Genomic DNA, 144,179 nt, shown 5'->3' with positions numbered 1-144,179 from the left:
TTTCTTAATCCAATCTGTCCCTGATGGACATTTGGGTTGATTCCAAGTCTTTGCTATTGTGAATAGTGCCGCAATAAACATACATGTGCATGTGTCTTTAAACTAGTTTACAATTCCACCAGCAGTGTAAAAGTGTTCCTATTTCTCCACATCCTCTCCAGCACCTGTTGTTTCCTGACTTTTGAATGACTGCCATTCTAACTGGTGTGAGATGGTATCTCATTGTGGTTTTGATTTGCATTTCTCTGATGGCCAGTGATGATGAGAATTTTTTCATGTTGACTGTATGCATGTCTCCTTTTGAGAAATGTCTGTTCATATACTTTGCCCACTTTTTGATGGGTTGTTTGTTTTTTTCTTGTAAATTTGTTTGAGTTCTTTGTACGTTCTGGATATTAGCCCTTTGTCAGACGAGTAGATTGCAAAAATGTTCTCCCATTCCGTAGGTTGCCTGTTCACTCTGATGGTAGTTTCTTTTGCTGTGCAGAAGCTCTTTAGTTTAATTAGATCCCATTTGTCAATTTTGGCTTTTGCTGCCATTGCTTTTGGTGTTTTAGACATGAAGTCCTTGCCCATGCCTATGTCCTGAATGGTATTACCTAGGTTTTCTTCTAGGGTTTTTATCGTATTAGGTCTAACATTTAAGTCTCTAATCCATCTGGAATTAATTTTCATATAAGGAGTAAGGAAAGGATCCAGTTTCAGCTTTCTATTTATGGCTAGCCAATTTTCCCAGCACCATTTATTAAATAGGGAATCCTTTCCCCATTTCTTGTTTTTCTCAGGTTTGTCAAAGATCAGATGGCTGTAGATGTGTGGTATTATTTCTGAGGGCTCCATTCTGTTCCATTGGTCTATATCTCTGTTTTGGTACCAGTGCCATGCTGTTTTGGTTACTGTAGCCTTGTAGTATAGTTTGAAGTCAGGTACTGTGATGCCTCCAGCTTTGTTCTTTTGACTTAGGATTGTCTTGGCAATGTGGGCTCTTTTTTGGTTCCATATGAACTTTAAAGCAGTTTTTTCCAATTCTGTGAAGCAACTCATTGGTAGCTTGATGGGATGGCATTGAATCTATAAATAACCTTGGGCAGTATGGCCATTTTCACGATATTGAGTCTTCCTATCCATGAGCATGGTATGTTCTTCCATTTGTTTGTGTCCTCTTTGATTTCACTGAGCAGTGGTTTGTAGTTCTCCTTGAAGAGGTCCTTTACATCCCTTGTAAGTTGGATTCCTAGGTATTTTATTCTCTTTGAAGCAATTGTGAATAGAAGTTCATTCATGATTTGGCTCTCTATCTGTTACTGGTATATAAGAATGCTTGTGATTTTTGCACATTAATTTTTATCCTGAGACTTTGCTGAAGTTGCTTATCAGCTTAAGGAGATTTTGGGCTGAGAAGGATGGGGTTTTCTAAATATACAATCATGTCATCTGCAAGCAGGGACAATTTGACTTCTTCTTTTCCTAACTGAATACCCTTGATTTCTTTCTCTTGCCTGATTGCCCTGGCCAGAGTGTCCTACAATATGTTGAATAAGAGTGGTGAGAGAGGGCAGCCCTGTCTTGTGCCAGTTTTCAAATGGAATGGTTCCAGTTTTTGCCCATTCAATATGATATTGGCTGTGTGTTTGTCATAAATAGCTCTTATTATTTTGAGATACATTCCATCAATATTGAATGTATTGAGAGTTTTTAGTATGAAGAGCTGTTGAATTTTGTCAAAGGCCTTTTCAGCATCTATTGAGATAATCATGTGGTTTTTGTCTTTGGTTCTGTTTATATGCTGGATTACATTTGTTGTTTTGTGTATGTTGAACCAGCCTTGCATCCCAGGGATGAAGCCCACTTGGTCATGGTGGATAAGCTTTTTGATGTGCTGCTGAATCCAGTTTGCCAGTATTTTATTGAGGATTTTTGCATCGATGTTCATCAGGGATATTGGTCTAAAATTCTCTTTTTTTGTTGTGTCTCTGCCAGGCTTTGGTATCAGGATGATGTTGGCCTCATAAAATGAGTTAGGGAGGATTCCTTCTTTTTCTATTGATTGGAAAAGTTTCATAAGGAATGGTACTAGCTCCTTCTTGTACCTCTGGTAGAATTCAGCTGTGAATCCATCTGGTCCTGGACTTTTTGTGGTTGGTAGGCTATTAATTATTGCCTCAATTTCAGAGCCTGCTATTGGTCTATTCAGGGATTTGACTTCTTCCTGGTTTAGTCTTGGGAGAGTGTAAGTGTTCAGAAAATTATCTATTTCTTCTAGATTCTCTAGTTTATTTTTGTAGAGGTGTTTATAGTAATTTCTGATGGTAGTTTGTATTTCTGTGGGGTCGGTTCTGATATCCCCTTTATCATTTTTTATTGCATCTATTTGATTCCTCTCTCTTTTCTTCTTTATTAGTCTTGCTGGTAGTCTATCAATTTTGTTGATCTTTTCAAAAAACCAGCTCCTGGATTCATGGATTTTTTTGGAGGGTTTTAGTGTCTTTATCTCCTTCAGTTCTGCTCTGATCTTAGTTATTTCTTGCCTTCTGCTAGCTTTTGAATGTGTTTGCTCTTGCCTCTCTAGTTCTTTTAATTGTGATTTTACAGTGTCAATTTTAGATCTTTCCTGCTTTCTCTTGTGGGCATTTAGTGCTATAAATTTCCCTCTATACACTGCTTTAAATGTGTCCCAGAGATTCTGGTATGTTGTATCTTTGTTCTCATTGGTTTCAAAGAACATCTTTATTTCTGCCTTGATTTCGTTATGCACCCAGTAGTCATTCAGCAGCAGGTTGTTCAGTTTCCATGTAGTTGAGCGATTTTGATTGAGTTTCTTAGTCTTGAGTTCTAGTTTGATTGCACTATGGTCTGAGAGACAGTTTGTTACAATTTCTGTTCTTGTACATTTGCTGAGGAGTGCTTTACTTCCAATTATGTGGTCAATTTTGAAATAAGTGTGATATGGTGCTGAGAAGAATGTACATTCTGTTGATTTGGGGTGGACAGTTCTGTAGATGTCTATTAGGTCTGCCTGGTGCAGAGTTAAGTTCAATTCCTGGATATCCTTGTTAACTTTCTGTCTCGTTGATCTGTCTAATGTTGACAGTGGGGTGTGGAAGTCTCCCATTATTATTGTATAGGAGTCTAAGTCTCTTTGTAAGTCTCTAAGGACTTGCTTTATGAATCTGGGTACTCCTGTATTGGGTGCATATATATTTAGGATAGTTAGCTCATCCTGTTGAATTGATCCCTTTACCATTATGTAATGGCCTTCTTTGTCTCTTTTGATCTTTGATGGTTTAAAGTCTGTTTTGTCAGAGACGAGGATTGCAACCTCTGCTTTTTTTTTGTTCTCCATTTGCTTGGTAGATCTTCCTCCATCCCTTTATTTTGAGCCTATGTGTGTCTCTGCAGGTGAGATTGGTCTCCTGAATACAGCAAACTGATGGGTCTTGACTCTTTATCCAATTTGCCAGTCTGTGTCTTTCAATTGGACCATTTAATCCATTTACATTTAAGGTTAATATTGTTATGTGTGAACTTGGTCCTGTCATTGTGATATTAGCTGGCTATTTTGCTCGTTAGTTGATGCAGTTTCTTCCTAGCATCGATGGTCTTTACATTTTGCCATTTTTTTGCAATGGCCTGTACCGGTTGTTCCTTTTCATGTTTAGTGCTTCCTTCAGGGTCTCCTGTAGGGCAGGCCTGGTGGTGACAAAATCTCTAAGCATTTGCTTGTCTGTAAAGGATTTTATTTCTCCTTTACTTATGAATCTTAGTTTGGCTGGATATGAAATTCTGGGTTGAAAATTATTTTCTTTAAGAATGTTGAATATTGGCCCCCACTCTCTTCTGGCTTGCAGAGTTTCTGCTGAGAGGTCTGCTGTCTGTCTGATGGGCTTCCCTTTGTGGGTAACCTGACTTTTCTCTCTGGCTGTGCTTAACATTTTTTCCTTGATTTCAACTTTAGTGAATCTGACAATTATATGTCTTGGAGTTGATCTTCTCAAGGAGTATCTTTGTGGCGTTCTCTCTATTTCCTGAATTTGAATTTTGGCCTGCCCTACTAGGTTGGGGAAGTTCTCCTGGATGATATCCTGAAGAGTGTTTTCCAACTTGGTTCCATTTCCCCCCTCACTTTCAGGCACCCCAATCAGATGTAGATTTGGTCTTTTCACATAATCCCATACTTCTTGAAGGCTTTGTTCATTTCTTTTTCTTCTTTTTTCTTTAGACTTCTCTCTCACTTCATTTCATTCATTTCATCCTCAATCGCTGATATACTTTCTTCCAGTTGATCGAGCTGTTTACTGAAGTTTGTGCATTTGTCACGTATTTCTCATGTCACGGTTTTTATCTCTGTCAGTTCATTTATGGCCTTCTCTGCATTGATTATTCTAGTTATCCATTCTTTCATTCTTTTTTCAAGATTTTAATTTCTTTGCACTGGGTACGTAATTCCTCTTTTCGCTCTGAGAAGTTTGATGGACTGAAGCCTTCTTCTCTCAACTCGTCAAAGTCATTCTCCATCCAGCTTTGATCTATTGCTGGCGATGAGCTGCATTCCTCTTGAGGGGGAGATGCACTCTTATTTTTTGAATTTCCAGCTTTTCTGCTCTGCTTTTTCCCCATCTTTGTGGTTTTATCTGCCTCTGGTCTTTGATGATGGTGACATACTGATGGGGTTTTGGTGTGGGTGTCCTTCCTGTTTGATAGTTTTCCTTCTAACATTCAGGACCCTCAGCTGTAGGTCTGTTGGAGATTGCTTGAGGTCCACTCCGGACCCCGTTTGCCTGGGTATCAGATAGAATATTGGTGAACAGCAAATGTTCCTGTCTGTTTCTTGTCTGGAAACTTCGTCTGAGGGGTGTACCCTGCCATGTGAGGTGTGTGGTGTTGGTCTGCCCCTAGTGGGGGATGTCTCCCAGTTAGGCTACTCAGGGGTCAGGGACTCACTTGAGCAGGGTGTCTGTCCATTCTCAGATCTCAACCTCCGTGTTTGGAGATTCACTGCTCTCTTCAAAGCTGTCAGGGTCATTTGCATATGCAAAGGTTTCTGCTGCTTTTTGTTTAGCTGTGCTGTTGTCCCCAGAGGTGGAGTCTACAGAGACAGGCAGGCCTCCTTGAGCTGCTGTGGGCTCCACCCAGTTCGAGCTTCTCGTGGCTTTGTTTACTTACTTAAGCCTCAGCAATGGTGAGCACCCCTCCCCCTGCCTCACTGCTGCCTTGCAGTTAGATCGCAGACTGCTGTGCTAGCAATGAGGGAGGCTCCATTGGTGTGAGACCTTCCCAGCCAGGTGTGGGATATAATCTCCTGGTGTGCCATTTGCTAAGACCCTTGGTAAAGCGCAGTATTAGGGTGGGAGTTACCCGATTTTCTAGGTGTTGTGTTTCTCTCTTCCCCTGGCTAGGAAAAGGGATTCCCTTCCCCCTTGCACTTCCCAGGTGAGGTGATGCCTCGCCCTGCTTCAGCTCTTGCTGGTCAGGCTGCAGCAGCTGACCAGCACCGATTGTCTGGCACTCCCCAGTGAGATGAACCCGGTACCTCAGTTGAAAATGCTGAAATCACCCTTCTTTTGTGTCGCTCGCCCTGGGAGCTGGAGACTGGAGCTGTTCCTATTCGACTATCTTGCTCGGGGTCCTATATCACATTTCTTTATGCATTCATCTGTTGATAGCACTTAGGTTGCTTCCAAACCTTAGCTGTGTTGTAAACAGTGCTGCAACAAATATAGGAGTGCAGATATCTCTTTAATATACTTATTTCCTTTCTTTTAGGCATATACCTACAATGGGATTGGGGGGTCACATAGTAGTTATATTTGTAGTTTGTTGAGGAACCTCCAAACTGTTCTCCAAAGTGATTGTATCAAATTGCATTCCCCTCAACAGTGTACAAGATTTCTCTTTTCTGCACATCCTTGCCGGAATTTGTTATTGCATGTCTTTAGGATATAAGCCATTTTAACTGGGGTGAGATTATATCTCATTGTAGTTTTGTTTTTCATTTCCCTGATAATCAATGATGTTGAGCACTTTCATATGCCTCTTTGCCACTTGTATGTCTTCTTTTGAGAAGTGTCTATACAAATCTTTTGCCCGTTTTTGATTAGATTGTTAGGATTTTTCCTGTAGGGTTGTTTGAGCTCCTTATACAATTTTGTTATTAATCTCTTGTCAGACAGCCAGTTTGTAAATGTTTTCTCCTATTCTTTGGGCTGTCTCTTCTTTTTGTTGATGGTATCCTTTGCTGTTCAGAAGCTTTTTAAGTCGATGTGATCCCATTTTTCCACATTTGCTTCAGTTGTCTGTGCTTGTAGGGTATTGCTCAAAAAGTCTTTCTAAAGACTGGTCCTGGGAATTTTTCTTAATATTTTCTTGTGGGAGTTTCATAGTTTGAGGTTTTATATGTAATTCTTTAATTCCTTTTGATTTTATTTTTGTATATGGTAAGAGATAGGGGTCTAGTTTCTTTTGCATGTGGATATCCTGTTTTCCCAGCACCATTTATTGAAGACACTACCTTTTCTCCAATGTATGCTCTTGGCACCTTTGTCAAAAATGAGTTCAGTATAGGTGTGTAGATTTGTTTCTGGGTTCATTATTCTATTCCATTGGTCTATGTGCCTGTCTTTATGGCAGTACCTTGCTATTTTGATTATTATAGCTTTTTAATATAATTGGAAGTCAGGTAATGTGATTCTTCCACTTTTGTTCTTTTTGCTTAGCATAGCTTTGGCTATTCTCGATCTTCTGTGGTTGTATATAAGTTTTAGCATTTTTTTTTTTTTTTCTGTTTCTGTGAAGAGTGTTACTGGTATTCTTTTAGGTATTGCATGGAATCTATAGATTGCTTCAAGTTGTATGAACAATTTAAAAATATTGATTCTTTCAATCCATGAACATGGAATATTTTTCCATTTCTTGGTGTTCTCTTCAATTTTCTTCATCAGAGTTTTATAGTTTTCATTATGGAAGTCTTACTTCTTTGGTTAATGCCTGGGTGTTTAACTTTATTTGTGGCTATTGTAAATGAGATTATTAACTTTTTCACATTGTTCACTGTTGGTATATACTGATACTGATATATGCTACTGATTTTGCATGTGTATTTTGCATTCTGAAACATTATTGAATTTGTTTATCAGTTTTAATAGTTTTCTTGTGAAGTCTTTAGGGTTTTCCAAATATAAGATTGTATAATCAGCAAACAAGGATAATTTGACTTCTTGCTGTTCAATTTGGATGCTCTTTATTTCTGTGTCTTACCTGATTGCTCTAGCTAGGTCTTTCAATATCATATTATATAATAGTGGTGACAGTGGGCATCCTTCTTGTATTTCAGATATTAAAGGGAATGTTTATGTTTTTCCCCATTCAGTATGAAACTAGCTGTGGGTTTGTCATATATTGGCTTGTATTATGTTGAGGTATATTGTTTCTATTCCCAGTTTTTTGAGGGTTTTGATCATGAACAGATGTTTATTTTATGAAATATTTATTTTCAGCATAAATTGAAATAATCATATAGTTTTTATCCTTCATTCTGTCAATATGATATACCACCTTAATTAATTTGTGTATGTTGAACCAAGGTTGATTCAACATACACAAATCCCACTTGGGCATAATAAGTGATCTTTCTAATGTATTGTTGAATTTGGTTGGCTAGTGTTTTTTTCAAGATTTTTGCATCAATATCAGAGATATTGGCCTACAATTTCCTTTTTGTGTGTGACTTTATCTTTTCTTGGTATCCCAGAAATATTGGTCTTGTAGAATGAGTTTGGAAGTACCCCCTTCTCCTCTATTTTTCACAATAGTTTGAGTAGCAATGCTATTAGTACTTTTTTAAATGTGTGGTAAAATTCAGAAGAGAAGCCATTGGGTCCTGAGCTTTTTATTTATGTTATTTATTTTTTTTAATGAGAGACTTTTTATTATTATTTTGGTCTTGTTATGTGTTACTGACCTGTTCAGGTTTTGGATTTCTTCCTGATTCAATCTTGGTAGGTTGTATGGCTCTACGCATGTTTCTATTTCTTCTAGATTTTCCAATTTATTGGTATTTATTTACTCACAGTAGCCACTAATAATCCTTTCAATTCCTACAGTATCAGTTATAATGTCTCTTTCTCATTTCTGATTTTATTTGGGTTTTCTCTTTTTTTCTTGGTCTGGATAAGGGTTTGTCAATTTTGTTTAAGTTTTCAGAAAAACAACTTTCGTTTCATTGGTCTCATTGTTTGCTTGTTTTTTCATTTCAATTTCATTTATTTTTACCCTGATTATTATTTTTTGTTCTACTGATCTTGAGTTTGATTTGCTCTTGCTTTTATAGTTCTTCAAGATGCATGGTTAGAGTTTTTATTTGATTTTTTTTCTCTTTTTGGATATAGGTACTTGTAAACTTCCTTCTGAGTAATTTTTTGCAGTATCCTATAGGTTTTAATATGTTGTGCTTCCATTACCATTTGTCTCGATAAAATTTTCAAATTTCTTTTTAATCTTTTTACTGCCCTACTTGTCATTCAGGATTATATTGTGCACTTTCCTTGTATTTGAGTTACTTCCAAAATGTAGCCGTTATTAATTTCTAGTTTTATTTCATTGTGGTCAGAGAAGACACCTGATATTATTTCAGTGTTTCTGAATATTTTAAGACTTGTTTTGTGACCTAATGTATGCTCTATTGTTGAGAATATTCTATGTGCTGAGGACAAGAATGTGCATCTGGCAGCCTTTGGATAAATTCTTTTGTAAATATTTATTAGATCCGTTTGGTGCAGATTGAGTCTGATGTTTTTTCATTTTCTGTCTAGACGATCTGTCCGATGCTGAAAGTGGGATGTTGAAGTTTCTAGCTATTACTACACTGAAGTGTATCTCTCTCTTTAGTTTGGATAATATTTCCTTTATATATCTGGGTGCTCCAGTGTTGAGTGCATATATATTTAAAATTTTTATGTCCTCTTGATGAACTGACCACTTCATCATTATATAGTGATCTTCTTTGTGTCTTCTTATAATTTTTGTCTTGAAATAAATATTGTCTGATATATGTACAGCCACTTCTGCTTTTCTTACATTGGTATGAAATATCTCTTGCCATCCCTTTATTTTTCGTCTATGTGTGTCTTTATAGGTGAAGTATGTTTCTTATAGGCAACAGATTGATGGATTTTTTTTTTTTTTTTTAATCCATTCAGCCACTCTAGGTCTTTTGACTGGAGACTTTAGTTCATTTATATTCAATGTTGTTATTGTTAAGTAAGGACTTACTCCTCTCATTTTGTTATTTGTTTTCTAGTAGTTTTGTAGTCTTCTCTTTCTTTTTTCTTTCCTTCCTGTCTTTTCTTAGTGAAGATGATTTTCTCTAAAAATATGACTTAGTTTCTTGCTTCATATGTTTTGTGTATCCATTGCATGTGTTTCAGTTTGAAGTTACCATGAGGTTTGCAAATACTATCTTATAACCCATTATTTTAATCTGATAACCAGAACACCATTTGCATAAACAAACAAGCAAAAAGAAAACTAATTAAAACTACATACCTTAACTTCATCTCCCTTTACTTTTTAACTTTTGGTTGTTTCTAGTTAATCTCATTGTACTTACTGTGTCTTGAAAAGTTGTTATTTTTTATCGGTTAATCATTTAGTCTTTCTACTTAGGATAAGAGTAGTTTATACACCACAGTTACTGTCATAATACTCTGTTTTCTTGTGTACTTACTGTTACTAGTGAGTGTTGTACCTCTAGGTGATCATTTATTGCTCAATACCGTTCTTTTTTTCTGACTGAAGTATTTTCCATAGCATTTCTTGTTGGACAACTCTGATATTAATAAATTCTTCAATTTTTATTTGTTTTCTTTATGTTTACATATTTTAGCAGGATATACTATTCTAGGGTAAAAGTTTTTTCTTTTTCTTTTTTCCCTTCACTACTTTAAATATGTCATGCCAGTCTCTGTTGGCTTGTAAGGTTTCCAGTAAAAAGTCTGCTGTCAGATGTATTGAAGTTCCATTGTATGTTATTTGTTCCTTTTCACTTGCTGATTTTAGAATCCTTTCCTTATCTCTGACTTTTGAGAGTTTGATTATTAAATGCCTTGATATTGTTTTCTCTGGGTTAAATCTGATTAGTGTTCTATAACCTTCTTGTATTTGGATATTGATATCTTTCTCTAGGTTTGGAAAGTTCTTTTATTTTCACTTTGAAAAAAACCCCTATCTCTTTCTGTACCTCCTCCTTAAGCCCTATAACACTTAGATTTGCCAATTTGAGGCTATTTTCTAGCTCCCGTAGGCATGCTTTATTGTTTTTATTATTTTTCTGTTGTCTTTTCTGACCTTGTGTTTTTAATTAGCCTGTTGTGAAGCTCACTAATGGTTTCTTCTGCTTTATCAATTCTGCTATTAAAAGACTCTGATGCATTATTCAATATGCCAATTGCATTTTTCAGCTCCAGAATTTTTGCTTAATTATTTTTATTTATTTTAAACTCCTTGTTAAATTCTCTTTCTGTTAGAATTCTGAATTCCTTTTCTGTGTTATCTTGAACTTTCTTTCTTCCTTCCTCCTCCTTTCCTTTCCTTTCCTTTCCTTTTTCCTTTCCTTTTTCCTTTCTTTCTTTCACAGTTTTGCTCTTGTTGTCCAGGCTGGAGTGTAATGACATGATATCAGCTCACTGCAACCTCCACCTCCCAGGTTCAAATGATTCTCCTGCCTCAGCCTCCTGAGTAGCTGGGATTACAGGCACCTGCTACCATGCTCAGCAAATTTTCTGTATTTTTAGTACAGACGGGGTTTCACCATGTTGGCCAGGCTGGTCTTGAACTCCTGACCTCAGGTGATCTGCCTGCCTCTGTCTCCCAAAGTGCTGGGAATACAGGTGTGAACTACTGCACCCAGCTCCTTGAATTTCTTTGAGTTTCCTTAATACAGCTATTTTGAATTCTCTGAAAGGTCACGTATCTCTGTGTTTCTAGGATTGGCTCCTGGTGCCTTATTTAATTCATTTTGTGAGGACATGTTTTTCTGGATGTTGTTAATGCTAATAGATGTTCAGTGTCTAGTCACTGATGTTCAGTGTCTAGTCACTGAATACTGGTTATGTATTTGTAGTATTCATTGTCTGGGCTTATTTGTAGCCATTTTTGAAGGGATGGCTATTCCATTATTTGAAAGGATTTGGGTGTTGTGATCTAAGCTGTATCTAAGCTGTTCATAGTTGAACAATGAACATTAAAAAAATCTTATTTTTTTATGTAACTTCAGATTAAGATGTTCTTTTTTTTTTTTTTTTTTTTTTTTGGGAGACGGAGTCTTGCTCTGTCGCCCAGGCTAGAGTGCAGTGACGCGATCTCCGCTCACTGCAAGCTCCGCTGCCTCCCAGGTTAATGCCATTCTCCTGCCTCAGTCTCCCTAGAAGCTGGGACTACAGGCACCCGCCACCACACCCGGCTAATTTTTTTGTATTTTCAGTGGAGAAGGAGTTTCCCCGTGTTCGCCAGGATGGTCTTGATCTCCTGACCTCATGATCTGCCCTCCTTGGCCTCCCAAAGTGCTGGGATTACAGGCGTGAGCCACCACTCCAGCCAGATGCTCCTGTTTTTTAGGGCAAGTAGAAAAGAGACAAAGAGTGAGAAATGTAACATAGATAGACTGGGAGGGAATATTCTATTATTTGTAGTTCTGATTTACCTTGTGAGTAGCTGACAGCTAAACATTTATGCTTTCTTTTACATCCTTGGGTGTTTTGTATTTTGTGCCAACTTTCTAAGATATATTTATATCACACTGTGTCTTTTTAACACTCTTACAGAAAGATTTAGGTGCTGGAGATACAAAAAGAAATGCTTCTGTTACATCTCATAATGTGGTCATTTGTAGAAGCTTCAGAGTTTATCTGTGCAGTGCAAAGTTAGAAAACTTAGGAGTTCTATTACTATCAAGCCATTTAGCTGTGCCCTGCTCTACAGTTATAATTTGTGTTTCTGAGTTTTATCTACTGTGTGTTAAGCATATGCTTTTAGCCTCAAGAGGGACTCTGGATTATTAGAGAAAAAATAACCCAAATAGAAAATAAATCCTGTAATATTAACTCTGATGGTGCCCTATTGTTCTGAGAAAAAGGGTCATATTATCTCAAAGTTCACTGTTTATTGTAAGCCTTTCTGTGATGTAAGCCTCAGTGATGACTGAGACACTGAGATAAATAACTTGCCCAAGAGTTTGCTAATTATTTTCCTCACTACTTTATTTCAACTGGGTTTAAACATTTTTTCCTTAGAAGTTATGTTTTCTTATTATTAATAGTCATGATTAAGCAATTTCAAATTCATCACAGTACTATAAATAAGTGTAGATAATATATTTATCAGCCAATTTACAAAGGTATAATATCAAAGCATTTTGATAACACTTTTACCCTCCACCCTTCATCACAATTTTAAACTGATTTTATTGACTAAAATCTTAAGAAACATCTGGGCTTTAAGCCAAAATGTGATGCTATTTGAAATGTGATAAAATGTCAACATTATATTTCGATGAAATATTAATTACTTTATCTGCTAGCACAGTCAGTATTGCTGACTAAATTTATTTAGCAACAGAGAAAAAATAGTCTAAAAATCCCCGGACTTATCCTCTCTCACTTAACTTCAAAATTCATATTTAATATAGAAAATCATAGTTAATATTTTTAGATGTCAGCTTTTTCCATTTAGTCAAAGTATTTGAAAAATTATTAGTTTAAGAATGTATTTGCTTTTTAAAATCACAATTTTAAGAGTATACATTATTGTATACTCTATGTATTAATTTTATAGTCCACTAAGGATCTTGAAAGAGAATTGTATGAAATATTTAAAAATGTAATATCTGAGAATGCTCAATTGCTGCAAATGTCTGCCTGAGTTTTGTAATCCTAAACATCACTAAAGATTATAATATTCAGTAAAAAGCTTCAGAGCAAGTACAGATGGAATGTGTTTTTATTCTATTTGTGTTGCAGACACAGTGTACTGACTAGCCTGTAGCTATCTACACCTCTGCTTCCACCCCACATCTTCTTTCTTACAAGTATATCCCAACTCTGTTTAGGTCAACAACTTACCCAAATCCCAAAAATAACCATTATCAGTTAAAGCCAGTCATGTTAATTGTATTCCCTTTTACCAGATATGTCTTTGACCAGCCTTTGTAAAGTAGAGGCTGCCATGTTACTCAAACCTAGTGAAACCAATCTATGTGTACATCCATGGTTGATTGAATACAGAAAATGTGGTATTTATACACAATGGAATATTATACAACCATAAAAAAGATGAAATCAAGTCTTTACAGCAACATGGATGGAGCTGGAGTCCAGTTTCCTAAATGAACTAACTCAGAAAAAGAAAATCAAATACTGTAGGTTCTTACTTTTATAAATGGGAGCGAACGGCCGGGCGCGGTGGCTCAAGCCTGTAATCCCAGCACTTTGGGAGACCGAGACGGGCAGATCACGAGGTCAGGAGATCGAGATTATCCTGGCTAACATGGTGAAACCCCGTCTCTACTAAAAAAAATACAAAAAACTAGCCGGGCGAGGTGGCGGGCGCCTGTAATCCCAGCTACTCCTGAGGCTGAGGCAGGAGAATGGCGTGAACCTGGGAGGCGGAGCTTGCAATGAGCTGAGATCCGGCCACTGCACTCCAGCCCGGGTGACAGAGTGAGACTCCGTCTCAAAATAAATAAATAAATAAATAAATAAATAAATAAATAAATAAATAAATAAATAAGTAAGTAAATAAATGGGAGCGAACTAATGGGTACACATGGGTACAAAGATAGAAGTAATTGACAATGCTGACTCCAAAAGGAGGAGTGAGAGGAGTGGGGAGGATTGAACCATTATTTTTGGGGTACAATGTTCAATATTAGTGTGCTGAATTCCCTAGAAGTCCAATCCCCACCATTACCCAATATAGCCATGTAACAAAGATGTACTTGTACCCTAGAATCTAAAATTTAATAAATAAACAAATAAATAAAATAAAACATAAAAAGAAATAAAATCATGCTGAAAAAATTCTGGGAGAGTTTCATTATTTAAAAAATACAGAAACAGTACAACAACCACAACAATAGAAAGATTGTCCCCTGCTTCTTTATGTTTAGGATGCTAATGATAATAGATTATATCTTGAGCTGCGGTAGCCATTTGCAACTGGTATAAAGACTAAAGGCAACACACTGAGATGACAAGAGCAGAAAGTTGAAAACAGCTGGAGTCCCTGATGACATATTTGAGCTGTTTTATAGTTCTGAATTGCATGTCTCTCTACCTCTTAAATAAACAATAAGTGCTGTCATATTTTATGACAGAATTTGCAATGTTTCTATTGCAGCTATAAACACATGTAACATTAAATTACTTTCCAATTAATTCATATCATACTGGAGAAAGAAACCTCATTTTTTAAATGCCTTCAGTCAAACTGTTCCATAGTTGTAAGAAATGAGAGTTTAACTTTTGTAGAATAAATAGATGCATGCCAGTTTACTTTATAAGGATGATATCAATAAGTTTCAAAACCAAAGTTTTTGCTAAGGAAATGTTAAATTATTTTTTATGCTACATATCAAACAGTTCAACAAACTCTAGTGTAGTTACCTATGAAGGCTAACATTTAAACATTTGGAGAACTAACTCTTCAGAGTGAAAATAATTAAGTTAAAATAATGCCTTTTGAGGGCTTTCACAGTGATGTTGAAAGTTCTATTATAACTTAGGCCTTCACGTATTCCAAAATGAAGCAAACAAACAAAAGAACAAGAATAAGATGAAAATGTTACAAAAGTTACAATACAATAGTACCTGGGAATTATTAAAGGCACAGATGAATATGATTACTCTTTGAAATTATTAGTTATTAGTTCTGGATGACAGAAAGAAAAAATATACCACATATTAATTTTATTAAAATGAGACTCCATGGAATTCCTCATGCATTGTCTTATTTGTATGATTTCAACACTAATACATTAAATTTACTACAGAATTATTAGACATTGCTTACTCTAAGGGCCTATAAACTATTTTTTTTTTTTTTGAGAAGGGCCAGATAATAACTACAGGCATACCTCAGAGATTTTGCAGGTTCAGTTCTAGACCAAGACAATAAAGGGAAGATCACAATAAAGCTAATCACACAATTGTTTTTGGTTTCACAGTATATACAAAATGATGTTTAAATTATATTGTAGCTTATAAAATGTGAAATAGCATCATTTCTAAAAAATAACATACAAAGCTCAATTAAAAATACTTTGTTGCTTAAATAAATGCTAGCAATTTTTAGAGGTTTCAATGAGTTGTAATCTTTTACCTGGTAGAGAGTATGGTGTTCATGTTGATGGCTGCTGATTGATCAGGATGGTGGTTGCTGAGGGTTAGGGTGGCTGTGGCAATTTCTCAAAATGAGACAACAATGAAATTTTCTGCATCAATTGACTCTTTTTCACTGAAGATTTATTTAACCACAAAATGCTGTTTTATAGCATTTTTCTATAGCAGAAGTTCTTCCAAAATTGGAGTCAATTCTTTCAAATCCTGCCACTGCAGGTTTACAGTATTATGTAATACTGTAACATTTTTGACATTTCAACCATGTTAACAGCATTTTCACTAGGAGTAAATTCCATCTCAAAAAAAAAAAAAAAAACAAAAAACCTTTTTTTGCTTATCCTTAAGAACCAACTCCTCATCCATTAAAACTATATCATGAGATTGAAGCAATTCAGTCACATCTTCTGGCCCCACTTCTAATTCTAATTATCTATCTGTTTTTATCACATCTTATTTACATTCTCCACTGAAGTCTTGAGCACCTCAAAGTTATCCAGGAGGGTTGGAATCAAGTTTTGTTTTTTTTTTTTAATATTGTTAATGTCAATATTTTGACCTCCCAGGAATCACATTTTCTTTTTTTTTCTCTCTCTTTTTTTTTCTTTTTTTTAACAGGGTTTCATGGCTCACTGCAACCTCAATCTCCTGGGCTCAAAAAATCCTCCTGCCTCAGCCTCCAAAGTTGCTGTGACTACAGGCACACAATATTATGCCAAGTTAATGTTTTAATTTTTTATGCAAATGGGGTCTCACTATGTTGTCCAGGCTGGTCTTGAACCCTTGGTCTCAAGCAATCTTTCTATCACAACCTCCCAAACTATTTTGATTATAGGTGTGAGCCACTGCACCCAGGCCATGAATGTTTTTCTGTGGCATCTAAAACAGCGACTCTTTTCCAAAGCTTTTCAATTTATTTTCCCCAGATCCATCAGAATAATTACTATCTATGGTACCCATAGTCATAAAATGTAGTTTTTACATAGTAAGGCTTGAAAATGGAAATTACTCCTTGATCCATGGGCTGTAGAACGGATGTTTGGTTAATAGGCATGAAAACAACCTTAATCTCCTGGTTCATCTCCATTAGAACTCTTAGGTGAAAAAGATGTATTATCAATGAGCCATAATATTTTGAAAATATTTTTCTTTTTTCTGAGCACTGGGTCTCAACAGTGAGCTTAAAATACTCAGTAACACATGCTATAAACAGATACACTAACATCCAGGCTTTGTCCATTCATTTATAGAACACAGGCAGAGTAGATTTAGCCTAACTCTTAAGGGCCCTGTGATTTTTGGAAATGCAAATGAACATTGGTTTCAACTTCAAGTCACCAGCTGCATTAGCCCCTAATAAGATAGTCAATCTGCTCTTTGAATTATTGAATCCAGGCATTGACTTCTCTTCTCTAGCTTTGAAAGTCCTAGATGGCATTTTCTTCCAACAGAAGGCTGATTCATGTACATGGAATATCTGTCAATTAGTTTAGCCACCATTAACAATGATCTTAGCTAGATCTTCTGGATAACTTGTTGCAGCTTCTACATCAGTACCTGATGCTTAACCTTGCACTTTTATGTTATAGAGACAACCTCCTTACTTAAAGGTCATAACCTCTGCTAGCTTCAGACTTTTCTTCTGCAGCTTCCTCAACTCTCTCAGCTGTTGTAAAATTGAAGAGACTAATGGTTTTAATCCGGATTAGTCTTTGACTTAAGGGAATGTTGTGACTCGTGTGATTTTCTATCCAGACTACTAAAACTGTCTATGTATCAGCAGTAAAGCAGTTTCAGTTTCTTATCATTTGTGTGTTCACTGGAGTAGCACTTTTAATTTCCCTCAAGAACTTTCTCTTTACATTCCTAACTTGGCTAAGTATTTGGCCTAAGAAGCCTACTTTCTAACCTATCTCAACTTTCTAGATGGCTTTCTCTTTAGACAAAATCACTTCTAGCTTTTGATTTAATGTGAGAGGTATGCACCTCTTCATTTTACTTAGAGGCCATTGCAGGGTTTTTAATGGGCTCAATTACAGTATTATTGTATCCCAAAAATAAGGGGGGAAAGCTGGTTGGTAGGGGAGTCAGAAAACACACCCTTATTAAGTTCACTGTTTCTATGGGCATGTTTGTGACACCACAAAACAATTGCAATAGTAACATCAAAGATCACCAATCGTAGATCACTATAGCAGATATGATTTTAAAAAGTTTGAAATATTGTGAGAATGATCAAATTTGACACAGAGAAGTGAAGTGAGTAATGCTATTGGAAAAAATGGTACCCAAAGGTTGATTTTAATTCAGGGTTCCCACAAACATTGAATTTGTGGTTCAGGGTTCCCACAAACATTGAATTTGTGAAGAAATACAGTATCTGCAAAGTACAATAAACCAAAAGTAATAAAATGACGTATGCCTGCACTTAGACTCTGTAGGTCATTAAAGTGTCTGTCCCATTTACTCACTTCCTTTGTCATACAGTTAAAATAGCCATATATAAGACCAAAGTGAATGGGTATGTTATTATGCAATAAATGTTATTTACAAAAACTGGCAGCAGTCTAGATTTGGCTCCAAAGCTGTAGATATGACCCCTCCTCAGATTGAATTTTCTTGAAAGTTGACACAATTCAGAGTGACAATTTTTTTTATAGAAGAGCTCTGAAACTTGACATTGTAGTAGTAAAATTTAGCAAATGACCTGGTTTCAAAAACCTGCCACCAAAGGTTTATGGAGTTTACAAATTAAGCTTTTTAAGTAGTGTTTCTATAGGAAAAGAAAATATCCTGGCGGTTGCTCACGCCTGTAATCCCAGAACTTCAGGAAGACAAGGCCGGTGGATCACAAGATCAAGAGATCAAGACCATCCTGGCCAAAATGGTGAAACCCAATCTCTACTAAAAATACAAAACTTAGCTGGGCGTGGTGGCAGGTGCCTGTAGTCCCAGCTACTCAGGAAGCTGAGGCGGAGGATTGTTTGAACCCAGGAAGTGGAGGTTGCAGTGAGCCGAGATCACACTCCACCCTGGGCAACAGAGCAAGACTGTCTCAAAAAAAAAAAAAAAAAAAAAAAAAACACTTAAAATAGAAATCTGCATAATGAATTCATGGTTTCGTCTTCAATGTATTTATTCCTCCTATTTTAGAATTGATCAGAAAACTCAGTTGTTGTTATTTAAATGCAAAATGGAAAACACAAAGCCCAGTTCTACTAGTTGCTCTATAAAAACAATGATCTCAATCCACAACCTTTTGTTTTCTCATGTAATCCAAGGGTCCAGAATCAGGAAGCAGCTTAGGTGGTGGTTCTGGATTAGGCAGCATAGATTTATTTACTAATATGCAGTGGGTTTAGGGATCACAATAACACTTTTAAGACACATAAAATGTTTTAATTTCTCTTAAAATCAAAAGAACAAATATTTAGGTCAAAAAATGTGTTTAAATATAGTATCAATATAATCATTTTATAACAATGCAATAATTATGTATAGCTAAAATGTTATTTTTACCAATTATGTAGGTTGATATAGTAAGTGTAAGACATACTTTTGTGGAAGGATCTCTCATTCTTTCACTTGTTCCTTCTCTGCCCCATTCAGATATGTGATACATGTACACATATACACATATACATACACATACATATACACACACATATACATACAATCTGTTCTTTGATATACATACATACATATATATGTATATATGTGTATGTGTGATAGAGAAAGAAAGAGAGAAAGGGCCCACAAAAACCAAATTAAAAGAAATAGATGTCCCTAGGGCCTCAGAAAATTATAATGCACCTCTATCATGTGGCTCTTGATTCAGGGTCTGTCATGAAGTTGGTTAAGACAAGCTGCCGGGAAGAGCTGCAGTTTCTGAAGACTTGTCTGAGGCTCGGGCTCCACTTCCAAGTTTATTCACATGACTGTCAGCTGGAGGTTTCAATTCCTCTCCATAGGGGTTGCTGCTCATATTTGGTTTTCCCCAGAGTGAGTGGTTTCAAAGAAAATAAGCATGAGTGAGCAAGAAGATATACTGTTTATTATAACTTAATCTTGAAACTGGAATGCCATCATTTTTGTTGTATTCTACTGGTCACAATCCAATCCTAGTGATTTTGAAGGTACTTCATAAGGGTGTGAATAGTAAGAAGCAGGATTTACTGGGTGTCATCTTGGCAGCTAGCTACCATTCCAGGGCAGTCAGAACAGCCATGGTGCAAGATTACCTTATGTAGGATGGAAGTAATAAGAATGCACCTCAGACAGAATTGTACTCACTGAATACAAAACTTCAAGCCTAAATTTTATTTTAAAATTGACTTTAAAATAAAATAATCATAATTTTGCATATTTTATAATACATTGCTAAATTTAAGAAAAATGTTATACAGTAAATAACAATTATTACTGCTTACTGAACATACCTCCACTGATAAAGTTTTCATAAAATCTTATCTACTGGGAATAACTGTGCCACATATTTTATAAGCCAACCATTCTAATTAGAAGACTAACATGTATCAGTGTTTGTATCTTTTATTTGTTTTTGTGTATCACTGCTTCAAATATTCTGTAGAAAATAAAGCACAGATGAGAGCAAAAATTAAAGAAGATAAAATATAATTCTGTCATAAGTTTCTCTTTATAAAATCAATTCTGTGAAATTAAAATGTGGTCCAACATAAACAACTAGTCAATACTTAGGTCTTCAACACAATTCTTATGATTCCAATTTCTCCCACTGACTTTCTCATTGGTTTGTTGTATCTACCAGACTTACATTTCTCCCTCCAGAGACTGCATATAGAGATTGTACTTCATCTGTCTCTTTTCATGAAAAAAGGAACATGCTTCTAAGAGAAACTGGGGCAAGCTTTTTTTTTTTTCTTCCTTTTTGTTTTTGCTGTAATTGCAGACTTCTTTGTTGCTGAGCTCAGATACTAAGAAATCCATTACTCCTTTTCAGCTAATGTGAAGTGTATGTATCTCTTGACTGTCCCAAGGAGAGAAGAAAAACACAGACAGGAGAAAAAATATATATATCAGTCAGAACTGGAAGATGCTGACTCAGGTTTGCACCCGCAGTACAATAGCTACTCTTTCTTGAAATGCAGTTGTTAATAGACATGAGAATTAATGATTTCCAGCATGGACTTTCAGAAACAGTGTAAACTGTTGACAATGAACGTAGTGCATGTATTTTTTCACCTCATTTTACATAAAATAAATGATATATAAGTGTAACTACTTAACATGTTAAAGTGATTTACACGGGAAAAACTATGCCTCAAAGTTATCTGAAATCTTTGTTACTTGCTTTTGTATTATCATTTTCTTTATCACTTAAGTAACACTTAAAGTGACATCAAATTTAATAGTTATCTTTCTTTAAAATACTTTTATACCATTTCTCATTTTACAGCTCTTACAGTTCTGTGCTTCATAAGTTTATTGATAAATTCATGCACTCATTCAACAATTCAACATTCATTAAATGTATACAAAGTGTTAATGAAGACTAGAACATACAGGTAGAAATAAAAACTGTTGATAAACTGTTCTGGAGCTCATACTACTTAGCTAAAGGATGCTATATAGCTGAATAAGGTCATCAGAGATCACCTGGCCAAAACATTATTGTAAACAATTATGTTTGTTGATAAGAATAATTATAACACAAACTTCTGTGCAAAGATCACTCATTCATTCCTCTTCTGCCCCAGCCATAGCATCCATATGTGCTTTGAAATTACTAAAATAATTATGAATACCCTACCTGTGCATAAAATATAATAGAATAGGGATAAGTACATTGCACAGACCAGAAAATGTTTTTGTTGTTTTTCTAATTAAATACAGAGGGGCTACACTGACTGGATGCAATACATTCAGCACACAATTCCACTTACTGAGAAAACAGCAGAGGAAGTCAGGCACTGGCAGCAGCTAACTAACACTGCCTAATTGGAGGAGCAAGAGCAAGCCATGGGACAGATGGAGAACAAGCCACTTGGATCAATTTTTATACTACAAATCAAAAGCTTTGAGAAGCAGTTATGTTGAGAACCCCAAGGTTTTTTCAATGCTTAAACCAAGTCAAAGCTGGTACTTCAGTTGTTCCTCCCTCATGGAGCACCAAAGAGTTCTGGGAAGATCAAGGAGAGCCACACCTTATGCAAATTATAGGGACAGAACAACAAAAATTGAATGTATTGAAATTGGAGCCTTGGCAATGGCTTCTACTCATCATGATGCCAAGTAGAGGAAAGTGTCTGATTTGGAATTGGCAGCTGTCTCACTGTACACCTCAGGGCTGCTGGATCCCTGAACTCAAAATGTCTGTACTAATCAACCAGCCCTTCAGTGTGACATCTCTGTTGTACAATACATTTCAGGTTAGTTTGAGGATTTTATATTTCACCTATTTTCTTTCTTCCTTTTCCATCGTTGTATTTAATTAAATTAAGCATTTTAAAGTGTAGGCATTTTCATACATGTTGTGAAAAAGGAGGGAGTGGCGTCAAAGGCCATAGATCATAATATCCCTAATACTGGCTCAGGAAAAGTTACCATCACTGGCCCAGGTGATCTCTACCCTAACTTGATATAATTTATGTCTCATGCAGTGTCAATCACCCTTGAACTGCTGGGCTTCTCATTTTCTTGTCTGCATGACACAAGAGGATTGAAATGAAGTGCCCTGATTTATTTTTCCAACAAAGATGAATGAAATGGCAAGAGCAGCAAGAAGAAATTTTAAATACTGTCAAATTTGTGTCCTGCAACATTTGGTGTTTTTTTTTTTTTTAACTTTAACATCTTTAGGTAACAGATTATTATATTATAACAGATTTAACTATTTGTGTGTAAACTTTAGTTTTTTAAAGTTAGTCTTAGATATAACATCAACTATATATATATATATATAGTATATTAAATATGGCTTGGAACCTATATGCTGATGTGTCCGGAATTGGTTCCTTCCAGTGGATTCTTGAAGTCATTCTCATGACTTCAAGAATGAAGCCGTGGACCCTCACGCTGAGTGTTACAGTTCTTAAAGATGGTGTGTCCCGAGTTTTTTCCTTCAGATGTTTAGATGTCTCCGGAGTTTCTTCCTTCTGGTGGGTTTGTGGTCTTCCTGACTTCAGGAGTGAAGCCCCAGACCTTCTCAGTGAGTGTTACAGTTGTTAAAAGTGGCACGTCCAGAGTTGTTCGTTCCTCCTGCTGGGTTTTTGGTCTCGCTGACTTCAGGAGTGAAGCTACAGACCTTACGGGTGAGTGTTACAGCTCATAAAGGTAGTACAGACCCAAAGAGTGAACAGCAGCAAGATTTACTGCTAAGACCAAAAGAACAAAATTTCCACTGCCTGGAAGGTAACCAGAGTGGGTTGCCAGGGTGGGCTCCCATGGCCAGCTTTTAGTCCGTTATTTGGCCCCACCCACATCCTGCTGATTAGTCCATTTTACAGAGTGTGGACTGGTCCATTTTACAGAGTGCTGATTGGTCCGGGTTTACAGAGTGCTGATTGGTGTGTTTACAAAGCTTTAGCTAGACACAGTGCTGATTGGTGCATTTACAATCCTTTAGTTAGAAACGTTCTCCAGATCCCCACCTGATTAGCTAGACACTGAGCATTGATTGGTGCATTTTTACAGAATGCTGATTGGTGTGTTTACAAACCTTTAGGTAGACACAGAGCACTGTTTGCTGCATCTACAATCCTTTATCTAGACAGAAAAGTTCTCCAAGTCCCTACCCCATCCAGAAGCCCAGTGGCTTCACCTCTCACTGATACCATGTTAAGACTATTGATTTCTGTCACTACTGAGGTTCTTTCACCCTCCAATGATTGGACAAGAATCAAGGACTCTTAAGCAACGCTAAGAAACAGCAGAAAGTACCTTCATTCTTCAGCTCATCATAGTTGTCTATATTCTAATTGTCCCAGATTATAAGGACTCTTGACGTTTTTGATTTTACAGCTTATGAACCAAACTGGGGCCTGGAAATTTTTATTGATAGTAGTAGTCACGTAACTCAAGTTCCTGTTGCCTAAGGGGAACATTCAGGTATTGCCTTGTTTATTCACTCCCTTCCTGCTGTGTCTCAAGGGTGTACTTTTTGCATTGCCACCTATTTGGATTCTTAAGGAGTCTCTTCACCCTATTTTTCAAACTTAAAGTCATTTACCTATTTACCTTCTATATTACCTAAATAACTACAGAAACATAAATGTTTAGAAATCAGAAACTAGAAACATAGGTGTACACATGCTACAAGTATTTAGCCTAACAACAACAATCTCTCCTGGGGCAAGGAAACCAACATTTTTTATTACCTATTTGAAAGGAGGAAAGTGAGTAAACGGGGAGCAAAACACAAATTAATATTTCAGAACATTATTCTGCCCTACTTACACCTTTAAAATTAAAAAAGAATACCATTGTCATACATTTTAATTTTAGCTAGATATTAGACTTGATTTATTAGTATTTTATTTCCACAATAAAGGAGAAATTAATTGTTTATGGCAGTGATATATATGTTCCTTGAAAAATTATCACAGCTCACCTACTGAATGTTGAGTCTCATACTCTTATTACAAGTGATTCATTGGCATATTATGATAATAATAATGACCTTAATAAGATCTGTCATAAAATAGATGTCTGTTATGTGCCAAATATACCAAGATACTTTCACACATTATCTCATCAACTCTCAACAATGCTGAAGCAGACATTATTATAACGATATTTCTTATTAAACTTAATTAAATTAAATTCACATAAATAGTAAATAGAGGTTCCTTGATTCAATCTCATGTCTATATATACACTACATGCTATCATTTTCTAGTACCTCATCATGGTGATTTTTCCATAGTTATTTTTTAATCAAACAAAGAATTCTTGTAACAATTTTGAGACAACATAATTTTCCTGGAAAACATGATTTTATTGTTAATTTCAAAGATTAGCATAAAGTTATGCATATTTAATTTTTTTCTGTTTTTTTTAACTGTCCTCAGTACTTATGATATTATAGCCATCTCTATTTAAAAAAAAATTTTTGATTAAAATAGTGGGGTTGTTTATGAATGTTTTATTAAAATAGTACTTGTTGATATATTACTTATTTTTCTCATTAACTGACCAATTTTTGCCTTACATGTATTGGTGGATTTTCTCCAATTTTTCTGTTTTGATATTGACAATGAAAAACTTATTTACTTATTTTCATTGTTATTTATCAGTTAAAGTGGTGAAAGGAATTGATCTTTCTTGAGAGATTTTTTAAAAATGTATTCAATATATTTCGAAATGTCTTAATATTGCTATTATTAAGTCATATAAGACTTGATTCCCTCTGTGGGCATTTATTAATTCACTATTTGTTGAGGGTTTTAATAATCCAGAGACTGTTTTCTGTGTGGTGAATACTGTGAAATATATGGCAGAAAATATTCTTTGGTCATAGATCAAAGAGCTAAGTGGGGCGGATGGCAAGAGTCAAAAATAGGCAAATTCTTTGTCGTACTCTACATTGTCCCCAAACTGAGTAGCTGCTCTTAAGATTTGAGTAAACCTCGCATTCTATCACCTTTCTTTATTTTGGAGTTGAAGAGTCCTCAAAAGAGCAGCCACAGAGGACACACTAAGATTTGAGTGATTTAGGTCTGTCCCAGGGTACAGGTCGAATTTTGAGAAAGCCTCAATAAAGTGCAAATGGAAATCAGTGGAGGACTCACCTGTATTCTGAGTACTATAGGACAGTAACTCATCTCAGATCACTTTAGATGAAAGACTTCAAGTACTTCCATTAGCAACCAAGATCTGTGGGTTTCTAAAGCCCTCAGATCTTCCTTAGTGTTTAGGGAGGGGACATAAACTAGTTGCCTTGCCTTAGCCACCTTATCTTTTGATGGAGTGGTCTTCTGAACCCTTGTGTACTTGCACCATTGCAAGAGCAAAGCCTCCTAGTTGCAGAATTTCACACAGTATCCAGTACACATACTGTGTGTGGGGGAGAGGGGACTTTAAACTGTTAGCATGCTTTGGGATACTGCATACTTTTGGGACACAATGAATATAAGTCCCTAAATGAGTGATATCAGCTGATAAGGAAGACACAGTTATGACCCTAGGGTCCTCGGTTGCTTCTCAGTAGCATTTGTTTTGCTGGTGATGGTTTCCTTCCTAATGAAGGGCTGGTTTTCCTCCAGTTGAGAGGAGAGAAAATGTGCATTATAGAGCACTTTGTTCTCTCCTCTCTATTTACCTTCATCACATCAACACCTTGTTTTATTGCCTTTTTCCATGTGACTTGTTGCCTTTATATGGATCACAGTCTTTTACCCAAGGTCTTTTTTTTTTTTTTTTTTTGAGCCGGAGTCTCGCTCTGCCACCCAGTCTGGAGTGCAGTGGTCGGATCTCCGCTCACTGCAAGCTCCACCTCCCAGGTTTACACCATTCTCCTGCCCCAGCCTCCCGAGTAGCTGGGACTACAGGCGCCCGCCACCTTGGCCGGCTAACTTTTTGTACTTTTTAGTAGAGACGGGGTTTCACCGTGTTAGCCAGGATGGTCTCGATCTCCTGACCTCGTGATCTGCCCGTCTCGGCCTCCCAAAGTGCTGGGATTACAGGCTTGAGCCACCGCACTCAGCCCAAGGTCTCCTTTTTTCCTTTGATCATGTGTCTCAATCGTGTCTGTGTTCCTACCTCCATGGTGTATGGATAAGGAAATCTTGTATGTGGAATCTAGGCTAAGATAGAAAGTAAACTTAGGGCTAGGCCAAAAGACACACAAATCTGTGCCCTCAAACACAGCAGATGATTCCTTATGAGGTGAAGAAGTTGTGCCCTTGTACTTCTTTACAGGAAAATTCATAAGTGAAGGTAACAACCATCTAAAATAGCATCATCTCCACCTTCCCTGGAGTCAGATTGAGGCAAGGAGAGGTGAATAAATGCAGAGGATGCAGAGGGAAGAGCGACAAAAGAGAAAGGAAAGGGAGGGTTCTGTGAAAGAGATAGTGCCTCTAAGTATTGCATTTTCACTCTTCTATTTTTCTCAGCCTTTTCACTAGCTACCCAAATTAATTTTAAAATGATATTTATTTCATAAACACCAGTAATTCATTTGCTTGGGATGAGGACTCTCCAAGAAGTAAAAGCATTAATTTATCCAAATAAAAAGAATGATCTTTAGACCATGACAAAACTACATTTTTATATATTCATTCCAAATATGACAGTAAGATTTCAGCTTTCAAAGAGAAATGCCTACAGGCAACATTCCTGACTTTCCCTAATTTTCAACCATATGACAATCCTGATGGGATTGTAGAGCCTGCATTGCCCAAGCTTATTCAATATTAAAGTATTCTATTTGGAAAGGGAGGTTCATCTAGCTAGTTTAAAAAAAAAGAAAAGAAAAGAAAAAAGAAACAAAAAAGGCTGAGACTTAGAAGGGAGAGACATTGTAAAATTTGTGGTCTCTTATTTGATACTAGGAAAGCCAAAGATATTTAGATGGTCAGCTCAATTTAGGAACTGCCACGCATCAGTCCACATCACCAGAATTGATGAAGGAATATAATTATAAACAATTTATTTCCAACCCATGCAACCTCCCCACAAAGGTACAAGAGAAGGGAAACAATTTTATTAATGAATAAACATTAAGCCAAAATGTGAAGGGCATCACAGAAAATTCACTAAAGAGATTGCAAAGGATCGCAAAGACAATAACAAAAAAAAAAAAAAAAAAAAAAAAAAAACCTCACAATTTTATGTAGCCAAACAGATAAAACTGATTATATTCATGTTCTCAAATAAGTAATAACTAGTCCTCAAGTCAGAGGACTCGACCACACCATGTGTCAGACATAGTTCATACTAAATTCACATGAAAATTGACGTGACCATCTGTGCAAAATAATTGGCTTTATCCAAAGGAAAAACAAGCTTCTCATAACTCTATTACAGAAGATAGTTTTTGCAGTTTGAGACTAAATTAGATTAGAAATTAGTATCCATCTTAGTTCAGGGTGTCATAACAGAATACCATAGACTGGATGGCTTAAACAACAAGTACTTATTTTTGACAGCTCTAGAGGCTGGGAAGTCTAAAATTGAAGCCCTGGCAGATCTTGTGAGGTCACATTTCCCCGTTCACAGCAGGCATTTTCTGTTTCCTTACATGATCCACAGAAAGACAGACAGACACACACACACACACAGGGACAGAGAGAGGGAAAAAAATCTAATATATTTTTCTTTTAAGGACATTAATCCCATTTATGATGGCTCCACCCTCATGACCTAATTAGGTCCCAGAAGTACAATGCTTAAATACCATCACACTGATAATTAGGCTTCAACATTTGAATTTGACAGAGACAGTCTATAGCAGGATCCTACCCTCCTACAGAAAGAGGTAAATAGGGTCACTTTCCTTGATGATTACATTTCAAAGAGATGGTTTTCAGATTCTTGAGATTTACTTATATTTCAAATAGGTAGAGAAAGAAGTTACAATTACAAAATGTGTAAAGCAAATTCTCTAAGAAAAGAAAGAAAGGTCTTTCTCCTTGTTTTTAATAGAGGGAATTAAGCTTCTTGTATTTAATTTGTGTTTTCCCTTATACTTTTGTTAATTTAAGAGATTTTTTATATATCAATAAATGAATTATTTGCATTTTTTACATTTGTTTTAAATTTATATCATTTTGTAGGTCTGTATTAGTCAGGGTGCCCTGGAAGGATGGAACTAATAGGATAGATGTGTATATGAAAGGGAGTTTTTAAGGAGTATTGATTCACAAGGCGAAGTCCCACAATAGGCCGCCTCCAAGCTAAGGAGCAGGGAGCCAGTCCAACTCTGAAAACATCAAAAGTAGTGAATCTGACAGTGCAGCCTTCAGTCTGTGTCCAAAGGCCGGAGAACCCCTGGCAAACCACTGGTGTAAGTCCAAGAGTACAAAGCTGAAGAACATAAAGTCCTATGTTTGAGGACAGGAGGCATCCAGCACAGGAGAAAGATGGAAGGCAGAAGACACAGTGATTGTAGTCTTTCCACGTTCCTTTGCCTGTTTTGTTCTTTTTTTTTTTTTTTTTTTTTTTTTTTGAGATGGAGTCTGCTCTGTCGCCCAGGCTGGAGTGCAGTGGTGCAATCTCGGCTCACTTCAAGCTCCACCTCCCAGGTTCAGGTCATTCTCCTACCTCAGCCTCCCAGTAGCTGGGACTACAGGCACCCACCATCACGCCAGGCTAATTTTTTGTATTTTTAGTAGAGAGGGGGTTTCACCATATTAGCCAGAATGGTCTCGATCTCCTGACCTCGTGATCCACCAACCTCGGCCTCCCAAAGTGCTGGGATTACAGGCGTGAGCCACCGCGGGGCGCAGCCTCCTCTGCCTGTTTTCAACCTAGTCATGGTGGCAGCTGACTAGATTGTGCCCACCCAGAATGAGGGTGGGTCTGCCTCTCTCAATCCACTGACTCAAATGTTAATCTCCTTTGGTAACACCCTCACAGACACACCCAAGAATAATAAGAATAATACCTTGCATCTTCCAATCCAATCAAGTTGACACTCAGTGTTAGCCATCACAAGGTCTTTATATCTTTTAAATCTCTTTTGATTAACTAAAGTTCTTAACAGCAGTGCCATCATAATTCAGTGCTTTACTTCATGCATAGTGTTTAAAGAAACCCTTACCTAACACGAGGTCAGAAAAATGTGCACCTTGTTTTCCTTAGAGAAGTCAAAAATTTTGCTATTGTAAGAGCTTGTATGTAAGACCTTAACAAATCTATAGTTGATTTTATATATGTTGAAATATTTTATTATATTTTTTATGGCTGACTCATTAAACTAGCTTAATTTACTAAAGGGTCTCTTCTTTCCCCTATGATCTGCAATTCTACCTTTAACTCATGTCAAAGTTCAACATAAGAATGAAACTGACTTTGATGTCTCTCTTTCATTTTATTTTAAATTGTTTAACACTGTTGCAATTCTAAATTATTTTAGCTATTATACCTTTATATTTGGTACAAAATATACACTGTTTCCTTATGATTGCCTATAGTGATAAGTACAGAGTATTCATTATTCATTTTCCTTTACTTTATAACTTACATATTTGAATCAACATGTGAAATCGTATAAAGAATACTGATGAGATTAAGGTAGAATTTCTTTAAATCAATCACACAATTTAAGAAAATTTCAGATTTTTATAGTATGTGTTCTTCTTATCAGTGAATACGGAATATTTCTCAATTTGATCAGAACTTTTTAAAGCCTTAGAGTATAATTTTACAATTTTATATATAGTTCTTAAATTTTCTTGTCATTCATTTTATATACCATATAGATATCTTTTTCTGTTATGAAGAATGAATAAAACAATGTAATATAATTATTTGAAGGTCAATGAGTTATTCTTTAAACGATGAAATCGAATTACATGTGGGCTAATTATTATCTTGGGTAGAAATGCTCCATTTCTATCTCCATTTATTAAGATACATTGTTAAGCACATTGATTAATTTTAGAAATTTGTAAGCATTTTTGAATTTCTACTTAGATAAACATATAATCCACAAAAGACTGGCTAAGATATTCAGAGCAATGTTAAACAAATTCACTGATAAAGATCATTTTATCATCTATTGATTTTAAATAGAATGCTTTCCTGATCATATAAATTAACATGACTAAAAAGATATAGGAGTTCCTTTCACTCATAATTAACCAAAGCTTTTTTGTTTATTTGTCATCTGGTTTTATAATAATAGTGTCATTATTAAACTATGGATGAAGACTATTTTGATGATTTCCAAAGAACAAATCTTTAGTGTAATTCATTATCTCTTCTATTTCCTATTTTCCTATTTCATTGATTTCTGCTTTACATTTTTTTTTTTTTTTCCTGAGATGGAGTCTCGCCCTATCGCCCAGGCTGGAGTGCAGTGGCGCAATCTCAGCTCACGGCAAGCTCCACATCCCAGTTTCTGGCCATTCTCCTTTCTCAGCCTCCCGAGTAGCTGGGACTACAGGCGCCCGCCACCTCGCCCGGCTAGTTTTTTGTATTTTTTAGTAGAGACGGGGTTTCACTCTGTAAACCAGGATGGTCTCGATCTCCTGACCTCGTGATCCGTCCATCTCGGCCTCCCAAAGTGCTGGGATTACAGGCTTGAGCCACCACGCCCGGCCTGCTTTACATTTTCTAAAGATTTGCTTCAACTTACCTTGAGTTTAGTCTTCAGTAATTTATTTAACATTTTATGTTAAAAAGTTGCCTGCCAAATTAAGAATATCCTTCTTTTATTAAAAATAAAATAAAATACCATTTATTGTTATAAATGTTCTGTGAAACTTCACTTCTGTAGAATTAAATAATTTAAGCTAAAAGCTGTTGGAACTTTATATTATTTTGAGCCTAGAGAGGAATATGGTTGTGTGGCCTGAATCATATAGCATGCAGCTGCAACTTCTGCTTTTTCTTGTGAATGATATGAAAAGATCAAGTAGCTCCAGAGATAAGACTTTTTTGAAATCATTACCCTCTTCACTAAATGTTGAAACAATCTTCTTTGGAATGTAGTGAGCTGTATTCAACCAAATCACTGTGATGTATGTACTGGCCTTCTACGGAAAATAATGTGGTCCTGCTACACTTCTCTATTTCTGCCTATATAAGTGAAACCTTAATTTCTCTACTTTGGAGCACTGACCTTATTCTTTTGGAGTAAATGGTTTTTGGGTAGCCATCCTCAAATTTTATGCTCAAGTAAACACAATAATTACATTTTCTGAAGCTCACTATTTAAGACTGACACTCTCATGACATATACCAGATTTTGATATATAATTTTTAAAGTATATTTTATTTAAAATATTTTAATTTAAATTATAGTTCATTCCTCACACATGATTTATTGTTACATGATTCAATAAATTTCATTTATGTTTATTTATAAATATATTTTGATTTATATTTTACCATTTAGAAATTAACTTCCACATAAATTGCATTGTAGTCAGAGAATATAGTGTGTAAAATTGCCTATGAAATTCACTTTTATATTAAAACAAATACATGTCTGTGTTCCATGTTTGCAAATAATGTGAATTTATAATCACTGAAAGCAGGATTACTTACATGATGACAACATCAAATTGTAAATTTTGTGCAACACTGTTTTGCTGATCATTATTTGTTTTGTCTGTCAATTAATGAGAAATTTATTTATTTATTTACCTTACAGATAAGAGTCTCACCTATTGCCCAGGCTGGATTGCAGTGTTGCAATCATAGCTCACTGTTATCTTGAACTACGATCAAGCCATCTTCTTGCCTTAGTCTCCCAAGCAGCTAGGAGTACAGGTGCACGCCACTATGCCTCGTTATTTTTTGCTTGTTTGTTTTGTAGAGATGGTTTCACCTTGTGCCCAGGCTATCCTTGAACTTCTGGCTTCAAACAATACTCCTGGCTCAGCTTCCTCAAGTGCTGGGAATACTGGCATGGGCCACCATGCCCTGCCTAGAAATATTTTTAAATCTCCCACTATAGTGATAGATTTCTCCAATTACCTCTTCAATTCTAATGAGTAATTTTATATATCCAAGCTATGTTTTAAGTACAGCACAGTTAAACTACTTACGCTATACAGTTGAATTACAATTTTATTATTTTATAGTAACCTTCTTTATCCCTAAAACTGTTTACTGTAAAATCATTTACTCTCATATTATATGGATATATCAAATAGTTTTGTTTTAAATAATAAACCTTGCTTGTTTTAGCATGTATGTGTGGGGATGGTGGGGAGGACAATACTTCAAACCTCTCTTTCCCAGCAGACACCAGAATTACCCTTGAGAATGTGTTGCACCTGGGCTCAACTGTTATGGAATAAAAGGCTAATTCAAACTTTTAATGCCCCATTATGCTGTAAGCTAAACTTTCTAGAAATTACTGAATGTTCTGGATCCACAATTTTAAGCACGCTTTCATAATTATAAATCTCCTTTTTTTTTTTTTCTTGGCTGTCAGCAGGGATAAAAACAAAGCACAAGGCTGAGTGCACAGGCGGTTGTCCTAGATGCTTTTCATTTCAGAGATCAGAGAGAGAAACTCAGCCAACACAGGACACGTGAGAAATTAGGACTGTTTGAAGTCGTGTTAGCCATGCCTCGACATAGTTGTCACTTTGTGCATGACGTGTTTTATTGAACACTTTTCACCTTTTGCAAAGGAGACAGTCTTTCTGTGGGCTCAGTTTTGATGTCAAAAGTTAAATTGATTTGAAATTACCTGGTGCCCTCAAATGCAGAGTTGTGAAGACAGTTGCGTTAAAGTAGGGAAGATGTAGTAACACTGAGATTTCATATGTAACTGAAAGTAAGAAAAAAAAATTTCCTCAAATTATCTGGCCTTTTAAATTTTATCTGCTTGTCCTATTGCTTGAATCATATTATATCATATAATAGATACAAAATTATTTTAATACTTATGAAAAAGAACTAGATGTCTGTTTAAAAGTTAAAGATATCTTAACCTTCTATCTTTGTAAAGCTGCATAAGAAAACCCACACCCAAAGTTCCACAAAGGCTGCGATATGGATAAGTTCATATTTCACATTGGATGCTCATCATCTTTGGCTGTGCATGATCAAAAATGAGCATGAATAAAATGTATTAAATTAATAAATCACTGAACTGAGAAGTGAGATGTATTTTTAAAATAACATTAAATAAATATCAGTACTGAAGATTTGTATTAATTATTTTTTATTTTTAATTAATGGGCAGCAGATGTGTGTGTGAAGGATGGTAAATAGAAGGTAACTTATTATCATTTAAAATTTAAAACTGTTAGTCTTAACTTTTGAAAACACAAAATTCTCATAGATATAATGGAAACATAGATGTTAAATGTAATTCAAGCTGGACTATTCATTCTGCAGCTTCATCAATATTCAGTTGTAATAAATGATTTAGGTTTCTGAAGAACAGCTCAAAAAATGGTGAGTATATATTATATATCTATATATGTGTGTTTATCAGTATCTGTGTCTATATTTATCAATCTCTATATATCTAAACATATATATGTGATATGTATACATTTATTTTATATGAAGCAATGTAAATAATCTGAAAATGACAATAATGTAACTTATTATTTAATATATTTTTATTTTCCTAAAAGCATTACTCTTGACATTGTCTCAGTAGATTGCTAGGAATATCATCACTTACTTTAAAATGATAATTCCATTTTAAGCCTGTCATATAGTGTTTCTATAATTTTTATACGTATTAAACATTATAAGTTTTAATAATCCTATGAATGTGGAAAATATTACATTAGCATATTAAATGAGTAAAGTTCAATAGAAAGAGATATAACAAAGTATCACAAGCAGTACCCTACATGCTTAAGATTCAAATGTCTATTTTTAACATTGGATAGACTACACCTTACTTAATAAATTTGAGGAGTGAAAGACTTTTTGTTTTTTTTCCAAGACAGTGTGTTGCTCTCTCGCCCATGCTGGAGTGCAGTGGCGCGATCTCACCTCACTGCAACCTGAAGAGTGAGACTTTTTAAAAAATGTTCAACTTGGGAAAATTTTTAAGTGATCCTCAAAACACACAGTCTTATTTTTTAATTTTTAGAAAAAGGTGAACACCCATTAATCCAATGCCATTTGAATTACAGAATTACAATTAACGGTGAAAAACAGCAATTTTCAGTATCTTGATTTTAAATACTTAGAGGTCCTCAGGATATTTTCAGGGAGCCTACACAGTCAAAAATATTTTACTATTAAGGTTATGATGCAATTTTCCTTTATTATCCCCGTACCTTCACAATTATAGAGTACAAAAAATGTATTGATATAATTTCAAAATCTACATTTCATTAACCCTTAGAGACACTACCACTTATCCTCCAAAGAGAATTATTCTGAAACCTGAAGATCTCATGGAGTAGCTTAGGCTTCCTTTGGATCTATTATCTTTTCCTTTTTTCGTATTCCTCCTTTTTGGAATAGAAATATCTATCCTACCAGTGCCTGTCCCACCACTGGATTTTGAAAACACATAACTCGTTTAGCTTCATAGATTCACCAGTAAAGAGAACTTTAGTTTTAGGAGAAATCGTACCTTGAGTCTCACCCATGTCTGATTTAGATAGCATTTAGATGAGACTTTGGACTTCAGACTTTAGAGTTGATGTTGTAATAAGTTAAGATTTGGTGATCTGTTGGGGTGGAAAAAATGAATGTTAACATGAGAAGGACATGAATTTTGAGGAGCCAAAGGAAAAATGTTGTGGGCTGATTGTGTCCCCCCACAAATTCAAATATCAAAACTCCAATCTCCAATGTGGTAATATTAGAAGGTGGGACTTTGGGAGATAATTAATATTAGTTGAAGTCATGTGGAGATAAGTACCCTTGTAAGAGTCCCCAGAGAGTGATTTGATTCTTTCAGTTCTTTACCACGTGAAGATACAATGGCAAACCAGCAGTTTGCAACACAGAAGAGGGCCCTCAACAGAACTCAACCTTGTTGACACTCTGATTTCGTATTTCCAGCGTCCAGAATTGTGAGAAACAAAATTTCTCTTTTTCATAAGCCACCTCGTCTATGATAATTTGTTATAACAGGTTGTACTGACTAAGACAACACATTACCTCTCTTGGCCAATTTAGTAAGCTCCCATTTCTTAGTTCAAGACCTAATATATAATCCAAGTGCTTCAATTCAATGTAACACCAGAGACTAGGAGATAATTTGTGAACTGAGAAGAGTCATTCTTTCATTATGATGTTTAAGTCTTTGTGTAGTGTAACTTTGTCTTACTGTTTTGAAAAGTTGAGGTTCCAGCTGAATTATTTCTATGTCTTTAGATCATGTGATAAAAAATACTAGTCCAGAGTATTTTATCTAGAAACTTCTAAGTCATTGATAAACTAAATATAATTACACAGTATTTCTAACTTAAACTCCAGAATCTGTGAGAGTTCTCATTTTGGTAGAGAAACAAGATTTTGCTTTATTCTAAGTTGTGATATTTTCAGGACAACTAATATGGATATGAGTTTTTATTAATCAGGGTTCTCCAGAGAAACAGAACCAAGAGGAGATACACACACACACACACACACACCCAACCCCCCTCCACACACACACACACACACACACAGAGAGAGAGAGAGGGGAGAGATTTTAAATGAGAAATTAGCTTATGAAATTATGGAGGCTGAGAAGTCCCATAATTTGCCATTTATAACATGGAGATCCAGGGAAACTGATGCTAAAAATTTAGTTCATGTCAAAAGGCAGGATAAACAGCATAGTCAATGATGTAAATCCCAGTCTGAGGCCAAGAGAAGAAGAGATGAGCTGTCCCAGCTCAATCAGGAAGGCAGGAAAAAAAAAAGGTGCTAATTTATCCTTTTGCTCTATTCAGGCCCTCAACAGATTGGATCGTGCCCACCCACATTGGCGAAGACAATCTGCTTTACTCATTCTGTCAAATGAATGCTAATCTCACGAAAAAAAAAAATTGACACTGAAGTAATGTTTAATTTGGGAATGTTGTGCCAAGTCAAGATGACCCATAAAATTAACCATGACAGAGTTCTTCATTTACTCTTTTATTTTCCTAAGATTTTATGTTTGATCCTTCATTTGTATTTCATTTTTTATTTTCCCTCATCTTAAAGAAAATCCTTTTCTCCCCTGTTATACAAAGACTACATGTTGGTAAACTTTACATATTACCAAGAGAAAGGAATAAATAGTCTAAAATTTACTGCAACAAACACCTCTGTACCTCAGAGAGGCAGTTATTTTATTCAACAACAAAAAAAAGCCCCAGAAGTTGATTGCTTACATAACAACAACATCAAATACCTAAATACCTAATACCAATCAATATAACTTTTATAGTATCACACCTTTTTAAACGTTTTGCTAAATCAGTGGGGAAAATAGTATATTTGATGAGATTTTAATTTTAACTTTTAAGGAGGATATTTAATATCACTTAATATATTTAATTAGCCACTTAGATTTAAATTTATTGGGATACCAATTACTTGCACCAGTTAACACTTGCCACATAACAATAATCCTAAACTGGGTGATATATAAAACCATTCAGCTGTTCTAGCTGTGCTCCATGGTGCGGCTCTAATATGCATGGCTGAATCACTTTAGCATCTGTGGGTGGATAGAATGGGGAATTTGGTTACATCTAGCCTTGGGATGATTCTGCTTTGTACCTCCTTCTTGTTCATGTTTCATCGTTTTTCTGAATCCAGCAGGCTAGTTCATAAATGTCCGTCTCAGGCAATGACAAAAGTGCAGGAGGGCAAATAATATCTCACAAGACATCTTTAGCCCCAGTACTGGAATAGACACATCATCACTCTGCTTAATTGATTCTCCTAAACAAGTTAAATGGTACTCCCAAATTCCACAGATGAGAAAACAGACTCAACCTCTTACTAGAAAGAACAGCCAATAACATGACATAGGGTGTGGATAAAGGGAAGGGTGATATGCTGAAATCAACAGGGCAGTTAACCACAGTCTTCCCTCTTGGATGCATTGATTTATATACCTTTGTGTGGAAAATAATGTTACAGAGATACTAGGATATCCAAAAGACATTTAATGACAATGAGGATTGAAATTCAGGATCTGATGACTTATATGAGATTGCACATGTTGCTTCTCTTCATCTGGTGATCTATGAGCTAAATGCAAATATGATTTGCCCTCCACACACATGTGAAATGCTGAATTAGGAGCGGATAAACACAATGTACACACATTCAGAAAAGTAAGAAATGTGAGGCAAAGAGCAGTGGATGGCCAATAGGAATTCTGAAATCCCACTGAGTTTTACCAGGTAGGTCCCTCTGGAGGTGATAATGTTTGTTGGTTGTGCCTGGTTCTTCTCTGTCAGCATTTCTTTCAAGTATGTTGGTATCTGTCCTTTGAGATGTTCTTCCTTCCTCCATTACCTTCCTTAGTTGCTTCTGAAAAGGCCTCAGAAAATATATTTTTGTGCAAATTTCTCAGCCTACTTGTTACTAGCATGAAGTTAAGGGCCCTAATAACTAATTGCATATTGAATAATCTCAGCTCTTGAGATTGTCCAAGGCTAGAACTGATAAATCTATCTGGGGGAAAAGTAGATAAACAAATAATAATGGACAGCTAATGAGCCTATGGACCAAAGAAAAATTCCAAAGGAAAATTAGAAAATATTCTTAATCAATGAGAGTGAAAACACAACATATACAAAACTTATGGGATGAAGCTGAAACAAAATGATGATTTGAGGAAAATGTAAAGCATGGAAGAAATAAAATGAACTAAGCCTCCATTATAAGAAATTATAGATACAAAAGAAGAACAAATTAAACTCAAATAAGGCAGAAGAGTAGGAGCAGTACCATAATTGAAAGCAATGAAAAAAGAAAGTAGATAAACATTAAAGGAAGAAAAATAAAACCTGAAGCACACAATTTGAAAATATCCAAGAATAATAATTAATATAAATAAAATACATTTATATAACATTATACAAATATTAATACAAATGTTAAATGAAATTAATAAATTTCTAGGTAGACATTATAGAAAAGAGAGAAAACACATGACCAATATTCAGAATGAGCAAAGTGACATCACCACACATTCTGTAAACAATAAAAAAAAAGGAAATACAATATTATAAAGTACTTTGTCAATGATCTAACGAGTTAGAATACATGACTAAATTTCTTAAGAAAGGAAGATTACTTAAGCTAACTAAAAAAATCACATAATTTAATTCATTTTTTAAAACCTCAACACTTTAATTAATAAAGATTTTCTGCGAAAAGTACTCCTGTCCTTGAGAAGGCAGCTTCATTGGTGCATTCTACCAAACATGTAAGGGAGACATAATGACATTCCTCCAAGCACTTTTTCTGAAATCCGAAGTTACAAACTCATTCTATGAAGTCAGCATCGCTTGATACCCAAACAGAAAAGGCTATTAAAAGAAAAGTAAACCACAGACCAATATCTATCATAAAAAAAAAGCACAGAATTCTCTAACAAAATGATAGACATTCAAATTCAACAACATATACCTGGGATGAATCTCATTTTGGTCATGTTATATATAAATGTGATTTACTCCACATACAACATGTATGTTATGTATACCATGACCAAAATGAGATTCATCCCAGGAATAAATGACTGATTTCACAATAAAAATCAACTAATGTATTTCAGCATGTTTACAGACTTAACTAAATGATCATTGTAAAAACTATTTGTAAAATCCAATATCTACACTTGATAAAAGTCTCAAAAAACTAGGTATACAACGCAAAATTTTACCTGATAGAGAACATATCTGTGAAAAATCCCTACTTAGTGTCATACTGAATTGTGAAAAACTAAATATTTTATCCCTAAGACAAGGAACAAGAAAAAAATATCTAATCTAACCAACTTAGTTCAACATTGTAGTAGAGATTGTAGCCAAAAGAATAATCATCCCCCATACGTAACAATAATAATGACAATAATAATAATAAGCTTCAAATGAAAAAGGAAGAAATAAAATTATTTTTATCCACAAATAGCATGATAGTTCATGTAGCAACTTTCAATGTGTGTGTGTATATATATGTCTGTGTGTGTGTGTGTGTGTGTATAATGTCTTATCTTAAGATAGTCTTCGGTAAGACTAACAATGTCTTATCTTAAAAAGTTCTAACCATTCAACTCAGCTATTCCAGTCCTGTGGTGGTTAATTTTATGTGTCACCTTGCCTGGGCTAAGAGATGTCCAGATAGCTGGTAAAACATTTATGGGCATGTCTGTGAGTGTGTTTTCAGAAGAGATTAGCATTTGAATCAGTTGACTGAGTAAAATGATCTGTTCTCATCCATGAAAACAGGCATCATCCAATCTTTTGATAGCCTTAAACGCCTTTTGAGAGCCTGAACCAAAGCCAGGTTAAAGGTGATTACTCTCTCTCTATCTTCTTGAAACAAGAAGTCTACCTTCTCCTGCCCTTGAACATCACAGCTGCTGAATTTTAGGCATTTGGACTCCAGATTTTACACAATCTTCTCTCTTCCAGATCTTACAAAATCCTCTCTCTTCTAGATCTTACACAATCCTCTCTCCATCTCTTTCAAATTGAGCTGAATTACATGATCGGCCACTGGTTTTCCTGGTTCTTCAGCTTGCAGATAATAAAACTACTAGTCCTTTCTAATCATTTGAGCCCATTCCAATAATGCATCTCTTTCTCTTTTTGTATATATGTGTATGTGTATATATATTCACATATATGTACACATATAAGCCTATATATGTATATACACATATATACATCTCCTACTGTTTTTTTTTCTCTGCAGAACAATGCATAATACATTTCCTACACTTCTCAAAATAAAACCATATGTCCATGAAAACATGTCTATACAACTGAATAACCAAATTTTACTCTGTATTATATTCACTTACAAAAGAAAGAAGGAACCCAAATTTTCTTCTTCTTTTCTTGTATAAATATCTTTCCAGATATTTATAATGATGCAAATGTTCAATTGTGTATTGCTATGATATGCTACATCTATGCCATCCTGTGTATAATTCCTTAAACATATTGCAGCATACCATTTCCATTGATTCAACAAGACTAGTATCTTCTAGTTATCTTAATATTGCCACTTTAAAATACTTACTTTAGTAGTTTGCATTACAATATTTATCGTTAATCTTTTGGAACAACTAACATCAGTCTCATTAAATTCAACCTACAGTTATTGCATTCCTAAGGTTTGAGCCCTAACTGTGTATACTAGAGATTGAAATCTTCACTCAAACTACAATAGTGTCCTTAACATTCATAATGTCTCTGTACCCAGCTATATATTATTTTGCCCTGTTCTAAATTCCTTTAGTGTTTTGTCTTATTTATTTTTTACCAATAAAATTCTGTTTTGTTTTCTTCATCATAATAGAGTACAGAAAGCATTTAATTTGATGAAGGACAATTTGTTTCTAACTATTCTACTTACTTATTGTATAATCTTAATCATCTATTTTTCCATCTCATTATTGGGATAATATTTATTGTTTTTCTTCCATAGCGCCTGACTGCGTTATAAAGGAAGAAACATCCACCTTTCTCCTGCAATGAGCAAATTCTGTGGAAGGTGTGCTGTCCCTCCATTCTTCTTCTTAGTTCTCCCTCCTGAGAGGATGACTAATTTAATTGAAGAAACTTTATATTTATTATATAATTATATAATAATTATATAGAAAGTCCATAATAATTATATTAGAAAGATATCTCTTTTTTTTTCTCTTTTTAACTTGTTTCTTAAAAACAAGACTGCTCCTGATTTTTACATACTGGAGTAGATAATAACCTGGCAATGAATGGCACATACTTTAAAATAAGTATATTGCTAGTGACTGAATGATTCCCCTGCTGGGCTCTGGACTCTGTTCTCAAATGTGGTTGCCTTAGACAAGAGAATGACCACTAGCTAGCTGCTTTGAATCTGAAAATACAAATAACACTGAAATACTTTTAGAACATCATAAATAATGTTACAGCTTTCGAGAGCTACTTGGGTGTTACAGGTGCTGAGTCTCCTAATTAGAGTTAATAATATTTTCTCTAGAGAATGCAGATTCTAAAATATAAGACATTATTCTTGCAAGATAGCAATTTTCTTTTTCAGAAATGCCTGAATTAATAAAAATCAGCATTTGGGGGAATATTGGCATTTGCTGATCATTCAAAAGCAATGATTCATCTAAACTGCTCCGGCTGATTATTGTAACAGGATTCCACTCTGCTTTTTATATTTTTTCATAAGGAAATTAACAGACTATTCATAATTCAGAGCAGACACAGGTGTTCATTACCTGTTCTGAGAACACAGTTACAAAAGCACTTATCTCTAATAATGGAAAAATGAAAAGGATTCAAAGAATTACACAGACAGATTGGTTCAAATAAAAGAATATTTTGTCACATTCTACAATGAGCCTGTTTCAATTGTGTCATATAATTCTTCAGGATGAGTACTGCCAAGTGAGAGCAGAAAATACACACTTTATCCATAGACGACTCTAAGTCAGAAAACCATTATTTCCATGAATAACATAATTATGAAGACCTTAATTTCATCCTGTGAATATAAAAGTAAGAAGCACATCATAAAGCTATCGTTACACCATTTAAGAAACCCAAATTTCAGTTATGCTCTGAATTTGGCAGTGTCTTACAGTAATTATCTGGAGTTATACATTTGAGAAATCCTTAAATAGCAGTTATAATTAGTCTAGAAGAGGGAAATATCATTCTGTATGTATCTTGTAAATTTAGACAGCTCTATTTTAATTATATGGCTAGAAATTATAAAATTGTGAGCTAATTTAATCGTAATATCTAGAACTCTGACCTCATAGCTGAATGTGATGCTATTCTCTACCTCTCTCTCTTCCTCTGTGATATTTTTCACCTTTCTTCCATAGATTCAGTATGGTAAAAGGATATCAGTTGCCTAAATATACATTTGGTCATTAGTTCCCTGGAAAAGGAAACTGGAACCATTAGAAACAACTGCAGCTCCTTGGGTTGTCCTCCTCCATGAATTTTTATTAGCTGTCAAGCACGATATGGCATAGCCATAATATATATTTCTTGAAGAAAAGATACTTTTCCTTTTTCCAAAGCTTTATGAACAGGTGACTATAGTCAATAATAATTTAATTGTGTGTTTTAAAATATTTTAATAGTATAATTGGATTGTTTAAATTATTCTTTAAAATAAAGAAAGGATAAATGCTTGAGGTGATGAATACCTCAATTACCATGATGTGATTATTATACATTATCTGCCTGTATCAAAAATATCTCGTGTATCCCATAAATATATACAACTATGTGCCCAAGAAATTTAAAAATTTTTAATTAAAACATTTTCAAAAGGGGAAAAATAAGAAATATTGGTCTTCACTGATGTTTGTAGCCTGACCTTAGTGTTAATCTGGATGATATTCTCCAGATAAAATTTCTCAGTGGTTTTCTTATTTGTAAAAAAAAAAAGAAAGATGAGAGTGCTAGGCCTAATAATACCTGGTTTACACATTTTTACTTTTTTATTTTTAAAAACGAACACGGCCAGTAGCGGTGGTTCACACCTATAATGCTAGCACTCTGGGAGGCCAAGGTGGGCAGATCACTTGAGGCCAGGAGTTTGAGACCAGCCTGTCTAACATAGTGAAACCCTGTGCCACTAAAAATACAAAATTAGCCAAGCCTGGTGGCACATGCCTGTAATCCCAGCTACTCAAAAGGCTGAGACACCATAATTACTTGAACCTGAGAGGTAGAGATTGCAGTGAGCCAAGATCACAACACTGCAGTTCAGCCTGGGTGACAGAGCGAGACTCTGTCTCAAAAAACAAAAACAAAAAAACACCAAAAACTAACACATATTCTGAAACGTGGTAGACAATATCTATTTGAATAAATGAATGAATGAAAATCATTCCAAACAAAATGCTAAAAATAAAAACAAGATTTTCCAGCAAAAATCTAAAGAAAAATTGCTTTGCTTTTCAGCATTTTGTTCAGATAGAAGATTCATGAGAATCTTACAGAGAAAAAAATGCGTTGCTTTTTAGCATTTTGTTTGTATATAAGATTCATGAGAATTCTAGCTTTGTTACTATATTCTACAAAGTCCAAAAAATGATGGAATATATTTATTTAACTCTGATTTGTTAATATGAGGGTCATGACACTGTTCTGCTATTAACCAGAGGCTATCAGGGAGGAGCTGTAAATCCACTGTCCACCAGACCAGCTTCAAGATCAATAATTCACTAGAAGGAGTCACAGAACTCAGAAAAACTGATATACTCCCTGTGGCCATTTATTACAGTGAAAGAATATAGATTTAAATCAGCAAAGGAAAAAAGCACATGGAGCAAAGTCCAAGAGAAACTAGGCACAAGCTGACAGGTGTCCTCTTTCCAGTGGAATAACATGGATATACTTATTTCTCCCAGACATGTGTGACAATATTGGTGATTTTCTGCCAGCCAGGAAGTCTCTCCCAATGTCTAATGTTCATGGTTTGTACTGAGGATCCAACATGCTGTTAAGCAGCACCTGTATAATTGACAGCTACTCAGATTCCGTCTCCTAGAGAAAAAATAGGTATTTCACTATAAACTACATTAGCATAAACTATCTGATCAAACTGATGCTACATGGCCTAAGGCCTCAGTAATACAAAAACATAACATCACCCTAAATTATAATGTTAGCATAACTTATTTCATCAAAGTGGTGGTACATGGACATTTATCCAAAAAGACCTACAAATGATGAATAGGTATTTGAAATGATGCTAAACATCCTAATCATCAGGGAAATGAAAATCAAAGCTACAAGGAGCTATAACCTCACACTGAGTATGTTGACCATTAACAAATACTAATAATAATTATAATAATGGTAATCAGGGTCAGTAAGTATGTGGAGAAATTGAAACCTGTACACTGCTGGTAGAAATGTAAAAAGGTGCCGCTGTTATGGGAAACAGTATAAAAGTTTCTGAAAAGAAAAAAAAAAGAGCTACTCTATTCTCCAACAGTCCTACTTCTGAGTATTTACTCAAAAGAATTAAAATCAGTATCTCAAAGTGATAGATGCACATTTATATTCATTGTAGCATTATTCACAGAAGCTAAGATGTGGGATATATATGCAATAAAATATTATTCACTTTGTAAAAAGAAGAAAATTTTGCCATAGGAGACAACATGGACGAACCTTGAGGACATTATGGCAAGTAGAATAAGACAATCAAAGAAGAAAATATACTGTATGATTCCACTTATGTGGCATTTAAAATAATCAAACTCAGAAATGGGAAGCTGAATGGTGATTTCCAGGGGATAAGGAAAGTGAGGAACAGGGATTTGCTGTTTAATAGTTGTAAAGTTACAGTAATATAAGATAAATATGTTCTAGAGTTCTACTTTAGAGCATTGTGCTTTCAGTTAACACTATACGGTACACAAAACTTGTTAGTAGGGTAGATCTCATCTTATCTGATTTTGTCACAGTAAAACAAAAAGAGAACAGTTTCTATTAATATCTACATATAGTTTGGTGATTACTGCAATCGTAAAAACGTTAATTTTCTTATCCACAAAGATGGGATGGCTTGCAATTTATTTGGATCTCTTAAAATTTATTTTAAAAATGTTTTATAGTTATTAGAATTCAAATTTTCTGTTTGTTTTAAAAAATTATAGGTATTCTCTTCTTTTTTAGATTACTATAAATCAAATTGTTCCCTTAATTCCAATTTTTAAATATTCAGTGCTAGTGTATAAAAATAAAATTGGTTCTTGAATATTTATATTGCATCTTGCAGCCTTACCGCATTTACTTATTTCTTCTTATATTTTTGTAGTGAATTCCTTAAGATTTTCTATATGTGATAGCATGTTATCTCAAGTAGAGATAATTATACCCTCTCTTTTCCAATCTATATGTCTTCTCTTTCTCTTTCTTGCCTACCTGCCCTGAGTAGAACCTCCAGCACAATGATGAGTAGAACTGGCAAGAATAAACATAAGTGTGTTGTTCCTGATCTTACTGGCAAAAAGGATTCAGCCTTCTATCATTAAACGTAATGTCAGGTGTTGGTATTTCATAGATGTCCTTATTTAGAGTGTTTTTATCACTCTTTATAATGTTTTCAGAAACTTTAAAATTGATTTTCTCTGTGTTTTTCACATTACGCAATGTCTATCAATCCATTTTCAAGTTCATTTATTCTTTCTTCTAACAATTCAAATGCATTATTGAGATCCTGAAGTAAAATTAGCCAGCTAATTTTCTACCATTTACCACTAGATGTAGGCGTGGCTTGGAGGCTGCTTTTATAGTTTAGAGAGTTTACTTCTTTGTTGTTATTCCAGATTCAGCTGGGAACTAGTAGCTTGGAGGTTCTCTTTCTGTTCACTTTTGAGAGGGAACATGTTTAAGCATGGTGGTAGGTAGAAAAATGTCTCCCTGCAGAGATGTCCACAACTTAATGTCTGGATCTCATGCTGCATTTTATAGATTATAGAGAAAAGGAAAATTAAATTTGCAGATAGAGTAAAGGTTGCTAATATACTGCCTTTAAAATAGAGACATAATCCCTGTTTATCCAAGTAATCCAAATGTAATGACAAGGATCTTAAAAGAGAAGAGGGATGCAAAACAGAACTACCGAGATGGCAGAATAAAAAGGACTCTGATATTACTGAATGTGAAGATGAAGAAGGAAGCCATGAGCAGATAAATTCAAGCAGCCCCGAAAAGCTGGGGGAAAAAAACCCCTAAAACTCAAGAAAACCAATTATCCTGTTGATCTGTAAAAAGTAATGCAGCCCTGCTGACATCTTGATTTTTTTAGTCTACTGAGACCAATTGTAGATTATTTTTACTAAAAACTGGAAGGTAATAAATTTGTTTCATTTTAAGCTACTTGGTTTGTTGTAATTTGTCATAGCATCCATAGAAAGTGAACATATGCAGACCATAGTTTTCCAGGCTGCCAGTGATGACTACAATAGTATTTTAAAGATCAGCCTCTTAAGAGTTGCTCCTAGATGAGAATAGCTTACTCTGCAGTCAGTGTTCAGTTGAAGGTTTTGTTAATCTTCTTGGGCTAGTGAGGTCTTGGTTTCCTTTCTGCATTTATGAGTATGTATATGTGCTGGAGAATGCTTTCAAATCTACCCAGATTCTTGTTCTGATTGCCTCTAAAGTAGGCCCTGCTTAGCATATGCACACAATTTTCTTGACACCCAAATTTGACTCTGAACTTAGGGAAAGTGTTTTTGGATAGCTTTTCCCCTGATTTTTCCTGGTTGCTCTGATGTTTTGCTTTTATCAGAGTTACCAGCCTTTTCTTTAATGCTTTCCAATAAGATCTCCTCTGTTCTCAACAATACCCTTACGTATGAAGCTCTAAGTAAAATCAGTTCTCTCAGCAAGTTCCACACAGAGCTCTTCTTGCTAACATCTTGCCTTTCCCTTTCGGCAGAAACCTCACAATACTGCACTAGATTCAGCATCAGGGAACCCTGTGTCCCCACAATGATACTCAATTTCTACAAGTGTGCAGTACGGTGAGTGGCAGTACCTGATCTTTTCAGCTTGTCCCTAAGTGCATAGAACCACAATCTTATGAGTGAGCTGGGATAGTAGTGATTGGAACTCCAGTATTCTCAGACTAACAAATCTGGTGCTTCCATTGTAGGAGGAAGTCTCGGTGGTTAAAAAGAGACTCCGTGCTTTCAGCAATGAATCTCTGGATTAGACCTTTTGTGACATAGAGCTAGGGTATGGGGTATGGCCTATGTACCTACATCCTTGTGAGTAAAACCTTAGCTCCAGACTATGAGCTTATGGAAGAAGTAGCCTTGTCTCCTTGACTGTACATACCCCTATAGCTGCCATAATTTGGAGCTGGAGAAAGGGGATATAAGGCAGTATGTCATAACTCAAATGTCTCAGGTCCTTTATGTGATTTAGTAGATTACCTTGAGTGATTTTTTCTTCATTTGCTATATCCCTCTTGGATGGTCCCCTGAGATATATTGTCATTGTTTTTTTAAAATAATTTTGAGTAATTAAATTTTTGTTTTGCAATAGAAAAAAATATCCACCAAGCTTCCTACTTCATCATTTTGGAAATAATAACCTACTCATACAGCTTGCTTTAGCAGTATGGCCATTTGTGTTTAGTACCAAATATACCACTCCATTTTGTGATGGAATGCCACTGGATATATCTAAGTGCACAACTTGGTTGGCGTAACACTATCAGTCTGTCAATAAAGTTTCCATTAGCATGACAGCAGCTATTTTACAAACAGTGTGTAAAATTACCTGTTGTAGATGACATTTTTCTTCAGAACTCTGAAGACCTATATTTTGATTAATGGCTTCTAGCCTATAAAGTCTTTATTGTACATATATATCTAACAGCTTAGTAGTGTGTAACAATAATATTTATTTTTCAAAATGTAGAAAAACATTTTAATGAAATAACATATTACAACAGATGTAGAACATATAAATTTATCTCTTAAAATATCCCTGTGCCCTGAGATTTGAAGAAGGTTGATGCCTTAGGACAGTTTTCATTACAAAGATCCATCCTCATCAAATTCTCAATTTTATGCTGATTCTTGCTATATTTAGAAATAAAGGAGTATACACAGAACCAGATATAGATCAGATTACTCTCATGGTTCACAATATATGATCTCTCCCTTTTGTGAAAATATTTAATTACATAATTTAGGATGCATGAATAAAATTCAGGATAAGAATAAAGCAGTAGGTAAACTGAGAGATTAAGATAAAAGGAAAAAAGTTTAAATGACATGCATTATTATTTGTAAGTTTTATCAAATAATGCATGTTGTTCATTTACTGTTTTATAGCTATTTATCTTGAAAATATTTTAGGAGTGGAATTTGTTCTTTTAAGTTGTCATGAGCTAAGATATCAGAAGGTTAAATTAATGTAGAGTCTGTAGAATTTCTTTAAATTAAAATAAGACATTTTAAAAGATTATCAGAGGTATATTTTCTAATTATGCAATAGGAAAATGAGTAGACAAGTTGACTAATCATATTAAAATATAACCTAACTGTTCCAAATATTTAAAATTGATATTCCTGGTGGTATACGATTTTGATTATGTTTACTTTCTCAATCTATCTAAATCAGTCTTGATTAGATTTAATAAGGAGTTTGGGCATGTCTTAATGATACTTTTAAATTAATCAAAACCTAAGTAATTTAATATTTATGACATTAATCAAGAAACTAAGGCTGTATTTTTATAGACTTCCATGACTCTATTGTTGTTAATTTGTCCACATGGTACTTCTGATTTGTTACAGGTCTGCACAGTACAGTGTTCAATGGACATTACAAAAATTGTGTTGGAATTAGAATCGTATGTATGTGTGCTTACTAAATCCAATTACTGCAAGTTTGTGTTCACACAGAAATGAACTTAAATTACTACACTTCCAGCAGAATTTCCAGCAATATTAACTAAGTAGTTGAAATACAACCACAGAAAATTATTAATGGAGATAACCTGTAACATCAAATCACTCATATAGATAATGGCTTTTCAAGAAAATTGAAATTAAAAAAAATTAACCCAATAATATTTTATTAGGTGGAAAAATGTCAAGCTAAAATGCATCATTGCACATAGGTACAGAAATTGAACAAGGTCTCTTAATGTCAAACAACTTTTAATATGTTTTATGGAAAAGTGGAACACCTATGAACCATTTTTAATAAGGCCTAAGTTAGATGATAAATTACACAAACTAACTTCAAATGGTTATTTATAAGTATTAGCATTATACAATCATATAATATATGAACTAAAATGGTTTGGGTTTGCATGAGGATAGTAAACTGAACTATTAAAATATCTTGAAATGCCAGAAATTTATGTAAATACTTTTTCTAAAGTACTGTTAAAGAGAATTTAGAATATTTTTTAATCAGTACATCAAACCTCTTGAAAAAAATATCAGAAGATGAAAAAGTAATGGACTATATTTATGGAAAACAGAAACACTGCTCCAAAAAGGGTGCAAGCAATTAGGTTCCTTTCACTATCTCACCAGTTGGTTAATTACCAAGTTCAGAATCTCATCCTAAGATTATATTTCTAGAGCCACTAAAACTGAAGGTTGTAACTCGGGTTGGTCCAAATAAAACTGCCCTGAAAATGACCAAACTGCCAAAATAAATCTATAAATTTAATACTTTTTTCTTCAAAATACCATCATCATTCTTCACAGAACTAGGAAAATGCAATCCTAAATAGAACCAAAAAAGAGCCTGCACAGCGAAACCAAGACTAAGCAAAAATAACAAATCTGGCCCGGCACAGTGGATCATGTCTGTGATCCCAGCACTTTGAGAGGCTGAGGTGGGCGGATCACGAGGTCAGGAGATCAAGGCCAACATCATCTGTTCCACAAAAACTATTGAAATGAAAAAAGAAAAAAGTGTGTGTATGTGAATGTAAACGTGATTTGAGCATTTTAAAATTGAATATGTTTGAATATTTCCTTTCTTTTAAAATTTAACACAATTCCTGAGCTGCAATTTAAGAAAACCACCTATAGTAGAAATGGGAAATATATATTAATTATAACAATTTATATAAAGAAATAAGAAATACAATTATAAATGTCCCAAATACATTTATAGGAGATGTACAAATAAAAATACCTCAATGATAACTATTAAAATATTGAGCATTAAAATGTTCTGTTAACATTTTAAAATAAAAATGCTTACAATCATATGTAAATATTAAAATATTGAGGTGTTTTTAAATACATCACATAAATTAAAGTATATTAATTATGTTAAATATAAATATATTCTATACATATGAAAATTTGAAAATATTCTATCGCTATTAAATTGGTGCCTTATTCCATTTTCTGCTGCTATAACAGACTACCACAAACTGGGTAATTTGTAAACAATGAAAGTTTATATGAGTCACTGTTCTGAAAGCTAGAAAATTTAAAAACATGATGCAAGCATCTGGTGCGGGCTTTCTTGCTGCATCCTCTCATGGAGGAAGTTGAAATGAAGCACAAAAGCCAGAGGCAAGAGAAGAACAAACTGGTTATTATAATAGACTCCCTCTTGCAATAACTAACTCACTTCCTATATAACAACATTAATCACTTTTTAGGTTCCACCACTCAACAGCATTGCATTGGGAATTAAGCTCTCAACATATTAACTTTGGAGGATACATTTAGGCTATAATGTTCAGCTAACATTTTAATATATAAATTCTTACAATTATAAGTAAATTCAAACATACAGTAGTCCCCCCTTATTTTGGGGGTATGTTTCAGAACCACCAGTGGATGCCTGAAACCACAGATAATACCCAGCTCTATACTATGTTTTTTTCTATACATACATACATATCTATAATAATGTTTAATTTATAAATTTAGCACAATAAGAAATTCACAAGTAATAACGAAATAAAACAATTATAACAATAATCAAAGTTATGTGAATGTGGTCTCCCTCTCTCTCACTCACACACACGATGTCTTTTTGTGCTGTACTCACCTATTTTCAGACCTTAGTTGACCATGGGTCAGTAAAACTGCAGAAAGCAAAATTGCAGATAATAAGGGATTGCCATATAGGTATGTATATCTTTGTGTGTGTATGGAGAGAGATCTTCATATATATACCTTCTATATATGTGTGAGATATTTGGGTGTATATGTGTATATATATGTATACTTATATGAAGATATATATATATATATGAAGATACAGACACACACAAACAGAGATACACACACATACACAGTAGTCCCTCACACACAGATACATACATATCTTTGTATATATATGTATATACACACATATATACAAATATATGTATATACAAACATATATACAAAGATATGTATATATAAGCATGTGTATATGTGTACATACAAAGATGTGTATATGTATATATAACAATGTATATATGTATATACAAAGATATATTTGTATGTATATGTATCATTGTACATATATATACACACACACACAAAGTTACACACACATACACAGAAGGTATATGTATGTGTGTGTGTGTGTGTGTATATATATATATATCCCCCTCTTTCAGATATTTGAGTTATATTTGTATTTAAATATATAACTCTGCCCTGTTATGGTATACTCATACAAAATCTTTAACGGTAATTTGGGAAAGTAAAAAGAATCTATAGGTGTTCACACATTCTCACAGAAATTTAAATTTAGGATTTCTATCTAGAGGAATTACTAAAAATTTGTAGAAAATAATTTTGATTATACTTGGGAGCTTTTTTGAGTTATGTTTAATAAACATAAGTATTAAAAATATCTAGTATTTGCAGAACTGAGGAGTTGCTATAATAATGTGTGTACGTCCATTGATGAAATTTCAATTTACTAAAAATTATTTGATTAAGAATATTTAATAGTAATTGAAATGTTATGACACAGTTTGTCACATATGCATTGCCAAATATGCAAGAACTAGTGCAAAATATGTGAGTTAGTATATGTCTATGTGGATGGTAAATAATTTTGCACATGTTGTTCATACATCTTCACCACTTCTTTATAGCTGAATAATCATACATATAATATATTTTATTATCTTAAGACTTTTTTTAAATTTGCAAGTCTCTAATAAGCACACACCACTGTTTGTATTCTGATATAAAAATATATTTTGCCTCTCATTAACAGAATCTAAACCAGCAATCTAACAAAATAATTCTGGTAAAGGACATTCCCAGGGTTCTGGCCTCAAGGTATGGGCATACCTCAGTCTGAAGTTTGTAAGGCTAAAGATTACTTGAATTAAGTTTCCTCACCATTTGCAAAGAAAGGAAAATGTAAAAGCAATTAATTTTGTGTTGGCTTCTTAGACTCAATTTGATAGACAAGTTTTTTAAAATAAACTTGCATTCTTCAACTTCTCTGATTTCAGGGCAATTTGGAAGCAAAACTTATAATAAATATACATAAGCAAGGAAGAAAGGCACCTCTTTCTAGTGATTTTCTAATGAGAAAAAGAAAGTCCATATCTGAATAACTGGATTGTACCTGCAGTGGAATTCCGTGTAATGTCTAGGCCCAAGTGGGTAAAGTATGGGTTATATGGCGGGCTCTAGAGATTTTTGAGTGGGGGTGTTTTCTAAAATGTATAAATATATCTAAAATATTATGTTTGCCAAAAGCCAATCACTAAACAAATACCTAAAATAGTGTCTGGCATTGAACATAAAGTCATTACAAATATAGAAGCAGCATTTGTCATTATTGATTGCATAGATAGTATAAGCAAAGTGATAGCACATAGTTAATTATCAGTAACTAATTGAATAAATATTAGAATGCAAAATGCAGCAAAGGATAAATCTTAAGTTCCATACAAACAGGTAGTAATAGAAAAGGAAACCACACCAACTCACACAGTACACTAAGTCAAATACTGAACACTTTTGAGACAGGATATTAAGTGATAATAGATAATACGAGAAACAGTCACTATTTCAGTTATGCTTTAAGTGGCCCCAATATATAATACTTACATACAGCCAATAATACTTACAGAATGTGATGAAGTTACCTACACTAATTTTATACCAATTATTCCATAAAAGAGAATATTCAATCAAAATATTAATATATAAAATTTGAACATAGGCTTTTTCTCGCTAATGGACCTTAAAATTTTAATGAGATTCTTGAAAGACATATAAAATTTCTGTTAGAACCCTACATGAATCTTAAAAATTAATACTTACATATTTCCTTCTGTAAAAATCAGACAACAGAAAAAGGTACAGAACAAAAATGCTTTAGCAGTTAAATAGAAGAAACCCCATCCAAACAGAAAATGCTCCTCTTTGAGAGAAAAATAATACTATGTTAAACATTATGCATATTATTATCATAAATATTTAGTAGTCAATATTCCAATTTTCTAACACATACATATACGATATAGTCAAACAAAATGAGAAGCAATCCAGCTAAAAAAGAATGTAATTAAATAATTAACAAATTCTTAAATTCCTGGTTATTTCATTTCTAATCGAGATATTTTACTGTAGGTTGTGTTTATCATAATTATAAACATTACCAGTGAGAATTATTTAATCGATTAATTAAACTTAATTCTTTTTGAATATTGGCTTGTGTCTTGAAAATAATGGCACACACTGAGAAACCAACTACCATTTTTACCACCGTTGCTTTCTAACACATCCCCACTCATCCTAAGTAATCACGTCAAATATTATACAGCATTTTCTTTTCTTTTCTTTTCTTTTTTTTTTCAGTGGAAAATAACTTTTATTGAGACCCTACCAGCTGCAAAATCTGCTCCTGGCATTAAGCTCCTTCTTCCTTTGCAATTCGGTCTTTCTTGAGTGGTCCCATGAATGCTTTCTTCTCTTCCATGGTCTGGAAGCGGCCATGGCCAAACTTGGAGGTGGTGTCAATGAACTTAAGGTCAATCTTCTCCAGAGCCTGCCGCTTCCTCTGCACCAGCAAGGACTTGCAGAGGGTGAGCACCAGCTTCTTGGTTCCCACCACACAGCCTTTCTGCATGACAAAGTCATTGGTCACTTCACCATAGTGGACAAAGCCACCCAGAGGGTTGATGCCCTTGTCAGACAGGTCATAGTCAGTGGAGGCATTGTTCTTGATCAGCTTGCCGTCCTTGATAAGGTAGCCCTGGCCAATCTTATAGATCTTCTTATTGATCTCAGTGCCGTGATGGTAGCCTTTCTGCCCAGCACGTGCCACAGAGAAGGCCACACGAGCAGGATGCCACGCCCCAATACAGGCCACCTTGCGCAGGCCTCGGTGGGTCTTGCAGGGCAGCTTCTTGGTGTGCCAACGACTGGTGACCCCTTTGTAGTCTTTGCCCTTGGTCACCTCGATGACGTCGATCATCTCATCCTGCCCAAACATTTGGTTCACAGGTACCTGCTGCTCAAGCCTCTCACAGGCCCAGTCCAGTTTCTTGGCCACAGTGCCTCCGTTCACCTGGATCTCCATCAGGTGGGCCTTCTTCTGGCAGAGGAAGCAGGCGCATCTGGGTGTGGGCAATGACACGGATGACTTGGCAGTACTTCTTCATGCTGCTGAAGTCCTTCTCCAGCTGCTTCTTGCCATCCTCATCCTGCCATATCTTGCAGTACTTGGTAAAGGCCTTCTTCTTAGATTTATGCCAGTTCTTATAGAAACGCCTCTTGCACTCATCACTGATGTGCTCAGCGAAGACAGTCTTGAAGGTCCGGAGGCCTCGAGGGGTTTCTACGTAGCCCAAAATGCCCACAACCACCATGGGTTGCGTCTCTACAATGGTTAGAGCCTCCACCACCTCCTTCTTGTTCACCTTAGATCCTGGCCTGTCGACTTCCCGCACGATGTGGGTCATGCCAGCCTTGTATCCCAGGAAGGCTGTGAGGTGGACCAGCTTAGATGGATCATCCTTAGGGAAGCTCCTAACCTTCCCGCGATGCCTGTTGCTGCGCTTCCGAGGCAGGAAGCCGAGGGACTCACGTCTGGGAGTGGAGAACTTTCTGTGAGACATCACGCCATCAAATCCCGCCGGTAGAGCTACAGCATTTTCTTAAAAACGGAAAGTTACTTTCTAATGCAATATGGGTTCAGAGCTTAACAGAAGAAGAGATCCCTCCATGATGAAACCCATAAATATTATAAATATAAGAAGGGAAGTGGAGGATGCTAAGAAAGTGACTAGAGTAATATAACATAATGGACATTGGAAGTTAGGAAAAATGTTTAAAAAGAGGTGATATATAATGTGAAACTTGATAAATAAATAATGTAAGGTGAAACTTGACAAATAAATAATGTAAGGTGAAACTTGACAAATAAATAGATGTCACCCAGATAAAAGAAAGGATGGTGGACAATGTTTTTTAAAATAATTAGAGCCAAATCATAAATGAACTCCCATTCACCATTGCTACAAAGATAATAAAATACCTAGGAATACAACTTGCAAGGGATGTGAAGAACCTCTTCAAGGAGAACTACAAACCACAGCTCAAGGAAGTAAGAGAGGACACAAACAAATGGAAGAACATTTCATGCTCATGGATAGGAAGAATCAATATCATGAAAATGGCCATAATGCCCAAAGTAATTTATAGATTCAATGCTATCCCCATCAAGCTACCACTGACTTTCTTCACAGAATTAGAAAAAACTACTTCAGATTTCATGTGGAACCAAAAAAGAGCCTGAATAGCCGAGATAATTCTAAGCAAAAAGAACAAAGCTGGAGGCATCATGCTACCTAACTTCAAACTATACTATAAGGTTACAGTAAGCAAAACAGAATGGTACTGGTCGTAAAACAGATATATAGACCAAGTGAACAAAACAGAGGCCTCAGAAAAAAAGGCCATACATATACAACCATCTGAAGCTTGACAAACCTAACAAAACAAGCAATGGGGAAAGGATTCCCTATTTAATAAATGGTGTTGGGAAAACTGAATAGCCATATGCAGAAAACTGAAACTGAAGCCCTTCCTTACACCTTATACAAAAATTAACTCAAGATGGATTAAAGACTTTAACGTAAGACCTAAAACCATAAAAACCCTAGAAGAAAACCTAGGCAATACCATTCGGGACATAGGCATGGGAAAAGATTTCATGACTAAAACACCAAAAGCAATTGCAACAAAAGCTAAAATTGACAAATGGGATCTAATTAAACTAAAGAGCTTCTTCACAGAAAAAACAAACAAAACAAAACAAAACAAAAACAAAACAAAACAATCATCAGAGTGAACAGGCAACCTACAGAATGGGAGAACATTTTTGCAATCTACCCATCTGACAAAAGGTTAATATCCAGAATCTCCAAGTAAGTTAAACAAATTTACAAGGAAAAAAAAAAAAAAAAAAAAAAAAACATCAAAAATGGGAAAAGGTATGAACAGACACTTTTCAAAAGAAGACACTTATGCAGCCACGAAACTTATGAAAAAAAGCTCATCATCACTGGTCATTAGAGAAATGCAAATCAAAACCACAATGAGATACCATCTCATGCCAGTTAGAATGGCAATCATTAAAAAGTCAGGAAACAATAGATACTGGAGAGGATGTGGAGAAATAGGAATGCTTTTACATGGTTGGTGAGAGTGTAAATTAGTTAAACCATTGTGGAAGACAGTGTGGCAATTCTTCAAGCATCTAGAACCAGAAATGCCATTTGACCCCGCAATCTCATTACTGTGTATATACCAAAAGGATTATAAACCATTCTACTATAAAGACATATGCACACCTATGTTTACTGAAGCACTATTCACAATAGCAAAGACTTGGAACCAAACCAAATGCCCATCAATGATAGACTGGATAAAGAAAATGTGGCACATATACATCATGGAACACTATGTAGCCATAAAAAAGGATGAGTTCATGTCTTTTGCAGGAACATGAATGAAGCTTGAAACCATCATTTTCAGAAAACTAACACAGGAACAGAAAACCAAACACCACATCCTTTAACTCATAAAAGGGAGTTGAACAATAAGAACACATGGACACATGGAGGGGAACATCACAAACTGGGGCCTGTCGGGGGATTGGGAGTTAGGGGAGGGATAGAATTAGGATAAATACCTAATGTAGATGATGGGTTGATGTGTGCAGCATATCACCATGGCAAGTGTATATACCTATGTATATACCTATGTAACAAACCTACACATTCTGCACATGTATACCAGAACTTAAAGTTTAATAAAAAGAAGGATAATTAAAATATTAAAAGCTCACAATAGCTAAGCATGATTATTTGTGTCTTGAATCTATAGAACTGACAAGTATGGAAGTGAAAATATAGAGTCCAATTTCTCAGGAGTTTGAATGCTATATAAAATTTTTAAAAATTTTACCTTAAGGAAATGAAAAGTGTAATAATTTTTAAATTTTAGAACAATTATTCTGATAGTAGACTACATAAAGAGTAGCCAGGTAAGACATAAGAGATGAAAAGATAATTTTAAGAGGGTCACTTTGGCAATTTAGAAAAGAGATCACGGTGGCTTAACTTCTGGAAGTGGCAGTGACTACGAAAAAATGTAGATGGATGTGATAGATAAGCCTGAATTATCACATTAGTCATTATGTGATGACTTATCATTTTGTGATATATGGGCTAAGAAATTTCATCTATCAAAATTGTGCAGTGTGATGTAAAAAACACACACACACACACATACCACAGATATTGAGACACACAGATTGTCAATTAATGTATTATCCAGGGCTATACTTTGGGTATGTAACAACAAGAGTATAGAAGTTTTTAACCATCCCCAGCTCTATGTAAAATTATTTTCAGTAATATTCATGTTATCAGGAATAATAACCAGAATTTCACAATTTATTCTTTAGTTTTCAAACAATTAACATTAAAGAGAAAATATGTTTCAAATACAAAATCCAATTTCAGTAAAATATTTCATATATGAATTAAAATTTACAACTTACTAGACAAAAAAAATTACTCATTGATAGCCACACTCTGTTTCAGTTTACACTTTTGAAAACAAATAAAATCTCCAAATAGACTTACAGAATAAAAGAATTGAAATAACTAAAGGTTTGTTTCATTACGATGACTATAATATCATGGCTAGTTTTGAACCTACTGTTTAATGGGAGAAATAAGGAATATTATAGGGATTTAAAACACAAAGCAAGCTTGAGAAATTCCCAATCTTTATAAACTTACTTTTAAGAGAAACACGTGTTTCAGGGATCCTACTATATGACTGAAAATTCCCAGAAGTAATTCCATTTAGAATACAATGTAAAATGTCAATGTTTATTAATGAATAAATGATGAATCGTGTTCATCTGATTTATGTACCTGTATATATGCATATATGCATATAATCTTAAGCATATATCAACAGTAATGCATAGAACATATGTATAACAATGTGTATATATATGTGTATATGCATATGTATATGTACGGTATGGTTTGACTCTGTGTCCCCACCCAAATTTCATATCAAATTGTAATGCCCCAGTGTTGAGGGAGGAACCTCGTGGGAGGTAATTGCATCATGGGAACAGTTCCCCCCATGCCATTCATGTGAGAGTGAGTTCTCACGAGATAATGCTTTTAAATGTGTTTGGCAAGTTTCTCCTTCAGTCGCTCACTCTCTCACCTGCCACCATGTAAGAAGTGCCTGCTTCCCCTTCTGCCATGATTATAAGCTGCCTGAGGCCTCCACAGCCATGTGGAACTGTGAGTCTATTAAATCTCCTTTGTTTATAAATTACCAGTCTTGTGTAGTATCTTTACAGCAGTGTGAAAATGAACTAATACAATGTATATAAACATATATACATATATAATATGTGATATTTTTATACATCACCTGCTCTGGATGAAGGTGTATGTATTTATTTTATACTCAGAACTATAAAATACACCATTGTTTGAAGGTTAGTAAATAATTCTGGTAATATTTTATACAACATGTAGAGTTGTATAAAAGGAGTTATAACCACCTGTATTTTTTCACCTGTTTTCTAGTAACAGCCTAGACTGAAACTGCCTATGGAATCAGTAAGTCACAATTTTCTAAATTTGTTGAAATCATGTGACAAAGTAAGTTAAAAGAGACAGGAGAAAGCTTTACAATAAATGACAAAGGAATTTAGAACATTTTAACATCTCAGAAGATGAAAAGTTGGCATTTTTTACTTAGTGTTTTACAGTTAGAAGCTCTGGGTATAATGCCCTATGTAAACTGTCTTTTTAAGAATGAGAATTTTACAATTGAAAAACAGCAAGTTAGCAGACTATTATGCTCATTTCTATGCTTGCAAGTAAGAAAGATTTGAGATAGTGATGCATTTAATACAAAAAATTAGATCGCTTTTCTTCCCCATCTCCTTTTTATATCATTTGAAGATTGATTTCAGTTACACAATTTATCAGTAATTGTTATCAAACATATTATTTTACTTAATCACACTCTCCATTAATGGAATTGAGGATAAAACTTAAAAAGTTCAAAATATTAACATCATTTTGAAAATTTCAGGCAAGAGACAGTGTACACAAAACGCACATTAAAAACAAATGTGATAGAAAAATAATAAAAACATAATTGAAATTTTCAAATTATATTTTTATTAAAATCCTTTATTTATTACAAATATTGTAGCCTCCATACTGTCTCCTCAGTTATAGGTTACTAGGTAAGCTATGCTAGACAATGAGGCAAGGTTCCTACAAGTCAGACGGTACAACAGATTCAAATTTTAATTATATAAATTCTGAGTAGTGTTATCTGAGAAAATTACTAAATCTCTGTATGTGTCAGTCTACTATTGTGAAAAAAGAAGAAATCGTATGTATCTAGTGTATAGAATAGTTTGATTTATCAAATTCAATGAAGTAATCCGCTTCCAGCCAGCACTTTATCTAGCTTATTCTGGCTTCAGCTCTCTGATTGCTTTAACTGTTTCTCTCTTGCTCTGGTGTAAGGTAACAGTTGCCTACAACGTATGCCTGATATTTAACCACCATGTACGAGTCCTTTAAACTTCAAAAACCTATAGAAATATTGTCTACATTACAGTATCTGGAATTAAATCATTTGAATTATGTTGTGCCGTTCCAGATATTTAACAGACAGTGCTTTAGTTTCTAAATGCTACACTTGAGACAAATGTATGTTTTGCAAAATATAAACTAATAAACCATTTTCATTGCCTATATTTTATTAAAAATCAATACTTTATTTTCATAAATGCATTTAGAATATATACAGCATAAGTCCACTGAATACTGATTTACGTACTTTATATTCTGTCTTTTATTAATAATGTATTTCCCCTTAAGATATTTGACTTTTTATGTGTAACCAACAAAAAATGAAAGTGAAAGCCTCACATGTTTATGATTAGAAGCCTAATATTCTCACTATAAAATATGTATGGAAAATTCAAAGAAAATAGCATCTTATGATTTTGCATCTATAACAAGAAATATCAATATTTATTTGGTGAAAAAAATGATGCTCTAAGCAGTTAGTCACATAAAATATAATATGAAGGAGCTGCAACATATATTTATAAAGATAATTAGAATATAAATGATGTCATTATCCATATAAAAATGTAGAAAGTTCCAATTTCCAACCAATGTTAGTTTTGAAATATTTTATATATATTTTAGATTTTTTGAATGGTTCAACATTTTTTAATATATACTACATATAAAAGTAACAATAACATTTGCTTTCCAAGTGTATTGTCTAAAGATCTATAATTATTGCTTACACAATTTAAGAACTAATTAAAAGAATACATAATTAATAATAAGCCAGAACTAACAAGTTGTGATTATACATAAGTGATAATCTTTTATTCTGTCAAATAAATGAATGGGTTATGAAGATAGAGACAACTAAAATAAATAAGTCAAATTGTAATATCATTTAAATATGAGTAAATATAATAATTTTATCATCTTTCGACATTAAATACCTTCTGTTTTTTGCCTATAACTACACATAACGGATTCATTACCTGTTTATCTTATTGTAGTGTCACATTTGTAACATTGTAGTTAAGGCTGTGTCAGCATTTCCTTTATAATTTTATATTTTCATCTATTTATAATACTGAAATTAAAATTTTTTCAGAACCAAAGTTGAACTGCAACATGTTTTTCATAGAGGACATTAAAAACACATTTTTAAAAGCTTGCTCTCATTTGAAAGAGATATCCTATCCTGAGAAGAGAATGTATTGTAAGTGATGACATTTGCTAGTTTTAATATTCTTAATATTTATTTTTTCTTTTTCAGCAAATATTTCTTTTGAATGAGAAAATAATAGATATTACTAAAATATACATTTTATTTTTCATTAAAAGCAAGTATTACATATCAGGTTTATAAATTTAACTTTGAAATAACACAATATAGATACACTACTTTGTCTTTTGATCTATGATATTACAGGTTAATGTTCAAGTTTTATGAAAAAATTAACAAGCAGAAAAATATTTATAAAATTACTTAATACTTTTGAACATGCAAAAAAGTTAACTTTACACTTTCTCAGTTCATGAATAACTATAGAGAAAATAAAACATAGCCAAAATACTCTTTATACTTACATGTGTAATTCAATCATTTGTATTTTATCTGGCCAAAAAAAATTTGGGAGTAATAAATTAACAAGTATCAATATTTAAAAATTATTTTTTGATGGTCATATTCAAAGTAAGACTGCTATCAGAATAGAATTAAAAATAAAACTACTATTTAAATATTGTTAAAACAAAAAAATTGCAGAAGATTATAATTCAGTATTTGTCTTATGTAGAAAATCTGTAGTAAAGTTTATGAGCACAAAATTACAAGAATTATATCAAATTGTAATTCACAATATTTATATTAATTAAATCAATATTTTTGACAAGTATCAACATCTGAAATTATTTTATAAAGGAAGACAAGTGATTATATTTCTAGTTATGAAATCTGAACTTTTGCAATGCGATCTTTTTAAAAATTTATTTTTTGTTTTAGGTACAGAAGTTACATGTACATATTTATTACATGGGAGTATTGCGTAACACTGAGGTTTGTAATACGGATCCCCTTACCCTGGTAGTGGTTGTAGTATCAGATAGGCATTTTTTTTTTTTTTTTTGAGACGGAGTCTCTCTCTGTCGTCCAGGCTGGAGTGCAGTGGCTGGAGCTCAGCTCACTGCAAGCTCCGCCTCCCGAGTTCACGCCATTCTCCTGCCTCAGCCTCCCGAGTAGCTGGGACTACAGGTGCACGCCACCTCACTCGGCTAGTTTTTTGTATTTTTTTAGTAGAGACGGGGTTTCACCGTGTTAGCCAGGATGGTCTCGATTTCCTGACCTCGTGATCCGCCCGTCTCGACCTCCCAAAGTGCTGGGATTACAGGCTTGAGCCACCGCGCCCGGCCTAGATAGGCATTGTTTTAACCCACACACCCTCCTTCCACCCTCCGGTAGTCCACACTATTTACTGTTCCCTTATTTGTGTTCATGTGTGCTCAATGCTTAGCTCCCAATTATAAGTGAGAATATGCAGTATTTGGATTTTTGTTTCTGCACTAATTTGGTTAGGTTGATGGCCTCAAACTCCACTGATGTTGCTGCAAAGGACATGATTTCATCCTTTTATAGCTGTGTAATATTCTATGGTGTATATGTACCATAATTTTTTATCCAATCAACCATTGATGGGAACCTGGGTTGATTCCAGGTCTTTGCTATTGGGAATAGTGCAGTAATAAACACATGCACACATGTATCTTTCTGATAGAATGATTTATTTTTGGAGGATGTATAAACTCAGTAACAGGATTGTTGGGTCAAATGGTAACTGCTTTACGTTCCTTGAGAGATCACGAAACTGCTTTCTACAGTGCCTGGACTAATTTACATTCCCACAACAGTACACAAGCATGCCCTTTGTTCCATAGTCTTGTCAGCATCTGTTGTTTTTGACTTTTTAGTAATAGCCATTCTGAATGTTAGATGATGCCTCATTGTGGTTTTGATTTGCATTTCTCTGATGATTAGTGATGCTTGGCGTTTTTTCCTGTTTGTTGGTCAATTGTATGTCTTTTTTCGAGAAGTGTCTGTTCATGTCCTTTGCCATTTTTTTTTTTTTTAATTTTACTTTAAGTTCCAGGATACATGTGCAGAATGTGCAGGTTTGTCACATGAGTATACATGTGGCATGGTGATTTGCTGCACCTATCAATGCCAATTTTTTAAGGGGGTTATTTGTTCTTTGCTTGTTGATTTGCTTAAGTTCTTAATAGATTCTGGATATTAGTTTCTTTTGATAGACTGAAGTTATTAGACCCCACTTGTCAATTTTTGTTTTTGTTTCAACTGCATTTGAGGACATAGCCAAAATTCTTTGTCGAGATTGAAGTCAAGTAAAGTATTTTGTAGGTTGTCTTTCAGGATTTTTCTAGTTTGAAATCTTACACTTAAATCTTTAATCTCTTTTGAGTTATTCTTTGTATCTGGTGAAAAGTAGGGGTCCAGGTTTTGTGTTCTGCATATGACTAACCAATTATCGCAGCACTGTTTATTGAATAGGGTGCCCTTTCCTCATTGTCTGTTTTTCTTGGCCTTGTCAAAAAGATATTTATAGGTGTGCAGCTTTATTTCTGAGTTTTCTGTAATGTTCCATTGGTCTATGTGTCTGTTTTTGATGCAGTACCAAGCCGTTTTGGTTATTAAGGTTTTATTTAGTTTGAAATCAGGTAGAGTGATGCCTCCAGCTTCATTCTTTTTATTGAGGATTGTTTTAGCCCTCCAGACTCCTTTTTAGTTCCACATAAATTTTAGATGAGTTTTTTTCTAATTCTGTAAAGAATCATGTTGTTGGTTTTATAGAAATGACATGGAATCTGAAAGTTGCTTTAGTTTGCATGGCCATTTTAACAGTATTGATTGTTCCAATCCATGAACATCGAATGTTTTTCCATTTATTTGTGATTTCCTTCAATGATGTTTTGTAGTTCTTCTTGTAGAGATGTTTCACCTCCTTGGTTAGCTGTACTCCTAGGTATTTTCAAATATAATTTTTTTTATTTTGGCTATTATGAGTGGGGTTGTGTTCTCTCTATCGCTAAGGCCGGAGTGCAGAAGTGGTATCTCAGCTCACTGCAACCTCCCACCTCGCGTCCTTAAGCCATTCTCCCCTCCCAAGTAGATGAGACCACAGGATTGTAAGACCACACCCGAATAATTTTTGTGTTTTTGGTAGAGATGGGGTTTCGCCATGTTGCCCAGGTTGGTTTCCAACTCCTGAACTCAAGCTATCTGCCCGCTTCTGCCTCCCAAAGTGCTTGGATCACAAGCATGAGCCAACACACGCAGTGAAGGTCCTGAAAGTTTATTGAAGTTGTTTATAAATTTTAGGAGCCTTTTGTCAGAGTCTTTAGGATGCTCTTGGTATAGAAGCATACAGTCAGTGAAGAGATATACTTGAGTTTTCTATGTTGATACCTTCTATTACTTTCTCTTGTCTGTCTGGCTGGGCCAGGCCTTCCAGTGTTTTGTTGAATAGAAATGATTAGAGTAGACATCTTTGTCTTGTTCTATTTCTCAAGGGAAACTTCTTAAGCTTTTGTTCTTTCATTGTGTTATTCTCTGTGGGTTTGTCCAAGCTGGCTCTTATGGTTTTGAGGTATGTTTTTTGGATGCCTAGTCCTTTGAACTTTTTCATCATTAAGAGATGTTGGAACTTATTGAATGCTTTCTTTGTGTGTATAGAGATAATCGTATGTTTTTGTTTTTTCTTTTGTTTATGTGGTTAATCACATATATTAATTTAAATATGTTGAACAAGCCATGCATCCGAGGAACAAAGCCTACTTGATTATGATTTACTAGCTTTTTGATATGCCACTGGATTCAATTTGTTAGTATTTTATTTAGGATTTTTGTGTCATGAATGATACTGTTCTAAAGTTTGCTTTCTTCATTCTGTGTCTGCCAGATATGGTAAAAGGCTGAGTCTAGCTTCATAGAATGAGTTAAGAGGGAGCCCCTCCTCGATTTATTGGAATATTTTTAGTAGGCTGGGTATCAGTTATTTGTAAATCTGGTAGAATTCATCTTTGAATCCATCTGGTTCTTATATTAGTGATTCAATTTCAGAAGTTGATGTTTGTCTATTCAGTTTCAGTCTCTTCCTGATTCAATCCTGGCAAATTGTGTGCTTCCAGGAATTTATTCATTTCCACTAAATTTTCTGATTTGTGCATACAGTTGTTCATAGTAGTCTTTGAGGATCCTTCATGTTTTTGTGAGATCACTTTTAATGTCACCTTTGTCATTTGTGATTGTGATTATTTGGATTTTCTTCTTTTTCTTTGTCAATCTAGTTAGGAGCCAATCAATCTTATTTATTTTTCGAAAGCGAACTCTTCATTTCTTTGTTCTTTTTTATAATTTTTTACATTTTAATTTCATTCAATTCTTCTCAAATTTTAGTTATTTCCTTTCTTCTTCCAGCTTTGGGTTAGGCTTGTTCCTTGTTTTTTTTTTTTTCTTTAGTTCACTTAGGTGGAAAGTAAGATTATTAATGTCAGACCTTTCCAACTTCTTGATGAAGATATTTTAGGGCTATAAACTTTCATTTTAATACTGCTTTTTCTGCATCCTAGAGATTTTGGTAAGTTGTATCCCTATTTCTATTAATTTCTTTTTTTGTTGTTATTTCTATGTTAATTTCAATATTTACCCAGAAGTTATTCAGGATGAAGTTGTTCAATTTCCATGTATTTGTGTAGTTTTGAATGGTCTTCTTGGCATTTTATTGCACTGTGGTCTGAGTGTGCTTGGTATGATTTTAATTTTTTGAATATATTGAGATTGTTTTATTACTGAGCATGTGGTCACTATTGGAAGATGTTCCATCCTGCACATGAGAAGAATGCATATTCTTTGGTGGTAGGATGGAATGTTTGGTAAATTTTTATTAGATCTAACCCATCAAGTGTCAAATCTACCTCAATGATCTGTCTAATGCTGTCAGTGCAGTGTTGAAGTGACCTACTATTATTGTGTGGTCATGGAAATCTTTTCATAGGCCATAAGAACCTGTTTTGTAAATCTGGGTGCTCCAATATTGAATGAGTATATATTTAACATAGTTAACTCTTCTTCTTGGATTGTACCCTTTATCATTATGAAATGACCTCTATTGTCTTTAATTTTTATTGGTTTAAAGTCTAGTCTATCTGATATAAAGATAGATACTCCTGCTCTTTTGTGTTTCTGCTTGCATGGGAGAATGGGAGATTTTATTCCAACCTTTTACTTGGATGGTCTTGTATTGTTACATGTGAGATGGATCTCTTGATGACAATAGATAGTAGAGTCTTGTTTTTTTTTTTTTTTTTTTTTGAGGCGGAGTCTCGTTCTGTCGCCCAGGCTGGAGTGCAGTGGCCGGGTCTGGGCTCACTGCAAGCTCCGCCTCCCGGGTTTATGCCATTCTCCTGCCTCAGCCCCAGGAGTAGCTGGGACTGCAGGCACCCGCCACCTCGCCCCGCTAGTTTTTTGTATTTTTTAGTAGAGACGGAGTTTCACTGTGTTAGCCAGGATGGTCTCCATCTCCTGATCTCGTGATCTGCCCGTCTCAGCCTCCCAAAGTGCTGGGATTACAGGCTTGAGCCACCGCGCCCGGCCGAGTCTTGTATTTTTATTCAGCCTTCCATTCTATGTCTTTTAAGTGGGGCATTTGTCAATTTACATTAAAGGTTAATATTGATATGTGCGATATTGGTCCTATCATGCTGTTATTAGCTGGCTGTTATATAAACTTGATTGTTTAGTTGCTTTATAGTGTCTTTGGGCTCTGTGCTTAAATGTGCTTTTGTGGTAATCGGTGTCATTCCTTTGAATCCTGGTTTAGTATTCCCTTAAGGACTTCTTCTAAGGCTGGTCTAGTTAAAACACATTCCTTCAACATTTGCTTGTCAGAGGATTTTATTTCTCGTCCACCTATGTAGCTTAGTTTGGCAGGATATGAAACTCTTGGTTAAAATTTCTTTTCTTTAGGGATACAGAAAATAGGCCCCCAATCTCTTCTGGCTTGTAAGGTTTCTGCTGAGACATCTGCTGCTAGCCTAATGGGTTTTCCTCTGTAGTTGACCTGCCTCTTCTTTCTAGCTGCTTTTGACCTTGGTGAATCTGATAATTGTGTGCCTTGGGATAGTTGTCTTATGTAGTATCAGGTTGTATTTCATATACAAATCCACCTTTCTGGTACAATTAGGAAAATTTTCATGTATTATATCCTCAAACGTGTTTTCCAAGTGGCTTATTTACATTTACTCTTCTTTCTTAGGAAGGCCTTTGAGTCATAGATTTGATCTCTTTACATCTTTGAGGTCTGAAATTCTTTCCTCAGCTTAGTCTATTTTCATGTTAATACTTCCAATTGTATTATGAAATCCTTGTACTGAATTTCTAAGCTCAAGATGCTCAGTTTGAGTCTTTCCTGACACCACGTAAGATGTGTCTTATTTCTCCTTTGCCTTCTGCCATTAATGTAAGTTTCTTGAGGACTCCCCAGCCATGCAGAATTGTGACTCAGTGAAATCTCTTTTTTTCATAAATTACCCAGTCTCAGGTAATATCTTTATAGCAGTGTAAAAACAGAATAATATACCTACCTATACACCAAAACATCAGGAGTTGCAGCAGAGAAAGAGTTTAATAATTTTGTGGAAGCCAAATGAGGAGATTAGAGGAAACTTTAAATCTATCTACGCAACGTGTACTGAACTAGGGTTTTTAAGCGAATGGTGGCAAGCATGGGGTTGGAGAATTGAGGTTACTGATTGGGCAGATTCAGGGTATGAAATCATAAAGATGTAGAAGTTGCCTTCAACTCCTCAACCAAATAATTCAGTTTCTACATCCCTGTGATTGGTTGTTTCATCAGAATGCAGACTAAAAATTATCTTAAATGAAAAACATAACATCTCTCAACGTTAAAGATATCTATAGAAACAATTACAGGAAGTTTGTACCGTGAGCTCTGTAATTTAGAAGCAGTAAAGAATTATAAGGAAGTGGGCTAAAAAGACAAGTTGATTAATGGTTAATATTGAGGAGCTATAAATCTGTTCTAAGCTTACATTTTTGTTTAAAACACCTGGCAACTAATTTTATTAAGTGTATTAGTACAATTTCAGAAGGTCACGCTTGAATACTCACTTGAGTCTTCAATATGCTTGTAAAGAAACTACCCGAGTCAAGGAAAGAACTCGGTCTCCAGTTTTGGAGGCAGCTGTTTTCTCTGTGAACTCCATACTCATGAGTCTAAGAAGAGTAAATATTTTCAATTCAGTAGGATTAAAATTACAGATCCTTCAGCTTAGATAAGGGCCTAGAAAATGCTTGTTAACAAAAGCCAGATGAGAAAATCTCATAGTCTATGGTAGGTCAGTTAGAATAACAAGATTTGCCTCAATTGTGGAAAAAATTAACCTACTATAAATCACACTTGGTTCCCACCAAAAAAGAAAAGCTTAAAGTACCTGAACATGTCAAACTATTTCTAAGTAATCTAATCATGTCCCAGAACAGAGTTTTACAGAATATTTTAAAGGAAGGCAAAAGATTTCTGTATTTTACAAGGTAAAACACACAATGTCTGATATTCAATGAAAATTTCTCAGACATATAACAAAACAGGGAAATACAACACATAATAAAGAGAAAAGTAAATCAATCAAAATTGAATCAAAAATGATAAATATTTATGAGAGAGAACATTAAACTAGGCAGTATGACTATATTCTAAAAGCTCAATTACCTAGAATGAGGATCAGAAAAGTTGTTTATAAAGGTTGTATAGTAAATATTTTAAGTTTGTTGGCCACAGTTTTGTTGCAACTATAGTGTGAAAACAGCCATAAATAATATGTTAATGAATAGGTAAGGCTATATTTAAGTACAACTTTATTCACAAAAGTAGTCTTACTTTAGTCTTGGGGGCTGGCTGTAATTTACTGACTCTTGAGCTAGAAGAAACAATGAACATTTCAGAAGAAATTGCAGAAGGAAAAGATCAGTAAATATATCAATAGAAACAATTCATGTGTAGAAACTGACCAAATGTAAAGACTAATACATATGATAGCAGAAATTGTGCAAAATAATACACAGAAATGTTGCAGGCGTGAGTCACCGCTCCCGGTGCATAATCCCAATTATTATACAGGTACCCTATTGATGTGGTGGTAAGGTTAAGGGGAGGGGAACCATTTCATAATTCTATCATTAGTCCTCAGTCTTCCAGGAAGCCTGTGTCCCTGGACTGTGACCTTCACAAGCGTTTCTCAGCTTTGTACTCCATTCCTCCTTAGGTGAGACAAAAAGGAGAAGGTTGTAGTTGGGGTTTTTCCTTCTCCCAAGTCACATACTGATAAAGCCCAAGTCAGTTTGCACTCATAAAATAGTTCCCTTTGAAGTCTGGCCTTCTTACGGAGAATAAAATATAACATTAAGGGCATATTCTAAAATGGCCACCTTTTCTCTCTGGTAATTAGAAGCAGGAGAGGATTTTGTCTGACCTTCACTTTGGGAACATGTAGGGCTTCCGCAGGTATAACTGAAAACTGCATAGGAATTCTCCAATACTGCACAGTCTGGGAATTTTCAATACTCAAACATGTCTACACTGAGTGATATAGTCTGGATGCTTGTCTCCTCTAAATCTTATGTTGAAATGTAATCCTCAGCGTTGGAGGTGGGGCCTGATGGGAGGTGATTGGATCATAAAAGTGGATTTCTCATGAATCGTTTGGCACCATCCCCTTGGTGATAAGTGAATTGTCACTCTGAGTTTACGTGAGACCTGGCTGTTTAAATGTGTATGGCACCTCCCCACCTCTTGCTCCCACACTCACCATGTGACAGACTGACTCCCCTTGCCTTCTGCCATGATTGGACTTCCTGAGTTCTTCACCAGAAGTAGATGCTGGCACCACACTTCTTGTACTGTCTGCAGAACCATGAGTCAACCTCTTTTCTTTATAAATTACCCAATCTCAGGTATTTCATTATAGCAACACAAAAACGGCCTAACACACTAACCCTCAGCAATACTTTAAGTTTTCCTACTCTGTTATAATTCCAATGAAGATTTCTTTTTCCAAGCTCCATTGAGCTGTGATTCTCCCTATCTGCCTGTTTGTGTCTCCAGTTTTGGAGGCAGCTGTTTTCCCTGTGAACTCCATACTCATGAGTCTAAGAAGAGTAAATATTTTCAATTCAGTTAGCTTTTCTCTTCTAATGAAGACTGGAGTGACAATTTCTATCTTAAGTCAATTTGGATCACTATAAAAAAAATCATAGACTAGGTAGCTTATGATCAACACATTTCTCTCAGTTCTGGAGGCTAAAAAATTCAAGATCGAAGTGTTAACAGATCTAGGGTCTGGTGAAGACCTGCTTCCTTGCTTGTACATAGTAGTCTTCTGCCTATATCTTTAAGTAACCAAGGCAGAGTTCATCTCTCATCTGTCTCTTATAAAAGCACTAACCCCATTCAGGAGAGCTCCACTAGCATGTCTTAATTATTTCCCAAAAGCCCCACTTTTAAATGCCATCACACTGGAGATTAGGCTGATATATATGAATATGAAGGGTGACAAAATCATTCATTCTAAAACAACTCCTAAGCTCCCTACATGCCAGTATGGATGAACATATAAAAAAAAGCAAGGGCCAAATATTTGCAAATTTGGTAAAAAATGCAAACAAATATCCAAGACACTTAACAAAAGTTAACTTATGCAAAATACACAGCAAGAAAATTGCATCAAAATACTTTGTATTAATTTGTGAGAACTGTCATAACAAAATACCACAGAATGGGTGGCTTTAAAAAAATTGTTCTTCCTACAGTTCTGAGCACTAGAAACCTAGGAATGAGGTTTTAGCAGGATTGGTTCCTTTTTTGAGGGCTGTGATGAGACTCTGATCCAGGCTTGCAGATGGCTATTTTCTCCCTGTGTCTTCACATTGTCTTTTCTCTGTACATGTTTTGGTCTGTTTTCTCATCTTATGGGACACTAGTATATTGGATTACACCCATCCTAAATTACACCATTTGCATTTAATTACCTGTTTAAAGATATTGTCTCCAAATAAGGTCACCTTCTAGGGTACTGAGGGTTAGACATCAATATTTAAACCTGTGATGCAGGAAAATTTATTCCTTAACATGCCTAATCTTTAAAGAGAGAAATAAAGAAAATAATTTAAAATTAGCTAGAGATAAAAAAAAAAAAAAGACACATTGTATTATAAACAAAAGGAAAGGCAAAATAACAGATTTGTCACATAGTCTAATATATGAGAAATATGAAGAGGCCCAAACACCTGGCAAGCTTTCTCTTCAGGACACTTACTGTTTTCTTGAGCTACATTAGAGGCAGGAGTGCTATAGTGCAGTCTTTAAGGAGCAGAAAAATCCCATCTCTCTCAATATTTAGGAGTTAAATGACTACTATACAAAAGAGGCCTTCTTCAATCTTTCAGTCACTCTCTCTATCAAGACATTTGAAAGGCTTGAAAGCTATGCAGCCAAAGGTAGAGTGTGCAAAGAAGGCAAAAATGTATACTCAAAACCCATGCAGGGCAAAATAGAATCCCCATAGTCTTCAATATCTCAGTCTAAAGTCCATATTATTTCACTCCCACATTCTGCAGACTCTTAAGGACAGGGAAGACATGTGAAGCATACTTATTCTTAATGTCATACAAAAGGCTAAATATTTGGGGGTTTTGTTTTTGGCTTCTCAGCTCTGATAAGAAAAATATAGTATTTTTTTTTTTTAAGTTTTCAATACACATAAGTCTTCCAAAGGCCAAAAGAAGACTTAATTTGCCTTCTGTGTAACGAGAAAAGTCATCCAGATCCTCTGGCTTCATTGTATAGCAGCTCTCTGTTAGAAGAATTTGCGCCCAAACTTCTTGATTAGAATAATGAAGCTAAGACTCTAGGGAGCTAAATGCAGAACAGATTTATTTCTCAAAACCGGACACAAATTTCTTGATAAGCACAGAAAACTAGAAACTGTGTTTCTGTTTTCAAACACCTACAATTTTGATTAGGAAGATTTTAATATCTAGATCTTTGCAAACACTGGATACCATAAAATAACAACCCTCTTAAAATGAGTCACAAATTTGATGAAAAGAAAGTCATAGTGAATATTTAATTAAAGAGAGTAGGAGATAATTATATTGAAAGAAGTAGAAAATATGAAACCTATAAAATTTATATTAGATCTCTGAGAAAATTTTAAATAAAACATAAAATGCTTGTCAATATTGACCAGAAAAGCTGTCTATATACTGAGTAGTGGAATTGCTGGATGCCCAATTAGAATAAAAACAGAAAAAAAAAATTTTGGTAATATTGAGAAAAATAGAAAATTATGTAAGAGACTTGGAAGATAGATCTGATCTGTAATGCAAATAACAGGAATTCTCAAAGAAAAACAAAACATGATGAAAATAACTTTGTGAACAATAGAATATTTATCTGAGATAAAGAATGGATTGGTTTGCAGATTTTATAGCTTTCTAGAATCCTATAGTAAGCTATTAAACACCCACACATTAATATCTTAGCAAAAATTTTAAATTTAAGCATTAAGACATATTTTAAGGATGTAAAATATTCTAGACAAAAGAAAACTGATAGATTTAGAAGAAAGAAAATCCTGTTGAAATTGGATTTCTTAATTTCATCAGTGTGAGCAAATAAATTGTGATATAAGAGATTAGGGGAGTAGAATTCAGAAAGCAGTAGCCAATATTGAAATAATTTCTCTGTCAAGTCAAAAAAAAAAAAAAAAAAAAAAAAAAACCATGAAGGCATGAAAAAATACCAACAGTACTCCACTCATGTATTTGAAAGAACTGTATATTCTAACATATTCTGAACAAAAGATTGAGATAAAGGAAAATTGTAAAAAAAAAATAGTGGAAATACATTGCACATTTTTATTGTTCAAAATAATTTAAACATGATTAGATAGGTGTAATAAGTTTCAAATATCATTTTCTAACACCAGAGATTTAAATCAATTACACAAAACACATTGATGGAAGGAGGAGAGAGTGGCCAGGATTGGCCGGGCGCGGTGGCTCAACCCTGTAATCCCAGTACTTTGGGAGGCTGAGGCGGGTGTATCGCGAGGTCAGGAGACCGAGACCAGCCTGGCTAACACGGTGAAACCCCATATCTACTAAAAAAAAAAAAAAAAGAAGAAATTAGCCGGGCATGGTGGCGGGTGCCTGTAGCTACTCGGGAGGCTGAGGCAGGAGAATGGCGTGAACCCAGGAGGCAGAGCTTGCAGTGAGCTGAGATAGCACCACTGCACTCCAGCCTGGGCAAAAGAGTGAGACTGTTTCAAGGAAAAAACAACAACAACAACAACATTAAACTGCTTTTTTGAGGAAGCATACAATGGAAGGGAAGATTTGTTTGTCCAATGTTCCTATAAAAGTTGAAAAGCATATGCTTTATTATATTATAAAGTATATTTGGAAAATACATTTTACCAAAAATGTTAATAAGAGTATGTAGTAACACAAAAGGTCAGATTGTCGAATCTGATTCCTAGAGACCTTGGTCCAAAATTGGAATTCATTTCAAATTGGATTTGACATTCAAGGTTCATTCAAACCAATTCATGTGGAACCGTCACTTATAAAGGGTACCATTTGAGTATAGAGCATATTTATTTTATATTCCATTGCTTATAAAGCTTATATTATTTTCGTTCATTATCCATCCAACCATCATAAACCCCTGTAAATTTATGAGTCGAAGTTTTGTTTTGCTTTGTTGTGTTTACAATAAGTGACCTAGAGAGACCACGTATATCATGCTCACAATTCATAAGCAAGATATATGCATGAGTATTTTTCTAGTAAGCATTCTAAGTATTTTTAGAAAAGGTCTGGTTATTAATATGTTTACATGGGATTTGACTGAGTTACTTTTTACGCTTTAGCTGTCCCTGTTCAAAAGAAAGATTACAAACCCATTTCAGTTCTTTTCTTGCCATTGTAAAATTGCAAATTAACAATGGGAGCGAAAGGAATGCGCTGAAACTAAAAAAGAAAAAGGAAATAAATACATAACAGTAAATCAATTAAATAAATACGTTATTGCATTAGTCATTGACATTAATTAATTACGAAAATTAATTTTGAAAATATTAACAAATAGCTATGTATAGGTCAAGCAGAAAATGTTAGGAATCAGGATTATGCAAATAAAAAATTAAGCAAATGAAAACATATTTATACAAAATTTAAAATGTTCATTGTTGTATTTCCTGTATTAGTACGTTCTCAAACTGCTGCACTGCTATAAAGAACTGCTGAAGGCCCGATAATTTGCGAAGAAAAGAGGTTTAACTGACGGTTCCACATGGCTGGGGAAGCCTTGGGAAACTTACAATCAGAGCAGAAGAGGAAGAAGGCATTTCTTACATGGCGGCAGGTGTGACAAAGAGAGATAGCCAAAAGGAGGAAGAATCCCTTATAAAACCATCAGATCTCATGAGAACTCACTCACTATCATAATAACAGCATGGGGAAATCCGCCCCCATGATCCAGACACCTCTCACCAGGTCCCTCCCCCAAAATGTGGGGATTACAATTCAGATTAAAATTTGAGATAAAATTTGAGTGGGGAAACAGCCAAACCATATCATGTACATAAATACCTTTAATTAATTTGACAATATAGACACAAAGATGTTTCAATAAACTTCAAAGAATAGTATCGGTAAAACACATGCTATTTTTGAAAACAATATTTTAACTAAATTAGAAATTATATATACATATATATGATACACGTTTAATGTTTTTTAATGTTTAAATGAAGCTTAATATTATTTAGGCAAAGAAAGGGAATCACACAAAAGTTTTTAAAAAATTTAAAACTGAGGCCAGGTGTAGTGGCTCACGCCTGTAATCCTAGCACTTTGGGAGACCGAGGTGGGCGGATCACGAGGTCGACAGTTCCAGACCAGCCTGATCAACATGGTGAAACCCCGTCTCTACCAAGAATACAAAAATTAGGTGGGTGTCATGGCACACAGGTGTAATCCCAGATACTCGGAAGGCTGAGACAGGAGAATCCCTTGAACCCAGGAGACGGAGGTTGCACACAACCGAGTTCCCGAGATCGCGCGAGATGGCTATTGCTTTCCGAATTCTACTCCCCTAATCTCTTATATCATAATGTATTTGTTCACACTGATGAAAATAAGAAATCCAATTTCAAGAGAATTTTCTCAATACTACCAAATATTTTTTGGTAAGTTTGGGCACAAATTCTTCTAACAGAAAGCTACTATGCAATGAAGCCAGAGGAGTGCCACTGCACTCCAGTCTGGGCAGCAAAGTGAAACTCCATCTCAAAAAAAAAAAAAAAAAAAAAAAAAAAATCAAACTGAATGGTATTAATACTATGTGTCAAAGCAGGTGAAATAAAACTAGAGTAGTAATTAGAGATATTACTGATAATTTACATTTATTTTTATAAATTCTATATTAAATAAAGGTATAGTATACTCTACAGAGGAAGGCAATAAAAGTACAAAATAAATCTAAATTAACTAGCTGAGGTGTAAAAAAGATATAAAAATTAGGACAGAAATCATGAAATCAAAAAAAATGAGAGTTTGAGAGATAGTTTTAAAAAATCCTTTAAAAAATGCAAGAGACTTATTTCCAGTAATATCTTTAAATAAAAAATATAAAAGAAAAATAATATTAGGAAGAACAAAGAGAACATGCTTTTGTTTCTTAACAATTTTTTGCTAATGAAGAACTTGAGCTATTTTTTCTTTTAGATTGTTATTTTAGATTTAATAACAATCTAGTAGTCATAGATTTTAGATATAATAACTAATTTATAAATATTCAAGGATAGTAAATTTTATAAATGTAACTGTAGGTTTATAATAACGTATTTGTTCTGTGATATGTTTCTTCTCCTGCCCACTAATACAAAATGAATGAAAAGAATACAAAGCATAATACTTTTAAAACAATGTTATCATTTAAGTGTAAAAACATAAGTTGTGAGGTCAAGTTATTGTAACATTCTCTTTGTACATTTTAATGAAAATTTAAATTGGTAAAGAGTTTTGCTGATGTGTTTAAGTGTCTGAAAAGATGAAGATAAGAAAGAGAAAACGGGTAAATAAAATGACATAACCCTCAATGTATCCAAATGATTTATGAATTTTTAGTATACTGAAAACACAAGGTTAGCAGTTTATTTCTTTATAATTATTTTTGTTTATTCTTTTCTGCATCACATGAAAATTTTCAATATTATCGAAAACATTACGGATTATGTGGGCTCTCAATTGGAGGCCTTCACATAAATTTGACACTTTGACATAGTGCCATTTATCATTAAACATTGTGTCATTTTTCAGTCAGTCTTTGTGACTGTGTTCATGTCTCAACCAATTTGAATAAATTTTTCATAATGTCACTTCTAAGATTATAGTCAACATTTTAATAATCTAAGATATGTCAGTTGTATGTATTTAGCCATTCTGTCAAAACCATTTATCTTCCTTCTTTCATCTTCAATTTTTATTTTAAGTTCAGAAGCAGATGTACAGACTATGCAGGTTTGTTACATAGGTAAACATGTGTCATAGCGGTTTGCTGCACATATTATCCCATCACCTAGGTATTAAGCCCAGCATCCATTAGCTATTCTTCCTGATTCTTCCCTACTCCTACCCCTACCCCATGGGGCCCAGTGTGTGTTGTTCCCCACCATGTGTCCATGTGTTCTCATCATTCAGCCTCCACTTGTAAGTGAGAACATGTGGTGTTTGGTTTCTCTTTTATGTCTGCATACTATTCCGTGGTGTATATGTACCACATATTCTTTATCCAGTCTACCACTGATGGACATTTGAGTTGATTCTACGTCTTTGCTATTGTGAATAGTGTGGCAATGAACATACATGTGCATGTATCTTTCTTTTTTTTTTTTTTTTTTTTTTTGTGAGCACTTGGTATTATTCGTATTTTTATTTTTTTATTTTTTTGATATTTTTTTTTTTTATTATACTTTAAGTTCTAGGGTACATGTGCATAACGTGCAGGTTACATATGTATACATGTGCCATGTTGGTGTGCTGCACCCATCAACTCGTCAGCACCCATCAATTCATCATTTATATCAGGTATAACTCCCCAATGCAATCCCTCCCCCCTCCCCCCTCCCCATGATAGGCCCCAGTGTGTGATGTTCCCCTTCCCGAGTCCAAGTGAGCTCATTGTTCAGTTCCCACCTATGAGTGAGAACATGCGGTGTTTGGTTTTCTCTTCTTGTGATAATTTGCTAAGAATGATGGTTTCCAGCTGCATCCATGTCCCTACAAAGGACGCAAACTCATCCTTTTTTATGGCTGCATAGTATTCCATGGTGTATATGTGCCACATTTTCTTAATCCAGTCTGCATGTATCTTTCTAATAGAAGATATATTCCTTTAGGTATATAACCAGTAAGGAGATTTCTGGGTCATATGATATATCTGCCTCTAGATCTCTGAGAAATCGCCACACTCTCCTCCAAAGTGGTTGAACTAATTCACACTCCAACCAAAAGTGTAAAATTGTTCCTTTTTCTCTACAATCTAGCCAGCATCTATTGTTTTTTTTTTTTTTTTTTTGACTTTTTAATAATCATCATTCTGCCTGGCATGATATTGTATCTCATCATGGTTTTGATTTGCATTTCTCTAATTATCAGTGATGCTGAGTTTTTTTCATACATTTGTTGGCTGAATGTATGTCTTCTTTTGAGAAGTGTCTATTCATGTTATTTGCCCACTTTTTAATGGGGTTAGTTGTTTTCTTTTTCTTGTAACATTATTTAACTTCCTTGTAGACTCTGGATATTAGACCTTTGTCAGATGGATAGATTGAAAAAATCCTTTAAAAACCCAAATCTACTCATTGTCTTGATTACATAATAATACATGTTTAACTTTCTTTCTCCTGTACTTTAAATTTTTATCTGATTTTCTCAATACAAAATACAACAATACTTTGAAAAACATTCAAGGATCTTATATTGCTCCATATTGTTAAAGACATTTAGATATAACTTTAAAATAGTGGATGAATATGTTTATTTATTTGATGCCAAGATAAATCATAAGTACTGTTTGATACTTACATTATTGAGTGTACCTTCTCTTTTTATTAGTAATGGATATTAGCATGTCTTAATTATTTTCCATTGATAAAAAATGCACATTGGATCTTACCAAAAAATTCATGAGAAGTTTCACTGTCAGTAAGTGTTCATAACTCTTCCCGTTCCTAATCTATATACTTTTACCTCCTTTGCAGGGTATTTATTCTTAATAAACTTGCTTGCTAATGTGTGGAAGAATAAATTTCCATGAGACTGACTTACCGGATTCAGACACTCCTGTTTCTTATTTAAACATACTGAGTCTTTTCAATAGTGTGGCAATAAAAAGAAAATAGATCATTATACCAAAAAGATATATGCACTCATATGTTCAGTGTGGTGCCGTTCACAATACCAAATATGTGACATCAACCTAAGTGCTTATAGTGCTTATCAATGGTGGGTTAGACAAAGGTAACGTGGCCCATATACACCTTGCAATACTACCCAGTCATAAAAAGAATGCTATATTCTTTGCCACAAAATAGATGGAGCTGGAGGCTATATCCTAAGCTAATTAACTTAGAAACAGAAAACTAAATATTGTATGATCTCACTTTTAATTGAGAGCTAAACATTGAGCACATATGAACATAAACATAGCAACAATGAACACAGCAGCCTACTAAAGTAGGGAAAGACAGAGTGGGGTGTGTGATGAAAAGTTATCTATCAAGTACTATGCTCACCACCAGGGTTCAATATACTCATGTAACAAACCTGGCTGTGTCCCCTTTATATCTAATATAAAAGTTGAAATTTGAAAAAATACTGAATCAGTTTTTGAAACACAAAGACTCATATGATCCATGTGTAGTGGGTTACCTCATACTCTTTTATAATCCCATTAGCTGCAATGTGAATTTTCTCTATGTTTGCTCTCAATCTGTATGTAATTTCACTTTGATAGTTATTTCCCCAAATACTAGAAAAATCGTGTTACTAAATAATAGATTATGATTAAGAAAACAAAGGGTGTTTCTAATAAATCATTATGGAAATATTTAGAAAAGCTTCAAAAAGTCTATCAAATCAGCATTACTTGTCATGTATTCAATAGAAAAATAAACTACAAATATTATAATTCAATACTGAAAACATTTTGTAGGCATACTGAATGTCTTGGTCATTTCTAAAGAAATAAAAAAAATTCAAATAGTAGAACATTCATTGTACATGTGTTTTCTGCAAGCATTTTTCCCAGAGAACTATTATTTTGTAATCTATATTTAAAGGCCTCTTTTTGCTTATGAAAATCTTGGTGAAAAAAGTCCATTTGTATATTTGTAAATCAAAATAATAAAGTTTTATATGAACCTTTAAAACATATTTTATTATTAGTTGCAGTGCCATCAGACTCCAACAATATTTATAAAATTACAAGGAAATCTAGTTTGTTAGGGTCTTTCAATTATTTATTTTGTTCATTACATAAGAAATGTTGTGCCTCAGTTTTATTTTAGATGCATAGGTAATATATCAGGTATCTATCTGTTTTTATCTTGTAAAAACACATGGCTTCTCATTTTAGGTTAGGAAATCTGTTGAACAAATTTTGTACCATTCTTCCTAAGCTACATTACTGCTGAATGGATTTTTAAGCAACACAAATTAAGGAACTCATTTATGCAAATTTTTCTCAGCCTATCTTCATAGATCAACCAAGCAGACTACTCATTACAAGACCATTAGTTAAAGAGAAGCTAGTTCATATAGGCGTTATAGACCAACAAGTAAATAAATATGCAAAGGATAAGCAAACAAACAAGCAAAAGCATTGTAAATAGCAGGCATGAAACCAAGCACATTCCCCATTCTTCTTGCCAAGGCTCTAGGGCAAGAAATTTTGAAGGTCTGTATATACAGTCCCTAGATGAAAGTGGCTGCTATTTTATTAGGGACAAAGAAACATGACTACTTCAAAGCTTTGATTTCCAAGTATTTTGTTTACTCTTCATGGTGGAATTTGATGTGATTTGAATTTGCTCTTAAAATGTCACTTGAGCAGGCTAGATGTATGCTGTAAAGGTTTTACTGTCTGAACTCACGCCACAACTTCATATTCTTGTCCATCAAGTACTGGTCTCCTCACATATCTCTCTAAGCTACAATTTTTTTTTTTTTTTTTAATTTTACTTTAAGTTCCAGGATCCATGTGCAGAACGTGCAGGTATTTTACATGGGTATATGTGCGCCATGGTGGTTTGCTGCACCTAATGAATCATCCTCTAAGTTCCCTCCCCTTACTCCCCTGCACCTTCTAACAGGCCCTTGTGTGTGTTATTTCCCTCCCTGTGTCCACGTGTTCTCACTGTTCAATTCCCACTTAGGTGAGAACATATGGTGTTTGGTTTCCTGTTCTAGCGTTAGTTTGCTAATGATGATGGCTTCCAGCTTCATCCATGTCCCTGCAAAGGACATGATTCCATTCTTTTTTATGGCTGCATGGTATTCCATGGTGTATATATACCACATTTTATTTATCCAGTCTATTATTTATGAGTATTTGGGTTGGTTCTATGAGTTGGCTGTTATAAATAGTGCTGCATAAATATACACATGCGTATGTCTTTACAGTAGAATAATTTATATTCCTTTGGGTATTGCATCATTTTCAAGCTGCTGATAAAGACATACCAGAGATGGGGCAATTTACAAAAGAAAGAGCTTTAATGAACTTATAGTTCCATGTGGCTGTGGAGACCTCACAATCATGGCGGAAGGTGAAGGGCATGTCTCACATGGCAGCAGAAAAGAGAAGAGAGCTTGTGCAGGAAAACTCCCCTTTTAAAATGATCAGCTCTCATAAGACTTATTCACTATCATGAGAACAACAGAGAAAAGACCTGCCCCCATGATTCAATTACCTTCTACTGAGTCCCTCCCACAACACATGGGAATTAAAGATGAGATTTGGTGGGGAGACAGCCAAACCATATCATTCCACCTCGGCCTCTCCCAAATCTCATGCCCTCACATTTCAAAACCAATCATGCCACCCCTCCAAAGTCTTAATTCATTTCATCACTAACTCAGAAGTCCATGATTAAAAGTCTCATCCAAGACAGGGAAAGTCCCTTCCACCTATGAGCATGTAAAATCAAAAGCAAGTTACTTACTTCCTAGGTACAGTGTGGGTACAGGCATTTCAAATGGGAGAAATTGGCCAAAACAAAGGGATTACAGGCCCCAAGCAAGTCTGAAATCCAGCAGGGCAGGCAAATCTTAAAGAACAAAAATGATTGCCTTTCACTCCATGTCTCACATCTGGGTCATGCTGATACAAGTGGTGGGTTCCCATTGTCTTGGGCAGTTCCACCTCTGTGACTTTCAAGGGTATAGCCCCTCCGGGCTGATTTCACAAGCTGGTATGGAGTGTCTGTGGCTTTTCCAGATGCATAGTGCAAGCTGTTGGTAGATTTACCATATTCTGGGGGCTGGAAAATAGTGGCCCTCTTCTCACAGCTCCACTAATCAGTGTCCCAGTAGGGACTCTGCATGGAGGTTTCAACCCCACATTTCCCTTTAACATTCCCAAGCAAAGGTTCTTCATGAGGGCCTCACCGCTGCAGCCAATTTCTGCCTGGGCATCTAGTCATTCCCACACATCCCCTGAAAAATCTAGACAGAAGTTCCCAAACCTCAATTTTTGACTTCTGTGCACTCTCAGGTTCAACGCCACATGGAATCTGCCAAGGTTCGGGGCTTGTATCCTGTGAAGTCATGGCCCAAGCTCTACACTGGCCCCTTTCAGCCACAGCTGGAGTGGCTGGGATGCAGGGCACCAAGTCCACGGGCTGCACACAGCACAGGGATCCTGGGCCCAGCCAAGGATACTATTTTTTCCTCCTAGGCCTCTGGTCTGTAATGGGAGGGGCTGCTGTGAAGACTTCTGACATGCCCTGGAGACATTTTCTCCATTGTCTTGGGAACATTCAGCTCCTCGTAACTTATGCAAATTTCTGCAGCAAGCTTGAATTTATCCTTGGAAAATGAGATTTTCTTTTCTATTATATTGCCAGGCTCCAAATTTTCTGAACTTTTATGTTCTACTTCCCTTTTAAAACTGAATGCCTTTAACAGCACACAAGTCACCTCTTGAGTGCTTTGCTGTTTAGAAATTTTTTCTGCCAGATAGCCTAAATAATCTATCTCAAGTTCAAAGTTCTACAAATCTCTAGGGCAGGGTCAAAGTGCCACCAGTCTCTTCGCTAAAACATAACAAGAGTCACCTTTGCTCTAGTTCCCAACAAGTTCCTCATCTCCTTCTGTCACATCTCAAACTGGAGTTCATTGTCCATATCACCATCAGCATTTTGTTCAAAGCCCTTCAACAAGTCTCTCGAAAGTTCCAAACTTTCCCACATTTTCCTGTCTTCTTTTGAGCTCTCTAAACTGTTCCAACCTCTGCCTGTGACCCAGTTTCAAAGTCGCTTCCACATTTTGGATATCTTTTCAGCAACACCCCACTCTTCTGGTACCAATTTTCTTTATTAGTCTGTTTTCACACTGCTGATAAAGACATGCCTGAGATTGGGCAATTTACAAAAGAAAGAGGTTAAATGGACTTACAGTTCCATATGGCTGTGGAGGCTTCACAATCATAGCAGAAAGTGAAAGGCAGGAAACTCCCCTCTTGAACACAATCAGGTATCATGAGACTTATTCTCATGTGCAGGAAACTCCCCTTTTTAAAACAATCAGAAGTCATGAGACTTATTCACTATCATGAGCACAGCACAGTAAAGACTTGCCCCCATGTTTCAGTTACCTCCTACTGGTCTCTCCCACATATGTGGGAATTCAAGTTGAGTTTTGGGTGGAGATACAGTCAAACCATATCAGGTATATACCCAATAATGAGATTGCTGGGTCAAATGGTGTCAGAAAACTGAAACTGGGCCCCTTCCTTACACCTTACACAAAAATTAACTCAAGATGGATTATAGACTTAAATGTAAAACCCCAGATCATAAAAACCCTAGAAGAAAACCTAGGAAATACCATTCAAGACACAGGCATGGACAAAGACTTCATGATGAAAACTCCAAAAGCAATTGCAACAAAAGCCAAAATTGACAAATGGGATCTAATTAAACTAAAGAGCTTCTGCTCAACAGAAGAAACTATCATCAAAGAAAACAGGTAACCTGCAGAATGGGAGAGAGAAAATTTTTGCAATCTACCCATCTGACAGAAGTCTAATATCTAGAATTTACAAGGTACTTAAACAAACTTACAAGAAAAAAAAAAAAAAAAAAACAACCAATTCCATCAAAAAGCGGGCAAAGGATATGAACAGACATTTCTCAAAGGAAAACATATAATTGGCCAACAAACATATGAAAAAAAGCCAACAAACATGAAGAAAAGCTCAACATCACTGATTATTAGAGAAGTGCAAATCAAAACCACAATGAGATACCATCCACGACAGAATGTCAACTATTAAAAATTCAAGAAAAAATAGATGCTGATGAGGGTGTGGAGAAATAGGATAGCTTTTACACTATTGGTTGGAATGTAAATTAGTTCAACCATTGTGGAAGACAGTATGGCGATTCCTCAAAGATCTAGAACCAGAAACAAGCTAGTCTTCAGTACAATTTAGAAGATAGCTTTTCAAATGTAGAGCTCTCCTGAGTATTTGTTCAAATATATTCACTTGACAAAGCTATAGAATTGATTTATATTTAAAAACCAAACTCTTTCCTAATGTAATTGTAATGAACAAAGTAAATTTTTTTGTGATTCTCTCTATATTTTAAACATAGGCATAGTTACATTTAATGTCATTATGATCAAGGAAGTGACCTTCCTCATAAACAGGATCATATCTTTCCAAGCTCTCTAAAACCTGAATGATATTGACTCCCCAACCTCTCTTCCGTCTTCAGTCTTGCCTTGGCAACTTGATTCTTCATATTTAAATTTTAAATGCAGCATGTCTTTCTTATAACAAAAAAAATCAAGCATATGCCTTCAAGTCTATTCCCCTTCTTATTGTTACTCTGACCACTCTCGTAAGAGGCTAAATGTTTCCCATATTCTCTGTTTCAATTTTCTCACCTGACACCAACTTCCCAATTTATCTTGCCTTTGTCTCTGTCACTACACTAAAAGGGTTCTCATTAGGGTCAGCATACTTCTGAATTTACATGAAATTTAAAAATGTATATTTTCTTACATAATTTGACTTTATAGCCTCATTCTACACACTTCAGTGCCTCTATATAGAAAAATACTCTATCCATAATTACCTGAGTTTTTTCCTATAACTAGCTGTCCTTTATGCATTTCTTTTAAAGCACACTGCTTTACTTTCAAATCTTGAAGCTTCTAAAGACATACGCATAATTCCTCTTCTCTGTATGTCCTTGTCTCCAACAGAATCACACCTCTGTCATTGTCTGTCGTTTGCAACAGCTGCTGATGGTTCCCCATCGGTACCCCAATTACTTAGGGCCTTCCTATATTTTTAACAGGTCTCACCTATTACTTACAAAAAGTTGTACTCAATTCTCACATGGTTTGCCACCTTAAATATCTCAAAATCATCCAAAGACAGTATGTCCCAAAATGAAGTTTCTATTTTCTCCGGAAGATTGGGTCTTCTTCCTCATCTTAGCGAATGGGAACATTCATGTCTAGTGCGTCAGTAAGAAACCTAGCAGTCATCTTTACACTTCTTCCTCACTGTCCTCCTCCAGAACTTCTGCAAATTACTGTAAGTCTACTGTGTTTTTCCTTGTGAATTACTCTTGAGTCAATTCCTACTTTCTCTGTTTACTCCCAAGACACTGACCCAAAATGTTTTGAAAGAGACACCACTACATGGTGCCTAAATTGATCTCAGGCAAGTTATATAACCTCTTCCCTACATTTCCTTCGCTATCAAAATTAAATTAATAATGAGAGTTATTTGAAGATTAAGTATATTCATACTTTCTTATGCCTATAAAATATTAATAGAAGTTCAATAAACTTAGCATTTACATAATCTCCTGATTTAAATTGGCTTTGTGTCCTCAACCAAATCTCATCTTTCAGCTCCCATAATTCCCAGAGTTGTGTGAGGGACCCAGTGGGAGATAACTGAATCCTGGCGGTGGGTCTTTCCTGAGCTTTTCTGGAGAGAGTGAATAAATGTCATGACATTTGATGGCTTTAAAAATGGGAGTTTGCCTGCACAAGCTCTCTTTTCACCTGCCACCATACACGTAAGATGTGACTTGTTCCTCCTTGCCTTCTGCCATGATCATGAGGCTTCCCAAGCCATATGGATATGTGAGTTCTCCACTACACCTTTTTCCTTTGTAAATTGCCCAATCTCAGGTATGTCCTTATCATCAGTGTGAAAATGGACTAATACATCTCTCTCCTGGAAATAGAAATTGGTGCTTAATAGTTTTACCTTCATACTAAATGTTCTAATATTATCAGTTTTCCACATTGGAGAAAGAATAGTTATCTCAAAATACAAATTTTGTCATGCCATCTTCAGACTGAAAACTCATTATTTCTCTTCTGGTTTTCTTGGGATGAAAACCAACAACCTCTAAGGCTCTTGGTGATGTGTTTCCAGGCTTTACACTAAGTCCTTTTTTAAGATTTTGTTTTTAACTTTTCTTCCTGAATCAGGGTTTTCCCTGATCTCACAGCAAATGGTGGGTTTCCTGCCCTATGTTCCCTCTGTTCTATGTATTTTTTATTCAGAGTATTACCAGGATTTGAAATAACATGTATATTTTTAATATTACTTATGCTTATTTGTGTCACTAGTCTAATAAGATTCATAGGGGAAAAGACTATGCTTTCCTAACATACCATTATACATCCGAAGTGTAACACAGTGCCTGGTTTATAGAAGAAATTCAATATTTTAAATTGATTTATGTATTAGTAGATGGATGAATGAACTTTAAATATATTTTGACTTTACTTTTCTTTCAGAGGGAGGTTATCATGGGAACAATTATACAGAATACCCCTTTATACAAGATGCTGTTTTGATATTCTTTTTTTTTTTTTTTTTGTCCTGTAGTTTAGTTATCAAAGTAAATAGAACAAAAATATATATTCAGGGAGATGATAATGTATTGTTAATGAATGAGGGTAAATGCTAATATAACAACTGGAATCAGTATAAAGATTTTGAAAATAAAATTAAAATATCTGAAAATACTAGATTCATTTTCCATATAATTTTGCACTTGCAAACAGTAGAACAAGTAATTTTTAGCAGTATCTATTGAGTGCAAGTTATGTGCCAGACACTGGTGCTGTAACTTGGAGCAAAAATAATGACACAAAATATTGTAATTGTTAAGATCAAAGTCTTTGGCACCAGTTTTCCTGTGTGTGAATTCCAGTTTCATTACTTAATAGCTGCCCTGTGAAAAACTTTCCATTTCTATTTGCATCCCTCCATCTAATGATGAAAAAAGGATAATATCACCTAACTTCAAATGTTATTGTAAGGATTAAATTAATGTAAAGCATTTAACACTATAATTTAGATAAAGAACTAGGCTTCACATATAAGGAGCTTTACATATTATAATATATATATATATATTATTGCTAACATTATTTGTAGCATTAATACTTAGCTTACCATTGAACCAGAGATAAAAACAAGTAAATAGACATTGACAGCATTTTATAACAAAAAATATCACATAGAAGTACAACATTGTAGGTAATCATGAAAGTGGGATGCTTTATCTGAATCTGAGAGTTCAGAGAAAGTTTGTTTAATAGTGTGGCATCTGATAGAATTTGAAGGATGTACCCAAGTTACCCTTTGATGAATGTGAACAGTCCCCAAATTGTGGCATATATAGAATTAGCATATGCAGTAGTTGACTTGTGTGGTGAGAGCCTAGAGTCTATGTTTTCAAATCTATGGAAATAAAATTTACACATAAAGATATCTCACAGTCTGCTGAAACCCGTGACTTACAACTAAAGCACTAATTCTTCACTTTCCTTTTTCCATTCACTTACTTACAACTGTATTGTTTCTCAAGGAGAATGTCTCTAGATTTGGAGACCCTGTCTAGATTAGACAATGGCTTAACTCAAAGTATTTAAAATACGAATTCAAATCTCTTTTGATAGAGATTGTCTTAGCTTGAATGGCTACAACAAAATACCATAGATGTTATGGCTTAAACTACAGACATTTATTTCTCACAGTTCTAGAGGATGGGAAGTCCAAGATAAGGTGCTGGCCAATTTCTTTCTCCATGAGGTTCCTCTTCTGGCTTGCAGACAGTCACCTTCTCACTGAGTCCTCACGTGGCAGGGAGAGAGAAAGCTCTTCTCTCTCTCTTTCTTTTCTTACAAATATAGCAGTCCCATCTTGAGCACTCATGACCTAATCTACATTTAGTTACCTACTAAAGGTCTCACCTTCAAGTATCATCTCATTGCGGATTAGGATTCAACATATGAATTTTAGAATTTTCAAGTGACACAAATTTTGAATCCATAACAAAGATCATGGCCTCCTTTACTTGCTCTACATTTCTCCCTCTCACTTATTTCCTTGTCCCCATCCACTATTGCTTGCTTCCTTTCTTTCCTTCTTTCTGTTTCTGTTTTTTTTTTCTCTTTTCTTCTTTTTTATAATGCCTATGCTTCCTTACATCTTTTTTTTTTTTCCTGGTCCTGTACAAATTATAGAAATATGTTAAACATATTTAGGTGTTCTGGTTGAGATACATGTTTATTCCTCACTAAAACAAATAGGCAAAATATAATGTTATCTACGAAAACAAATTATTGAGTATGTAAAAATTATTTTAAGTATCGATAAATGAGATAAAGGAATAAAAATCAAACTAGCTCTGCTTTACTATCAGTTCCTCAGAGTTCTACAACATGCATGCCGTAAGATAAGAGAATCCACTCAAGAATAATAGTGTAGTTTTACTCATTAGAAGTTATTACATTAATATATTAAACATGAGCATATATGTGTATATTATGTTGAAAATATAAGTTCTAACTGTCTGAGCATTACATGTGCAGCTTCACCAGGCCAATAAATTTGGGAGAATACTTTGTTGTAACTTTTTCCTTTAGTTTGTGGATAGTGTTTTTTTTTTTTTTTTTTTTAATGTTAGTTTTGTTTTCTTTTTCATCCCTGAGTCCATTAAAGAAAAACATGTCTGTAATTCAAACTTAAGAAGGTCATAGCTGTTTAAATCAAAATACAACGTGATGTTCAAAGCTACATTCTTATCCGCAATTATAAATGCCACAAACTGCCTACATAGAAATCAGTAAATTACAATGAAAAATGTCAATTTGACAGTGTGCCAAAATGGTTAATCTATTCACCACAAATACATATGAGTTGATTGCTAGTTAGATATTACATGTTCATTATCCTTTTATTAACTGTTCCTATTAGCACTTAAATATTAGTATATTCCTTGCATAATGATTTGAAATAGATCAAGACTTATTAACTTTTTTCCTTTGTAGTACTGGGTTTGGAGTGAATCCAATAGCCCCTAGTCACGACTGTTGTTTTAGAGAAGCTTTATTTCTAGTGAGTGGAACTATGAGCTAATACACTTGCCTCTACACTTTTCCAGTATTGAAGCTGTTACAAAGGGATTATGAGATTTATCCAGGGCCAGAGTGCTAGTCATTGACTAGTTGGCTGAAAATTATATTTTAGATGCCTGATTCTTAACCCAATTAGCTGTGTAACATCTCTTGAGAACATTGGTGCTAAAAGATTCAGGCTGTTTCAGTTTACTCTTTTAATTAAAATATAGACCTGGAGAGGGAACAAACGAAAGAGATGAGAACATGGCTTAAAATATCTGCTAGCTCGCCCTCAGTATTCTTTGTTGCAGTTCTGCAGTAAGGTTCCACCAACATATCTCTGAACAACTGCCACTTTTTCTTTTTGATTATGCAACATGCCACATTTATAGGCTCAGAATGGCACTTCACATTCCATTTCCTCAACATAGCATCATTAGAAGAAACACATAATTTTAAGCACTGACATCTACCAAATGCAATGCATTGTGTTACTTCATTATACTCTCTTGTTTAGAGTTAGAAACTGTAAAGAATTTGTCAACAACTCTTATTGAGAACACATTGTGGTCAGAGCCTATTAAATAAGGGCAGTAACTTAATAGTAAAATTATAAAACTTACTTTAAGAATATGGTGTTGATATACAGGGAAAAGAAACAATGGTCAGTGTATTCTAAATGATTAAAACATGTAAAAACAGACTTTCCCCAAATAAGCAAGAAAATCCATATTTAAAGATATTAGAAATACATTTGAAATAATTATTTTATTTTCCATTATGCATTCATTTATTGAAGACAAACAGGCTCTATGCTAATCTTTAAAGATGAATGAGAAGAACATAACTCTTAGCTGCAAGTACCTTACATTCCATAAGGTGAAACAGCTAACATATATGTAGTTATATGAAAATTAGATACTGATAAGTAGTGTCAGAAAGGAAAAGTCTAGGACGTTAATATTTGGCATTCAATGGACTAAGTATTATTTGTGAAATTTGAATATGCTGCCTTTTCTCAGTTATTTTAACTATAGTGAAGATCAACACATATTCACTAGAAAAAAAAAATGAAGTAACTAACTCTGTTTTCAAATCCTATTGTATTGAATGGTAAGTGATAGTTTATTGCCCTGGCCAATTTGCTTAATGTATCTGCTTAAATGTATACCATACCTACAGATTTAAATATGTTCTGAACCTATAAATAACCCAATGGTAACTAAAAATTATATGGGGTACTGTGCTGAAGATTTACTATCCTTCTCAGCTAGTATAGAAACAACCCAAGGCAGATTTACTGTAAAGAGATGCTTAGATTACATTTACTTCAGTATTAGCATGAGTAATGCAGGTATGTTTTTATGTACAGAGATGTAGACTTATTTTCAATGCAGTAAAACCTTAAATCTGTATCATGTATTGTTAACATGGATTCTGGATCTACACCCACTATGTGTGAATCTCAGCTTGCTACTTAATTCAGCTACATATTCAGGACAAGATACTTAACCTGTCTTTTTAAACTTTTATTTTAGGTTCAGGGGTACATATGCAGCTTTGTTATATAGGTAAATTGCATGTTACAGGGGTTGTTGCACAGATTATTCCATCACCTGGCTAATAAGCATAGTGCTTGATAGGTAGTTTGTCAATGCTAACTCTCCTCCCACTCTCTATCTTCAAGTAGGCCCCAGTGTCTGTTCCCGTATTTGGATTGATGCCTACTCAATGTTTAGCTCCAACTTATAAGTGACAACACAAAGTATTTGGTAAGGAAGGAGTCCAGTTTCAGTCTTCTGTATATGGTTAGCGAGTTATTCCATTACCATTTATTGAACAGGGAGTCCATTCTCCATTGGTTGTTTTTGTTAACTTTGTTGAAGATCAGATGATTACAGGTAAGCTGCTTTATTTCTGGGCTCTCTATTATATTCCATTGAACTATGTGTCTGTTTTTGTACAAGTACCATGCTGTTTTGGTTACTGTAGCCTTGTAGCATAGTTTGAATTTCGGTGGCATGATGCTTACAGCTTTTTTCTTTCTTTCTTTCTTTCTTTCTTTCTTTCTTTCTTTCTTTCTTTTTTTTTTTTTTTTTTTTGCTTACAATTGTTTTGGTTATTTAGGCAACTTTTGTTTTTATATGAATTTTAAAATCTAATTCTGTGAAGAATGTCATTGGTATTTTGATATAGGAATAGCACTGAGTCTATAAATTACTTTGAGAAGTATGGCCATTTACACAATATTGATTCTTCCTATTTATGAGCATGGAATGTTTTTCCACTTGTTTATGTAATCTCTGATTTTTTTTCAGCAGTGTTTTGTAATTCTAGTTATAGAGATCTTTCACCTCCCTGGTTAGCTGTATTCCTGGTAATTTACTCTTTTTGTGGCTATTTTGAATGGTATTTCTTTCTTGATTTGACTCTCAGCTTGGATATTGTTGGTATATGGAAATACTACTGGGTTTTGTACATTGATTTTCTCTACTGAAAGTTTGCTGAAGCTGTTTATGAAATACAGGAGCCTTTGGATAGAGACTCCAGGGTTGCCTAAATATATAATGAAATTGTCTGCTAATGGAGAGAGTTTGACTTCCTCTCTTTATTTTTGGATGCCTTTTCTTTTTTTCTCTTGCCTGGATTGCTGTGGCCTGGACTTACAGTTCTATGTTGAATTGGAGTGGTAAGAGTGGATATTCTATCATGTTCTGGTTCTCAAGAGGAATGCTTCCAGCTTTTGCCTATTCAGTGTCATGTTGGCTGTAGGTTTGTCATGGATGGCTCTTATAATTTTGAGATATGTTCCTTCAGTGCCTAGTTTATTGATGGCTTTTAGCATGAAGAGATGGTGAATTTTATCATAAGCCTTTTATATATCTATTGAGATATTATGTGTTTTTTTGTTTTTAGTTCTGTTTATTGATAAATCATATTTATTGATATGTGTATTTTGAACCAACCTTGCATCCCATGGATAAAAACAACTTTATCATGCTGGATTCACTTTTTGATGTGCTACTGAATGTGGCCTGCTAATATTTTGCTGAGAATTTTTGCATCTATGTTCATCAAGGATATTGGCTTGAGGTTTTTTGTTGTTTTTGTGTCATTCCTGGTACAATTGGTATCAGAATGATGTTGACCTCATAGAATGAGTTACGGAGGAGTCCATCCTTTTCAACTTTTTGGAATAGTTTCAGTAGGAATGATTCTAATTCTTCTCTATACACATAGTAATATTCAGCTTTTGAATCCATCTGGTCCTGTTTTTTTTTTTTTTCTTTTTATTACGATTGAAATTTGGAACTCGTTATTGGTCTGTACAGGGATTCAATTTCTTCCTGGTTCAATCTGAGGAGGTTTTATGATTCCAGGAATTTATTCATTGAGGGTTTTGTATAGTTCTCTGGAGTCAGTGACTCAGTGGAAATATTTGCTTTTCACTTTGTCACTTCTTTTTGGGTTTTGGGTTTTTTTCTTTTTTTTTTTTTTTTTTTGGAGACAGAATCTTGCTCTGTCACCCAGGCTAGATTGCAGTGGTGCGATCTCGGCTCACTGCAACCTCTGCCTCCCAGGTTCAAGTGATTCTCCTGCTTCAGCCTCCCGAGTAGCTGAGATTACCAGAGCACACCACCACATCTGGCTAATTTTTGCATTGTTAGTAGAGACATGGTTTCACCTTGTTGGCCTGGCTGGTCTCAAACGTCTGACCTCAGTTGATCCACCTGCGCTCCCTTGGCCTCCTAAAGTGCAGGGATTACAGGTGTGAGCCACTGCACCTGGCCCGCTTTGTCACTTCTGATTATGTTTATTTGGATCTTTTTTTACTTTGTCTGAGTAGTGATCTATCAATTGTTGTTAATCTTTTGTGGAGCTTTTTGCATTTCAATTTACCTCACTTCAGTTCTGATTTTGGTTATTTCCTGTCTTCTGATAGCTTGTGAGTTGATTTGATCTTGTTTCTCCAATTCCTCAAGATATGTTGTTAGGTTTCAGTTTGAGATTTTCCTAGTATTTTGATGTAGGTATATAGCGCTATAAATTTTTCTCTTAACACTGCTTTATTTGTGTCCCACGGTTTCTGGCACATTGTATCTTTTGTCCCATCAGTTTTTAAGAATTTCTTGATTTCTACTTTAGTTCCAGTGTTTACACAAAAGTCACTCAGGAGAAGGTTGTTTAATTTCCATATAATTGTACAATTTTGAGTGATTTTCTTAGTATTGATTTCTATGTTCTATTACATTGTGTATGAGAATGTGGTTGATATGATTTCAATTTTTGTGAATTTGCTGAGAGTTGTTTTATGGCTGATTGTGTGGTTGATTTTAGAGTACATACCATGTGAGGATGAGAATAATGCATGTTCTGTTATTTTTAGGTGGAGAGTTCTGTAGATATCCACTAGGTCCATTTGGTCAAGTGTCAAGAACAGGTCCTGAATGTCTTTGTTAGTTTTCTACCTCAGTGATTTGTCTAATAATGTCATTGGGGTTTTGAAGACTCCTAATATTATTTTATGGTTATCTAAGTCTCTTCATGGGTCTCTAAGAACTTATTTTATGAATCTGGGTGCTCCTGTGTTGGTGCATATACGTTTAGGAAAGTTGGGTTTTCTTATTTAATTGAACCCTTTACCATTATGTAATGCCCTTCCTTGTCTTTTTTAATTGTTGTTCAGTTAAAGTATATTTTGTCTGAAATTAGAAGAGCAACCCCTGCTTTTTTCTGCTTTCTATTTGCTTGGTAGATTTTTCTCCATCCCTTTATTTGAGCTAATAGGTGTCATTGCATGAGACGGGTCTTTTGAAGACAGGGTTCAGTTGCATTTTGCTTCTTTATTCCACTTGCAACTCTGTATCTTTTAATTGGAGGCAGTTAGCCTGTTAACATTCAAGGGTCATTTTGATATGTGCAGATTTGTTCCTCCCATTGTGTAGTTAGCTGGTTTTTATGCAGACTTGTGTAGTTGCTTTGTAGTGTTAATAGTTCTATGTACTTAAGTGTGTTTTGTAGTGGTCAGTAATGGTTTTTTCTTCCATATTTAGCACTCCATTAAGGATCTCTTAAAAGGCAGGCTGCTGGTAACAATTCCCCTTTTTTTTTTTTTTTAGATGGAATCTCTCTGTCACTCAGGCTGGAGTGCCTCCTAGATTCAAACAATTCTCCTGCCTTAGCCTTCCTGAGTAGCTGGGATTACAGGCTCCCGACACCACGCCTGGCTAACTTTTGTATTTTTACTAGAGATGGGGTTTCCTCATGTTGGCAAGTCTGGTCTCAAGCTCCTTACCTCAGGTGATCTGCTTGTCTTGGCCTCCCAAAGTGCTGGGATTACAGGCATAGCATCTGGCACAATTTCCATTAGAATTGCTTATCTGTAAAGGATCTTACTTCTCCTTCACTTATGATGCTTAGTTTGGCTGGATATGAAATTCTTGGTTGCAGTATTCTTTTCTTCAAGAATGCAGAATATAGACCTCCAACATCTTCTGGATTGTAGGGTTTCTGCTTAAATAAACACTGTTAGCCATATGGGGTTTCCTTTGTATGTGACCTGTCCCTTCTCTCTAGCTGCCCCTAGAATTTTTTCTTTTTTATTTTGACCTTAGAAAAACTGATGACTATGTGTCTTGGAAATAGTAATCTCTTATAGCATCTCACAGGGGTTCCCTGCATTTCCTGAATTTGAGCATTGTCCTCTCCAGTGAGGTTGGTGTAATTTTCATGCATTTCAAATATGCATTTCAAGTTGTTTGCTTTTGCTCCCTTTCTTTCAGGGATGCCAATGAGTCATAGATTTTATCTCTTCACATAATACCATATTTATCATAGATTTTGTTCATTCATCTTCATATTTTGTCTTTATTTTTGTCTGACTATTTCAGGGAATGACCTTCCAACTCTGAAATTCTTCCCTCAGCTTGGTCTATTCTGCTGTTAATCTTTGTGATAGTATTATGAACTTCTTGAAGTGAGTTTTTTAGCTCTATCAGAGCAGCTTTGGTCTTTTTAAAAATGTCCATTTTATCTTTCATCTCCTGTATTATTTTATTATATTCCTTAGATTCCTTGGATTGGATTTTTACTTCCTCCTGAATCTCAATGATCTTCATTCCTATCCATATTCTGAATTCTATTTCTGTCATTTCAGCCATTACAGCCTGTTTAAGAACTATTGCTAGGGAACTAGTGCAGCCATTTGGAGAAAGGAAGATATTCAGGCTTTTTGAGATGCCAGAGTTCTCACACTCATTCTTTTTCATCTGTTTGGCCTGATATTCCTTCAGTCTTTGAAGTTGCTGTCCTTTGGATAGAGTGTTTTGCTTTTATCTTCTATGATGCCCTTGGGACCTTGATTGTGGTACAAGGTGAGTTCAGTCAACTGGTTGTATTTCTGAATGATTTTAAGAGACGATTCTCAGCTCAGCACTCTTTGGCTGCATGCTCTGACTCTGTTGGGAGAGTGGGGGCGGTGACTTGTACAGGGTTCCCAGCTTTGTTCTCTGACCCCCTCAAGGTTAGAGACCTGATGAGCTGGAGGGACTAAAGTGTTCCCAGTCTGCTGTACAGAACAATTCAATTGGTAATGCTGACTAAAATGCTTCATAGGGGCCGCAGCAGTGAGATACCTGTTTGCTTGATCTTTTCAGCAGCTGTGGCAGCATGTTAGTGTGAAGACACGTTGCCTGGGGTAAGTTACTGATGGGAGGGGGCTGCGGTGTTCTTTCTCATGCTCATGCCTGGTTATGGCAGGGTTGGGGTGCTGGCAGGAGAGGACCCTCAGGTTCCCTTGTGTGCATTCATACGGGTGATGGCAGTGGCACGTGGGTGGCAGGGTTGCTGGTATCTGATTGCACATTCATGCTGGCAATGATGGTGCAGGTGGTTGCTTGTGCATTAGCAGGGTGGGGTGGCAGGGTGTGCTCATGCCAGCAGCAGTGGTGCAGTTGATTGTGTGCATAAATGCACAGTGACTGGGGAGGGAAGACAAGGTCTGCCTGAGTATCTGCACTAGGGGAGTAGTGAGGGGATGGCTGTGGGTAAGTGCATGCCAACAAAGTGGTGAGGTGAAGCTGTGGTGGGGGAAGGTGCAGATGAGCTAATGTGTGTCAGCTAGGTAGATCTACTGGAACTCTGCAACAGTCAGGCATGGTCTGCTGGCAAGGGATCTATGAGGAAGACTCCTGGGAAGCACCCAAGTTGGGCAACCAAGGATGCCCTCCAAGTGGGCACAGCTAGGCTGGGGTCACAGAAGAGGTCAGCAGATGGGGCAGTACTCAGATCAGACTGGCCACATATCATGGAAAGGACTGCCCTGCTCTGTACAAGTCCAACAGTCTCCTAAGGCTAAAATCTCCTAGAGGAGCATGGCAAGCATTGGGGTGTGGGCACCACTGGTCGTGCTCCACTGAAGACATCCCTGCACCAAAACCCCTGGGTTCTGCACAGGCCAGATTCTTGTTCCTACCAATTCTCTAGCCAACTATCCCTGTTAGCTCAATTGTCCCTTTTGTTTTTGTGGTGAGAGCATTCCACTCCTCATCTACTCAACTTACCCTTTCCTCAGGAGTCACTGAGGGCTAGGCATGAGTCCTGGTGCTCAGTAGATCCATACAGGGTTCCCAGATTCCTCCTCCTTCAGCCCAGTGTTTCCATCCTTCCTGCTTTCACTCTTAATTCCTTCTCGCCAAAGACCTGCTCACAGTGTGCCATGACACCAGTCTTTCTGCTGTGATAGTCTCTAGGTGAGAAATGTTTCTCCTGGCTGCATCTTGTCAGCCTTTTTGGCTGTTGTTCAAAGTCTTAACAACAAACTAAAGTTAACAACTTTAGTATCAGTTAACACATCTATTAAAATAGAAAAAAAAAGTTATGTTCCTCATTTTTTTACTTGATCCATGTATTACATAACTGACTTGATATATTTAATAGTATAAGGTTCATGTTAAAGAATCGGAATAAAATATGGTGATAATGAGACACAATTATAATAAAGCTAGAATATTAGGAGATATAGTCAAATTTAAACTTACAGTATAAGATTAATACGTGAAATTGTGAACCCTGAATTTTGCAATTCTTTCCATCATATTTACATCAATTACTGTCTAATTAGGTGAGACAAACCACACTGTAATTTGAACAAAAAAGTTTAGCATGAAGAATTATTAATAACAGTAGAGAATTAACATAAGGAGAAATTGGCTAGTAAGAAGTAAAGATAACTCTAAATATAGAAAGAACAGTCACTAACCATAAGATTGAGACAGAATGCCCAATGCCCCTGCTTCTTCTGAGCCGACATTCAGATCTTGCTGGAAAAGGCAAAGTCATGCCTCACTAAATGGCAGAGAAATATTTGTTATCTTCCACCTGTGTTGGCAGAGTCCTTAAAAATCTTTCTTCTAAAATGCCAAGGAAAGCTGTTTGCTATCAGGTGCTGCTGGTTGTCATACACTGCAGGAGCAGAACACTGGAGAAGTCAGATGTGACGTAGGAGCCAGAGGGATGCTGCTTAACTTCCTGGTCGTGAGGTCAGGTGCTGAGGAAGTAGCTGGCAGCTGAGTGCTCACTCAGCTCCTGTGGATTGCAGGAGCGGAGATTTGGAGAACCTGCAAGCCTTGAAGGATCTGAAGAGACGCTGCTATCAAATTGCCTGCGAAGAAGGCAGAGAGTGCTGGCTTCTTACTGCTGCTGGCCTCAGACTCCCAAAAGAACAGACACTAAGGCTGCAAGTACCCCTAGGAGGAATCTGTTGCTTTGTATGAGGTGACCTGGACTGAGAAGGTAAACTCCCTCTACCTATTATGCTTCTCCAACCCTTCATCTGACAAAGCTTCATGCAAGCTGGCACAGAAAAATAATCTTTACAGGGTCAAGTACCATTTTCACAGAGCACAGTGAATTTGGAGCTGAAAGGCAAAAAATCAACAACAGGCACAATAAAGCAGAAATAAACAATGTGAAAATGAAAACTTATATTTCTATTATTTGTCCTGATGTATTGAACACATTTTATTCTAGTGTGGATTCTATAATACAAAATATTATTTGCAGTTATAATATTTAAGATAATATCCACAATTGTTGACCAATCTTCAAGAAAATATTTTACCTTCAATCATCTGCAATATTGACCAAACTGACACCCTATATTAGAAATTTATTTGCACTGACAGATTAAAAAATTTATGCAGTTGTTGGGCTATTCTAACATAAAATGAATTCCATTTTATATTATTTTTACTGTGGTTAACCCATCAGTAGCATGTTCTTCTGGTTGAAATGTTTTAAAATTTAGTTTTCAATATTCCAAGTTATTTTTTAAATCCTCTGGACTCTATCTCTTTCACTTTTCAATCCTTACATGTAACAGCTTCTCAAGACCTCTTATCTACTTGTATTTACTTACTAGGCTACCTTATACAATTTCATGTTTTCTAATACCATTAAAGATTCCCACTGACAAGAATATGTTACAACATTAATAAAATACACACATGCGCACACACACACACATACCAGACAGTTGTAGGGTGAAAGGAAAAACCTACCCATGCCTCTTTTACAATAGAAGGTAGCAAGAAATCCCCACCGATCTCTGAACTTCTAGGTATGCATGGCCACGACACAGCTTTCAACAGAATTGATAGTGGAAAAGTATAATACAGAAGAAACAAACAATTTTGAGAATGAAGATACTGCCAACAAATTTTACAGTCCCTAAAAGAGGAACACTTGGCTGAGTAGCAACAATGTGAGCAAGCGAGAAAATTGACAAAACTCAAAATTCTTACAGACTTCAAATTGCTGAAAGTGCAAAAAGAACTACTTTTTTTCAGTTAACAGAAGCTTATCTCCAAACTCTGTCAGAAACACAAATTTCGGGCACAAATATTAGGAATCATAGATATACAGAAGGTTCAAATAAGAAGGATGAGTGGTTCAGGGAAGAGATAATTCAGAAGGTTGTTTAGCAGCAAAATACAGTCTTCATAACCAAGAGCACCACCTTGAAAGAAAGATGTGTAAAGCTCTGAAAGATGCAAAAAGGTGGAAAGTAACTGAATTAACTTCTTTTTTTTATTCTGAGCATTTCATTTATTTGGGGGAATATAGAAAGATTCAGCTATCCTATGAATGTACCCACAATTCTTAGATTCCAATAATTTTCTGCATTTATATAGAGCAAATTTGCATTTAAATGGCAAATTTTCCATGCATCACATAGGTAATGAGTGGCAGAGCAGGAACTCCAAAGGGAGACTTGTGAGGCTAACTTTAGTGTGTTTCCCTATCACATCCTGATCATACCTCATGAGGAAAAGCTACACTCAACATGATTACTTACGACAACATATATCTAATTGTTAACATTTTTAAAGCTGTGTCTTATACTTTGGAGGATTTTTCTAATTAGAAAAAAAGACAAAATTAATAGAAGGAAACATTATTTAAACCTATTAACTCAGAAAATTTTCTGAAATAGAAGATTTGAATATACTGGAAAAGAACACATAATTTACGGTGAAGCAAACCCAAAATGTTCAACATCAAGAAATATCAGAGTAAAGCTTTTAGACTCTGAAAATAATAAAACAAAAATTGATGTAACCACGTGAGACTAGATGACTTATAAGGGAAAAAAATCAGATTGAACTTATAACTCCTTAAAGCAATATTTTATTCCAAAACAGAATGAAGTGATATTTTTAGGATATATATTATTTTTATTAAGCAATGGTGTTTTACAAGAAAAAATGGAACAGATAATAAAAATGCAATGTCTCCTGGAACATCGATTTTATCCACTCTTTTTTAGAATAAGCTGTAGATAAATAAGAAAGATATAAAGAAACTTTATTACATATTATGAAAATGAACATTAAAATATTTAAAATAGAGAAATGATTGTTGGGGAGGAGGATGTTAGAACAGAATATAAATGTTATAGTCTTCAATATGAATAAATAAAACAATTCATAATTTATAGATATTGACTAGAGTAAAAAAAACATAGAATGGACTGTTTTGCAGATATTAACTTGGAGTAAAAAATAATTTCAAATCAGATATTCAGAGCTCATGGAGATAGAGATTAGAATGATTGTTATCAGATGTTCAGAAAAATAGCGAGAAGTGGGGGATAAAGAAAGGTTGGATAATGGGTACAAAATATACAATGAGATAGAAGAAATAAGATCTAGCGTTCAGTAGCAAAATAGGGCAACTATAGTTAGCAATAATATCTTGTGTATTTCAAAATAGCTAGAAGAGTGAATTTGGAATTTTCTAAACACAAGAAAACAAATATTTGGGGAGATAGATATCTCAATTACCTTGATTTCATCATTACCCATTGTATGCTTGTATCAACATAACACATGTACCACATAAATACATACTATTACATACCCCAAACATTTTTCAAAAAGGTAACAGTAAATGTGCTTTAAAAAAATTCAGAAAGAGAAAGAGTGGAAGAAGACATTACTATGTAAATATATTAATTCCCATTTAGCCAATATACAGTATGTATACAACAGGTATGTTTCACATTTGTAACTTCAATGTCACTTTTTTCTTTTTGCTCTATTATTTCCCACATATAAGTTAGATGGTTTTAAAAATAGACAACCATAACATTTTCATTTTTATTCAGTTTTCAAATCACCATAATACGAAATGTGGTATACTTGTATATTTTTGTGACATATAGATTGCTCACTTCTCAGGCTAAATTAAAAATATGTATTAAACCTTTACTTTAAAAATTATAAAGTATGCTCATATTTTTCTTTAGCTATATAGGAGCAAAAGCTGCAGACTTTCTTAGTGGGAAAATTAATTTCTACTTATCCTTACACTATGTAAAGATTTTTTAAAAACTTGGTGAATGATTCTGTCATCCACTAAACTATCATTTTCTAATTTCCAATGTTTGTTTTATTGCCTTATACACTGAATGCACACATAAAATAAAAAAGGAATAATAATGTGTAACACTTCACGGGTATTTATTTTGTTCTATACTATATATGTTGCTTGAATTATCATGTGTAATTTTTGCAATAGCTGGTGAAATAAGTGCTAGAATCTTTCTCATGTTACATATGAAGAAACTCTTCTAAAGTCACACCACTGAAGAGCAAATCAAGAATTTCCATCCAGGCACTCTGGCTTCCAAATCTATTCTATAACTATCACAGAAAACTGTCTTTCTAAAAGTGAAAAACAAGGGGATAATTAACAGTATAATTGCATTTGTTTTAAAATTTGAGGCATATATATATATATATTATATGCTAAACATGTATGCTATTTAGCATATTTTATATATATAATATATATTTTTTACATATATATTTGTATATATATATATTTACATACATATATATATATGTATATGCCCAAAACTAAGGTCTGATAACAAAACCAATATATTTTAAGTTATTTCAATATTTTTAGCAGTAATTAAATCAGTTTACATGTAATATACTACATTAGTATACAGTACCTATTAAGAGACTATTCTTTCTGGGTCTCTTATGTATCTGCATATCTTGTGAGCAAAGCACTAACTGCCTTTTCTTCCAGACTTTTTGTTCAAGGATATTTTTATAGTGAACAGGCTGAAAACTAGAGATATTATTGCCCTCTGGAATGAAGGGCAGTTACACTAATTCTCACTATTGTAAGAGATTACAATTCATTTAGCTTAGAGCTCTCCTTCTAGAATTAAATGTGTCCCACATGTTATCATCTGGCTCAGTTTGTGTCTCTGTGGAAATTAGGGCCCAGGAAAATGATACAAATAAAACTGATACTCAGGCTACTGCTCTTTTTTGAGCAATAAACGGTTCTTTTCCTCAGTAGTCTCATGTGACATACTAGCATCCATAAAACTGTGACAAGCTAATTCATCAGCTTGCAAATAGTATAAAATCACAAGACTTATCAGTTTTTAACACATACAGAGTGTATTTTTTTTTTTTTTTTTTGAGACGGAGTCTTGCTCTGTCACTCAGGCTGGAGTGCAGTGACCGGATCTCAGCTCACTGCAAGCTCCGTGTCCCGGGTTTACGCCATTCTCCTGCCTGAGCCTCCCGAGTAGCTGGGACTACAGGCGTCCGCCACCTCGCCCGGCTAGTTTTTTGTATTTTTTAGTAGAGGCGGGGTTTCACCCTGTTAGCCAGGATGGTCTCGAACTCCTGACCTCGTGATCCACCCGCCTTGGCCTCCCAAAGTGCTGGGATTATAGGCTTGAGCCACCGCGCCCGGCCCAGAGTGTAATTTTTTACTACACTTTATAAAGTGGCTTTTTCATTAGGGAAGGAATTTGTCGATTTATATCATATTTTAAATATCCAAGATTGGAATGTTTAGAAGAGTCATTAAAATTCATCAAATATTTATACATATTTTTAAAATATTTCAAATGCTTAGGTATTTAATGCTACTCCAGGTCATCTTTAATATGTATGTGGACAGTAAAGAATATTTTTAGAATATTAGACCAGATGTTCATAACAGGTGCCAATTTGTCCCTGAGGGGACATTTGACAATATATGGAGACAATTTTGATTGTTGCAACTGGGGATGGGTGGGGTGATTGATACTGGCATTTACTGGTGTTTAGTGGGCAGGGCCAGGGATCATATAATGTACAGAACAAACTCCCAAAGCAAAGAACTATCTGGCCCCAAATGTCAATTCCCCTAATGTTGAAATATCTCATATACATATATACACTCATGTACATACATTGGTGTCTGTATATATAATATATAAAGATTGTATATATATATATATACATTTGCATCTGAAATTGAGGTATATAGTTACATTCTATCAATGATAAAAATTAATCTATATGTAAAATATTACACAAACATAATTTTCTATATATGTATCCATCATACGTCTTTGTCAGAGTGAGCCATAAAAAGTAATACATAACATAAATAAGAACATAATATCAACATAAAATCTTAGTTTTACCTATTCAAAGGTTTTATAATGTGTCTATACTTAAATATATTGGAGAAAAATAGTCATGCTTTATTTTTTGTTATTTATAAAAATATGTAACCAATGATATACATCAAAAGTAAAACACTTTTAATGTGTATGTGGAATTGAGTGGATTACTATGAACATTAGAAAAAAATTACCCCATATTTGGTTCCCTATGTCTATGCTGTTATTATAGAAACAGCAATTCTGTATATCTATTTGATATTCTAACAATCTGAAAAGGAAATCCTGGCATGCCATAATTGGCATATATTACTTTTAAAATTATTAAGGATGTGTTTGTCTATTATCTTTATATATCACAACCCTTAAACATCTATGAATTTATAAATAATAATTTTTAAATTATAGGTATTACAAGTGTGTGTATGCATATATGCATTTATGTATATATGCGTATATTGCATACCCACTCACATGTAACCAGCCAACCTACACTGAACATCTATGTCATATCAAAAAACATTTTCCAAAATGGATATAATTGGTATAGTATTAGGTAATTCACAGTATGTACTAAAATTTTCTTCATTCAAATTGTACGTGTTAGTAGGAGTCATTTACATAATAATTAGTAATTTTATTTTCAGAAAAAAATCAATCTCGTTTTAAAAATACTGAAAGTATTCCAGTATATATATTACATACTTCTATTATAGTAATTATAAAATTTATGTAATAACTAAATTTGATTGACCAACAGGATAATATAGATATTTGTAAATAAATTGACTACAGTTTTTTAAGTAGAATTGATAACTATTAGATTCCAGAAAAGAAGATTAAATTAATTACTATATTCAGTACTATATTAAAAATTCATGGAAAGCATCACATTTAACAAATTTATACAAATATTTCATCTGGAATAAAAAGTTTAACCTTTCTTTTACCTATAATGTCCCCTTGATGAATATATTTTAAATAGAATTTTTAGAAACAGCATCTTACTGAACCCTAAATGACCAGTTTTAAATCTATTTTCTTTTCAATATGTTGAGTTTTTTAAAATTTAAATATGTTACTTATGTTATTAGCTATTATTTTATTATGCAGCAAAAGAATTTTCTACTCTGTGCAAATATGTAAGTGTGTGTGAGTGTGGGGATGTGGATGTAGGTTTACTTATTTAGAAAATGTAGTTCAAGAATCAACGGAAAGATGTCCTAGCCTTGAGAATTGTGAATATAGTATTTAAATATAGTAGTTAAGTCTACAGATTAGACAAATATGTTTTATCTAGCTGTTATATTTAAAGAATCAGATTTCAGTTCTAGAAAACTGAGAGTTTTAAAATAACAGGACTTCAAAAACAACAATAAATTTGAGAGATCATTTAAGTATTCAATCTTAATTTCAGAAATGAGACCCAAAATACACAAATTCAACATAATTATCGATTTACCAATATCATTTTTCACAAGATTAGAAAACAAATCCTAAAATTTATATTGAACCAAAAAGGATCCCGAAAGCAAAAGCAATCCTACACACCCCAACCCATACACACACAAAGCTGGTGGCATCACGTTACCCGACTTCAAATTATACTATTGTAACCAAAACAACATGATACTAGTAGAAAAATAGACACATAGATCAATGAAACAGAACAGGGAACCCAGAAATAAATTCATATGACTACAACCAACAGATCTTTGATGGGGTTGACAAAACTTTACAGTGGGGAAAGGACAACTTATTCAATAAGTAGTGCTGGGAAAATTGGATGTCTGTAAGTAGAAGAATAAAGCTGGACCCCTATCTCTCAATATATAAAAATTAACTGAAGGTGAACTAAATACTTAAATGTAACATCTGAAACTATAAAATTCCTAGAACAACATCTCAGAAAACCTATTCTGGACATTGGCCTAGGCAAATAATTGACTAGACCTCAATGAGCCCTATGACTAATAACTAAGAATTAAGAAGCAAATACAATAAAAACAAAAAGGCAAATGGGACTTAATTAAACTAAAAAGCTTATGCACAGAAAAAGAAATAATTAACCAAATAAACAGACAACATACAGAATGGAGAAAATATTTGCAACCTATGCAATCTGACAAAAAGACTAAGATCCAGAATCCACAAGGAACTCAAACTAGAAAAAAAAAAAAAAAAAAAACTAAGTAAATCAATTAGAATTGAGCAAGGGACGTGAACAAACATCTCTCAAAAGAAGACATACAAGAAGCCAAGAAACATACGAGAACATTCTCAGCATCTTTCATCATCAAATAAATCCACATAAAAACCCCAAGAAAATACCATCTGACACTAGTCAGAGTGGTTATTATTAAAATGTCTGAAAACAAAATGTATTTGTCAGTGTTCAGAGAAAGGAAGAAACTTACATTCTTGTTGAGAATGTAAATTAGTATAAGCTCTATGGGAAAAAAATGGAAAATATTTTTAAAAATTTAAAAAATATAGAAAATATAACTAAAAATAGAACTATTATTCTATCCAGCAATTCCACTACTGGGTGCCTATGCAATGGAAAAGAAATCATTATCTCAAAACACACCTGCACTTCTATGCTTTTTTGTTTGTTTGTTTTTTGTTTGAGACGGAGTCTCAGAGTCTCGCTCTGTCGCCCAGGCTGGAGTGCAGTGGCACAATCTCTGCTCACTGCAAGCTCCGTCTCCCGGGTTCACACCATCCTCCAGCCTCAGCCTCCCGAGTAGCTGGGAATACAGGCGCCCACCCCCACCACCAGCTAATTTTTGTACTTTTAGTAAAGACGGGGTTTCACCGTGTTAACCAAGATGGTCTTGATCTCCTGACCTCGTGATCTGCCCGCCTCAGCCTCTCAAAGTGCTGGGATTACAGGCGTGAGCCACCACGCACAGCCTGCATTTGTATGTTTTTTGCAGCACTACTAAGAATAGAAAATCCATGGAATCAACCTAAGTGTCCATTAGCGGGCAATTGGATAAAGAAAATTATAAATATGTATATTTTATATATATATACATATATATAATTTCTTTATAGATCTATAAATATATTTATAGAAATATGTATTTATATATCTGTTTTCTGACATTTATATAAAATATATATACATATATATTTAATGGAGCACTATGTCACCATAAAAAAGAATGAAAGTATGTGTTTTACAGCAGCATGTATGGAGCTAGAGCCATTGTCCTAAGCACAAAACTCAGAAACAGAAAACAAATACCACATTTTCTCACTTACAACTGCAAGCTAAATGATGGGTACACATGTACATACAGACGGAAATAATGGAGTCTGAGGACTCCAAAATTGTGGATATTGAGAGGGGCATGTTTGAAACATTACCTACTGGGTATAATGTCCATTATTCAGGAAGGAATTTGCTGATTTATATCATATTTTAAATATTTTAAACACCCAAGATTCGAATGTTTGGAAGAGTCGATGAAAATTCATCAAATATTTATATATGTTTTTTAAATAGTTCAAATGTTTAGATATTTAATACTATTCCTGAACATCGTTAACATATATTTGGACAGTAAAGAATATTTTAAAACATTAGACCAGTTGGGCCGGGTGCAGTGGCTCACGCCTGTAATCCCAGCACTTTGGGAGGCCAAGATGGGCAGATCACGAGATCAGGATATCAAGAGCATCCTGGCTAACATGGTGAAACCCCGTTTCTACTAAAAATACAAAAAAATAATCTGGGCATGGTGGCGGGCGCCTATAGTCCCAGCTACTTGGGAGGCTGAGGCAGGAGAATGGTGCGACCCAGAAGGCGGAGCTTGCAGTGAGCCGAAATGGCGCCACTGCACTCCAGCCTGGGCAACAGAGCGAGACTCCTCCGTCTTACAAAAAAAAAATATATATATATATATATATACATATATATATACATATATATATACATATATATACACACACACACACACACACACACACACACATATAGTAGACCAGTTGTTCTTAATAGGAGCCAATTTGTCCCCCAGGGGACATTTGGCAATATGTACAGACAACTTTGATTCTTTGATTGTTGCAGCTGGGGGTGGGGTGGGGACTCTGGTGACTCCAAAAGGGAATTTTGAGAGGGACATAGTCAAAAATTATCTGTTTGGTATACTGTTCACTACTCTGGTGATGGATACACTAGAAACCTAAACCTCACCATTACGCAATATATCTATGTAAAAAAAAAAAAAAAAAAAAAAAAAAAACCCCCACATGTACCCCTTAAATCTAAAAAAAAAAAAAAAAAAAAAAAAAAAAAAAACCTGCACATGTACCCCTTGAATCTATAATGGGAAAGGAAACAAAAAATCAAAGTAACTTGGTAAACTTCACACACACAGTTAGTGAAACAGTCAAAACTAGAAGTAAACTGTTCCAATATCACTATGTTTTAATAACCCTTAAGGCAACTATACCCTACAACACATTGCTTATACCCACTCCAAGTGTCCTTGGTAACTTCTCTCCACAATGATATGTTTATAGAAAGTATTAAGCAATGTTGAGGTGCCTTATGACTTATTTCTCTTCTCATCAGGTGATGTTTGACAAGATTCAGAATACTCTGCAATATTAAAGTTATTGCCCCTCTTCCTTGGGGATTTTCCAGTATCAGCCTTCTCTAGTGATTGATGTTTACGTCTATATTGCTCTATGCAAGCTATAGAAGTGCATCCAAATACACAGCTTAAACTTATTAGTAACATTAAATAATTAAGTGCAGCGTTAGACTGTGATCTAATGAAATCTGAATTTTTACACTAAAGAGTATAAATTCAAATATGAATCAAAGTCAAATATGAATGCCTACATGTTTCGGGGTCATTATTTTCTCTTAAATATCATTGTATTTTCCAGAGTTCTTGTATTTATGGTTAAAATTATTTCTCATCTATTTCAAGAGGTCACCCATGACTAGCATGTAGAAAAAGGTGTTCATTGTTTTTGATGAATATTTTGCTCTTCCAATGTATTAGGCTACTTCCCATTTAAATGTTGTAATTATGCATTTTAATCAGTTTCAATTTGTGAGAAGAAGTGGTGCATTAACTTCATCTACAGCCCTTTCTTTTAAGGTGCTGCTGATAATAAAGCCTAGCCCATTCTTGACAAGCTATTTTGACTCTAACTATCTTTTTCCTTTGTTAATGCAAAGTTCGGGAAAATCTTGCCTACTCTGAAAGAATTTCAGAGACTCTGCACAAACCAGACAACCTGTCTTGGGCCATGCTACCAAAAGTGTTCACAGTGGTTGATGCCATTTTTTGGTTGTTTTATCCCACAGTTGAACTGGTTCCCATGAGGAAATTAATAAATGCCTTATATGGAGTATATAGATAAAAAATAGAACCTTGAATTACATTATATTTTATTTTGCCAATATTTTTTAAAATATGCATTTTAATTTCAGTCATTTTTCTTTTTATGTACTACAGATACGTTTAAAACAATAACTCTTAAAATATCATTAGAGTTCACAAGTTTATATTTTCTTTAAAATAACCCAGACATCATTGTCCTTAGAGACTTCTGTCATTTAAAAAAGTCAAATATATTAGATAATTACATCTATATATCCTTTTAAACTTGCAATTTATTTTTGATATTTATTATTCAGCATTCTTCCTTTAATTATTTTAGTTCTGTCAAAAACTACATTGAAGTTAAGTCAACAGAAAAAAATATATCTAATAAACACCATATTTTAAGCCACAGAGATGCAAATAATTAGTTTAGCCCATTTATGTTTTACATTTTTTCAAAGCATTACAAATAACTATTTCACTGAATTCTATCTTCTGTCATGGGACAACAATAAATTTTAAAATGTGATAGGTTGGTAATTTAAAAAGTAAACATTTCAATAAGATGATAAAATATGAAGAAAACATAGGAAACTTGTGTGGACTTAGGTTTTAAAAGCATATGTAGAATGGTATTACTTTATGATCTTGTTTAAAGAGAATTTGTTTAATAGTTTACACTCTAATTGGACTGCAGAGTTTTTTTCCATACTGCAAAGCAATTCACATAGCGAATGCCTCATACTCTGTAGGCAAATAGTGATGCAGAGAATACACAGATGGAGAAGCTTCCTGGGATAGTATGTATGAACATTTGGGCTCTGCACACCTGGTCCTCATTGAAATACAGAGTGTGTTACTATTCTTAGATCTAGTGTACATTCCACAGGTACTCTATCTGTAAAATGGGAATGTGATATCTACATGGCAGAATTATTTTGAAAACAAATAATGTGCTTTAAACATCTCAGGTGTTCTACAAATGTTAGCTTCTCTGTTTAACGCAATGACTATGCACTATTTTAGGGAACAATACTCTTTTCCCTACTGCTAGCAACACAGCAGTGACTATTGCTTTGCAACACGAATTTAGCCACTCAGTTTTATGAACATTGTAATTGCAAGCATGTCGCCTCTTTTTTAGCTGACGCATATTGCAAAGATGTTTTGCTTTTCTAATCTTACCTTTAGCCACCTGTCTTATCTTTTTTTTTCCATATTAGTATTGCTGATTAGTTATCAGCTAAACATTGGCAGGTCTTTCATTTTAAAAGTAGTCAAAATGTTAATAATAAAACAAATATATATTTATTTTAACATAAAACATGATTTTGACTAAATTTTCCTTTATTTAAAATTATTATGAAACTTGAGGTTGCTAAATTAATTATGCTGTAAACAAAATACTATCATTTATTCTGCTGTACATCTAATTGATTTTATGTATGTATTTTTTCACAAGTAATCAATAATAAAAGTGCATATTAAATAAAAAGATAACATTTCAATGAAATAAGTGGAAAAATGGCAGGGTTAAGTGTGAAGTTGGAAGACACAGAAACACTGGAAATACCTATGGTTAGAACACTTCTGTGCAGTGAATTAACCAAATCAACAATGATAGAACAAAAAAAACTTTAAACAGAGTGTCAAAACAGAAGTTGTCCTTTGAATGTGAAACTAATACTGATCAATACTATAAAATTAGCTTCCTGCAGAAGTAAATGTAATATTTTGACAATCGGAAAACTGATGTGTCTAATCAAAGTCACTCTGTATATGCTTACTATAAAAAAATTAACCTACGTTAGTTCTATACCTTGAATGACTGAGTACAAATTGTAGAAAAAGAAGAATGTGGTCCTCACAGAGATGTCAAACATACAAAATAATTTTGCCTATTTTTCGTTTTTGATATTATAGTTCAGACTGACTCAAGAACTATCTGAGAAGATAGTGCTATGGTTAATTAACACTGGTGTTTGCATTCACCTGAGTTAATACCACAAAACTAATAGTCAACTATTCCTTATCTTGTATCTTGCTTTAAATTAAAAAGTAAATGTCATTCACAATATGTTCAAGCACACTGATATTTATAAACATTAGACAAATACTTAAGATAAATTCTTAAAGAATCATATTTACTGTATCTGCTTGCCATATCTCTCAACAAAATAGATAAATCGGATTACACTTACTGTATCTGCCTTCCACACATTTCAACAAAATTGATAAATTGCAATAATATTCATTTTCTAAAATTTTATCTTTTAGATCCATTCTGTATACACAGGCAATTGAACAAAAGGTACCATATTTTTAAAGGAAACTCACATGATATCCAACGAATTTGCATAATTTTTTCTTTCAAAATAACAAATTATACTGCTAACAAAATAGGATGAGTTGGAGATGATCTGTGAGCACACTTAGGGAATAGGATTATAGCATCTGTTCTTCCCCACTGTGTCAGAGATTAAGATACCACGCTATTTCATGAATTTCCAAGAAAAAAAAATCACACTTTGAAAAGCCTACTGAGATGATGTTTTACTTTATTTTTGCCAAATCAAATTTCAGGGTTTTTTTGTGGTAATATAAGTAATAAATCATAATTTTTCAACATACTATTTTACAATATACTTGAGTCTCCTTTCGTACTGTCGAAGTATATTTTTAATGGAAATGCGCAAATATTTCAGTAATATTTTCTGCTAATAATTTTATTAAATTTCAAAAATGATATCTGCTTTAACAAGATGTGATATAGTTATAGACAGTGGTATTTAGATGTATCTGCACAAATAACCAGTAGGATAGAACCATAATTAAAAAGAGTTATGCCTATCAATCTCACTCTCACATTTATTATAGTTTGCACTTGAAAAAGGTATTATAAGAATGTCTGATCAGAAGTAATGCATATAATTCAGTAAATTTACTTCAAGGGAACCATTATTTTATTATTTTAACTGGGAAATCAAGTTTAGTTAAATAAATCAGCCAATTTACAGTAAGAATATTAAGATAATTTTTAAAAACTGGTGTTAAGTTTTTATAGTTGATTTGCACCAGAATATCCAATTCTTCTAATATTACTTGTTAAAAGACAGGTATTTCACTATTTAATTACTGTATTAGTTGTCTATTGCTAAATAACAAATCATCTAAAACTTAGTGGTTTAAAACAATAATAGTAATTTGCTGTCTTTTACAGTTTCTTTGGGTCAGGAGTTCAGGAACCATTTGGCTGTCAGTCCTGGCTGGGATATCTCATGTTGCATTGGTAGATTAAATACAGAGGAATATTTCAAATGCTTCTTCACTCACGTATTTGGTACCTGAACTGGGAAGACTTGAGTAGGTGGCAGTTGAAATAGGTAACACTCCGTCGGCATCTCTTTCCTTATTTTTTCTCTCCACATGATCTCACCAACATGATGACTTCAAAACAGTCAAATATCTTCCATGGAGACTCCAGGCTCCAAAGATGTGAATTCTATTTGAAAGAGACCTAAGAGAAAACCTGTTTGTTTTTTCTAACATAACCTCAGATGCCAAATTTCCACTGCATTCTTTTTGTTAAAAGTGAGTCACTAAGCTGACTCATATTTAAGAAGTGGGTAATTATACTCTAATTTTTGTGAAGGAATGCCCAAAAACATTGCCACGAAGATGAAAACACCATTATCTGCTATCTGCCTGCAAACTATTTACAGTCCTGCCATGTTCAAGATATACAAGCTTCCCCTCCATTGATTACCAAAATTGTATTTACTACAGCATTAAGCACAGGCTCAAGTTCTAGGATTTCATCTTTTAAATCTTGTCCAGGTATACATGGGCCAGCTTCAGTGTCATCACTGAGTACAGCAACTAAAGTATAGTTCTTCCCCATCAAAGGACATTAAAGAGATTCTTGTGCTTCCTACCCCCACCGCTAACACATCAAAAGACAATCGCTGGAAAAAAATAGGGTAAGTGCTGTAGTTCCTTATTTTTACAAAAAGTATTTGGGCAAAGCAGCAGGAAAACAGGTGTCACTGTGGCAGTAGAATGAAAGAATTTAAAATCATCTTGTAGCACAATTTATCATTTGCTTTCAAAACTATAAAGTACAAATCTGAGAATCATACTTTTAAAATCAGAAATGAAATAAAAGGTTATTGGGTCTACTCTTTCTCAAAATGTAATCCTTGGATCATCTACTTAATTATGGTTCAGAGGGTTTGAAATTCCTGAGGCACAAATGAACTTTTTTCAAGAAGTCCTACATTTGGAGACAGGAGGAGTGGCATAAGAGAGGAAAACAGAATTCCCGGAAGGAGCAGGAGCAGAAGCAGCAGCAGCTTCACAATGTGGCCTCTTCCACCTCCTCCTCTCCTTCTGGCACTGACAGCACCTGTCTCATGCAGTGTGAACATGTGAAAACAACTTAAACTTTTTAAATTGGAAATGGAGATAAGATGGCTGACTGTGTGCAGCCAGTGAGTGCTGCTCCACTGACAGAGATCAAATTATTGAGTAAACAACCATAATTTGGGAAGATATTCAGAGAGAAAATGATGAGAGTGTATGAAGAAGTGATGCTAAAGTGACGCTTAAGAAGTAGGATGCTGGAAACCCTGCACAGGGTACCCAAGAGGAAGGCTAGTTCCTAGTCCTGAATGGCTCCTGGGAAAAGGGTGAGAGAGGGAACTGAGAGACAGCTCATTCTCACTACAGATCTCTGTGATCTTAGGACTCTGTCCCCTGTGGAATTGTCAGATGGCAGAGGCATCTACCCAGAGAACAGGCAGAGACAGACTTTCAAATGACATGGAGTCAAAGAACTTTTGTTCGCTGGGCAGCTCTAGTGGAGGGTGACCACAGAAGCCCACCTCCTAGGGTGTCCCATTTCCCTCTGGGAAGTACTGGCTCCAGTTAACTGTGAACTAGGAGACAACAGGATTGGCTTCCTTGCTGGACTGTGGCATGTCTGCTCTATAAGGCTTTCTATCAGCCAGCCCTTTTCAGGGCCTGTGCCTAGCCACCTAGCAAAAGAAGTTGGACAGTGCAAACTCCACAGTCCAGTCTGAGTATGTTGTTCCACCTGAGTATTATTTTGGTGAAGGGGGAGCACCTAGGATCCTCAAACACATCTGGAACCTCACTATGAGTCATAGGACATCATAGTCTCCAGGGCCGTGGTGCAGAGCTCAGGAGTACTAATCCAAGATCTGTGGCCAGCACTCAAGGTAGGGAAGAGACCCTAGCCTAACAGCACTGAGAGAGACAACAATTTTAGGTTTCTGGTCCAGGGGAGGGGGGCATGCCTCCCTTCACAGGGCCAGGCCAGAAAGGATGTGGCATATTCTCCTGACTTAGCTTCTTCCTAACAGAGCCCTGCAGCCAGAAATACCTAACAAAATAAGTGTGGGTACAGCAGCAGTGAGCAGAGGGTGCTCCCCCAAGGCCTGGGAGCAGATCTGTTCAAGTGCCCTTCTCTCATCTTAGTCCATCTGAGAGCATGCCTGTAAACAAGAGGAAGTAGAAAAGAGCCACATGGTTATACATTAGCCTAGCTACTGTGTGTTACTTTTAAGTGCCGTCCGCTAGAATGCAGCCAGAACTACAACACCAAAAATTTTTAGGCTAATACATAAAACTGTGTAACCAAGTACAAGAATTCAACCACACATAAATATCCTGTACAGACTCCTGGCTTTCTGGAAGCATCCATAAATGAAGCCAACTGAATATACTCAACTTAAACCGTAGTTAAAGGCATACAAACTCTCACAGATGAGAAAGAATCAATGAAAGGACTCTGGCAATTCAAAAATCCAGAGAGTCCCTTTACCTCAAATTAGTCTGCTAGCCTATCAGCAATGGTTCTTAACTAGTGTGAAATGACAGACAGCATTCAGAATCTGGATGGCAAGCAAGCTCCTTCAGAGTCAGGGGAAAGTTGAAATTCAATCCAAGAAATCCAGTAAAATGATTGAAGATCTCAAAAGAACCGAACTATAATTCTAGAGCTAAAAAGTTCATTACAAGGAATTCATAAAACAATCAGAGGTATTAACAGCAGAATAAACCAAACTGAGAAAAGAATTTCATACGCAACAACTAGTTTTTCAAATCAACTCTGACAGGCAAAAATTTAAAAAGAACTTTAAAAATCAAAAATGCTTCCTAGAAATATGGGATTGTATAAACAGACCAAATGTTTGATGCACTGACATGTCTGAAAGAGGAGACAGAATGAACAACTAGAAATATATATTTGAGGACACCACTCATGAGTATTTCCCTAATCTCACTAGAGAGGTTGACATGCAAATCCAAGAAACAGAGAAAACCTCAGTTAGGTACTATGCAAGAAAACCAACCCCAGTTCACATAGTCATCAGAATCACCAAGGCCAATGCAAAAGGAAAAATATTAAAGCCATATAGAGAAAATGGGCTAAGTCGCTTTGGAACCTGATCAGATCAGCAGCAGACCTCTCAGCAGAAACCTTTCAAGACAGAAAAGATTAGGGGCATATATTAAGTGTCCTTAAGGAAAAAAAATTCCAGTCAAGAATTTTATATCCTGCCAAGCTAAGCTTCATAAGCGAAGAAGAAATAAAACTCTTCTGAGACAAGGAAACACTTAAGGAATTTTTTTCAACTAGACCAGCCTTACAAGAAGTCCTTAAGGGAGAGCCAAACATGGATTCCAAGAAACATTACCTACTACCACAAAAAGACAGTTAGGCACATAACCCAGAAGCACTACAAAACAACTACACAATAAAGTCAACATGATAACCAGCTAAAACATGATAATAGACTCAAAATCACATATATCAATACTAACTTTGAATGGAAATAGGCTAAACTCTTCACATAAAAAACAGACTGGCAAGCTAGATAAAATACCCAGACCCAACCATCTGTTGTCTTCAAAAGATCCATCTTGTGTGTAATGATACCCACAGACTCACATCAAAACGACAAAGAAGGGTCTATCATGAAAATATAAAACAAAAATGAGCAGGAGCTACTAACTTTATATCAGATAAAACACTTTAAACTAATAAAATTAAGAAGAAAAATACAGCACATTATATAATAATAAAGATTACAATCCAACAAGAAGACTTAACTATCCTGAACATGTACACACCAAACATTGGAAAACCCAGATTCATAAAGCAATTTCTTCCTGGCCTACAAAAAGACTTGACAATTACACAGTAAACTGGGAGATTTCAACAAACAAATGACAACATTAAACAGATTACTGAGGCAGAAAACTAACAAAGAATCTCTGAACTTAAACTGAACCCTTGACTGATTGGACCTAATTGACATCTAAAGAACACTCCACTCTACAACAATAGAATTTACATTCTTCTCATTTGTACATGTAATATATTGTGATATCAACCACATGCTTGATTTTAAAGTAAGTCTTAATATATTAAAAAAAACGGAAATCATACCAAGCGTACTCTCAGACCACAGTGCAATCAAAATAGAAGCAAATATCAAGAGGAATACTCAAAACTGCAGAAATACATGGGAATTAAACAACTTGCCCCTAAACAACTCACGGGTAGACATCAAAACTAAGGCAATAATTTAAAAAATATTTGAAATTAATGAAAATAGGGATAAAACTTACCAAAATTTCTGGGATACAACTAAAGCAGTGTTGAGAAGACAGTTTATCATCCTAAATGCCTTCATCAAGGAGACAGGAAGATCTCAAATTAACACTCTAACTTTGTATTTTAAAAATAGGAAAAAAAAATCAAGCTACCCAAGACAATAAATAACTAAAATTAGAGAACTGAATGACACTAAATGCAAAAACCCACTTAAAAATAAATTAAACCAAGAAGTGTTTTTAATAGACAAGATTGATAGCAACTGAATAAACAAAGAACAAAAAAGAGAAGCTTTCAAATAAACACAATCAGAAATGACAAAGATGACAATACAACTGATCACACAAAAATGCAAAAGATCTTTAGAGAATACTATGAAAACCTCCATACACACCAATTAACAAATCTAGAATAAATGGATCAGTTCCTAGAAACATATACAATCTGTCAAGATTGAATAAAGGAAAGACTGTAATGCTGAATAGACAAACATCAAACTCAGAAGTTGAATTAGTGATAAAAATCCTACCATTCAAAAAAAGCCCTGGACCAGATGTATTCATAACAAAATTACACCATGTGTTTCAAAAAATGGCACCAATACTAGTGAAATTCTTCTAAAAAATCAATGAGGAGGCTCTTTGCCCCAACTTATTCAATGAAAGCAGAATCAGCCTGATAAAAAATCTGGCAAAAACACAACAAAAATAAGACAACTTCTAACCAACATCCCCGATGAAAACATAAGCAAAACTCCTCAGCAAAATATTACTTGCAAAATGAATTCAGCAGCACATCAAAAAGTTGATTCACTATGATCAAATAGGCTTTATTCCTGGGATGCAAAGTTATTTCAAAATATACAAATCAATAAATGTGATTTACTGCATAAACAGAGTTATTAACAAAAGCTATATGATCATCTCAATAGATGCAAAAAACCCTTTGCTAAAATCCAACATTCCTTCATGATAAAAGCCCTCAACGGACTAGGTATCAAAGGAACATACTTCAAAATGATGAGTCATCTATGATAAACTCACAGCTAAGATCATACTGAACCAGGAAAAGCTGGAACTATCTTCCTTGAGAAAAAAAAAAACAAGACCAGGATACAAACTCTCACTAGTCCTATTAAAAATAGTACTGGAAGTTCCAGCAAAGCAATCAGGCAACAGAAATAAATACAAAGCATCCAAATAGGAAAATAAGAAGTTGAACTATCTCCCTTTGCTGATGATTTCATCACCTGGCCTCTTATTCTTACAGTTTGAGGTCTTAAATTTAAATATTTAATCTGTCTTGTGTTAATTTTCATGTATGGTGAAAGGTAAGGGCCTGGTCTCATTCTTCTGGTGTCTGGAACTCCTAGTCTTGAATTCCTGACCTCAGGTGATCCGCCCTCCTCGGCCTCCCAAAGTGCTGGGATTACAGGTATGAGGTACTTAGTTTTCTATTCCTGCATTAGTTCACTTAGTATTAAGACCTCCAGCTGTATCCATTTTGATGCAAAGAAAAGATATTTGTTCCTTATTACTGCTGCCTAGTGTTCCATGGTATATATGTACCACATTTCATTTATCCAATCCACAGCTGATGTGCACCTTGGTTGATTCCATGTCTCTGCTATTGTGAAGAGTGTCGCAAAGAAGATATGAATGAAGGTGTCTTTTAGGTATGATGATCTTTTTTCTTTTTGGTAAATACACAGTAATGAGATTGCTGGGTAGAAGGCTGGTGTTGTTTTAAGTTCTTTGAGAAATCTCCAGCTGGGCATGGTGGCCCATGCCTGTAATCCCAGCACTTTGGGGAGCTGAGGTAGGTGGAGCACTTGAGATCAGGAGTTTGAGACCAGCCTGGCAAACATGGTGAAACCCCATCTCTACTAAAAATACAAAAATTAGCAGGGCACAGTAGTGCATGCCTGTAATCCAACTACTCTGGAGGCTGAGGCAGGAAAATCGCTTGAACGTGGGAGGTGGAAGATGCAGTGAACTGAGATCATGCCACTGACCTCCAGCCTGGGAAACAGAGTGAGACTCCAACTCAAAGAAAATAAAAAAGAAAGAACTAAAGTAAAGGAAGGAAGGGAGGGAGGGAGGGAGGGAAGGAAGGAAAAAAGGAAATCTCCAAGTTTCTTTCCACAGTGCTACACTAAGTTACATTCCCACCAACAATATTTGAGTGTTCACATTTCTCCACAGCCTCAAGAATGTCTGTTGCTTTTTGGCTTTTTAATTATAGCCATTCTGGCTGCTATGAGATGAAGATGATATTTCATTTAGGTTTTGATTTAACATTCCCTGATGATTCGTAATATGCAGCGTTGTTTCAAATTTTCTTTCACTACTTGTATGTTTTCTTTTTAGATGTGTCAGTTTGTGTCCTTTGCCTACTTCTTAATGTTTTATTGTTGTTGTTTGCTTGTTGATTTAAGTTTGTTACATATTCTGGATATTAGACCTTAGTGGGATGTATAGTTTGAAAATATTTTCTCCCATTTTGTAGGATAGTTGTTTACTCTGTTGACTGCTTAAGTCCCACTTGTCAATTTTTGTTTTTGCTGCAATTGCTTTTGACGACTCAGTCATAAATTCTTTCCCAAGGCCAATGTCCAGAATGGTATTTTCAATATTTTCTTTTAGGATTTTTTTTTTTTTTTTTTTTTTATGAGGGGAGGGGAAGGTGTAGAGTTTCACTCTGTCAACCAGGCTGCAGTGCAGCAGCATAATCTTAGCTCACTGCAGCCTCTGCCTCCCAGGCGTAATGTAAATGGGGAGCCAAGTAAGAAGACACCAGGCAGATGAGAACAAAGGTATCCTTTATTGGGCTTGCGGGCGAGGTTCACCAGTACTCTAGGGGGAGGGCCGAGGAAGTCGCTCTCCCGGCGGGTATCGGGGGGCCTTTTATAGGGCAAGGTAGGCAGGGTTTGTAGGTCTCGGTTTTCCGGAGTTAGGTTTTGATTTCTGGGGAATGACGTGTCCAGGAGCTTGCGCAGAGAGGTACTTTGGCGGGCGTGGGCTTTTTTTGTGCACTGAGAGTCTTAGCAGGAAGTGAAGGGCAGGAAGTCCTAACAAAGGGCCTGTGGGAAGACCTAACAAAGGGCCTGCCATGCCTTGTGATACCGCCATGTTGGGTCTAGGTTCCTGCCTAACACCGGGTTCAAGAAATTTTCCTGCCTCAGCCTCTTGAGTAGCTGGCATTACAGGCATGAGCCACCATGCCTTGCCATTTTTTGTATTTCTAGTAGAGATTGTGTTTCACTATGTTAACCATGTTGGTCCCTATCTCCTGACCTCAGGTGATCTGCCTGCCTCTGCCACCCGTGATAAAGTGCTGGGATTAAAGACATGAGCCACCATGCCTGGCCTCTTATTCTTACAGTCTGAAGTCTTAAATTTAAATATTTAATCTATCTTCTGTTAATTTTCGTGTATGGTGAAAGGTAAGAGCCTGGTCTCATTCTTCTGCATTCGGCTAGCCAGTTATACCAGCACCACTTCTTGAATAGGGAATTCTTTTCCTACTGCTTATTTTTGTTGACCTTATCAATAATCAGATGGTTGTAGCTGTGAAGCTTTATTTCTGGGTTCTCTATTCTGTTTCATTGGTGTATGTATCTGTTTTTGTACCAGTACCATGATGTTTTGTTTATCGTAGCCTTACAGTATAGTTTGTAATCAGGTCATGGTGATGCCTCCGGCCTTGTTCTTTTTGATGTAGGGTTGCTTTGGCTATTCAAGCTCCTTTGGTCCCATGTGAAATTTAAAATAGCTTTTTCTAGCTCTGTGAAAAGGACACTGGCAACTAGATAGGAATAGCATTAAATCTGTAGATTACTTTGGGCAGTATGAACATTATATTGATTCTTCCAATCCATTTAAAAAGTAAAGATGATTTGTAGCAGAAACTGTAAAAATATTTTGTAAAATTGTTTGAAATCTTCAGTAAGATTAAAGTTAATATGATTTTTACAAGAAAAGTACAGTGAACTTTAGTGGAGATGGGCTAGATACAAAAGAAGAATGAAATGAAAAGAGTAAAATTTTAACTTCAGTGTTTACAGCCTTTGATGGAGCACAGCACAGAAGTGAATTTATTGAACTATAGAACTTGAATATGTTGGAAGATAACAAAGGTCTTAAAAGAATGATAAAGAAACTGATGCATTTGACACAGAGAATATATAGACACATGTTCAAATGATTTTTGGTTCTTTGAGGAAAGGAAGCTTGAACCACTGGAAATTGATTTCTAATTGAGAATGTGATTGGAGTAAAACTCTGAATTGAGTAAAAATGTTATAAACATTTACATTTACATGCAACTGGGCCATTTTCTTTTAATTACAAGAACTCAAAATCTCCACATGCATCTCCAGAAATAAAAGCTTTTAAAAATGGCAATTTTAGAAAGCACGTGAAAACATTTCCTCCCTAAAGTATGTGAAACTTGTTAGATCAGGAAAACATATATATATAAAACATATTTTTTTAATTTAATAATTTTAAATAGGTAATTTGCTGATACTTTGACAGTCATAAATATATTAGACAGTATCAGCTATGTAAGGGTTTAACAGACAGATTGTTTATGAATTAAAGGGGTAATTCATGTACCTATAATGAATTTACTTTAAAATGACAAAGAAATGTTTTAAAAATGTTTTAATGTTGATGAGCAAATCATGATATAAAAGTTTTTACAGTTAAAAACCTAAGAACAAGGCTAAATAATTGTTCAAGAAACAAAATATAATCCAAGAAACTGCACATAATGTGAGAAAAGTGAATAAGGCAGTTACTCAGGGAGGTATGAGAGATAATGCTGGTGTTTCTGTCTCCTCAGTCCTTAGTTTAGGGATGTCTGAGTGCTTGTCCTATGACCAAGAAGAAGAATAAGTTATTGATCCTTACCAGAGAGTGAATAAGGTGGAGTAGAATTTATTAAGTGACAGAAAAGCTCTCAGCAGCAAAAGAGGACCCAAAGAGGATTGTCAAAAATGGGGCTGAGTTCTGGGTCTTTTATGTGGCAGAATCAAGGAAGTCTTCTGTAGGTTCTGCCATAACAGGAGGGATAAAAATCCTCCTTGGGGGTGTTACATCTACACATGCATGGGGTTTGCCATAGTGACTCCATCTTGGTTATTACCCATGAATGCCTAAGTGAAACACATGAGGAGTTGGATAAAACCACAATGCTAATGGCATTATAATGAGTTTGAGGTCATTTTAGGAAACTCTTGGTCCTTGTGTGCACCTGCACAGACAGCTGCAAATTCCCTCTGAACAAGCATCTTGGTATAAGAGGAAGTTCTTAACCACATTTCCTCCTTCTGGCTACATAACGTAGGTGGTGCAGGCATTGTCCTTCTTCTGAGACCCTCTCTCTTTGTCTACCTAACCAGCCTCTACCTGCCCCCTCTCTCACTGGAGAACTAAGAAGGAAGCAGATAGTGAGTTATTACAAGAGGATGGACTTCATTCTGAAAGTAAGAGGGAATCCTGGAATACTTTTACTAACAAAGAAATGTCTTCAGATTTATATTTTAGGAAGATAACCCAAACTGAAATAAAAATCAATCATAGTGACTAAGAATGAACCCTGAGAGTCCATTTGAGTCTACTTCAAGAAGCCAGAAGAGAGATGATGGACAAAGGCAATGAAATAAGAATAAGTGACTAAATAGTTTTCAAGATACATTCTGTCATTATATATATAATATAAATGTATAATTTTATGTATATTTTATATATAAATATATATTTGATACTATATGTGTGTGTGTTCGTGTGTGTGTGTGTGTGTTTGTATGGAGGTGTTCTGATGCTTCACTTTTAATGAAAATTCATGATTATTAATAAAGTCACCATGATTTCATGGACCTTCCAATTGTTCTAAATTTTATTGTCAAAAGAAAATACACAGAATAATTCTTCCTTGAATTACTTTTATATATAAGTTTATGATCCTTGCAAAGATTCATCTGGTGATAAATAAAATGTTCAAACGTATTTTCTTGGCACTTAAGTTAGCTAAATTAGTCTTATTCTGACTCAAATCTGTTGTTTGTTGTTCTTGCAATCTACAAGTTTGTTTTACTTGACCATAAGAAAACTAATCTGACAAACTCAGGTAATTGAATTGAATTTTTGAAATATGAAAATTAAAGATAAGCTAGGAGATATGCTGTGTCTTGTGAAAGGGCACTAGAATACCTCTATGTCTAAGAGAATTGCCGCTCTATGATAAAAGGGAAAATCCTGGTGTAACAGGAAACATCAGTGGGTTTTGTCTCAGATTTTCCCAGCAAAACATAGTCCAGTTTAATGAAGTTAAAACCTTATTCACCTGAGTGATTTGACAATAATATACTAGAATAACATTTTCAAGATTATGAAATTATTATGAATATATTAAGAGGCTAAGTTTGTGTTGTTTTAATTCTTGGTCTTATTGCAATTACCAGTAAAACTGAAGAAATTTAGCCAGAGCAAAGTGGCCTGTGAAAAGAGCAAATGACATAGAACCCAGTCATTAAAACCTTAAGAGTGAGTGTTTACTATTTGTCTATTCAATGATTAGGTATTATCAATTTTTCACACAAATATTTTAATGATATCCTTTGAAAATTTAAATATATAAATTACCTTAAAGTTTCAGTTACGAATAACAATTAGGGCCACACCAAGTGGCTCATGCCTGTAATCCAACCACTTTGGGAAGCCAAGGCAGGAGAATCACTTGAGCCCAGGAGTTCAAGACCAGCCTGGGCAACATAGCAAGACTCATCTCTACAAAAAATTTTTAAATTGGTTCAGTGTCATGGTGAATGCCTGTAATCCCAGCTACTTAGGAGGCTGAAGTGGGAGGGTCGCCTGAGTCCAGGAGTTCAAGACTGCAGTGAATTATGATCATATCACTGCATTCCAGCCTGAGTGACAGAACAAGACTGTCTCAAAAATAAGTAATTAACAAATAATATAAACTAAAAAAAAACATGTATTTTTTGTATCTATTTCTAGGAAAAAAATGAGTTAATGTGTTGACACGGTCTTGAGCAAGTATAACATTTTCCTAATAAGTTGAACAAATGGACATTTTACAGCAAAATTTAGCCATGGTATAGTTTATTTGCGTGTGTATGTAAGAAAACGTTTAATATCACTAAGATCAAGTACACAAAAAAGTATGCATTATCATCAGGTGACATATTTCTGCTTTGTATGTTACCTTTGAAGTGTAAATGTTGGCTATGCTAGTTCTATGAGGCCTGTGGCTGTCAGGATAACTGTAATCCAGAAGAGAGTTTCTTTCTTGCTTGAAGAGCATGCTTCATTTCCTTAGCAGACCTCTTTATGCATTAGGAACATCTCATTCTTGGACTTATAATTTCTATTCTATGTAAATAGAAGGATAGACTTTTCTCAATATTTTTTTCATACTAAATGGGTCTCTTCATAATGGACACTCTTGCCTATCATCAATCAGATCTTTTATGTAACAAACAGTTCCCAAATTGCTAGTGGAATTAAACACAAACATGTATTATTTCTCACAATCCTCTGGTTTAGTCGGGTGGTTCTGTTACTCTGGATTAGCTCAATGGTTCTTTCCAATTGACTTTACTGCAACAATATGGATGACCTAATGCACATATCTAGTGGTTGTCCCAGTGTTAGCTGGGGTGATGAGGATAACTTGGCTATGTCCATTATCCTGAAGGCACGGTAGCCTAGGCTTCCTTACCTGGCAAGAGGATTCCAAAAACATCAAGAGCACACCCTCTGAGCAGAAGTATTTTACAAGGGTCATTTTATGTCTTGTTGGTAATGTCTCATTAGCCAAAAAAAGTCACACAGCCATCTGAGATCCATTTGAGATGACTGTATCAAAGAGAATAAGTGAAGGGAGAGAAAAAAAAATTGTACTGGCATTTTATAATTTACTCCCCAGTCCCACGTCTAACATTTTAACATGGTGGCTAGAAAATGTTTTAATACATTTGATTTGGGGCCTTGATGATGGAATTTAGGGATTATCAAAATCATGTAGAGACCTTTACCAGTCAAGACCACCAGGAACATACTTAAGATATCGTGGGGCATGTTAGAGAGAAAATGTTGAGGAGATTTAGGCTTGTTCTAAAAGATATCGGTAAAAGGTTTCAGGGAGTATGATCTTGATTTAGGTTAAGTATTGCCTGAAAGCAGGGTCAATATCCCTTCATTTATGTAGGAATGGAAGAATTAAAACATGGAATGGGAGAATTAAAACATGGAATGGAAGAATTAAGTTGTATTTGGAAAAAAAAATAAGCTAAGCAATAAAGATATTTGGTCAATTTTGTGGTTTTCAAGGTGTTGTTTCTCCATATTTTGACATGATTATTCATTTGCCTTGTTTTTGTGTCTCTTGTCATGGCCTTTTTTGATATTAGTGTTCTATAGAAGTGTCTGTGGTCATCAGGAGAACACCATGTTCTGTATCTTAGTCATAGGCCAGTTGCCAGCTGACAGTAGTTAGGGGTTTTGTTCCTTCTTTGTCAATTGAGACTTGAGAATATGCGTTTGTAGGTGTGTGTAAACTGAAATCTGGCACACTATGGATAAGTATTTAACATTTTAGCAATACGACACTATTAGACAAGTCCATGAGTTCAAGTCCATGGGTTCAATTCTTCTCAATCAATCTATATCTGAAGCAATTGGGGTCAATACATCTTTTCCTTTTCTTTGTTATGGACTGCCTATGTTACAAATAACACTTAATGTACAATTATAAAATGTTAAGACAGTGACAGAAAAATCCAATTTACAAAAATGTAGTTGAATAACTGTAGCATTTTAGCTTAAACTGCTTTAGCATTTCACCAGAGAAACAAATATTCACATTCTGGCATTCTAATTTGACTATACTGCTATTACAAGACCTCTGTGCTGCAAAATCATTTCAAAATAATTCCATAAGTACACGTCTTGGCATTTGGTTTGTTTTGATGGTACTGATAGTACTCTTTCTTGTTATATGCATACACATCTATGTGAAAATTTCATGGAGAATAGATTTTGTTTTTTACTAACTGAGGCTTGCTGCAAAAACCTAGTTTTTATGATCATATTGTTAATAGTGATTAACTCAAATTAAAGATTTTACAGAAAGTTCTTGAGGAAAGCATTCCCAAAAGTTATTAGCATGCAGGAAGTGTTTTATAATTTGATACAACTTAATATAAACTACTGCATACATAGGCTAATCAAATGATTACCAAAATGAGTTGATTCCATGGAAGCAAAAACTGAGACTAAGAGGTGAATATATAACCAAAAACCAAACCAAAACAAACAAACAAAAAAAATGATAAAGAAGGCTGGATATTTCACCATGTATGTAGTAGGTTTTAAATTACTTAGATTTCCCAGGACAAGGGACCAGAGCTGATAATTGGTTTATGCATCTGAAATGTCTTGAGGTGAATATTGTAAATATCTGCATCTTTCATATAATTATTATCTTAGAATTGAGACTAAATAATAGTTTTAACTTTATATGCCTCATTGTGGAGAGTGTTAATTAGAAGTAGTAGAAAGTGTTTTGTGATCAACATTAAAGGTTATTCATGATATACAATGAGAAATTTGCCATTTCAGATTAAAAAAAGGCATATATTTTCAGTGCTTCAAAATCACTGACATGTGATTAGGAGCAAGTGACCTTCTCACAATTTGATGTGTGTGAAAGCATGCAGAAAATAATACAGAAAATCAAGGAAAGAATTTTCCAAAAAATAATTTGGAGTTCTTCCAAAAAACAGAACAGGTGTCAATGACACGTAGGCTAGGACTGAATAGTCCTTTGATTATATCAAAGCATATAATCCCAAAATGATTAAAATGATTAAATTTGGAGCACCTGGTAATGACCACTTGCTGTAAAAATGTATATATGGTTTTAGGATAATTCCTTAAATTTTAAAAAAAGATTGAGAATTTTATCACATGATAGATCCTAAAGAAGTAGAAGTGAAGACAAATTACTAGACTTTTTCTAGTCCCCATGTTTAGAAGTCATCCACAGTTTTAAAGTTTAAAATTCTTCTTTTCCTGTGATGTAAGCAATAATAAACAACTCAAGTAGTATTTGATAAAGTGGGCAATAGCTGTGCCTACTCTGTACAAAAACAAAAAAGGCTCAATTGCGGCACGCAGATAGGTGGACTCTGACATTCTCTAGGGTAGTAACATGGAATACTTACAAGACCAGAATTATACTTTTTAGTTAAGTGACTTGAGAGGTGAATAGGAACTACATGTAAGAATGTTCCTCCGCGTTCCTGTAAATTTGTAGTGAAGATAGCAGTCTCCCTGATGGATCCACTCAGTCTTTAGTAGGCTTAGCAACTGGGTGGGCTAGAGAATTAAACTGTGAGTCTGGGTATTTTATTCATTCCCAGCCAGAACTCATCCTACATCAGGTGCACAGAGTAAGCAGGTGATTCTATCCACTAATTTACCACCAGTAAGAAATACTTAATTATAAACTGGGACACTGTAGTGAGCAGAAAACTTACCTATGGTATTTTATTACTTAAAAATGAGTATTATTTTCCAAACTGCTTATATAATGAGATTCTGATTGAGGTAATGAATTTTTTGTGAAGTTAAATGGAATCATCTTTATTTTTATTTTTCAGGATAAATTTATTGTGTGAATTTAAGGTATAAAAATAATGTTATTACATCATTATCTTTATAAAGTATGCATTACTTTCTCTCTTTTTCCTGTATGTGCCATGTTTCATTAAGTGTATGAAGCTATTTTATAAAAGTTTTGAAACCTGTCACTGACATGTCCAAATCTAGTACTGACAGTGTGTTGTTTTCTGAATTTGCCAAGTCTAGACCTTCATATTCTCCAGAAAGACTTATTGTCCATCTGGGAATTGTCCTGGGCTCATCCCTGTAGAGGTACGCACCTCCTAGGCTTCAGTTCACTGTGGCACTATTTGTGTTGCCTTATCCTTACATATGCCATTCCATGTGTTGGCTCTCCTAAATGAACTTTCTGAGTTCTTGTCATTACACTTGACCCTTGCCTGAGCAGCGATAAATGTCAATATAAATGTCAGTATAGTTGGGTATCAAACAATTAAAAAAGAAATTGTGTAACCACAATCAACAAAAGTAATGAAGACATCGATTTCTTATTTACAAGAAAAAAAATGAAGAAAAGTAGAAAAATAGAAATGTTTGTTTCATTTTTGTTTGCTTTTGTTTATTTTTCCATTTTTAGTTTTTAAGGGAAGGGGTGGAGAGCGAAAGGAAATAGAAGGTGAAAAAAAGAGTGTGCTCTGGGGTCAGAATAAGTAGAATACAAAATCTCCAGGATTTGGAGAAGAAAGAAAAAAGAGAAATAGAGATGGTAGGTGATTACTGGTGCAAAAATGAACTTTTGTTTAACATGCCCAAAAGATTTAAGGGTTATCACTGCGTGTTATTTTCTGTAACTCAATTGTAGATTCGTCCATTATTTTTCTCTCTGGCTCTTTCAAGGGCATAATTAAGGTTTAATCTTGTTTCGTCTCATGCATATTTTTCTTCCTACTGTCTACTATACTAGTAGCTGTCATACTGAGATGGGGTATCTCTACAGTTACCCAAAGTCATTGGAGATTCTAGGTTATAGTTCACACAAGCGAATAATGATTCCTATCTCTGAAATAAACCCAAAAGATTGTCTAGCCACCACTTCTCTTTAGAATAGTGCAAATACAGAGGAGTGATATGTACATATAAAATTATAGGAACATCTGAAAGTGTAGAGTAATACCTGTAGAAAATTCAAGCTTAGGAAGAATAAAGTTCTCAAAAATCAAGTTTTTATTACTATATGTAAGGAAAGACAGCTCAAAACTAAAGGCCATTTAGACACATGTGAATCCATGTATTTATGTGTATATAAATTAGATATATATGTATTTCCACTCTTCACTTTATTATCCTTTCATGTTCACACTTTTATTTACACATATACACACACTTCTCCCCTTCAGAGGTTTCCATCTGAAAACATATATCGCTCCTTCTTCTTGACAAATCATTCCCTTCTCACAGGAGAAAGTGTTGCTTCATGATTGCTCCCAAAATTGTCATTCTCACCTAGCATCATATGCCTTTGTCAGGAGGACAAGGGTGTGTTTGCTTTGGCAGAGAAGTAAAGGCTTAAAGTGGGTCATGAAATTTAGTCAACGAAGATGAACCAAATTCTAATCCAACGCTTTCTTACTCAAGAGCAGATGAGCAGGGTTTCTTACTTGGAAGTCTATTAACTTAGCACCTCTGTGTAATATCTTACTTTCTCTCTGTAGCAAAAGCTTACCGGCATGTTGGAGGAAGAATATTCTCTCTGTTAGGGAGGATTTGGTCTTGTCCTCTAAGCACAATGGTGTACTATTGTTATGCTGAGGAATATTGGTCAGAGTCGTCACTTTCCACTCTGCCTGAGGCCTGTGTCACAAAGAAACTGTAACAATGGCTGTTCTTTTAGTTTACTAAGGAAAGAGTAAAGTCTCAGATTTCAGGTTTTTGCTTTTTTTTTTTTCTTTTTGAGTGGGAGCTTTGTAGGAGTTTGCAATTGTCATACTGGAAGAAACACACAGGGAAAGAAGAATCAGAATTATTTAAATCCTTTTTGAAATTATTCACTCTGAAATCTATAATCAGTGTATTCAAAGCCTTAGACTAAGTATTTCCCTGTCAAATCAATCATAAAGAAAACCAACAGTTTCCAATTCTGTATTTTATCCAGAAGTATATATAGAACAAAAACACAATATTAATCATATTATTTTGCCACATTTATATTTTCTATGTCTATGAGGATTTACAATTATCTAAAACATTTATCAAAAATGAAACAAATGTATACTCTTTTAAAATTACGTGTTTTCTTTCAACGTAGCAAGATCATTTCTGTTCATTTCTTTCTTATTCTCTACTTGCTTTTTCCTCATACTTTGTGTGATTTTTCAGGCTAGCATGTTTGAAATAAAATGGAACCAGTAATAATGTTTCAGTTTCCAAAAATAAAACTATATCAATATAAGTTTATATGATTATACACATTATCATATTAAAAATATATACAAATTACTGTTATTTCATACTGCTTTATATAGAAAGATACTCATATTGAATTATTTATAGAAAATAATGCAATATTCATTTTCAAGAGTAAACTCAGAATCTAGGACATGTTTCTCAGTGGACCTGTGCTTTCCACCAAGGCGCATTGTATAAACGCATAGAGGTATTTTCAGTTGTCATAATTATTGTGGAGATGTTCTAGGCATGGGTTTTTAATGCTAAATATTTAAAGATCATGTGTTGGTACAACATCATTAAGACTTTTATGTTCTCAAATTTTGAATGACCCACAGAGAATTATGAGTTCGGATGTTTTTTAAATTTCTAATTTTAGAATCAGATTGCATTTTTACAATAAAAGATAACTCATTTTTGCATTGTTTGAATATATACTGATTTTTTTCCAATAATACAATATTGGATAAATGCAGACAAGGCCTGCTTTCTTTCTAACTTTAGCATTCAAAAATTATACACACGCACATGCACACATGTGCGCACACATAAACTTAGCCCTTATATCAAAATGTTAAATATAAAAGTCTAACTTGTTTAAAGTTTTCATACTTTCAATAAACATAATTTAAGCACATTCTGTCTACTTAATTTTGTATATTAAATTATATAAATGACTATTACTCTATACATGAGGAGACCTTCTTTTTCTTTTACTCTTACTCCCTCTTTTCCTGACTCTGCCCTCCCGTTGTGGCACATCTTGTGAAAACTTACTCATTCTAAAAAGGTGAGACCTATACCTCGTCATAGTAATAGTGAAATGCCAAATCAATATTACAGTTTTGCTAACTTCAATTGCTTTTTCAGTTCTGTGCTAACTGCCCTCTTTCTACTATAAATAAAAAGAAAAATACCATCCTTTTACACTCACGTAAACCTTTATTTTCAATATATATTAAATACCTACAAATTTAATGTTTAATTAAGCAGATGCGTATGTATAGAAATGGAAAATATTTATTCTCCTAGCCTTACGTTATTCATAAAATTGATAACACCATTATAAAATTATTTCTTTTAGATTACGTATATTAGACTAAGAGTTAAAATCTGGCTATTACTATCTGTAAGTCACTGTGCTTTCCACTAACATTAACTCATTCGTATAATTTTGGTACTCTCTTGTGAATTGCTAATGAGGATAAGTTTCCTCTAACACACTTTAAGATTATCCAATAATCATGAATTATCCCTTGTTAAAATAAGCATTCATTATTTTATGTAATGTCACTCAATATATTTTCTATTTTTATAACTCTCATTATGTTTAATTATTAAATTTGTATTTTAAAATAAAATGGGATTCTAACAAATGTGCAACTTTAATATGTTGCAATATTATACTTTCTAATTTACTTATATTTTATATTTTTTTGTTCTAGTATTTTTCTCATGCACTCTTGGCCATTTATTGCTTATTCAACTAATATTAACTATATTTTACCAAGAAAAATTAGAAATTGCCATTTTTAACAGTGTTTCCATGATGTATGTCATGTAAATTTATTTGGATTTAAAATATTTCAGAGTAAATTTCAAAAAACATCATATAGTGGCACAAACGAGACTGCATTAAAATCAAACTACTTCCTGGCTTTTGGCTATTTCTTAATAACATCGTTAAAAAACATGTTTTCTTGATAAATAATTATTTAATGATTCAATAACTATTGGATAATAATTTCATTTCAAATTTACAAGTTTTCTTTAAACAAAAGAGATCTAGGTAGTTAAGAAATAAATAAATTTAAGATTTTGATACACTGTAAAGAATTGCTTTATAATGAATAAGACATTAGCATTCAGTTTTAAATAATAAGCAATCTAATATATGAATGTATCATCAAATTCTTTGAGAACTTCAAATACTTTGCTTCAAACATTGTTATTTTAATAATTAAAATAAATAAAAAATAATAATATTTTGTGAAAGGCACAATCATACAATATTTAAATTTCAGCATCCATATAGTTTTATTGAGACACAACCACATTCATTATTTTACATTTTGGCTATGACTGCTTTCACATGAACAGATTTGAGTAGATGTAACTGATATGTTATGGCCATCAAAGCCTAACATATATGCTCTCTGGACTACTACAGACAACAATTTTCTGACACTGCTCTAAATAAAAATTAATTGATGACATTCAAATACGAAAATGAAAAATTTACAAGTTTATAATAAAAGAATAAACAGATTATTGAGGAATTATTATTTAAACTAGCTGCTTAAATGACTGAGAATATCTTCATTTTCAACAAACATACAATACTGTCAGTGACATGTCTGACTTCTATATAATATTTACAGTGAAATATTTTTTAAAATCATTATTGTTTTGCTATTTTTGAAAAATCTGTTAATATCATTGTGCAAGTTTTGTAGAATCTTTGCAACATTTGAAACTCTTGCATTGATGGCATTGTCATTGAAATGCCTATAAAAATTAAATCATTATCTTTGGTAAACACACTTTAAACTCATCTGGTTAAACTATTAAATTTTAATTGTTTTGCAAATTGCATGCAAATAAATATGAAATATAGTTTAACTTTTCTATGTTTTCTACATTTCAATACATTTAAAGTAATACCATGTTTTATGAAACAAATACAAAAATCACAAGTTTTTTTTCTATCAAAATTAATTTGTGGTACATATAGATTTGTCTTAGTCAACTGAACATCAATTAACTAAGTAGTTCTACATTTTCTTAGTACACATTTTAATGTATTACCTTCTTATGCTGATTAGATACTGAGTATTCCAGCAAAAGAAAAATATAAAAAATTATGGAATAAAAATAAATTATATTCATTGCCAAGCTCTTGAGAAAAAAACATGAGTTATTTCTTTAACTAAAGACACACACTTTTATTTTATTTTATTCTATTTATTTATAGATTGGGGGGGTACACGTGTAGTTTTGTTATATGGTATGCTGCATAATGCTAAGGACTTCTGCTCTACCTGTTAGCTGAGTAATGAATATTGTACCCAATAGACGAGTTTTCAACTCCCACTCCTCTCTCATTTATCTTTTTTGGAGTTTCCAGAGTCTACTATTTTCCACTGCTTAGCTCACAATTATGAGTGAGAATACATGGTATTTGATTTCCTGTTTCTGAATTATTTCACCTAGGATAATGGCTCCAGCTCCATCTATGCTGCTGTAAAATACATGGTATCACTCTCTTCTATGGATGTTTAGCATTCTAGGATATATGTATGCATACCACATTTTTCTATTCAATCACCAAATGATTGGCACTTAACTTGATTCCATGACTTTGCTTTTATGAATAGTGCTGCAATAAATATACTTGTGCAGGCTGGACGCGGTGGCTCACGCCTGTAATCCCAGCACTTTGGGAGGCCGAGGTGGGCAGATCATGAAGTCAGAAGATGGAGATCATCCTGGCTAACACGGTGAAACCCCGTCTCTACTAAAAATACAAAAAATTAGCCAGGCTTGATGGCAGGTGCCTGTAGTCCCAGCTACTCAGGAGGCTGAGGCAGGAGAATGGCGTGAACCCGGGAGGCGGAGCTTGCAGTGAGCTGAGATCACGCCACTGCACTCCAGCCTAGGCGACAGAGTGGGACTCCGTCTCAAAAAAAAAAAATATATATATATATATAAAATATATATAAATATATAAATATATATAACATATAAATATATATAAAACATAAATATATATAAACTATGTATAAATATATATAATACATATATAATATATATAAAATATATATATACATACAAGTGTCTTTCTGAAATTAAAATTTATTTTCCCTTTCGTAGATACCAAGACAGATTAAGTGGAATTCTAGTTTTACTTCTTCGGGAAATCTATGTACTGTTTTCCATACAGGTTGTACAGATTTACCTTCTCACCAGCAGCATATCGGCATTTCCTTTTCTCTGCTTTTGTGCAATATCTGTTGTTTTATGACTTATTAATAACTATCTGATTGTTGTGAGATGTTATGGTATTTCATTATGATTTCAATTTGCATTTCTCTGATGATCAGTGATGTTGAGCTTTTTCTTATATATTTGTTGACTGTCTTCTTTTGAGAAATGTTTGTTCATGTTCATTGTCTATTTTTAATGCAGTTATTTGGTCCTTTTTCTTGTTGAATTGTTCGAGTTCCTTATGAATATTAGTTCTTTGTCAAAAATGCCTAGGTTGCAAATATTTCTCCCATTCTATAGATTGTCTGTTTACCCTGTTAATGATGTCTTTTGCTCTGCAGAAGCTTTTCAGTTTAAGTTCCACTTTTTTATGTTTGTTTCCTTGTATTTGCTTTTGAGGTCTTAGTTATAAATTATTTGCCTAGGTCAATGTCAGAATGACTTTTTTCTAGGTTTTCTTCTGGTATTTTCATAATTTCAAGTTTTATATTCAATCTGTAATCATCTTGAGTTAATTTTTTTTTTTTTTTTTTTTTGAGGCGGAGTCTCGCTCTGTGGCCCGGACTGGAGTGCAGTGGCCGGATCTCAGCTCACTGCAAGCTCCGCCTCCCGGGTTTACGCCATTCTCCTGCCTCAGCCTTCAGAGTAGCTGGGACTACAGGCGCCCGCCACCTCGCCTGGCTAGTTTTTTGTATTTTTTAGTAGAGACGGGGTTTCACCGTGTTAGCCAGGATGGTCTCGATCTCCTGACCTCGTGATCCGCCCGTCTCGGCCTCCCAAAGTGCTGGGATTACAGGCTTGAGCCACCGCGCCCGGCCGAGTTAATTTTTGTATGTGATGAGAAATAGGGGTCCTGTTTCATTCTGTTTATGGCTATTAGATATTCCCAGCAGTATATATTGAATAGAACGTCCTTCCCCCATTGAATATTTTTGTGGACTTTGTTGAAGATCAGATCAGCTGGTTGTAGGTATGGGCCTCTATTTCCGGGTTCTCAATTCTGTTCAATTGATCTGTGTGTCTATTTTTATACCAGCACCATGCTGTTTTGATTACAGTAGTATTAGAGTATAATTTGAAGTCCGGTGATGTGACGTTTCCAGCTTTGTTGTTTTTGTTTCATACTGTTTTGGCTGTTGGGGGTCTTCTCGTGTTCCATATGAATTTTAGAATTGTTTCTTCTAATTCTGTAAAGTCACATGCTTTGAAATCAATGTAACTGAGTCAGAAATCAGTGCAAAGAAAGATGACTGGAAAAGAAGCTGTATTAGTCTGTCCTCATGCTGCTAATAAATACATGTCTGAGACTAGACAATTTTTAAAGGTAAGAGATTTAGTCGACTCACAGTTTCACATGGCTGAGGAGGCCTCCCAATCATAGTGGAAGGCAAATGTGGAGCAAAATCACGTTTCACATGGTGGCAGGCAAGAGAGCTTTTCCAGGAGGAGCACTCCCTTATAAAACCATCAGATCTCATGAGACTTATTCACTGTCACAAGAAGAGCATGGGAAAGATCTGCCCACATGATTAAATTACCTCCCATCTGGTCTCTCTAACCTTACATGTAGGAATTATGTGAGGTACAATTCAAGACAAGATTTAAGTGAGAACACAGTCAAACCATATCAGAAGCACTTGAAAAAAAAAAAAAAAAAAAAAAAAACTCAGAAAAATATGTGTTTGATATTGGAACATATTTAGATCTGTAAAACAAGAGCAAAAATAACAATATACAAAAACTTGCACAAAGCTACAATACTAAATATAAAAGAATTTGTGTGGCATTATAATTTTGTACAATTTAATGAGCTAATATTCATCTAAAGAAGTTAGATGAACAAAAACAGAGTAAACCCTCAAAATTTAGGTGAAAGAACAATAAAATTATAAAAAGAAATTAATAAATTAGATATTATTAAATGATTCAAAACATCAAAAGATGGTACTTTGAAAATACTTGTGGCATAGATCAATATTATACAAAATAAGTCAGTGGAAAGAAATCACACAATGGGGCCTATCATGGGGAGGGGGGAGGGGGGAGGGATTGCATTGGGGAGTTATACCTGATATAAATGATGAATTGATGGGTGCTGATGAGTTGATGGGTGCAGCACGCCAACATGGCACATATATACATATGTAACAAACCTGCACGTTATGCACATGTACCCTAGAACTTAAAGTATAATAATAAAAAAAAAAGTCAAGAATCAAAATTCAGTCATAACTACTGACAATACAGGTAATAACATTATCACATAAACAATTTCATGAAATAAATGTAAAATCGATTTTTAAATATTTATTAATTTATGTTATTTTTATTGACAAATCATTAAATTAAATTTACAGAGTATAAAATCATGTTTTTATGTATGTATACAATATAGAGTGATTAAATCATGCTAATCAAAATACTCATCACTTCGTTTTACATTTTTTGTGGTGCTACATTTGAAATTTACTGTGTTATTATTTCAATATATACAATACATCATTTCTATCTACTATAGTCGTCCTGATCTGCAATAGATCTCAAAACATAGTTTTTCTGTAAAGCTGAAATTTTGTACCTTTTGACGAGTAATTCCCAATTCACTTGCCTCTCCCCTCACCTGCTCCCAACCCTTGGTTACCATCCTTCTACTCTCTACTTCTGTGAATTCAACTTTTTCAGATTTCACCTATAAATGAAATCATACAGTTTTAGTCTTTACATGCCTACCTTATTCATTTTTTCATAATGCCTTCCAGATTCACTCATGCTGTCCCAAGTGACAGAATTTTGTTCTTTTTTAAGGCTGTGTGGTATTTCTCTACATATATGTACCACATTGTCTTTCTTCATTCATCCACTGATGAACATTTAGGTTGAATTCATATCTTGGCGACTGTAACTAATGTTGCTATAAATGTGGGAGTGAAGGTACTAATTTGACATATTGATTTCAGTTCCTTTGCTTATATTCCCAGAAGTGAGATGACTGGATCATGGAAGTTCTATTTTTATATTTGTGAGGAGCCTTCATACCATTTTCCATAATGGCTACAATAATTTACAGTGTCACTTTCATTGTATAAGGATTACATTTTGTTTCACATCCTCACCAACACTTACTATCTTCCATCTTTTTGATGAAAGCTAGTCTAAGAGATATGAAGTAGTATCTCATCATGGTTTGGATCTCCATTTTCCCAATAATTATGATGCTAAGAACTTTTTAATGAATCTGTTGGCCGTCGGCATGTTTTCTTTTGAGAAATATCTATTCAGGTTCTTTAACATTTTTTTAAGTCAGGTTATTTGTTTTATTGTCATTCAGTTGTTTGAGTTCTTTATATATTTTGGATATTAACTACTTATCAGATATATGATTTGTAAATATTTTTCCATACTGTGACATATATCTTTGTTAATTTTTTTTTTTTTTTTTTCTGTGCAGAAACTTTTTGGTTAAATGTAGTTTTATTTTATCTATTTTTTTCTTTTGTTGTTTGAGACTTCAGGGTGTTTAAAAAAAAATCCTTGCTCAGGAGCGATGGCTGATGCCTGTAATCCCAGCACTTTGGGAGGCCAAGGTGGGTGGATCACCAGAGGTCAGGAGTTCAAGACCAGCCTGGTCAACATGGTGAAACCCCATCCCTACTAAAAATACAAAAATTATCTGGGCAGCATGCCGGGTGCCTGTAATCCCAGCTACTCAGGGGGCTGAGATAGGAGAATCACTTGAATCCAGGAGGTGGAGGTTGCAATGAGCCAAAATCATGCCATCGCACTCCAGCCTGGGTGACAAGAGCAAGACTCTGTCTAACAAAAAACAAACAAACAAACAAAAAAACCCTTTCTCATATTGAAATCCATAAACCCACAAGGCTTTACAGGCTAAGTTTACAAAATATACCAAAGCAGTAACACAAATATAACACAAAATAATTTAAGAACAACTTTTAAAATGGTATGTTTCTTTACTACTATTTTAGGTTCTCACCATCTTAATATCAAAACTGGAATACAGCCTTGGATCTAATTCCTTTGTGAATATAGATGCAAATATTTCTTAACAAAACATTAGTATACTATCTAAGTATATATAAAAAGTAATGAGGTATTATTAACATATAGGGTTTATCTCAGAAACATGTGATTATGTATCAGAAAATTGTTTAATATAATTAAACCATATTTTTAATTTTAAATCAGAAAAATTATTCAATAAAAGAGAATCTTAATCTTCCTTTACAATGCCACCATAATTGAATTAGTTAACTAAGTCAACCGTCTAGGGTTCATTCTTGATTATCATTTTACTACAATACAGCAAACTATTCACCAAGTCCTAAAATTTCAATTTCTACATATTGCTGCAATTGATCATAACCTCCCCATTTTCTCTGCTAATTCATTAATTATTTTCCCCTTCATTGATAACTGCTCTACTTATTTTCCCATCAGTTCTGTTGTTTACATTCTCATTGTTCTTGTCTATGTCTTTAAATTATTTATGTATTGCTTGAAATTGTTTAGTAGTTTTCCAAAACCATAAAGACAGTATGTAATTTCCTTCATAGTCTAAATTAGCAGTTTCCAACCTTTTTGGAACCAGGGACTGTTTAATGGAAAAAAACTTTTCCACAGACCAGAGTCAGTGGGGATGCTTTTGAGTTTATTCAAGTGCATTGTATTTATTGTGTGCTTTATTTCTATTATTATTACATTGTAATATATAATGAGGTAATTATACAACTTACCATAATGTAGAATCAGTGGGAGCCCTGAGGTTTTTTTCCTCCAATGAGACAGTCCCATCTGGGGGTAATGGGAGACAATGACAGATCATCAGGCATTATATTTTCATAAGGAGCACACAGCCTAGATCTCTCACATGCACAGCTCACAATAGGGTTTGTGCTCCTATGAAAATCTAATGTGCTGCTAATCTGACAGGAAATGGAGCTCAGGTGATAATATAAACATTAGGGAGAGGCTATAAATCCATATGAAGCTTTCCTGTTTTACCCGCTGCTCACCTCCTGCTTTGTGGCAGCCTGGTTCCTAACAGGCCATGGACTGGTATAGGCTTGGGGACCCCCTGGTCTAAACTATGCCTGGTACTTCTGTTTTATAGGCCATAATGTGTTACTATTAACCTCTTCCTCAAGTCATAACACTGGAGGTTGTTAGGACTAAATTAGGTACTATATTAAAAATGCTACACAATGTATAATTTGTGTCTGATATTGTCATACATTTTAGCAATATGAAAATTAATACACTATTGTCTAATATACTCAGGATTTCATGCAGAAACTTATCTCAAATGACTCTTTCTATATTAAAGATATGTGATATCTTCACATATTCTGACTTTGGTGCAGCAAAGCTGTACTTATTTTTTGTCATGAAATGCAACTGAAATGTTTGCCTATGGTTATAAATTTTAGTTGATTAAACAACTTGTTTTTTCCAAACTTCCTATATTTCTTCTTCTTTATGAATATTTGAACATGTCTGTTTTCTTCATTATATTATTAATTCTAAAATCACACAGAGAAATAACAAAAAAAAAAACCTTAGTTAGTTTTAGCCAGCGTAGTATTGTGTAATACATTTTTTTCTACACAATTTTGTAGTAAGTGTTTATTTACTTGAAGTGTATGTTATTTATTTAAAGCTAGATTCTATAAGGATTTCTTGACTGGAGATGGTTAATAAATTTCACCTAGTTCAAGGAATGAGGATACCATTTTTACAATGAGTTAGCATTGTGCTTGACACATTCATTGTAAGTGTTCTTGGCTAATTGATTAATAGCATAAAAAGTAATTCAGTAGTCAATTGGTCTATAAAAGATAACAAAAGCTCAAAACATTTTCAGCATTTTTAAAAAATAATATAACTGAGAAAATCTTTTCCCAGCGTTTATAATCATGAAATGTCATATGATGTAGGTGTTATAGTTAAGATACTTTTGTATAGAAAAAGTAAATTGGGTTATGTGTCCATGAAAAACCTTTCCTATCTTTTTCTAGGTAAAAAGAGAAGCTTGAAAATTGATCTCCAGGGATGCAGAGGTGAGCTAGATAGAAAATAAAAGGATGTTGATATCACTATTGCCTGTAGCAGAAATGTCACAGAATAGCTACGACTCTGCCGTATCACCTAACCTTTCTCTGTACCAGCCATTTATTTCTTTAATTTCTTGACAATAGAATGGTGCACTTTTCTTAGTTTAAATTAGAAATGTCTTCTAGACATTTATCTTCATTGTGACCTCGTGTGTACGGTTCAGGGATTTTGCTGCTCAGGTACTTAATAGAATCTCTGAAAGTCTGTAAAATATGGTACCTATAGATACAGTAATGTTAAGCATAATATAATCATTTTCATTTAAAGCATATTTCTTTTGTAAAGTTATGCATATCCTTACATTTACCCTGTAAAAATATACTGTACTGAAATGATAACTTCAGGAATGAATTATATGCAGTGTTAGCCATGTTATTTGTATATGTCACTAAAAAGCAAACATTACAAAGCCATCTCTCATGAAATCACACACATCTTCAAATGACAAAAACATTTATTATTTGTCCATTTGGACACAATTTTTAAAAATCTATCATAGGCAAAAAAAAATTGTATCTGTCCTCTTTACCTATAATCTCAGATCATACATTGTTTTTCCAGCATCACTAAAGATAGCTAATGTTTGCGTTCTCTTATCCTCCCATTTCTAGCGCATTTTACTTGAAAGCACATTACTCTGAAAGTTGTATCAAGCAGATATTTTGATCTGAATCATTTATCCTTAATTTTTAAATAAAAGGACATACTTCTTGCTAAAAGGATTTGGGGCATCAAGTAGGCACAAGAACTTTCTGGAAGCCAGCTTGTAATACACTGGACATTTAAATGTCTTTAAAGGCAGACATGTACAAAGAACTAGAGGGTGAAAACAGTGTATTTTTTACTTTTAATCACTAACTTTTTCTTATGTTAAACATTATTTCTTATACTTACTGTTGCTTTGGGAAATACGAAACACATAACTATGCCTGCGATTGTCAACACTGGGCTATATAGTTACTTAGAAAGAGATGCAACATTGAATTATACTTTATTTTCACTTATAATCATAGCTATACTTCTCCTTCCATTTAATGAAAGTACTATCTATTTTCTTCAAATTTATGCATTGATTACATTGTGATAAATTACAAGAAAGATGACAAGTTATTTGATTTAGAATATGGATTTTTAATATTTAACATGATTTCTGTCAGATATTTTTCTGTGTTGGTAAAGTGATACCTGTCTCTAAATTAAAACATTTGTCATTCTTATTTTATTTTTTCCCTATACTTCAGAAAGGAAAGCTCTAGTATTCTTCTGCAGAACACATCAGACACCTGTTCAGTGTAAAATTATAGTTGCTTTTGTTATTAAGACTGACAATAGCTAATGGGAATGTAATTCAGGAAAATATAACACACATATTATTTTGCCTTTCAATTTCTAAATACAAAAAGTGTTCCATCAACCTACAAAATAAACAGCTTCATAAATAAATTTTAAAAATTACAGGGATATATTTTAGCAATATTATTTTAGATATTTGTCTAAGTTATGGCAAAAATATGAAGAACCAAGAGAAAAGTACATGTTTTGTTGACAAGAAGACATTTTAAAAAGCTGAGAGTGGTGCAAATTAAGAAGAATGAAATAGTTTTGGTAATTTTGAGTAAGTGACATAACTTAAGTATATAGTATTATTTCTAAATTACATTCCTACATATATAAATCAATGTGTACATGGAAAAAAATGAAAATTTAAATATATAAATGTTTATGTTTCAAGTGAATGAGTTATTAGGCATGGAAAGTAAACATTTTTTGAATAAACTATGACGTGTTTATATTTTATAAATTTTCAATGAAAGAAAATTAGTCTAAATTTAGGTTTGATTGAAAATGTCCTTAAATCTTAAATGAAAATTTATTATCATCTTTACATTACCTGAGAGCAAATTACTTTCTCTAAATTACTATTGTACTTGGTGTGGTTGTTGAAATATTTTTTTCCCATGTAACTCTTTTTGATACTTGTTTTTGTGCCTATTTCTCCCTAACATCAACAAGAAATCTGTATCTGAATTTGCTTTTACTGATCTTTTGTGTAGGTAAAAAAAAAAAAAAGTAAATTGATAAAGTGTGTTTGCGTGGATACTGATTATAGTTTTTGAATGAAGGACTTATATGTACGTATTCATAGGCACATGTTTATTTATATGCAAATGATATATGAATTTACATATATATTTGAAATTTTAAATTACTTCTCTACTTTTTCAAAATAACAAGTTTATTTTTCACCATTTAAGTTATTTGCAATTTACAAACTATTACACAACTTTTCAAGATAGGAACTTTGGAGGAAATCTGACTGCAACCTGTGTCCCTAAAGCAGGAATAAACAGTTGGTTCTCCGTGAAACCCGGAGAAACTCCGTGAAACCCGTGAAACTATAACATCAGCGTTATAGTTCAAACTTGAAAATGTTAGTATTTTTATGATATTTTGAATTTCATCATCAAGGCTACATACTCATTAAAGGTCTTTTTAAAGATGGATGAATTGAGAAATCATATTGCACAGAACTGTTAGAAGTCCCAATGGTTCAATGTTAAATCAAAAGATTAGCATATGTAAAGTATATAAAGTTTGAACTTGTATTAATATTTTGCTCTATTCTCTATAGCAAAAATTTGGTCAGTTTTTTATGCATAATCAAACTATAAACATTAAAACTTAAAATTCTAGCATTGTTTACATGAAGGCCAAGGGATCAGCCTTTAGAGTGGACTTGACCCCATGTCAAGTATAGATTTGCTCAATGGTTTAAAGTTATTCATTGATGATCCTGTATTAGTCCATTCTCATGCTGCTAGTAATGATATACCCAATACAGAGTAATTTATAAAGAAAAGAGATTTAATTAACTTACAGTTTTGCATGGCTGAAGGGCTCGGGAAACTTACAATCATGGTGGAAGGGGAAGCAAACACATCTTTCGTCATATGTCAGCAGGAGAGAAAAGGATTAGCAAAGATGGGGGAAAGCCCCTTAAAAACCATCAGATCTTATGAGAACTCACTGTGTGTCATCAGAACAGTATGAGGATAACTGCCTCAATGATTCAATTGCCTCCCACCAGGTCCCTCAGATGACACATGGGGATAATGAAAATTACAATTTAAAATGAGATTTGGGTGGGGACACAGCCAAACCGTATTATTCCCCCACTGGCCCCTACCAAATCTCATGTCCTCACATTTCAAAACATAATCATGCCTTCCCAACAGTTCCCCAAAGTCTTAATTCATTCCAGTATTAAGCTAAAAGTCAAAGTCCAAAGTCTCATCTCAGACAAGGCAAGTCCCTTCTGCCTATGAGCCTGTAAAATCAAAAAACAAGCTAGTTACTTCCTAGATACAAAGAGGATACTGGCATTGAATAAATACACCCTTTTCAAATGGGAGAAATTGGACAAAACAAATGGTCTACAAGCATCATGCAATTCCAAAATCCAATAAGGTAGTCATTAAACCTCAAAGTTCCAACGTGATCTCCGTTTACTCCATGTCTCACATCCAGGTCATGCTAATGCAAGAGGTGGAATCTCATGGCCTTGGGCAGCTCTAGTGCTAATTGCAACCCCTGCCCCCCTGCCCACTAGCTGTTTTCACAACTTGTGTTGAGTTCAAACTCAACGTAGCTTTTCCAGACACATAGTGCAAGCTGTTGGTGCATCTACCATGCTGGGGTCTGGAGAAGGATTGCTTTTTTTCTCACAGCTCAACTAAGTAGTGCCCTATTGGGGGATCTGACCCCACATTTTCCTTCTGTACTACCTGAGCAAAGGTTCTCCATGAGGGCTCTGCCCCTGTAGAAGACTTCTGCCTGAACATTCATGCATTTGCATATGTCCTCTGAAATCTAAGCAGAGGTTCCCAAACCACAATTCTTGACTTCTCTGCACCTGCAGGCTTAACATCATGTGGGAAATGCCAAGACTTGGGGCTTGCACCCTCTTAAACCATGGCCTGAGTTGTACCTTGACTCTTTTCAGGTATCACTGGAGCAGCTAGGATGCAAGGCACAAAATCTCAAGACTGCACAAAACAATGGGACCCTGGGCCCTGCTCACGAAATCATGATTTCCTCCTAGGCCTCAGGGCTTGTAATGAGAGGGATTGCCATGTCAGAGGAAAGGTCTCTTTCATTACATGCCCTGGACACCTTTGTCTTGATGATTAGCATTTGGTTTCTGTTACTTATGCAAATGTCTGCAGCTGGCTTGACTATCTCCACCAACAAAAATGGGCTTTTCTTTTCTACTGCATCATCAGGCTGAAAGTTTTCCAAAATTTTATGCTCTGTCATCTCTTGAATGCTTCACTGCTTATAAATTTTATCCACCAGACACTCTAAATCATCTCTCTTAAGTTCAAAGTTCCACAGATATCTAGAGCAGGGGCAAAATGCTGCCAGTCTCCTTGCATAGCAAGAGTGACCTTGACTGAGACGGGCAGATCACGAGGTCAGGAGATTGAGACCGTCCTGGCTAACATGGTGAAACCCCATCTCTACTAAAAAAATACAAAAAACTAGCCGGGCGAGGTGGCGGGCGCCTGTAGTCCCAGCTCCTCGGGGGCTGAGGCAGGAGAATGGAGTAAACCTGGGAGGCGGAGCTTGCAGTGAGCTGAGATCCAGCCACTGCACTCCAGCTTGGGCGACAGAGTGAGACTCCATCTCAATAAAAAAGAAAAAAAAAAAAAAAAGAGTGACCTTTACTCCAGTTCCAAACAAGTTCTTCATCTTCATCTGAGAGCACTGCAGCCTGGACTTCATTGTTTATATCTCTATCAGCAATTTGGTCAAAGCCATTCAACAAGTCTCTGAGAAGTTCCAAACCTTCCCACATCTTTCTATCTTCTGAGCCCTGCAAGTCTCTAGGAAGCTGCAAAATTTCCCACATTTTTCTCTCTTCTTCTGATCCCTCCAAACTGTTCAAATCTCTGCCTTTTACTCAGTTACAAAGTTGCTTCTACCTTTTCTGGTATCCTTACATCAACTCCTTACTTTACCGTTACCAATTTACTGTATTGATCCATTAAAAAACCCAAAATGGAGTAATTTATAAAGAAAAGAGGTTTAATTGTCTCACAGTTCCATATGGCTGGTGATATAGTTTGGCTCTGTGTCCCCATCCAAATCTCATCTTGAATTGTACTCCCATTATTACCACATGTGAGAAGGACCCACTGGGAGATAATTTGAATCATGGGAGAAATTTCCCCCATACTGTTCTCCTGGTAGTGAATATGTCTCAAGAGATCTGATGGTTTTATCAGGGGTTTCCACTTTTGCATCTTCCTCATTTTCTCTTGCTGCCACCATGTGAGAAGTGTCTTTCACCTCTCGTAAAGATCCTGAGGCCT

General features: G+C 34.7%; 1 pseudogene across 1 annotated transcript; it reads right to left on the bottom strand.

Annotated features, from left to right (window-relative positions):
* Positions 1–53,480: 53,480 nt before the first annotated feature.
* On the bottom strand, positions 53,481–54,749 carry LOC111549471 (annotated as a pseudogene). Its single transcript, XR_002733748.2, has one exon. The product of XR_002733748.2 is annotated as a 60S ribosomal protein L3 pseudogene (transcript).
* Between the last annotated feature and the right edge of the window lie 89,430 nt (positions 54,750–144,179).

The sequence above is a fragment of the Piliocolobus tephrosceles genome, chromosome 6 (assembly GCF_002776525.5).
Source record: "Piliocolobus tephrosceles isolate RC106 chromosome 6, ASM277652v3, whole genome shotgun sequence".
Classification (NCBI taxonomy): domain Eukaryota; kingdom Metazoa; phylum Chordata; class Mammalia; order Primates; family Cercopithecidae; genus Piliocolobus; species Piliocolobus tephrosceles.
Note: the sequence above shows the minus strand (reverse complement) of the source record. Positions and strands in the feature narration are given on the sequence as shown.